We start from the raw sequence: 144,179 nt of genomic DNA, 5'->3' as shown, positions 1-144,179 counted from the left end.
AGGTGCACAACTAGATGTTACAACAGTCCTAAACTCAAAATTTTAACATCCTACGGCTAATAGTTTTTGAGTTATGCGAGATACATACGTATGTACAGACGTCACGCCGAAACTGGTCAAAAAGGATTCAGGATGGTCAAAATGGATATTTCCGTTCAAATTTGAAAACCTAAATTTTTTGTAATCAGAATACTTCCTTTACTTCACACAAGGAAATAAAAAACATTAATCAATGCTCATACATAAAAATATTTGAGCAAAATTTGAAGAAACTTGGTTTGGTTTTACTGCCTAAAAGTAGTACAACACAATACGTACGCATATACTGCTTTTTTTGGTCTAGATGCCAAGTTGGACGTAAAGATTTACAAAAAATTCGATATCCCACGAACATCTTTAATAATACTTTTCTAGCTATATTTGCCTGGTAAGTAAAACTAAGAAAATTAATGTCGCTTTGGTTTGAAAAATACCGTCACAACGTGATATAAAAGATTTGAGTGATAACATTTACAAAAATTTGGGTAGCGTACATTTAACAGTAAATTACAGCCTAACTTCTAAATTTCTCTATGGATTTCGGTGAGTGTCATGAAAGGCAAATAAAAATGAAATATAGACGGATAAGAAGGGAACCGATGATAATATCAGTGTAGTATTTGAACTACGATCAGAATTTTATACTATTTATTATAAAAGATTTAAACAAACATTTTTACTATTAGTTCAGAAAATGTATGCAGTATGTTGTATTATAACAGAGAAGAGTAGTCAGAACATCGCTTTACAATATTTACATCATACTTTCTTAGGGTTTTTACTTTTTACTCGGATTGGCTTGACAATTGAATAGTAGGTTTTTACATTATTACTCCGAAAGTAATGATGTACAATATTCAGTATGTTCTTTGCAATAAACGGATTGAAGGCGTCACACTTGTAGAACTGAGTAAACAACAGCGTTTCAGTTGTTATTCAGTGGGCTTGGAATTCTGATGTTCAACGGTATATTCAGTTCAACGGACGAAATACTTATTATTTTTTTTCAGAATGACTAAGTCATTTTCGTAGATGACTTGTGACTTGCCAAATTGCTTACTACTGTTATGGTTATGACACATAATAAGATTAAACAAATAAGGTTTAACAAATAAGGTTGTAGAAATAGATTAACTACAATAATATTTCTATGCCTTTTAAACGAAGATTTGAAGAGGCTTTACTGAATTGTACAGAATATTTGAGGTAGAAGAAATGTCTTCAGATTTTAACCAACATTATTCCAAAGAAAACTGAAGTAAATCAGTGGGAAAATTATTTATTAGTTTTATAAATTTTTTTGTAAAATTAGGCGATAAAAATTAATTTATGCCTAATTAAATATTACCTAATATACCCTGAATATTCTGTTAAATATAATATTGACTATAAATATATATATATAAGCAATATGTACAATATGTATAATGATATATAATATATTTTTAGTAAGAGAATATCAATTTGAAAATTCCTTAAAAAAAGTATTAATCATAAAGTTACGTCAGTTGTCGACGGTAAACTGTATTAAATTATATCCAATAGAATGTAAGCTGGAAGATTAAGAATATAAGTGAACCTTTGAAATATAAAAGAATGATTTGAATTAGATAAGTTAACAAACTACGAGACGGTGGATTTTAATACAAATCAAAAGAAAAACGCGTTAAAAATCTCACCTGATAGAAGAGTTAGGTTAGTGGGTTACAATGATAGGGGCTCAGATTTATTTAATTTACTGATGAAAGAAATGAAAAACATTACGAAAAAGACGAACATTACTATAGGAAAAGTGAAATATCTAACTGAATAAGTAGAATGTAGAAATGTTTGAGATTAAATACCAACGTAGAACAGAAAAGAATCAAGTTTTTCATGCCGGTCGAGTGATTAAAGATAAAAACCGATGTATAAATTAAAAAATGTAAATGAGTTATCTCAGAAATAACGATTATAATTTATGAAGGTGGTAAAATTTCCGTTGTCAGGTACCCAGTAGAAATAATAATTATAAACGGAGCCAGAAAATTCAAAGCCACTAGTCAACTAACTGCTCCGGTATTAAGAATGAATGAATTGAGGGTGGACCCTGCTTGAAGTACTGGCAGAACAAAGAACTGAGAGCTACATAAAGTGGCTGAACGAAGCCTCTCGACTAAAGAGGGCGGTTGAGCAAGTTACCATAGCTGTTGTTCGACCAACGGCCGACAGTCGATTGGCTGGGCTTTCTTCACACATAATAGCTCCTCTCGCATAATAGTCTCACAGTTAAATTCAAAACTTTTGTGTATTCATTGTGTTCAGTTGTAGAGTAACAAATTTCTGACCGTAAATATTAAACTTTTCGAAATTATTCAAGTTTGTTACAGGTTTACATTAGTATTTTTTTAAATAAATATTTTAGAATAATTTTTAGTACATACAGTACCACAATTTAAAAAAATATTTAATGTTATATTTTTAGTAAGAGAATACTAATCTAAAAATCCCTTAAAAATACTAATCATAAATCTTAAATATGTAGTTCCTACATATTTATCTACATTATCGGAGACATTATTTATATTTAAATTAATAAAGCGTTTTATGACGGTCGGGTTACTATAAATAAACATCTATATACAAACATCTATATTAAAGTACATGAAAATATTCATTTTTACTAATATATGTTAGGAAGGAAACGCTCCTATTATCGTTTGCTGCAGTCTACTGAGAAAGTCGAACGTGACATTAAATCTGTTGATTTAAAACACGAATAGACCTATATAATAAAAATATTTCATTAACATTTTTAAACGAATTATGAAATATCATTTAATCTTAAGAATTAATAAGGCGTTTAAAAAAATTAAAACTGACTTTAAAAAAATGTCTAAAAATTACAGTTTTTTTAACTTTGTCTAAATTTTAAGTTTTTGAAGAAGATGCCAGATTATAAATAAATACCAGTAATTTACTAACCCTTAATTTGAGGGTTTTAAGAATCTAGAAAAAACTAAGAAGTGTAAAAAAAGAATTAAATAAATATTTAATTTTTTCCGAAATTTTTTAGGTATATCATTTTTTAAAGTTGTTTTTTATATTAAAAAAAAAATTTCATTTTTATTGTAAGTAGACCATCAAAAAACGCTGTATGAAAACAAGCTGTTCGCAAGAAACAATGTAGATTGCTAGCTGATGATAACAGTTAAGGCTCTCTGAAATCGAAAAATTATTTTCGAATTTATGCGAGAAAATGAACGCCATTACTCTGTGGAACATTTCTGTCTAGTACCTCTTGTATCCAGGTGGTTCTGGAGCGTACGGTCACTGGTGTTGTACGCCTTGTCTTATATGTCTGCCCCAGGTACGAAGCTGAACATACCAAAGTAGTTGGAGAGCTTGCGAGGATCAATTGTGGTTTTGATCTACAAGCTAATTGGCAAACCGAAAGGGAATGGAATATAGTTGCTAACTTCATTAGATTATTAGTGTTGCGGAGGATGGCTGAGAGAACCTGATGCTGTTATAGATATTATAGGCGGATCCCGGGTGGCTAGGGATCCGCCTGGGTGTTTACTTCGCCAAGGTAAGGTTTTAGCATGGAGCCCTGGATAGCTTAGATATTCGCTGTTAAGATGAGTTGAATGTGTCAAGAACTCTGTGATGGAGTTGCGGTGTGGGAGGGTGTAGGCATTGACCTCGCTCCTGAAAGCGGACTAGAGGAGGAGATAAGGTGTGCTTTTATTAGAGGCTTATTCAATTTGTGAATCTGTTTCTTGATTTTTAAGTAAATCAAAAGGACTTTGAGTAAATTTAATTGTAGGACAAAATTGTTGTTGATGCGATCAACATTTGTTTCGTTGGTATGAGGATAGTATTTTTGCTGTTTCTACTCAGTGCTTGGTAAATGATAAGATAATGTTTGGATTTGTGTATGAGTATACAGGTTTAAACCGATTATAATCTTTTCTCTTTGTATTTATATACAACCAAACTCATTATTTCTAATTAATTTTTTAGAAGTTTTCATGTAAATTTTCTAGAAACATATGTAAATTCAAAAAATGACCAAATGCTTTAGGGGGTTGTGCTTTAGTCAGTTATCCAAGCTCGTAATTTTTTGTCTTTCATTCTAATTATGTTAGGAATTTGGTAAATATTTTTAATATGTCAGTTTGATTTTACCATTTCAATTCTGCCGGGTGTATCAATCTTTGAATTTATCTTTTTTTTAAAGACAACATGTTTTGTGGGCTAATTTATTTTAAGGTTTTATTATTTTTTTAAATTAAATTATTTAATAAAATTACAGTTTTAAATTGCTATTATTTTAAGAATAGCGTATCAAAAAACTAACTATTTCAATTTAAAAAAAGATAATAACATTTTTACGTTTTCTTATAAAAAAGAGAAATATTTAAAAAATTATATAGATATATATATAGGATTATTTTAAAAACTATCAAAAATGTTATACTTCAGACTAGTTAACAGAGGATCAGGTAGACCACTTATATAAAATTAAAGTAAAACACTATACTTAACTTCAGGTAGCAGACGCCACAAAAATTAGATCTTACAGGGAAAAAGGTAATATTGTATCGATGATTCCTTCTTTAACCAATCCCTGATGTTATTGTAATTAACTTTAGATTACGAATTTGAATTTAAGTGATCAACATATAACTTACCTTCATTTCCATAATAAGAATTAAGGAAATGAGTGTAATCCACGTGTATGTTTGAGTTCACGAATAACTAAAAATTAATTTGATTACTTCTGAAATTACGAGAATACTTGTTTAGTTGTATTATTTATTCCTTTGTTGTACTATATCTATACCAAAAGGGCTTTTCTCAATATCCTAACAAGTTAAAATTTGGCGGAATACAGCTTTTGATTAGGATGCCAATTTCCTGTAAAAGACCGATAACTGTATTCCTTACTTAATTTTTTAAAATTGTTTTTTCTTTTTGTATTATGAATGATTTTCAATTTGATTTATTTTTCGTCTTTAAACAAAAAAACTGCCCATAAATATTGGAAGCTGAAGGGGAGGATACATAAATACTGTAATATTATGTAAAATATACCATTTTTTTCTTTCATACATAACACGCTTGATGTACGTTATAGTTGACTCAATATATTCTTTCATACCGAAGAATTTTCAAAGTCTCGCCTTTTAAGTAGTACGTTAAATTCCGGCTAAATTCATTATAAATTAAAAAATCAACACAATAGTCGACAACACATCCCTGGAACGTATATAGAATGTGTGCGTTTCAGGTTAGTTTTCGAATCCAGCATTTAAAAATCTTAACGTAATATACATGATTTATTTATTTAATTTTTTAATTTACTATTTACAAATTATTTTTTTTTCTCCTCTATGAATCATGAGACCTTGCCGTTGGTGAGGGGGCTTGAGTGCTCAGGGATACAGAGTAGCTGGATCGAAGGTGCAACCATATCGGAGAGGTATCTGTTGAGAGCCAGACTAAGGAATGATTCCTGAAAGAGGGCAGCAGCACTTTCAGTAGTTGTTAGGGGCGTGAGTCACAAGGACTTAAACGGCCATATCAACATCACTCAGTCCTCTGAGTACTGCGCAGCTGAAAGCAATGGAAAACTACAGCTGCTTTTTTCCAAGAAAATGTGGCCCTCTGCATTTTCATATAACAATGATGGAGACGCCTTCCTTGGTAAAATATTCGGGAGGTAAACTAGTCCCCCGTTCGGATCTCCGGGTGGGGACTACTAAGGAAGGGGTCACCAGAAAATTAAAAAATAACATTCTACGAGTCGGAGCGTGGAATGTTAGAAGCTTAAAAAAGGTTGGTAGGCTAGAAAACTTAAAAAGGGAAATGGATAGGATAAATGTGGATATAGTAGGAATTAGTGAGGTTTGGTGGGAAGAGGAAGGCGACTTTTGGTCAGGTGATTTTAGAATAATTAACTCAGCTACAAATAGTGGGCTGGCAGGAGTAGGATTTCATAATGAACAAGAAGATAGGGAAGAGAGTAGAGTATTTCAAAACGCATAGCGATAGAATCATTGTAATAAGGATAAAATCAAAACCTAAACCGACAACGATTGTTAACGTCTATATGCCTACAAGCGCCCATGATGATGATGAGGTAGAGTGTGTATACGAAGAGATTGATGAAGAAATTAAACACGTAAAAGGAGATGAAAATTTAATAATACTTGGAGATTGGAATGCAAGCATTGGAAAAGGCAAGGAAGGAAATATAGTGGGGGAATACGGGCTGGGCAAAAGGAATGAAAGAGGGGATCGACTTAAAGAGTTTTGCTCGAAGTATAATTTAGTAATTGCCAACACCCAATTTAAAAATCATAATAGAAGAATATACACTTGGAAAAAGCCAGGCGATACTGCAAGGTATCAAATAGATTATATCATGGTTAAGCAAAGATTTAGAAATCAACTCAAAAAAATTACCCTGGAGCAGACATTGATAGCGACCATAATTTGGTGATAATGAAATGTAGATTGGGGTTTAAAAACCTGAAGAAAAGGTGTCAGATGAATCGGTAGAATTTAGAGAAGCTTGAGGAAGAGGAGGTAAAGAAGATTTTTGAGGAGGACATCGCAAGAGGTCTGAGTAAAAAAGATAAGGTAGAAAATGTAGAAGAAGAATGGGAGAATGTTAAAAAGGAAATTCTTAAATCAGCAGAAGCAAACTTAGGCGGAATAAAGAGAACTGGTAGAAAACCTTGGGTTTCAGACGATATATTGCAGCTGATGGATGAACGTAGAAAATATAAGAATGCTAGTGATGAAGAAAGTAAAAGGAACTATCGGCAATTAAGAAATGCTATAAACAGGAAGTGCAAACTGGCGAAAGAAGAGTGGATTAAAGAAAAGTGTTCAGAAGTGGAAAGAGAAATGAACATTGGTAAAATAGACGGAGCATACAGGAAAGTTAAGGAAAATTTTAGGGTACATAAATTAAAATCTAATAATGTGTTAAACAAAGATGGTACACCAATATATAATACGAAAGGTAAAGTCGATAGATGGGTGGAATATATTGAAGAGTTATACGGAGGAAATGAATTAGAAAATGGTGTTATAGAGGAAGAAGAGGAAGTTGAGGAGGATGAAATGGGAGAAACAATACTGAGATCTGAATTTAAGAGAGCATTAAAAGATATAAATGGCAGAAAGGCTCCAGGAATAGACGGAATACCTGTAGAATTACTGCGCAGTGCAGGTGAGGAAGCGATTGAGAGATTATACAAACTGGTGTGTAATATTTTTGAAAAAGGGGAATTTCCGTCAGACTTCAAAAAAAGTGTTATAGTCATGATACCAAAGAAAGCAGGGACAGATAAATGTGAAGAATACAGAACAATTCGTTTAACTAGTCATGCATCAAAAATCTTAACTAGAATTCTATACAGAAGAATTGAGAGGAGAGTGGAAGAAGTGTTAGGAGAAGACCAATTTGGTTTCAGGAAAAGTATAGGGACAAGGGAAGCAATTTTAGGCCTCAGATTAATAGTAGAAGGAAGATTAAAGAAAAACAAACCAACATACTTGGTGTTTATAGATCTAGAAAAGGCATTCGATAACGTAGACTGGAATAAAATGTTCAGCATTTAAAAAAAATTAGGGTTCAAATACAGAGATAGAAGAACAATTGCTAACATGTACAGGAACCAAACAGCAACAGTAACAATTGAAGAACATAAGAAAGAAGCCGTAATAAGAAAGGGAGTCCGACAAGGATGTTTCCTATCTCTGTTACTTTTTAATCTTTACATGGAACTAGCAGTTAATGATGTTAAAGAACAATTTAGATTCGGAGTAACAGTACAAGGTGAAAAGATAAAGATGCTACGATTTGCTGATGATATAGTAATTCTAGCCGAGAGTAAAAAGGATTTAGAAGAAACAATGAACGGCATAGATGAAGTCCTACGCAAGAACTATCGCATGAAAATAAACAAGAACAAAACAAAAGTAATGAAATGTAGTAGAAATAACAAAGATGGACCACTGAATATGAAAATAGGAGGAGAAAAGATTATGGAGGTAGAAGAATTTTGTTATTTGGGAAGTAGAATTACTAAAGATGGACGAAGCAGGAGCGATATAAAATGCCGAATAGCACAAGCTAAACGAACCTTCAGTAAGAAATATAATTTGTTTACATCAAAGATTAATTTAAATGTCAGGAAAAGATTTTTGAAAGTATATGTTTGGAGTGTCGCTTTATATGGAAGTGAAACTTGGACGATCGGAGTATCTGAGAAGAAAAGATTAGAAGCTTTTGAAATGTGGTGCTATAGGAGAATGTTAAAAATCAGATGGGTGGATAAAGTGACAAATGAAGAGGTATTGCGGCAAATAGATGAAGAAAGAATTATTTGGAAAAATATAGTTAAAAGAAGAGACAGACTTATAGACATACTAAGGCGTCCTGGAATAGTAGCTTTAATATTGGAAGGACAGGTAGAAGGAAAAAATTGTGTAGGCAGGCCACGTTTGGAATATGTAAAACAAATTGTTATGGATGTAGGATGTAGACTGTATACTGAAATGAAACGACTAGCACTAGATAGGGAATCTTGGAGAGCTGCATCAAACCAGTCAAATGACTGAAGACAAAAAAAAAATAAAATTATTTTTCATTAATTAATATATTACAATGAACTACATTTGTAATAGAAATAGAATTACTCGATTGTACGATTTCCGTACAATCGAATAATACCTTGTAATCTAATTATGAGATAATCACTTGCATGCAATGAGCCTAAATTTTGACATAATTATACAATTATCTGCCCTGAGCAAGCTCATCTCCATTCTCCTCTATTCCAAGCTAAACGAAATCCTGATAAATCAGGATTTCTTTTTAAATCGATTATAAATAAATACCAAGAATTTTTTTTGAAAATCAAGGCGATCCATAAAGATTAAAAGCCTTTAATTACAGATAAGTAAACAGTTTGTTAGCACACATAATTTATCGCAACTTCTTTTAAAGTTCATTTATGATTTCTATCTGCATATTTCACAGATTAAACGATGGTATTGACAAAACCTAATTTTGGTATGAATTACCACAGCGAAAACAAAAAAAAAAACTGCTGTATCAAAATTCTCCCTCGACTGATGTGGCATGACGACAAATATAAGATGTAAAAGATGAAAAAAAAAATAAGATGTAAGATGTGGTTTATATATCGTTTGATGTTTAACGTGGTAAAACGCATATTAATTTATACTTATGGTAAAATGTATGAATTGCTTTGACGCAGATCACAATTGTACAGATACAATTGATCAGAAAACTGCCATTGTACAAGATGACATTAAAAACCAGTATGGACGTTTGATTTCCAACTTCGGAAACATCCAATAAATATAATCTTTAAATTTGAGAACGATTTAAAACAGAAGGTTTAGGAAATACATGCAAAATTTGTAGGAAAATTAGCAACTTAAAATATCGAGATTTGAAATTAAACGCAAAGAAAGAGAAATACCCAAATTTATCTCAAACATCGGAAACATGTGAACCACAGTCACAATTATCTAGTTTTATTATTACTATTATTTTGTTTAATATAGTACATAAAACCAGTTTTAGTTAATTAGAAATGTTTAAAAAATATATTTTTAAGAGTCTAATAATTTGCATTCATAAAAAAACCTTTAAGTGAACATTAATGTAGCTTTCATTTTTCTCTATTATAGTTTCTATAACCTTATAAACATCAATTTTATTCTAAATTTTTCTTGATCACTATTTTTTTTAAGATAGCTAGATTTACTCCCTTAATTAATACAGTTAGGTGTCATTGTACAACAAACACTCAATTTATTAAATCCCTAATTCTAACTGACCAAATTAGAATAAGACCTAGTAAATAACTTGTACATGTAGCTATTTATAGCTATGATTTAATAGCTATTTACATTATTGTTTGTAGTAAATAGCTGAAATATTACAGCATGGCCGATCAAACTGCTTCCACAACCCACTTTAAAGCTGTATGTAAAAAAACTACAAATAACTTACCGAGTAAAATGACGTGTCATTCAATGAATACGTTAATGAATGACACATGAACAGTCGATGTTTCTTAATATTTTTATTAACCGACTTTGTTAACCGTTAACCGTTTTGTTAACCGACTACTCCAATATTAAATGTAAAGAACTAACTGTGCGAAAGAAGACTCTTCCTAAACTTCGGAGTTAAATTTTCACAGGACAATTCATCCACAGCTAACTTCTTTTTTTCTATTTAGTCTCCGGAACCACCGTAAGGTATTACTTCAGAAGATGAATGTAAATGAAGTGTACTCTTATACATTCTCAGGTCAACCATTACTGAGATGTGTGATTAATTGAAACCCAACCGCCAAAGAACACCGGTATCCATGATCTAATATTCAAATCCGTGTAAAAATAACTGACTTTACTGGGACTTGAACGCTGGAACTCTCGACTTCCAAATCAGCTGTTTTACTATGACGACTTTAACCACTAGACGAACTCGGTGGGTTATCCACAGTTAACCTTCTTTCTTTTTCTGTTTAGCCTCCGTAACCACCGTTAGATATTACTTCAGAGGATGAATGAGGATGATACGTATGAATGTAAATGAAGTATAGTCTTGTACAGTCTCAGGTCGACCGTTCCCGAGACGTGTGGTTAATTGAAATCCAACCAACATAGAACACAAGTATCCACAGCTAACCTAATTTATTCCAACTGTACTTTTTGTTCAATTTAACTAATAGATTGCACTACTGTAAACGGTTTTTACTTTTTATAGCATTTTTTAAAAGTTAGTTTTATTAGTTTTGTTTAAGTTTATTTTATATTACACTTTTTAAAATTATAATTATAAATAAGTTAACAAAAAATAGTAGCCTGTTTGACGGTAAGCAGTTCTCAAGAAATGCAAAAGCAAGGAAACCACGTCTTGTTAAAAATAATGCAAGGAAACGACATAAAAATTTTAATAGAATGCAAAACGAGTACGAACTAAGGCTCTATAAAATGCAGGAATATTGTTGTAGTTACTCTTAATTTTTTCTAACTAAAGTTTGTCTTTAGTTTTCGTATAAAATACTTCGAATATCAAAATATTAAGTTGCTATTAGACTATTGTATTAGGAAATCATTATTCCATACCTTAAAATCTTCTATATAGGTATAGTGTGTACAGTGAAAATAAAAGCTTGCTTGCACGAGGCAGAAAGTAGCTGCGTAGGACATTATATTAATCTTTTCTCGTAACATTAGATTCATTCAGAAACCGAGTATTCCACAATACAGTGTGTTTAACTACTTTCATAAATAACAAAAATTCTTTTCACAAATAAAATTTATTATCTTTTTGTTTAATTTCAGATAATAATTTCTTTAAAAATATCTAGCGTACTTATAAATATTTCTTACTGTATATAGTACAAAAACCAATAGTTTATGCTTGTATTAATAAATTATTATTACACTTCATCCATCAAGTGAATCATAAAATGAATGACCACTTTATAAGAATAAAGGTTATAAAAATATTCCATTTGAATTACATTTATAAGCACTTGTAATGGGTATTATTATTGTTAATGATATTTATCATTAACAATAATAATAAATCTAAATCAAACTAATCGTTAAAAAATAAGCCTATACCCTACAAATTATAATAATTTATTAATAACTTAGTCATTTTATTCATATTGATAAAATAGCCAAATTTTTTGTTTCATGTTATTAATTAATATTCAGTACTAGTGATCAATTTTTGTCTTCAATAAACTGATTTAGTTCAATTCTTGGCGTGTCTCGGTACGAATGGTATAGTTGTTTCCTTCTCTAATGTATGGCGTGTTAGTTAATGTTTTGCGTGTATTAATGAATTTGTATGTTTTTGTTTATTGTTAGTGAATTATTATTTGCGTTACCAAAATTTAAATCCATAGTTAAGAATAAAAAGCTTCGTAGTCAAGCTCGTGAAGTATTTAAAAATATGAACGATTTTATGAAGAAAGAAAATACAAATTTAGGAAATTTAGAGATGACGAATATTTATCACGCACTCAAAATGTGAAGAAAGAACCGCTGCAGCTTGTGAGATTTCAAGATCACAAGTTTAAAAACTCCGAAAATAACTTTCTTAAGTTACCTTAGTTAAAAGTTATAAATTCTGAAATAGAAGTTCTTAAATCTAAATTGCAGTCGTGCTCATTCAGCACACCAAAAAAGTATAACAGCATTCAAAACCAGTTAGTGGATTAGACAGTTTTGATCAGGGCTTTGCAAGAAGAACAGTTAACAAGTTTCACGCAAAACATAATGAACTGTTTACATTAAAAAAATTACGTGAAGAACTTCAAAAGAGTATTCAGTTTAAAGGTTTTAGAACTACACTAGCAACTACTCTGAAACAGTTAGGGTTTAAGTGGTGTAAAACTGATAATAATAGGAAATCTTCGATTGAGAAAGAAGACATCCGGTGAAAGAGGATAGAATATTTAAGAAAAATGACCCATTGTAGAAAAGAAAACTCTTCGTTTTGAACGAATCGTATTTTTTAACGTCCCATTCGACGACACAATCGTGGTCGGATGATAGTGCTGCAGAAGTAAAAGTAACCGATTAATCGGTTAATCATAACCCACGCAAAAAGAGAACTGGGATTCATTCCGAATGCGATATTAACTTAGAAAACGAGTTTAAAAAGCAGTGACTATCGCGACAGCGTCAACAACAATTTCATGAAGTGGACATCTAAAAAATTAATTTCTGGTTTTTTTCCCACCCAGTCAGTAGTTGATCGATAATACACTATACCACAATTCAGTTCTACAGAAGCCTCCAAATTCAAAAGATAGGAAAAATGATATGATTAATTAATTAGAAAAGAACAATATTCCGTTTAATAGAGCAATGTTAAAACCACAATTGTATGACATATTTAAATCATGTTGAAATTCAAAAATAAAGTCCATTTTAACGAACTATTACAAAAACATAAGCATCAGGTTTTGCAAATCCCACCTTATCATCCCGATTTAAATCCGATCGAGAAGGTATGGTCGACTCTGAAAATATATACTTAATAATAACACAACGTTTTTAACGTCAGATATTAAAAAATTAGCTGCGAAAAAATGAATAAGGATGACTGACTGTAAACCATACTGCAAACATGAAAACGAATATGAACCGCTAATCGACGAAATTACGGATAAATTTATCATACATCTAGACAGTGAATGTTTCGATGAAAACAGAGATGCACAGGAACTGGACATATAATATAAATTTCAAGTAAGTGTTAACATTTACTATAGTACAATCGACAATGAAATCAATTGTACAAAAAAAATAATTTGAAAATTCTAAATAATAAAAAATTCTAAATATTGTACAATAATCACTTACATCTAATTTAGTGTAATTACGGATACACTATAATTCAAACACTAATTAAGATATTTTCAGTTTAAAAATACACCTAAATTAAAATTCTTGTTTTTGCAATCTTTACTTAGAGAATTATTAATACGAATTACGTAATAATGAATTATAAATAATAAAACATGAAAACGTGCATAAATAACAGTGCAACGATTATTATAGTTGTCCTATTAGATGGGTGTAAATGTTTTCAGGTTCGGTAGTAATGCCGATTATGTCTTGTTCTTCTCCAACACGAGCTTTTATTTTCATTGTACACATTGTAATAATTTATTCATTAACGAACGATCTTCCTCTTAAATTTTCTAAAGCAAAATAATGTAATACAGGATGGTGAACTTCCTCTATAAAATAAAAATGTTATCATCAAAATCTGTTCTCATAATAAATGTCATGAACATATAAAAAAGAAAATTCATACCGGTAGATTCAGAATTTTTTTGTTTTTGAAATCGGCTAAAAAATTCAGATTTTGGTGAAACAGTGTAGAACAGTAGTTCTACAATGTTACAAACGTTCAAATTAAGCTTTTCCATGTATTTCTCACCAAGTAAAAGGTATTTTAAAGTAAAAATTTACGATTCTGGATTTTCTGATTTATCAGAGTTAACCAAATATAAAGCTAAGTTATTTCCTAAAACTGCAGTTCAAAAATTAGGGGTCACCTTACGCCATTTGAATATTTTGGTAAGCTGTTTAACAAATAAAATTTGTAGCATAAAAGCTCGAATTTTGGTTAAAACTTGATGAATAATTATCATTAACTAAGTATTAATTAAATATAAACTTTAGGATTTAATAGTTTAAAGCTTTTTTTTTGTTTGTGCTTGTGTTGTATTATTCTTTTTTTGTAGCACAGACTCAAACTTTGTAAAAAATCAAAAAATCAATAGGATGCTCATTTCAAACTGATAGCAGTTAGGAGTGACAAAAAATTTATTCTGAAAATTCGACACAACGGATATCGATTTTATACGAATATTGATAAGTTATGAATTTAAAAAAAAAAATCTATAAAATATTGGAAACCCTGTAAAAAAAAAATCACAAAACATAATTATTAGAAATTTTACTTTGAAGATTAATAGCATATAGGTCACTTATTAAAAGAAACTGATAAGAAAATAAATTTTTATGTTCTTTTCGTATCTTAAACAACGAGTAATACATATATAACCAAACATCAATAGTAATAAGAAATTTTTAATTTGTTGTAACTGTTTAGGTTATGAGACTAAAAATGAATACTCTTTTAATTTTATTGAATCTGCTTTAATTTTTTTGTGTATAAGGCATTAATATTAAACAACTTTTTTCCCCTTAATGTTTATTTATAAAAAATACATTTTAATCAAAGCCTATTTTGTTATGCTAAACAGTTTTTTAAGTTTTTTTTTTTTTTTAAATGAAATGAGCATTTGTTTCCACATCATGAAAGAAAGCTTTTATAAATCAATAGTGTGTGCGTGTGTATGAATGTGTTGATGTATATGAATGCATCCTTTCTTATAACATCTTCTGTATCAGGGACAACAAGTTTTTGTCCCTTTTTTTCCTTGAAATTTATCCCCACTATTACATATTCTATTCCTCTACATTATCATGTTTTTATTCTTTAAAGATTTTTTGCCAGCACAGATATTATGTATTCGTTTATAACCCGGAGGTAGATAGATAGGTCACATTTCTGAGTTCGGTAAAAAATCATAATAAAACTATCAGTGCAAATAATTCGTTTCACATGGTTTACATTCGCCTAAAAGGCAGCTGTAAATTACGGCCTATTTTTCAATATTTTTTTATGAATATTTGAAAAGTAATTGTGAATCATAAACGACAGATAAAACATTAATTATTTTAATCGAGAACACTTACAATCTTATTTAAAGATAGAGTTTTATGTGGGTGTTCCTTTCAATATTCGTATTCAATTTTTCAGATTTTAGAGAATAATCCAGTCTGAAGATTATACGAGTAGGCCACATATATTCATGCACATAATACGACGGTTATTTTATTTTCAAGGTCCGATCGGTCACAAAATTAAAACCACAGTGAAAATAAAAAATTTTTTATTTGTAACAAGTACTTACATATTTACGCTATTTCTCTACATAGTCGCCACTCCGATTTAGACATTTGTCGTAGCGTGGTATCAACTTTCCAATACCCTCGTCATAGAACGTAGCCGCCTGTGTTTTCAGCAATGTTTCTACGCTTGTCTGCAGCTCGATGTCTGTGCCAAAATGCTGTCCTCCTAGCCAGCGTTTCATGTGAGCAAAGAGGTGAAAATCGGATGGAGCCAAGTACGGACTGTGGGTGATCAAACACTTCCCGACGAAAACGTTGCAGGAGCTTCTTTGTTACAGCTGCAGTGTGCGGCCGAGCATTGCCATGGAGAAAGACAATGCCTGATGACAACATTTCTCTCCGCTTATTCTGAATTGCCCTTCGTAGACGTTGAAGAGTCACGCAGTATGAGGCTGCAGTGATGGTCGTGCCACGTTCCATGAATTCCACCAAGAGAACTCCACTCCGGTCCCAGAACACAGTAGCCATACACTTTCTGTTGGAGAAGGTTCACTTGAACTTCTTTGGTTTACAGGGAGAATGAGAATGCATCCACTGTTTGGATTTTTCTTTTGTTTCTTCAGTTTCGAAATGGACCCATGTCTCGTCTCCTGTGACAATTTTGTTCAAAAAATCTTCTCCTTCATTGTGGTAGCGCTGGAGAAACGTTAGGGAGGCGTCCATTCTCATTGTTTTGTGATGGTCGGGCAGCATCTTGGGAACCCAACTCGCACACAGTTTGCGGTACTGAAGTCTCTCACTCACAATGGTGTAGAGAGCTGACCTTGAAATTTCAGGAAACGAATCACTCAGTATAGAAATTGTGAACCGATGATTTTCTCGAATTGCCCATCAACTCGCTTCCTTCCCTGAGCGCCTGCATCATGAACGCCTGCATCTGTACGTCCTTTTTTTTTTTTTTTGACTCTGCTCCCCTGGGCCGGTCCGACTGGTTGGTATTGCGCCACCCAGGGGAGTGCCTGTTGTACTCAAATGGGCCTTCCCACCTACCGGCTGTATGTCCGGCATGGCAGGTCAGCCCAACCGGTCAGTTCTTTTGAGTCTATTGATATGCCCATCTATATATATCGCCACGCCATACCATGATTGTCTTGACGTGACGATTGGGTTTTTTCTTTGATCTTTCCTATCAAGAAAGCCCTTGGAGTCCCCAATGGCTCATCGAAACTGGCACACCTCAGCATGCCAGTCCTCACCACTGGGGCTATCCGCCCTTCCCTATACTAAGATCAGAACCCCAATCTCCTCTCGTCCTCATTTTTCTGCGTTAATATTTTGTTAATAGCTGAATCAACCCTCTTCCAGGCATCTTCACTCTGCAACATGTGATTAATTAATCTGCCGTTACCATCAGATTATAGATCGATGTCTACTAATTCTTCTCTCCATTTATATTTGTACTTCATTACATCTGTACGGCCTGCTTTAAAGTTACTGTACGATTGTCGCACTTTGCTGTCACTCATTGAAGTTTCACTGTACACATTACTTATTCGTCGATGAATTTCAGCTGTATTACACCCCTCAGCCTGAAGAAATCGAATTACCGCACGCACTTCACACTTGGCGGGAGATGCTATTGTTTTAGACATGTTTACGTGCTAGCTGCGTGTTCAGAACTAAACGAAGTGACGCGGCGTGATTGAAGGCCATACTAGAGACGCTGCGCAACACATATGCGCAAAGGTTCATCCGATTTTTGCGCGGGTTTTTATTTGGTCGGACCTTAAAAAAAATATATATATATACTCGTATATATAAGTTGTATCATTTTTTAAAGGTATCTGACTTCTTAATTTTTTTTCTGTTAATAATAAATCTTCTTAATAATAGGATATTCAGTTAATATATGAAGTGTGTACGAAGTGGCCAAAGAGACTGAATGACAAATTATTAGACGGACAAACCTGTAAACAGATTTTTATATTAAGGGAATTTTTACATAGCCAATTCATCAGGGCTATGAAACAGAGGCTAGTAAGAATATATTCTTAATCGAATAAATTGCTAAAACAGTGCGTTAGACTATCTAGTATACGTAAAAAATATTGTATTTTATACAATGAATTTACAAATATATCGGAGAGTAAATGTATTTTCCGACCAGAATTGTCTTTAATTAATAAAATGGGCAAAAACAGTCGAAGTAATTGAAAAAAAAAAATGGATTTCAAACATATCTAATTATAAATTTCCAAAAATATTATAATTGAAAAATAATTAAAACAAAAATTATAAATCATTTAGTTAAAATAATAATAAAATACAGAATGATGCACGTAGAATATAATAAACTTTCAAGAAATGTTCTACTGGTGAAAATAAAGAAGAAAGTTCGTACCAACAGATTTAAAAACGCTTCGTTAGCGATTGTCGGTTAGCGAAAGATTTCACCCTGATTTCTGCGCGTTCGGTAAAATTAAGCCGGACTGTAACTTATGGGAACCAAATTAAGGGGTAAATTTAATGGTTTTATATAAAATTTGGCTTGAAAAGTGAAAAAAAAAAAAAAATAGTTCCTAGAACTGTATTTTGGTAGTTTTCGAGAAATCTGGGTTAAACACAAAATATTGGCGTCGAACTACACACTATATTATATTTGGTTTAAAATATCCTTGTTAAATGGGTAATGTATACATAAAAGTATACAAAACTTATAGTGAATTTGATTCTAAGTGTATTAAATAAAGAGACAGAAACTAAATACAAACGTAAGTATCAAAGTTTATTAAAAATAAAGCATATAGCATATTTAATTAGGTATTAAACGAAACAAAATGTTCAATATTACTAAAAAAGAGAATTAAATATTTTGGAAAATAAACAATCAAAATTTAAATAAAAAAGAATGACAACACATCAATAAAACCATTTATCAGACATCTCTAAACTTAATTAGAAATTAATTTTTTTAAACCTGTTTGAAATACTAGCAACTATTGCTAATTAAAAAAATATTTTTTTGTTTAATACCTAGTACAATCAGCCACATTTTGTTTTTAATAAACTTCGAAATTCTTAAGTATGTATTTAGTTTTTTCTGGTTATATTTATAAAATTTTACTCAGTCAAATTCTCTACAGGTTTTGTTTATAAATTTTGCGAGTTTCGTGCCCATTTAACTAAGTTATTTTACGCCAAACATAAAATAGTGTTTTTTTCGACCCAAGCAGTCTTTTGTCTTTTATCCCAGATTTTTCGAAAATGACTTAAAATACAGTTATGGCAAATACTTTGTTTCACTTTTTCAGGTCAGATTTCATATAACACCACCACTAAATTTATCCCCTAATTTGGTTCCCAATAATTACAGTCTGGGTTAATTCTACTGACGGCACAAAAATTAGGGCGAAGCCTTTTACAAACTAATACTCGTTAACAAGCGTTTCTGAACCAATATTTACATGAATTTTCTTTTTTATTTTCACCAGTAGAACATATCCTGAAAATTATTTTTACATTATTCTTCAATTACTGTAAATAAAAAAAATGTGATGTGGACACCACATGACTTCCTTGTACGCCTATTAAATTACATATACACAGTTTTTGCTGCACTTCATATAAACTTATTTTATTTGAAAGTGAGATACAATCCTCCATTTCTTTAATAAAGTGGACAGTTGCTGAAATATTAGTTTTTAGTATCACCAAGTATTTATACAATTATTAATTTAACATTCTTACATGAAATATTAGGATGTAGTAAAAGCCCCTTTATTTCTCGTATTACTAGATCAGTATTATTCGTATCTTCTTAAGCTGCTGATTAACAAAAGTCTTAAATTTCTGGTGTGTCGTATAAATAAAAGTTAATAATAATTAAACTATTCCGTTTACTGAACTGTTTACTGATTACAAATGTTAATTCCGACCTTACGGTGTAAAATATTCAGTTTTTATTATTGGATTATTTGGTGAATAATCAAAAATGGAAAAGAAACAATCATACAGGAAAAAGAAAGATAATATGAAGAAATATATCTCAAAAAAAAGGCAAGAAGATGAATATGAAGAGGATGAAAATGATAAGAATAAGGAAGAATAAAATAAATAAAAGATGATAAATATAAAGAGGAAGAAAATGTTAAAACCAAAGAAATAATAAAAAGATTAAGAGATGATAAATATAAAGAGAAAGAAAACGTTAAGACCAAAGAAACAATAAAAAAGTGAAGAGAGGTTGATGAATATAAAAGAGAAAATTTGAAAACTAGAGAACGTGTGCACAAATTAAGATCAGAATAATTACATCAAACGAAAGAGCGATTAAATGATAGGCTACAAAAAACAAATAAACGAAATGATGATCAACTCCGAATTAGGGAGAATATTGTCCGACGACATCCGAGGAGTAATGAACTAAAAGATAAGAATTTTTTAAAGATCGGGCATGTATGCATCAATGTATATGTTGTTCTTGTGAGGGTCTATTTTTCGGCCACTCTGTAATAACGTTTAATGTAAATAAAATTAAACGGAAATTCCAGAATAATAAAATAAAATAAAACAAAAATTAAACTAGAAAATCCAAAAATAGTACGATTCTAAATTATTATTTTCAATTAATATTAAATAATCAGATGTTTCATCAAATCTATTACATACACACATATGTAATAATGCCTATTAAATTACATATACACATTTTTAAAAGTATATAAACTTTTATTTCACTAATAACTTCTGATTTTTTCATATTTTTTTTATTGTTATTATTGAATTATTATTTATTATAAGAATATTTTTACAATCACGAGTTAATAATTATTAATAAATCAATATATTTAAATAAAAAAGAAAGGAGATGAAGTCTGATCCGAACTGATGTAAGGCACGTCTTATAAGGGAAGGCCCCTCTTGTAAGCTCCAGATAGTTCATTAATTCAGATTTTATTTGAGTATAACTCTGTAACCAATGAATACATCGTTGAAAAGCTCTTGTTGAGGGCTTATTACTGTAGTTAGGAAAGAGTACAAAATCCAATTTTGTATGGATTTTAGGCTTTTTTGACCCTTTTGGTTCAGTCGATTGCAATCAAAAGGGAAGGTGCACAACTATATATTACAACAGCACTAAATCCAAAATTTCAACATTCCACGGCTAATCATTTTGTTGCGAGATACGTACGTACGTACGTACAGATGTCACCCCGAAACTAGTCAAAGTGGATTCAGGGATGGTCAAAATGGATATTTCCGTAGAAATCTGAAAACCAAATTTTTCGCGATCACAATACTTCCTTTACTCTGTACTAGGAAATAAAAAATTACATTTATTAGAAAACAAAACTGAAAGTCAATTTAGACTGGATCACAAGAAATTAACAAAAAATCAGAATTGGTGCTGAAACAAAAAGAATAAAAAAATAAGAAAAAAATACGTATTATAAAATAAAAACCATTTTAATTACAAGAAAAAGGGGTATAAACCCTTTTCTTAATCTTGTGAGTGACGCGTATTGATTTGGAGATAACTTGAAAAACTTTTGAAACATATTGTATTTAAACCCTATAGTGATTACCAGGCTAGAAAAACTCTTTCATCAGAAATCATATAATTTTCTATTTCCTTTAATTTCATAATAAGTGGATATTCGTTTGCCGGAATTCGTGGCGCGAGTGGTAGCGTCTCGGCCTTTCATCCGGAGATCCCGGGTTCGAATCCCGGTCAGGTATAGCATTTTCACACACGCTAAAATCATTCATCTCATCCTCTGAAGCAATACCTGACGGTGGTCCCGGAGGTTAAACAAAAAAAGTGGATATTCGTGATATGCCGATACTTAATTTATTATTTTATGGACGGATTATGCAGAAATGGGAAATATACCAGAAATGGTGTTCTATAAATTATAATTATAAATAAATTAGGATAAAGGGAAAAAATAAAGAATAATCTATTTTAAAATATATATATAACAACAGATAAAAGAATTCGGGGAAATCTGAGTTGAAAGCTTTTAGTGTTTTCAACTGTTTAATTGCTGACTTCTAAAAACGATGGTGTTTTCCAAAATCACATTTCATAATTTTTTTTGTAAAGAGGTATTTATGTTTTTATTTTATAAATATAGGTAGAAAAACTCTTTTTTAGTGTTTTATAAATATTGCTCATTAAGTTATTAACATTTATAATTTTTCACGCGTTCACTTGTTTTAAATACTAATTCTTCATTTATTTGTAAAAATAAATTCTTAATTTACTTACTGTTTATTATTATTTTTTCCTTTTTTCTAAATGTTTAGCACTTTCATATAGTCTTCTACTTCGTCAGAACGTATGAAAATATAAATATTAAACTAAAAATATAGTTAAAAAGTTAAAATGTAGAGATGTATATTTATTTATCATTGCAAAACTGATTTTATAAAAAATTCTGACGAAGTGGAAATATCTATGAAAGCGCTTACATAGAAAAAGAAGAAAAAAATATTAAGCGATAAGTAAATTAAGAATTAATTTTTACATATAATTACAGTTTGCTGCTAGGATGCAATATGCTGTACTCTTTATTAATATTTTTTTTAGTTTTTACTGTTGATGGATGTTTAACAATCCAAATAGTAATCTAAATATTAGATTTTAAATAAAAATCGTTAACTATTTTCGAGAGCTTTCATTACGAATTATTTATTACAATAATAAACTTTAGACGTATATTTAAATTTGGAAATAATTGGTTTTTTATAAATTTACGAGCATTACACTACATTAAAAGACAGAATATGCGCGCAACAGTAAAAATACACGTTGCATAAACTAACTTGGAAATGTTAGTTTATGGTTATAATTAATTTACACTGATTCTATTTAAAACAATGTAGTAACAGACTTCATAGTAAGCTTAAGAATAAATATTTCTGTTGCGGAATAAACACCAATTAGACATTTCAAACATCTAAATACTCAAAGACCTCTTTGAGGGTACGTTTCTCGGCACTAAGGCAGTTTTAGTAACGGTATTAAACCGAATTTTAAGCGAGGAACAATCCTTTGTTACAGTTCTGCACATGCGTAATCTTTTACGCAAACATACAGCGGAAGCATATTCTAACTACAGAGTTAAATAGACAGAGAAAGCATGCAGGAGACAGAAAGTTATTTCCGTAATTTAATGGCAACAAAGTCGTTTTTCATACGGGTGACGTATAACAAAATAACTCAAATAATATTATTACTGTGCAATGTCGAGGTTAATTGTTCATTTAAGTAAAATTTTCAGTTAATAAATCGTATCTTAACTACAAGTACTTAAAACAGAGGGCAGAAGGGACGTAATAATATTACATTTCTTATGTGTACTATACTAAATAAATATATGCAACCTCTTTCTGAAAAAAATAAATATAAAGGACAAAAAGAAATTGACGAAAACAAATTTTGAATCCTGTACTATATAAATGTTACTTCCATTTTTTCTTTTTTTTTATATATAATTTCTAACTTTAAATTGTTTTGGTCATCTAATCACATTGATTCATTTGAAGCACATACAATTCCATTATTTTCTTTTAATTGTCTTTTATTATTACGTGTGTGCTTTATCCTACAAATTTAGTTATTCGATTATATAATGTATTCTAATCTAATTACGATTTCTTTACAAATTAATTTATTACTAGTATTTTATAAACGTATATATAAGTCAACTATATTTTTGTCACACATACACACGAACACACACACAGTCTTTACTTCCTAAACTTCCTTTCATAACTAAATTAAGGAATTTTAATTTACTCTATGCCTCATAAATGTGGTTCTAAATCTAGGAAAAATTAATCACAATTCCTTATACGAATACAAGAGGAAAATATATTCTTATACTCACTAATTAAACAGTTTGGAGAAAACAAAATTAGTTAATATTTAGAACCCCTGACATAAATACTCGTATCAACGCAATTGACGACAACGTTTTGTGTCAGACGACTCTCAATATGATCACTCAAACATAAAAGTGCATCGATGCCCAGGGTGGTCATTTTGAATATCTTTTGTAAAAATAAGGTAAATAAAAGCAACATTTAAATTACGTTTTATGTTTTTCTTATTTAATTTATCCGTATCATTCATTAAATTTCATTCCAACATAACCTACCGATTCTGCAGCGGTTACTCATGGGATCGGTTTTATATTGCTCACTCTGTATATGATTAATAATAATTAATGAAACGTGTACTTAATTTACGAACATGTTTTAATATCTATAAAATATTGTGTTACATAAGAGTTTTCCAATAAAATAATTTTTAATTAGCACCCTAAGATCTCGAATAGCTGTCGATGTACTAATTCAGCTCTACTAATACCATCGATATATTGTTAATTCAGCACTTCTATTTTTTTAATCTTCCCAAAGTTCATTTTTGCTTTCTTCTGTCAATTTCGTGGAGTAGAAGCAGAGATTATTTTAAAGAGTATTCATGTTCTATTTAAAAAGATTATTCAATATCTGTTTTTCGGTAAACAATAAACCGATTTTCGTGAACCGAAAAAGTAAAATTTTACCTCTACATGCCTATTTCCTTTTTGAAGTTAAATAAGTACTTGTATTTTTTTATAGATACAAAAACGGAGCCTGTAACAAAATCGTGTTTTGTAGACCATAGAATAAGATTACACCCTATTTTGATGGCAAGGGAAAAATGCACAATTTTTTACTCAAATTTTTAATTAAAAAAAACTCGGACTGATTTACGATTGTCTTAAGTATATTTTAAAAATTATTAACCGATTTACATGAAGAAAAAAAAAATTACCTTTAATTTAAATTAATACTTGTACTTTTTCCAAACGTAGTAGTACGTCAAAAATAATCTTTTTTAAAAATGTTTTACCCATATATCTGCAGAAATATCAATAGTCTCTATACAAATTTTATCATTAAAAAAAAAAAACAAAAAAAAAACAGAAACTCCACAATTTAGAAAAAAAAGTTATGTTAATGAATTAAACGGAATATCATCAACAGAAAAATCAAAAAAAATCTTACGAAACATTTATTTTCTGAGCAACTTTAACCAAAAAGTATATTTCATCCTTCTTTTCCCAAACTACTAATACCAGTTTCTTAGGCTTCCTTCTTAGAAATGCTTTGAATTAATACAAAAAAAAATCTGTCTATTTTCGAAGGCGAATTCATCCCCTCTGTTAAAAATTATATAAAACTAGATTTCGAATTTTTTATAACACTAATAAATTCCTGCGATATCCAGAAAGTCTTCAAATATTTCATGAAAATTAATTCATTCGGGTCTAGTATATAACTAACATTCTCAATTCATGGCACCTACCTACTTTACTGTACCGCCAGAGTAGGAAGTGTTGTCTGTCAGAACCAACAATATGATATACCACTCGCAATACTCTAATCTGTAAGTGTCCATAAGTAGACTCTTATTCAGGCCCGTCAGAGTTATTCCTACATATTAACTGAAGGTAAGTGCTATTCTATTGTTTTTACTTTACCGTCTGACTTTTCCATTTTCAGATAATACTCTTTTTCTTTGTCTCTTTCTATCCTACGTGTCTTTGTACTAGTCCAAGACTGTGCGGGGGATTGGGGTTAACGATAGATGTGCTTGTTAGGGGACTGACTTCTTTAGAATTCCTATTATCTTTTGGTAAGACTACTCACGTTTATGTAAATATATTTTTAACGTGTTTAATTCACAAAATAAGTTTGTGGAATTCTTGGAAATAAGAACATTTAAAAAAAAAAATAGTCATTTTAAGTTTCGAACCCGGAATCTTCGAATAAAATGGAAGACACATATCCTACCATTCCAACACGACGGTTAACAGATTTTGTTTAGCTAGAGCTTAGGAGATTGTTAAATGTACATATTAACGCTGAGTACTGTACTGCTTAATGTTTCTATTGTATTGTAGATGCATCCGTCTCAAACGCTGAGGATTTCATCACCAAAAAGCAAATCCCTTCCCAGAACAGTACCTTCCTTAAGAATAGTACTATCCCAAAGGGAAGATCTTATTCTTAAAGAGTTATAATTAACATCTACATTGAAAATGCAACATGTTGTAGAGTAATTTTTAAATTTGTTAAAATGAATTTTTGCTTGTAATGAACAGTTAGCATAAAGATTTATGTCCAAAAAAGGTAAATTACGCGCAAAGAAAAAATTACTGTTTTATTAACCGTGTTCAACTTTTTATGAAAAATGATTAAAAGTTTACGAGAAAAACTACATTAAACTTTTTTAGATTTTAAACGATTTTGAGTAACAGGGATGCTGAATGTTAGTTGAATCTGTTTAATACGGTATATTTACTTCGCTCTAAAAATTAAGTGATTTTTTTTTTTTTTAATTAACAATTAAACAGTTTCCGTTTTCTTTTCAAAGCTATAATTTTTAATAGTGCAACTTAAACAGGTACGACTGTAAAAGTAAAAAAGCTGTCAGCCGATTAGTTTATGTTAGTCTTAGGAGAAACAAAACATTTGAAACAATTATTGAAGTTGCAACCTTATATTTTTATTTTTTTCTTCAAAATTAATAGGATATTTTAGAAATAAAGATGCAAGAACCTTTACTGGCCAGATCGACAAACCTCTACCGACAAAACTTTTCGTAAATTCAAAAGATAGCCTACAGAAATGTTTATATGAAGCTGAACAAGGGGTCCTTGAAGTAATACGATCTACGCCAAAGTGATTTATTAAATAATTAATTTCACATTTAGTTCGTAAAGTGAACGCTTTAATAACCCGATCGGCGTAAAGATCTTTTTGATCATACACGTGGGTGGAAAGTCTCGTATGAATTGAACGAAATCATCACACATCCTTTTAAGTTACAATCCGCAGGTATATAGAAAGGACTAAAGTAGGAGGAATCAAATCAGAGGATGATAGAGCGGCGGCATACAGACACAGGCAAGCAGTCAGGCGATCGAGTCGGTGTTCTGTGATGCGACCCGTCATTTGACCTTGGTCTCCTCGCCCTCGGCCACTCCCGGGTCACGGTAGCCCGGTCAGGGTGGAAAAATATAGTAGATCTAAACTCGCATTCAGACAAACAGACCACTATGCGTTTTATACCGTGTTTCCTGCGATTAAAATCATTACGTTTATCGAACAGCCTCAGTAACTATCTTAAATGTCAACGTGTAATTAACTAAGCCTTAAGAAGACAGACAAGTGTCTTATATACAATTACGAATGAATAATTTAAGTAATAGAAAGTACAAGTACTTAAATATATTCATTTTACAGTAAAAAAAGAAAAAATAATAATATAAGCGCTCTATTAGGCAATGATTAAATGGATTATACACGAAACATTACCTTAATTTTTTTTTTGCGAAGCTGCACTTGAGGCCAACTTTGAAATTTACATTTCCGTGTGGAAGGGGGAACCCAGAACCACAATTAATTTATAGTAAGAATTTTAGAGCAAGACGCCAACGTAAAAAATCTTTAAAAAATAATATAACTACTTTATGTGTAATTCTGTTAACATTTTAATACTCATGTCGATCTCCGTGGCGTAGTGGTAGTGTCTCGGCCTTCCATCCAGAGGTCCCGGGTTGGAATCCCGGCCAGGCGTGGCATTTTTCATATGCTACAAAATTTCATTTCCATATCCCATGCACAATCTTCAGGCTTATGTGGCGATATATTTAAGCCAAAAAGAAAAACTTGTCTAGACTACGGGATAATGGGAAAACAACTCAATTTTATAGGTATTGGACATGCAATTTCAAATGGCCTAATAAATTTACTTCTGGATGACACTTTTAAAGTTTCATAAAATTAATTTGGGAAATTTTTAAAATGGAAAATTACATGGTCCATGCAGACAATTTTAAATTTTTGTCTACTATTCAGTACAGCAAAATGATAACATATAGCGTAATATTGTATAAAGTATTTTCATGCAAAAATCATTTGGAAAATGTAAAGTAAAAGAATAATACATACTCTCCTATTCCAAATAGTATTATTTCATATTTAGTAGTAGTCTCTTCACTTAGTTCCTCTCCATTTCTTTTCTTACATCCATCAGACAAAGGCATCTTGCCTTTGTGTTTTTATATATATACATAAAAAAACACAAAAAAAGTTATATATATATATATAAAAAAACACAAAAAAGTTATATATATATATATATATATATGAGCAGAAACGCTGCTCATATGAAAAAAATCCATTTGTTAGAAACACAAAGGCAAGATGCCTTTGTCTGTATATATATATATATACTTAAAAGAACTTTTACAAAAATAAATCCAATCCTACTATTAAAAGAGTGTTGTTGCAACACAAGATGCCAACGAATGTGTTAAGTGCAGATAAGTTACATTATTGCAACTGTATAAATTTTTGAGAATAACTATGAGTTCCCTAATGTTTAAAGTTTTCTTTTACACATTCATAATAATTTTAACAAGCAGAAGTATATTTAATTACACATCAAAAGATTTAGTCCTTCAAACCATAGGCTTCTTTTTTCTTTTATATATAAACAAAATGTTTTTATTATTAATTTTCCTGATGTGTACATTGCAATCTGTTCAACTAGTGAACAATAAGCAATCCCCCACAGTGTAATGAGATGAGGATGATATGTTTGACATGTAAATGAAGTGTAGTTTTGTAGACTCTGGTCGACTGTTTCTGAGACTTGTGATTACAAACAAAATTTGTGTTTTTTTATATATAGAAAATTTAAATAATTTAATTATATTAAATTTTATCTTATTTTTTTGTTATTTTAATAAACAGATTTTTTTTTAAATTTTGTGTGGTTTGTCTATTTTAACTTAGAAAGTAATGTAATGTTTCTAATATATGTGAAAAAATTCTAAAAAAATTGTTTCTAACATAAAAAAGGAGAACCTATCTGATGGTTCAGCTTTCAGAAGCTGAAGTAAATGATTTTAATGTAAACTAATAAATATGTAAGTAAAGAATAACTTGTTTTATAATTATAAATGCAATTTATTTAAAAACATGTAAAATTAAGAAAGAGAAAAATAATTATTATACACACGCATGCACCACACACACACACACACACACACACACACACACACACACACACACACACACACAATGGATGGGTCAAAAGCCACTTACAATTGAAAAACATTATCTTGACAGTGATTGTTCCATCAATTTACCTCAACTTTTTGTTTCCATCTGAAAGTTTTTAACGTAAACACTGAAGTGTATTGCTATTCAATCACACGCATGTTGAATATATCTGTTATGCTCATTATATAATATTGATTCATATACTAATAATGTTTACTAAAGAAGAAAGGTTTTATGCTTTTAAAACCTGGTACAAAGTAGAAAGGAGGTTATATTCTAATATAATTGATCAGTAGAATAATCATTTCAACTGTTCCAATCACCATTGAAGGCAGTCTATAATTTGTGAAAACGTTCCGAGGAAAATGCATCTGCAGTGTACTGCTTCAGATCAGGTGGGCCATCATTAAGTGATGAAACTATGCTTAAACTTTTATAAGTGGTTATTCAGAATCCAGAAAAATATACTCTTAGGAAACCTCATGAACAGAATGTTTCAAGAACTTCTGTTTGAAGAATTTACATCAGGGTAAATTCAAACATTACTATCGATATACAAAAAAATCATACATTTTTAAATTTAAAACAGCTAAATCAACCAGGTGTTACTGTTGATTTCTCATACCAAGGAATCCTTGGGTCTTGAATTTTTGAAGATACAGTCACTGCAGAGAAATACTTGTAAATGTTAGCTGCTTTGTTATTCCAGAAGTACAGATGAAGTATGATTTTAACTTACTTTACTTCCAGTATCAGAATGCTCCACAATAATTATGCAAGAGTTGTGCTAGTCTACAATGATGAATTGTTTGATGGAAAAATTACTGGAAGGTGAGAGGGGCAACAGAAATGCCACCTAGTTTACCAGACTTCATTCCCAACCCACCAGGTTGGTCTTTGTTGAATTGTCATCACAAATCAGCTGATTTCGAAGTTGAGAGTTCTAACGTTCAAATCAAAGTAAAGGCAGTTATTTTTATATGGATTTGAACACTAGATTGTGGATACCGGTGTTCTTTGATGGTAGGGTTAGTAACCACACTTTTTGTAATGGTTGACCTGAGACTGTGCAAGACTACACTTCATTTACATTCATACATATCATCCTCTGAAGTAATATCTGAACGGTAATTCCCGGAGGCTAAACAGGAAAAAAGAGGGATATATAAGAAAGACAAAACCCTACCATTCCCAAAGAAGGCATCTCAAATAGTCATAAAAATATAACAACTAAATGAATTTAAAGAGAAAGAAAAAAGAAAAGGCATGTACAATATAAGTATAAAATTGATATATTCCAGATATCTATAAAAACTGAAATGGTAGAAGCCTTAATACTTGTTATTCATTGATTGGGAAATGATCTTACTGATGTTTTGGCTAAGGTAATGGAAAATCCTGATCTAGTAGGTAATTTACTATGCTCTTCAAAACTGCACAAGTCTGACTTATGACTAAATCTCACAGACATTTATGAAAAGTCTTAACAATATAATTTTAAAATCTTGTTCCACTAGTCCAGATGAAGGTACCTAACAACCAAATTTTAAAAGAAATATCTAAACATATGAATTAATCCATTATATTTTTAATTAATTTGTGTCAAATCTTTCTGTAATTTAACAAAAGATATATATAAACAGGCTCTCATGCAACAGAACTGAAGATGAAATAATTGATCTAACCTGTAAGCTTAATTAATAATATGGAAAAAGTGAAGAAATTATTTACTTTTATACCTTTTTTTGGAATTTGCAAAACTGTTTTGGGCAAAATACAGTTTATAATTGATAGATATGATTTTTTTGTAAACTAGATTCAGATGTCTAAGACAGTTAGATCATTTATTTGTCAACGGCACTATCCTTAATGCAACTGTATCATCTTGGGATGTAATATTTGGGTGAACTGAGGACAAATAATGAAAGACTTAACTTGATTGTAACTGTCTTAGTTTAAACTGATCAAAAATCTATAATAATCTCTTCTTTTCATGTAGCTGACAGGCTGATAAAATTCAAACCTACATTTAAGATCAAACAAACTGCATCATTTTTGAATTCATTCCAAGGGGTCAATCTATTTGAAGTGTTCCAAAAAAAACATAAGCTGGTTGCTTGACCAATTAAAAAAAAATGAAACTTACCCACTTGTTTCCTACATGTTTCAGCACGTTAAAACAATTTTTTTTTTTTTTTTTTATTGAAATAGTTTACCTGTGGTGGCCATTTTTGTTACGGTGCGCACACCTATTTTTGTAATTGTAAGAGTTTATGGAAAAAATCATAACTAATAAACTATTGGTCCTGGAAGGATGAAGCAAAAAGCAATTTAATCATATTTTCTCGGGGTAAAGATTGGTTCAGTGGTTTATTTACCTATATCTCTTCTTTCTATGAGAAAATTATCAATAGTTGAGCATGAAAAATTGTGAAATTTCACTTTTGGTAATGTTTTTCAAGAGGCAGGAATGGCATACAAGTTTGAATTATTATTATATATATAAATATATGTTAGCAGTTTTACCATAAATAATATTAATGGTGATATACTTACCCCTAAAATTTTATGAATTTTTGAAAATTCAAATAACTGTGATACGGCTGGTGATAAAAATCTCAAATTTGCACAACTTGCCAGTGTTTTTGTAGATGTTTATGGCAAATAGTAAAGTTATAACCTCTCAAAAATCAAGAAAAACCTGTTAGTGATACCATTTTGACTCGTTAAATAAGTGCTGAAATGGGATTTCTTGTCTTCTTGGCACTTTAATATTTTTATTACCATAGTTGAAGTAGACTTGTTTGCACCATTCAATTGCAATGTTCATGTTATAGCAGGTGTTTGAGGTCATTTTCAGTCATCAGGAAAATTCATGTTGCAACATGCTCGTTTATGCTTGTTGCATCATTTAGCTTTGCAGTTACAGACTCCATCAGTCTTGACATTAGTCACTGAGCTATTAACATCTTTACAAATTGTATCAAATTTCATCCTTTGTTTGGAAGTGTTTATTAAGTAAGTTTTATGTAACAATATTATATTTGCACATTTTAAAATCAGTGAAATTTTTACATTATTTTTAAGTAATTTCACATAAAACAATGAAAGAACAATGTTCCATAGCAATTTATGTGAATGAAGAGTGTCATAAAACAGTGTATGGTACAGTGCAAATTTTCATTAAAATTTGTGAATTTAGAGAGAAAACCAATAACTTATTTTTTTACGTGTTAATTCAGTGTTTGTAAATATCATGAAAAAGGTTTTTGTCAACACTGTCACCTGTACAGACAGTTCTGTTGTGACCCTTTGAAAACTCATAAAAAACAGTTAAGAAAAACTTAAGCAAATAATATTAGAGCAAGCTCTTGAAGAACACATTTTTCAAAATTTAAATATAGTTCCTGGAAAGTCTCTGTGTTAACTGTTTCAAAAGCATTTTTTTCTCAGCACAACAAAGAACTATATGAATGTGAAGACCAAGAACAATACATTGCTCCAAATCACAATATTGAACAATTGGATGCTGCTTGTAGCATTTTCTTCTATCAAAATTGAAAAAGTCAAGCACAGATAAAAGGCCATCAGCATTAAATTAAACTATCAGAAAGATACAACAGCTGTTGGTTAACCACACTAAATAATAAATTTTCATTGCTACAAAATAGGGTCTTTATTGGAAATAATTAAAATTTTGCTAAGTTATTTCTTCTTCAATAGTGTTTACAAAAATAAACCAATATAAAAATAAAATTGAATTCTTAAAAAAAGATGTAGGCTAATCATTGAAATCTCAGTTTGGATAAGTTTTACAACTTTTTTGCATTTTACAGCAACTTTGAATCAAAATTGTATTAGGTTACTGATACTGGTTAAAGTATCACTAAATTATGACCAATCATTAATAATTTTAAAAATGTAGAAAACGTCAACTTCAACAAAACAGGGGCCAAATATAAAAAATGTAAAGTGCAAAGAAGACAAGAAACACCATTTCAGCGAGTGTCAAAATGGTATCACTAACAGGTTTTTCTTGATTTTTGAGAGGTTATAACTTTACTATTTGCCATAAACATCTACAAAAACACTGGCAAGTTGTGCAAATTTGAGATTTTTATCACCAGCCCTATCACAGTTATTTGAATTTTCAAAAATTCATAAAATTTAAGGGGTAAGTATACCACCATTAATATTATTTATGGTAAAACTGCTAACATATATTTATATATATAATAATAATTCAAACTTGTATGCCATTCCTGCCTCTTGAAAAACATTACCAAAAGTGAAATTTCACAATTTTTCATGCTCAACTATTGATAATTTTCTCATAGAAAGAAGAGATATAGGTAAATAAACCACTGAACCAATCTTTACCCCGAGAAAATATGATTAAATTGCTTTTTGCTTCATCCTTCCAGGACCAATAGTTTATTAGTTATGATTTTTTCCATAAACTCTTACAATTACAAAAATAGGTGTGCGCACCGTAACAAAAATGGCCACCACAGGTAAACTATTTCAATAAAAAAAAAAAAAAAAATAGTTTTAACGTGCTGAAACATGTAGGAAACAAGTGGGTAAGTTTCATTTTTTTTTAATTGGTCAAGCAACCAGCTTATGTTTTTTTTGGAACACTTCAAATAGATTGACCCCTTGAAATGAATTCAAAAATGATGCAGTTTGTTTGATCTTAAATGTAGGTTAGAATTTTTATCAGCCTGTCAGCTACATGAAAAGAAGAGATTATTATAGATTTTTGATCAGTTTAAACTAAGACAGTTACAATCAAGTTAAGTCTTTCATTATTTGTCCTCAGTTCACCCAAATATTACATCCCAAGATGATACAGTTGCATTAAGGATAGTGCCGTTGACAAATAAATGATCTAACTGTCTTAGACATCTGAATCTAGTTTACAAAAAATCATATCTATCAATTATAAACTGTATTTTGCCCAAAACAGTTTTGCAAATTCCAAAAAAAGGTATAAAAGTAAATAATTTCTTCACTTTTTCCATATTATTAATTAAGCTTACAGGTTAGATCAATTATTTCATCTTCAGTTCTGTTGCATGAGAGCCTGTTTATATATATCTTTTGTTAAATTACAGAAAGATTTGACACAAATTAATTAAAAATATAATGGATTAATTCATATGTTTAGATATTTCTTTTAAAATTTGGTTGTTAGGTACCTTCATCTGGACTAGTGGAACAAGATTTTAAAATTATATTGTTAAGACTTTTCATAAATGTCTGTGAGATTTAGTCATAAGTCAGACTTATGCAGTTTTGAAGAGCATAGTAAATTACCTACTAGATCAGGATTTTCCATTACCTTAGCCAAAACATCAGTAAGATCATTTCCCAATCAATGAATAACAAGTATTAAGGCTTCTACCATTTCAGTTTTTATAGATAACTGGAATATATCAATCTTATACTTATATTGTACATGCCTTTTCTTTTACCAATAGTTTTTTAGTTATGATTTTTTCCATAAACTCTTACAATCACAAAAATGGCTGTCTCATGTAAACTACTTAAATAAAAAATTAAAGAAAAATAATTTTAAGGTCGTGAGACATGTAGGAAACAAGTGAGTAATTTTAATTTTTTTTGAATTGGTCAAGTAACCACCCTTGGGTCACTTCAAATGGACTGACCTCAAGATATCTTTGTAAATGGCATGGCTGGAAGACTGTCTCTTTCTGGAGGCATAAATTCTTGTTCACAATGGTACAGTTGTCGAATAAGTAAAGATAATGATTGTTTTTAGCCTGGATCTGCTCATGCATGTTTTCTTCAGATGAGAAGAATTTTATTCTTTTCCTTTTTTGTGCTGTGTTGCCTAGTTGTACATAGGTACTTGCTTTAGTTTAAAATTGCCTCCTTAACATTTGTAAAGAAAAATTTGCACTTAGTGTGTATTTATTTCTTTGCATGCTCATAATTATTCTGATTTCTTGCTTAACAGAATACTCTGTTTTGGTGTTCAATGTAAAAAATAAATAATATATTATTTAAAGTGAAAATTCATTATTAATTCACACTTATCATCAACCATGGTGATCTGGATAAATGGTTGGTTTATAGTTTATTATGTACAGCCATATGCAATTCTGGGAATGAGGAAAAGAAATATTTGTTGGACCGTTATTTTAAGGTTGACAATACAGAACTGCTGATCATAGTTTGTTGCTCCCATTAAGAAAAATACCCCACAACTCAATACATCCCTTGCAGGAGATATTGTATTTTGCACATAATATTTCACTCAAGGTAGGATGAATACTTCACTGCTAGCTACATTCTTTTAGGAGTAATTTTTTATATTATAATTACCATATATTATCCTTTCTCTCAACACTCACCTTCTTTTAAATTTAGGGTTCTCTATTATTTACATGTCCATGCTGAGGATGCCAGGAAATGTAAAGCCAGCTCATCCTTCTGGTCTGATGAGGAGATCCTTGATAGCCTGACTACACAGTAAGCCTAGAAGCACAAATTAGGTAGAACTAGTTCTCCTAAACACAGAAACACCTATTATTGATTGTAAAGATACATTCACAAGGTGGGTTCTTCAAGAGCAGCATATAAAAATATCCATACAATCAAATAAACATTTACAAACTGAATTAAACGTCACTAAACCTGCTTTTATGAGTTCTGTTCAGTTCTTTTATTCAATGGTTGTGTTTACAATCTGGGTTATGGACTCTGTTAAGTTGATAATGATTTGATGTTTTATCATACTGATACCATAAAGTATACAGTATTTTTATTATTTTATTCAGGATAACTTGACACATTGTTATGAAACAAAAATTACATATTTTTAACGGTTTGTCATGCAATAATATTATGATTATTACAGGCCAAGCCTACAATATAACAAATCATAAAACTTAAAAAACTCCCAAGTTTATAACACACTGCCATTGTATTATATAACTGGATTACAAGCCATGTTATACAACTTTATGGATTTGGCAGTATTACATAAATTATATATGTTTGCAGTACTTTTTTATAATTGTTAGAGGCATCAGTAACCACATAAAATTTATGATTAAATGAAAAACACCTGATGGTTACAACTTATGTTTACATTGTATTCTGAGCCAATATGCCTAACTATATAGTGTACATCCCATCTTTTTTAGTCATAAGCATTTTTACACCCTATTAAGCATTTTTTATACAATTACTATTTATATAAAATAAGCATAACTTACAACTTTTTTTAATAAAAAACTTGATGATTAGAATCTTTTCCAAAAAAAATTTATTAATTCATATGCTGCAAGTAAAGTAGATGAGATTAAACAGGGCAGTACAATGTTTCAATAGATATAAGTAAATAAATTTTATCTTCATCAGTAAATAAAATATAAGCTTTAAAAAATAGTCAAGGTATTTCTAGGGTTAATTAAATTATAGGCAGTTAGTTCTCAAGTTAATTTCTAAATCAGTTGGCATTCAGTATTAAATTTTGATATTCGTTATAAGCCACCAAAGACAACTGGATGCTACATCATGACAATGCACCTTGTCACACTGCACTCTCTATTAATCAGTTTTTGACAAAAAAAAACATTCATGTAGTTCCTTAACCACCTTATTCACCTGACTTGAGTCCCTGTGACTTTTTAAAACAAAAGTCCTGTTCCTGACTTTAAAAAAAACACCTCAAAGGACACCAATTTGGAACAGTAGAAAACATAAAAAAAAAAAAAAAAAAAAAAGTAACTGACCATCTGAAGAATATTCCAGTTTCTGAGTTCCAATACTGCTATGAAAAGTGGGAAAACTGCTTGAAGCATTGTGTGGCTTCCCAAGGGAACTATTTCAAAGTGAAAGAGTTCATGTATAATTGGATTGTAAATAAAAAGTTTTTCTGAACCAGTCTCATTAATTTATTTACAGAACTTGTATGTCATAATTAACTATTCTGATGTCTTTATTTATATTTAAACTTATTAATTTATTTACTAATTCATAACCATTTTTAATATTAAATGTATTAAGTAAATTCATTCTTTTCGAAGAATTTTATCTATTATTTTGCATACAATATAATAGGGAGCAGATTTAAAATTGGGGATGATTGATTTATGAATTTTTGGTAGTCTAGTTAAATTGGGGCAATCTCTTCAAAAGGTTATGATCTAGAATGGTATTTTAAATTATTATTTAATTAAAAATTGGTCTGAATGTTTTTTTATTAAACTTTTTGTTACTTTTAAAAATTTGTTAATTGGGTCATTAATTTCCTCAAATTTATTATCAACAATATATTATTTCACTAAGTTATTATATTTTCAACTGTCATTATAATCGGTGTATTTTTACTATATTATATATATATATATATATATAAAGGTTGCTGCTTTTACTTCTCTTAATCTGTCATGTGCTTCCTTAATTAATTAGAACCACCAATTTAACATTAACACAAGTTGTATGTGTAGGGGGTAAATTGTTCAATAGAATATTGTTTTTAAAATTTTACAGGTATTGATGTTTTAAAGCTGAATGGTATTATTATGTCTACTTATAGTTTGAAATTTGTTAAGATACAAAACTGTTGTTCCAGAACAATGAAGAACTTGTCTAGGAGACTATGAGACTCCTCTTAAGTTTCCTGCCAGATGAAATGTTTTTTTAAATTGTGTACAATACATTCATATATTACACAATAAAAAATATTTTTTAGTTGTATCTGGTTTTTATAATTTAAATTTAAAAAAATAAATGACAATTGTCATCTGCCATCAGAAGGAAGTCAAATCACACAGATGGTATGAATTGAAGGTGAAAATGAAGGAAAGTATTATTAAAGTTATAACTATATCTTCAGGTTTTTGTTTAATCAAAATTTAAAAGATTTTAAAGATGTAGTTATGACAAAATTTTCCAACAAACTGATAGTCATGATTAACATACTTGTGATTTTAGGATAAATCTCATGGATTAATAAATTCTATGCAAGCGCGTATTCTCTTGTACTTAAGAATACTTTGAACCACATCAGAAATCATAATGAATTTAATGGGCTATTTTAAATAACTGTTAAGTAGCAGTAGCAATACATTAGAAAACTAAAATTAAAAAAAGAACAAAAACGTCAAAACCACAAAGAACTGAATTCTTTTTACAAAATTTATTTTTAACAAAATAAAACGAGGCAATTTTCCTTCAACATTCCGTAATATAAAAAACAATATTCTCCACAGTGAACATATTAATCTACAGCTAAAAAAAAAAATATGTATAAACAACACTGAAATGGTATTTAGTTTAAAATAAACTTCTACTACAAAATTTACTAAAGTGAAATTAATGATGTTAAATATATTTATTTCACAAGAAAAAAAACAAATGTTTTAAATTACATATCACAAACACATTTTCAATGATGTTAACTAACTTCAGTGTTGTTCATATAATAAACAACTGCTCAATAATAATTACTGAGCATACTTTTAATTGACATCACACACCTCCCAATTCAGCAAACCAAATGATATTATATGAAATACATCTTCCAGTTTAGCAAACTAAACGGTATGAAATATATCTTCCCGCTGTCTCTGATGAACGAATAATCTTCACAACCTAGAAAGAATGCAATTAACTTTATTAATTAACTTAATTTAATTAACGTTATTAATTAACTTTAATGTTTATCTCAATGTTCTACTAAGTATCTTATACAAGCATCTACTTTCTGAAATAACTAAGATAAAAAATTATAATGCGTTAAATTGTAAATTGTTCATTATCATTTATATATATTTTGTTTTTGCAATTACATAAAATTGGTGACATAACACATCCATTAGTATTTCAAAAAATACCAAATTACAATTATAAATTTTCAAAAAAATGGTTAATACAAATACAGCTTCAAAATTTTTGTTGATGAAATACTAAATTTTAAATATATAAAACAAACACTTTCAATTTTTGCATAAAAAAAATCAGTTTTCTTTTCATTTCAGTGTCAAGTATTTCACATTGTCAGCTGTCATTTTAGAAATAAATGAGAAACTAAAGTAATATCATAATTTAGAACCAAAAAAAAATTAAGACAAGTGTATACATAAACTTACACAAATGGACTCAAGGTACTATAGAAGGGTTAAGGGGTCACCTTAATAACCTTTTTTAAGTTACTATTTTCAACAAAATAACATTTCTGTAATTGCAAGATAATAAGGCATTTTTCTCCTAGAGACATAGTTCTAGTCAAAAAAATCTATTTTAAAATTATATTTATGAAAATTTAACAATAAACTACAAACTTGTAATTATTTATTTTAAAAAAAACCTGTTTACTAATGATACCCTGCTTACTAATGAATTTTTTGTAATAATTTAAGTCTATGAATAGTTAGTAAGTAACTGTATAAAAAATTCTCTTGAAAAACCTTGCTACTGCAAATGATTTTCTATGTTAAAATTATTCCTTAAATATACTGCAATGATTGTAAAAATTATAAATAATTTTTAATATTCCGTTCATTATTATTATTTTTTTTTAATGAAAATTTATAAAAAATATATAAACATTTTTTAGAATCTATTTATAAAGGGAAAAGTAAATAATTTCAATATAAAAAAACAACCTCAATCACAACTTCATAAAGAGATGAATGCATTGTTGCTACAAAGGCATTTGCATACAACTGAAATTGATCAGGCAAGGGAATAAGTACCAAGAAACAATGATATATTTTATTTCTTGATAGAAAATCTAATGATGAAGTGTTATCTTTTATCATTTCTGAAAAAAACATAGTACCAGTCTATTTCCAGTTAAAAATTGTCAGGACTGGCCCACTCATCAAAATGTATGAATGGGTTAAAAACTAATAAAGTTATTTTGTACTGGTAACTTTTCAACTAACTGTAGTTAATAGTATATAAACAAGCTAGCACACATTAACATAATAAGAAAAAATTACAACAAATCAATGCAGGGATGTTAGATTAAAAGAAACAAATTAACAATCACTAACTCTCTTCACAATTATATTAAACATAACTTTAAAAAAACTTTTTTTACATGTCTCATTTAAATACCTTGATGAACAAGTTAGTATGCATCATTCTTTCAAAAACACAAAACGTTTTACTAGCTGATAAGGCTTTATTAAAAAGCCTTATAAGTAAAAATTTATTACTTAAAAAAATACAACTATGAAAATTAGAATTTTCAAGACACTAGTAATGGTTTAATTGTCTGTCGTATCTTCAATTAATGAGACATAATGTTAATGTAAAACATGATTGGAAATAGATTATTAATATTAATCTAAATTCTAATTGAAATTTTCTTGTGCTCACAAAATTTAAGCTTAAATAATTTCATATTACAAGAAACATTTTTAAAGTACTTCACTTTGAATTACTTCTGACCGATTTCTCTGGCAAGCTAAATGGAAAAACAGGAAGGTTGAGCAGAGAAGAGAAATGGAATTTTTTTATTATTGTACTACATTTGGATTAATAATTATTTTCAAAACTTTTTCAGTTTTAGAAGTAGTAAGTTAATTCAACATGACACTTGTTACAAAAAAATAATTCAGTTTTTATTTGGCAACTACTAAAAATATTTTTATTAACTTTGTGAGCTAAGTTTCTGTTTAACTTAAACTTCAACTGATATAATTTACACCAAAGTAACTAAAAACAAAAACCTTTATCTCAATTTCCAGTAATCTTTTATAATGTTCCATTAAAGCATCTGTGCTTCATAAGTGAAGATAATATATTGTATATAATGTGACAAAATGTGGAACCAAAACCCAGATCATATGCTACTCAAGTGTAGAACACAACATTGGTCACTGCTGGTATTATTTAGTTTAAAAAGTAAAATAGAAAAAACCACTAGGTCAGCGTTTCTCAACCTTTCAGTATTTGCAACCCAATATTCAATTATAATTTTCATTGTGCCCTCCTCTCATTCAATAACAATGTATATTAAGTATTTTGATAGTAAAGCTACACTATGACTTTTAATTACAAACCTTACAAATTACCAAGAATAAGTAAATTTATTGATATTTGGCAACAACGATCTGCTGCATTGACAAAACCAGAATTGATGCCTCTCTATTGCTCTCTGTCTTACATCCACCATATAGGACATTCTCACAGTTTTGCGAGAAGTTCTGATTTGTCTCAAACATTCTGAAACGTCTGTGTGACAGTATACAAATCTTGCACCTCATTCAATTCCAGTCAGTCTCAAGTCGATTTACACAGCAGCAGATTTATGTAGAATCACAGATAAATTTTTAAGTGGGCATAAGCAAGCATTAAATGATAGTGAAGCATCAACAAGTGCAGAGACGAGCATGGTTCTGAAAATATTCTGATTACTTAAATTTCGGGTTTACCAGTAAAGTAAATGAAGAAAGGTCCCTATGTATCATTTGCTTGAAAATTTTGGCAGCAGACAGCATGAAACCTAATAAATTTAATCAACATTTGTAAATGCTTCATAGCGAGTACACTAACAAACTCCAAGAATTCTTTTAATTAAAATTAAAATCCTATGAAAAGCAAACATCAATTTTGAAAAAAACTTTGTGAATGAAGAAGCTTTACTTGCCTCTTACAAATTTTCATATAAAATAGCCTCAAGATGTAAAAAGCCTCACTCCATTAGTGAAGAACATACACATATGTTGGATATGAGTAATAAAGTTAATGCTTTTTGTAGAAAATTATATCGTGGCGCAAAAATAACTAGAAATATTTGCAAATGTGTTAAAACTTACAAGGCTGAAGAACTACATGAGAAAGTTGTTTTAGTAATCATTGAAAATCTTTTAGCCATGCTGGCAAATAATTTTAAAACATATTTTCCTGCTGACAACTTGGTAGCAAGTTACAAGTGGGTTAGGGATCCATTTCAAAATACTCCTGAAGGGCTCTCACTGCCAAAGAAGAAATCTCCATAGACTTCACGGCAAGTGATGAAATCAATAGATAATTTAGTAATAAATCACTTTTTGAATTTTGGGCAGGGGAGGTTGACGAGTTTTCCGCTCTAAAAACAAGAGCATTTCATGTACCATTACCATGTGTTTACAAAACCGGATTTTCTGTGGTGGCTGCTCTGAAGACAAAATATAGATCTCAGCTAAACATAGAAAAAGAACTCAAAAGTGTCTTTTCTAATATAAAACCTTCCTTCGAAAATCTTTGCTCTGCAAGACAGGCTCAAGGGGGTCTTGGTTTTAATTTAGTATTTCTAAGTTAATTATATACATTGTGCAGTACTGATACAATCCTATTTATCAGGGTAAATGTGTATTTTATTATTATATCAAAATGTATTTCCTTATGTTTTCCTTTCAGTAAATTAAAAACCTTAATATTTTCTTTTCAATATGATCACGCCCCTCCTAGGGAGACATGCCCCACAGGTTGAGAAATACTGACCTACATGAAAATTTTCATTTTTGTTTTATGAAATACATATCTAAAAGGCAAAAGATACATACAAGAATGAATTGCGACACCTGTATTATTTTTTTAATCATTAATTAACCACATAAGCTTGAACAATAGGTACATGATATAGGAATTTTGTAGCATATGAAAAATGCCACACTTAACTGGGATTCGAATACAGGATCTCTGGATGAAAGGCCTAGCTGCTACCACTGTGCCACAGATGTCAGCAAATATTAATTGTTATATATATGAAGATTATTAGATGCTGCTAATTCTTTTCCTATAAACGAAGAAGCGGAAGAGATAATAAAATAAAGATCATTGTTCTGTCTATTAACATAGATAAAGGAGGGCTTTTTTGAAAGAAAACCCCAAAATGGATACGGACATTCATCACCTGAGAAGAGAAGTACTCTTAAAATTTAACGGAATAAAGAAGTAAAAGGATCGAACTCTAATATTGGATCGAAATGTGACTGGATTTTTTCCTGGGCATAAAACAACTATACCATGTTGAATACATCGGTTCTCGTCTGATTGAATTTAAGCAGCGTCATGTGTGGTTAGTTCTTGAATGTGACTAGGGACTGTTAAGTTGTAGGAACTTTGGTTTATTGATTTTAAAACCAGAATGTTAAAAACAATCCTAAGCCTTTGTTTTCAGTAGTTTGATAGTTGAATTTAGGGACTAGTTCACTGTATAAATTATAAAAACTGGTTTAAAAAATATTTTATTCTGTTGATAGTAATACTTTCAAAACCTAAAATTCAACATGATGTTAATTATTTATAATTCCTCAGTTATCATCATTCCTCTCTTCCTAACATTTATCCAATAGATCCAACAGGTTTCTAACCATGAGTTCTTTAATTCAGACCATGAATGAGAGAAGGATTTAGGGGGAAAGAGTTTTTAATGAATGTGTTTAGGAAAATATCCTACAGTTAAGAAAATAAAAGATTAATAGACTAAAATTTGATAAAAAGATTTAAAAAACACACGGTTAGGAAAAAAACTTGTTCATTCTTCTCTTTTCTAAAACTTACATCTTGAAGCTCGGATTGTCAAATTACAACACAAATTGTTGCGTTAACTACAAATTACAATTTTATGGCTGACATACACAGAACTGAACTCCTAGATTACATAACTGTGACAACTTCATAGAATTAAAACAATCATAGTCTTGAAAAGAAAAAGGTCTGATATCTGAACCAAGAGGTGGTCATTATTTCCAAATTAATTGCATCTGAAAATCAGTTAAATGGCATCAAAAAAAAAAAAAAAAAAAAAAAAAAAAAAAAAAATATAGGAATAAGATGCCATCCTAGGCAGAAAAAGAGTATGGTTTCTAATCAAAACTCTGCAGAGATTACAGTCTGGATAAAAATAAAAATTTTATATTAATTTATTTTTATGTCACTGTTATTCTTCATAAAATAACAACTCTTTTGGGTAACAAAAATTTCTCAAATTTTAAAGAATAGTTACAGATTTTAACTTTTTTAAGCACTTAAGTTACTGCTTTTTTCATGAAATACAATTTAAAACATTACAACAAACAACAGATAATACATTTTAAATCAAAAAAATTAGTGAGTAAAATATTAATATCTGTCTTTTTTTTTAATAAACCCAGTTTCCTGACTTTCGTAGTATTCTAAAAAAAAGAAAAAAAAAACAGTCCCAACTAATATCATATTCAACACACAGCGATCCTCTAAAAAAGCTACAATGTAACTTTGATGGTAAGTAAGGCTGTTAAATAAAAATTATTGGTATGCAACTGATAAATAACAATTCAGTATTACCACAGAACTATTTAAACACAGAGGAACTGTTGTTTATTTCTGGTGAAGAAGCAAAAAATCACTTTTTAATGCAATACATATTTTAAATGTATTTATTAGACTACATCAATCTAAAAGTACATAAAAAATAACCTTTTTTGAATAATTTTATAACCAATAATAATTACTCTTTTAATTTTACTTAGTTGAAGCTCTAAAAGGATTACCCGTTCTCACAGTTATATGCTACTATTTACTGTTAGTTACAATAAACTATTTAATTATAGAAGTATAACTACATAAGTATTAACCATGTAAATAAAAACTGATTTACAAAATTTCTATCATAAATTTAATTTTTGCTAAGGTTTTTATCTTCTTGAACATTAAATTATGATAATAAAAATGCTTTTTATAGATATGGATCTGCCAGAGTAAAAGTCTATTTATTGTTAGTAAGTAACAGTTATGGTATTCTTAAATTATTTGTCCAGTTTTTTTTAAGTGACAACCAAACACAGAGAAAACATTGTACTTGTGTTTTTCACCACAACCTATATAAGGAAGGGTAAAAATAAAAAAAAAAAAACCTGTAAATTCCCATCATATTACAGAATGAAACACACAATTTATAATCACATCTTAACAAAAATAACAGGCACAAAATAAATTTTAATTACATTTCTTTGATATCTTTGGTTTTGGAATTAATTAAAGTACAGGGTGATTCAAAGAAACGGGAAATTTTGAAAGTTGTGTTGGTAGCCGTGGGCGATTGGTACCACTTGATAAGTGGCACCAGCCTCTCTAACCTAACCTGCCATTTAGTTGTCATGGATCCTTGGAGTGGTGCGCAACGTGCATTTGCTATCAAAGCGTTTTACAAAAACAATGACAGTGTGGAGGGAGCGCGTAGAGAATTTCACCGTCATTTTAATCTGGGACGGCACGACCGTGTTCCATCAGCGCATGCAATTAAAACATGGATATCTTATTTTGAGGAAACTGGTTCGGCAATGAAAAAGAAACCTCCAGGCCGTGAGCGAACCGCCCGAACACCACAGAACATTCAAGCTTTACAAGATGCTGTCAGACGAAGTCCACATCGGTCAATCCGTCGTCTCTCAGCATCTTTACAATTGAATAGTTCAAGTGTTCAAAGAATGTTAGTGAAGGACTTGCAATACCATCCATAAAAGTTGCAGATCGTCCAGGAACTGAAACCGAACGATGCAGTTGTGCGAGCACAATTCTGTAATGTAATGCTTCAGAAGATAAATGACAACGAAGAGTTTGTTCACGAACTGTGGATGTCAGATGAAGCGCATTTCCACCTCAGTGAATTTGTTAACAAGAAAAATTTGAGATACTGGGCACAAGAAAATCCTATGCAGCTACACCAGCGTCCGTTGCACAGCCAGAAGTGACCGTGTGGTGTGCTATGTCATACAGTGTTATAAGTCCTTATTTTTTCACATACTGCACGAATATTGATGGCAGCTGTACGCCGATTGTTTGGACAACGTGTCATTAGATGGCCACCCAAATCGCCTGATCTCTCAGCTTGCGATTACTTTTTGTGCGGTCACCTTAAAAGCACCTGCAAGATGTTATTTTTAAAAAATAAACTAAAATGTATGTATCCTAAAATGGCAACATTTGTACAATTACATGAAAAAATTTATTTTCTAAAAAAAATTTTTCATTAACGTTATTTAATTTTTTTAATTTCCCGTTTCTTTGAATCACCTGTACTACTGGAACAATCAACTAATCTGATTTTTGCAAATCATAGACAGTAGTATATTGTCTATGTTATTGTAGTTGTAGTACCTAAATTTGTTTCTTTCAGTTATTTAAATTCATACTGCAATATGACTGTCACCTATATTGAGAATTATACTCATTCCATACAACATGTGTACAAGAGTTATTACCACCTGATTTTGATAAAAGGATGAAATTCTGTTAATGGTTAATTAAAAATTGTGAATATCATCCCTATTTCCTTAATATTCTAATGAATCCTGTTTTACAAGAAATGACATTGTAAATTATCAAAACACTCACACCCAGGCAAAAGAAAATCCTCACGAGACTTTTTTTCTTTTTTGTTTAGCTACCGGAACCATCGTAGGTATTACTTCAAATGATAATGAGGATGATATGTATGAATGCAAATAAAGTGTAGTCTTGAACAATCTAAGGTCGACCATTACTGAGATGTGTGATTAAATGAAACCCAACAATCCAAGAACACCAATCCATGATCTAATATTCAAATCAGAATAATAGTAACTGCCTTTACTAGGATATAAACCTTAAAACTCTTGACTTCGAATCCTAATGAGACTATAACAGGTCATTTCCAACACACCCTTCATTTAATGTGTGGTGTAGTCTTCTTGGTGATAACCCCATAAGTTCTTTTTTCTTACCGTCAAGGCTCAATGGAGAGCAATATTTGCATTTTCACAAACAAATCTGATAGAACTCTTGGAAGATATTACACTTGTAGATGAGTGAAGATGTGGCTTTCAATGGCAGTGCACCTGCTCACTGTTGTTGTGGTGTGATGAATCATTTATAACACATTTAATAAGCAATAGATTGGTTAAAATGAACCAGTGAAATGGTGACCTTGATCTCCTGATCTCATGCCAGTGGACTATTTCCTTTGGGGTTGTTTGAAGTCATTAAGTCTGTTCCGCTCATACTGGCACAGAAGCAGAATTGAAACATTGTATAAAAGAAGTTGGAGGAATAATATTGATGCTATTAGATGTGTTTGGCTAGCATGGATTCACTGAGCTTAACTATGTATTGAACAGAGTGACAGCCACACTGACCAACTCCTTTGAAGAGTTTGCACTTCAATAATTTGATATTTAATAATTTTTAGAAAAATCAAAAAGTATGTGATTTTATTTTTTTAAATCTATATTGTATTCATTTTTTTCTGTTATTGATACGTTTTCTATTTGTTTATATTTAATTATGTTGCTTATTTAAAATTGTCTGTTAATTGTACCTACGTGAGATAGAGGTCTGGGACCACTTTCATTCAATTTCTTAGATCAAAAACAATAAGGTAGCACCAAATTTACCCCTTGATTTTACTATGGTTTAATTTCACAGAGGGAGTAGAAAGTTGGGCTAAATGTTTCATGGGCCGAAACTCACTAACAAAGCGTTTTCTGACCTATGATTATATGAATACTTTTTTTTAATTTTTGGCTATAGAATCATCTTCTGAGAGATATCTGTGCAACTTGGAATCACTTGTATTTACTTAAAGGAAGGAAACCAGAAAGGAATCTTTAACATAATTATGCACTAAGGAACGCCAATGACAAAATGAAATAAGTTGTTTAGAATTGTCTATGAATAGAAGTGATACTCTTGTTAACAGTTTCATACTCATACTTTCAACATAAAAATAAGAAATGAATGAAAAGGGAGAGGCTACTTAAATCTAACAGGGAGTAAAATGTTAGTAGTAAATAAATAAAAATAACTTAGAAATAATAACACACAACTGTTAAAAAAAGAGCACCAAAAAAAAACTTGTTATGAATAAAAAAAAAAGTTATAATCAAAGTTCATTCTTCACTCAGGAAAATCAAATTCAATGTACTTAGAAAATACCTGACCACGACGTAAACCAAAGTAGCGACAAATTGGATCACCAGTCTGAATTCGTGGAAGATTATTTTCCCTCAAATTACTTTGAGGTAAGTAGTTAAGGACTAGAAAAATAATATATAAATAACAGAGTTTTATTATGACAAAAATAAAATGGTTATGACTGGACCACATATTTTATATAAAATAAAAAAACGTTTTTCTAAATTAATAAGTTTCTATATGAGTACCATCTACAGCTATACTGTGATAAGTAAAATCATAAACAATAATATCAGATATCATGGTAGACATTAAAATTATATTCTACTTCTTCTATCTAGATCATTTCAGGCATGATCATACTACCTTAGCTCTATATATAGTTTAAAAATAAAACATAAAAGTAAGATATGGACTTCGCAGTGGTCAAGAAACCCTTATCTACTGATATGGATAACATATTTCTAAATTCCAAGCAAAAGTGGGATGTTCTATCCTGTTGGTATACAACTTGACGGTTATTATTCATTATTATTTGTTGGAAGGCAAAAAATCTGAAATACAATTGAGAGCCATAATTTTTTTTATCAGTTTAAAGATGTTCTGAAAATCATTTTGATTGGCGTTTACTTTAATTCTTTATTAAAATTTGATTTTTTGGAGAAAAAGAATATAAAAATATTTTTATATTTTCTTTATTAATAAGTTCATTAAAACCATGATTATGATTCATTTTTAATCACAAACTTAAAGCCAATCGAACGAATGAGTGGTATCAGCTTCCTAATAGTTTTAAATTAGTAACTCACTAATTCCAACTAATTTATCTACAATTAGCCTGTCAGTTAAATTTTTTAACAATTGGGTTGTAGAACGGTTTTTAACTTTTGATAATTGATTCCTATGTATTTTTCATCACTGAATCTGAAAATAACCTTCATTTTTTCCATCACTTCAGAATTTTTCACAAATCGCAAATTTAAAAAATGTAAAAAATTGCAAAAATGTGATAGTATAAAACAGACATAAAACTTTTTTCTTTTTTTTAATAAATTACTTTTTTGAAGTGAATAATACATTTACTTCTTTGGCTTATATTATGTATTCTTGTAGTTAAACAGCTGAGCAGTCTGAAGAGGCGGGAGGTTTGAAGATGACAAGATGGTGGAAGAGCTTGGCTCGACATGTTGTGACAAGACATGTAACTTGTTTATTGGCAGCTATCCACACCATTACTGCACCGTGCAACTACTATCGTGCTGTTTCAACCATCAGAATGTAAATCTAGTTTTTTTCGTCCTCTGTGATCAAACGTGTTTTCCATTTAAAAAAGGGAAAGCAAACTTTCCCTTTTTTAAATGGCTTCAAGAGGCTGCAAAAATTCTGCAGATTCTTTTTGTTACATTTGCGGAAAGTAATGGTGGAAAGGCAAAAAAGAAATATAACAAGTTTCGTTCGACAAGTGTACCTTACATATTTTGGAATGAATACAGGAGATCAAGAAAAAACTTGGGCACCTACTACATTTGCTATACATACGTTGAAGGACTTAGACAGTGGTCAAAGAGTGAACAAGAAGTGTTAAATTTAGAGTTACAATGGTGTAGTGAGAGTCATGAAATCACACCATTAATTGTTACTTTTGCTCAACTGGTGTTCACGGTTTCAATTTGAAGAATAAAAAAGAATTGTCTAACTAAATATGACGTCCACTTTAGGCCCAGTTCCTCATAAACGTATCAGTGTCAATTCCACCAGAAAATTTACCTGAAATAAGATGGTTCCACAAGTGATTTAAATGAAGATAATATCGAGTATGAACCTGGAGATAGCTGTGCACCAGAAGTTTATTCAGTCTGAACTAAACGATTTGGTTCGAGACTTACATCTGACCAAAAAAAATTTAGAATTGCTTGGTTTGAGGCTTAAAAAGAAGAACCTGTAAGCAGCTGGCACCTCATTTTCCTGGTTCAGGTACAGAGAGAAGAATTTTCTTCCATATTTTTTTGAAAAGGAGAATTAGTCTTCTAGACTGATGTACATGGAAGTTTGACACGATTTAATATTCTGTACGAAAGTACCAATTGGAGACTGTTCATAGATTCGTTCAAAAGAAGCCTCGAAGTTGTCCTTCTTCACAATGGTAATATGTATCCATCAATACCCACCAGACATTCTGTCCATTTAAAAGAGGGTTACAATAATTTGGAATTCATTCTCCAAAAAATTAAATATCACAATCATAAGTGGATTGCATGCGGCAATCTCAAAATAATATCAATGCTCCTAGGACAGCAAGGAGGATACACAAAGTTTCCTTGTTTTTTGTGTCAGTAGGATAGCAGTGACAAAGAAAATCATTGGATAAGGAAAGACTGACAAAAAAAGAGCTTCATTAGAACCTGGAACCAAAAATGTGCTCCAAAAAGCTCCCATAGATCAGAATAAAGTTCTTCTTCCACCTCAGCATATCAAGTTAGGCTTGATGAAACAATCTGTCAAAGCCTTACCAAAAGAAGGTAAATGTTTTAAATACACCTGTGAAAAATTTCCAGTTTATCAACCGCCAAACTAAAAGAGGGTGTCTTTACTGGTCCTAAAGGGGAGCCTTTAAGGATGTAGTAACCTAGATTCTGGACAATAAGAAGGATCTAAACTTCAAATCAATCATTGAGAACAAACTGCAGAAGTACAAAAATTTAGGCTGATCTATGAGCTTGAAGGTTCACTTCTTAAATTCACATGTGGACTATTTTCCTGAAAATCTGGGTGCCGTTACCAAAGAGATGGTAGAGAGATTTCATCAGGACATGAAAGAAATGGAAATGAGGTATTAAGGAAAATGGACCACTACAATGATGGTAGACTATTGTTGAACGCTACACAAAGATAAACCCTACAGAGAACATAGAAGGAAAAGAATGCAGCAGAGTATAAGCCATCCAAAGAAACTGGCATTAAGAGTGGGTGAAAAGGAAGAGTAGTTTTCAAAGGCATGACATACCTAAAAAAAAAAAATAAATAAATAAAAAAAAATTAATAAATTACAAAAAAAATAATTAAAATTAATAAAAAAATGCACTACAGAAATTAGGCTTACTTTGTGGCAATTTTCATTAGAAAATGAAAATTGTTTAGCTGTAATAATGCATAGTATAAGCCAAAAAAGTGAATAAATTTTATTAATATATTATAAAAAATAGTCATCTATTTTATTATATCACATTTTCACAATTTTTCAACTTTTTACAAATTTTGAAATTTGTGATTTGCAAAAAATCAATGGTAAAATAATGGAGGTTATTTTTGGATTCAACGGTAAAAAATAAACAAAAATCAATTATCAAGAACTAAAAAAAACAACCATTGCAGGCTTGTGTATTCAAATTAAAAAATCAAAAAAATCTGAATTTGTCCCTCTACCATTTTGTATTCGGAAATCATATTTTTCTTTACAGTCTTTCTTGAGAGATTTAAAATGGAGTACATGACTAATGTTGCTATTTAATAAGTTTCAGTCACACCTATACCATCTTCCTCAAAAAGGAAAAATTTCATTATCACCAAAAGTTATGGTATTATATATTATACCTTTTACATTCATAAAACACTACCCAAAAATGTGTATTTTGTAATACTACTATTATGTACAATCATTATTTGTTTGTTATCTTTATTATTTATAAAAAAACTTATGATTTACAAAAAACATTTTCATTTGAAAACCTGACAAGACATTCAAATATGACAAGACGTTCAAATATTAACACATTATCAAAAAGTAAAGTACTTACCTTAAAGAACAGTATGATTTGGTTATAGAAATATAAACATTGCTAGATTCAGCATACTGAATAAATACAATACAAGAAATGAATAAAAATACAAATTTTTCTCTAAAAACTTATTTACTTCAGATTGAGTAATGAGTTTTACTCACTAAGAGAACTGAAATGTCAACATAAAATCACTTGTTACACAAACCTGTTTTTTTCTTGGTTTTTCTCAGTGAAAAATGCTTTCACATTATCATCACCCAGACACGATATATTTGTTGTAAATAAACAAATGTTAAAAACTGACAATTAAAAGTTTATTAAAAAATAAAATTCAGCAATATAAAAATAGATTTTAAAAGGAATAAGCCTGTAACGCATACGAAAAGTGAAATAAATACACAAAGAAATATTACATTATTTATTTCAATTAAAATAATAAAATTACCTTTTGCTTTACGGTAAATGGAATAAATAGCTGAAACACATTACAGTAATTCAAATATTTGAATATAAACAGGTGGCCCTAAGAAATTGTAAAACATAAGACATCATATCATTTCATTATCTCCAAAAATAGTTTGCATGTTAGCCCCTAGTTTAAACTTGTGACGCTATGCTACATAACAGATACAAACCACAAGGATGTGGTGTACTGTTAGTTGACAGTCGCAGTGGGCACAACAGATGCGTCTGTTTAAAGTCATTATATACCCATGGATGAGCCTAGTGTGCCCTATTTACAAATGGTAAATAATAACCTCTTGTCGACGGTTATTTCTGCATAAGGAGATCCAGGGTGACACAGTGTTCTTAATTGGGCGAAGTTTATTGTTCATGGGAGCATTTCATTTACATTGCCACTAATAATGAACCACCCTCTTAAGAAAACAGACAAGATCGCTTGAAACAACGCAAATGGTGAAAGGAGGCTGGAAACAAGCCTCTTTTGCCGCACTATCAATGTGTTCATTGCCTGAAATTCCAACATGCTGGGGATCCAGCATCCAGTTATTAATGAGTAATACAAATTTGTAATTGCTAATTAAAATTCAGATAATATAGTAAGATTCCAAATTTATGTTTCAAATCAAATTGTAACCTAAAAGTATGATATTAAGTTCACCCAATTTTAAGTTATTATTATATGAATTATTCATCTTCAATTTAAATAATTTCTAAAAACTATTGCAGTGACATTTTTTTTATCTGACAGTTTCTACATTTATGTCTTCTATTCAAATATAGTTTTAATTTTAAAATATTGTCTAATACAGCCTAATATCACGTAAAACTACAGAATACTACAACACAGGGCAGGCAGTATATTTTTATCGTAATTTTCCACACAAGAAAAGAATAGGATGAACACATCTACCAAAGGTACTTTTATTTTAACACTTTACCTTTAATTGTTAAACCTAAATCTAATTATTTAATCTTCATAATAAATTTTTAATATATTTTACTGTAATTTGATATATCACTATACCAAAAAGTATCTCTATAATTCTTTGGCATTCTTCCATTGAAATGCTAAAAATGTATTTCAACTATCCTTTTAAAAGAATGAAACCTGAAAAACTATTTAATCATCTTTCAAATCCTTTTAAGTAATCAAAATTATTTGAAATAAAAAATTAAGTGGATTAATTACTCTCTAAAAATAAAAATAATTAATTAAAAAATTACTTATAACAAACAATTCTTATCAAATGACTTATGCTAACTTTAAGAATTAATAACATGCATAACTTACTTGTCCTCTTTTAAGTCCAAAATATCTTGAAACAGGGTCTCCAGCTTGTATTCTCATTAACTGATTCTCTTTCAGTTTACTAAAGTTGGTTAAGGCAACTCACACAAAAAACTAATGTTAGTATTTTAAAACATAATCATATTTAAAAAACCAAAACCACCTACCTATTAAAAAAAAAACCTTACGCTAATATTAATACTGATATACGTAACCTATATCTCCATACAATGTTAAGACAAATAAAACTTACCATGTCTGAAAAATCAATTCTAAAGATGTATTTAATTCAATAATAACAAGAGACCCCCAAAATTATTAATTAAAAAAAAAAAAACAAAAAAACAATATGTAAAAAAAAAACTATTATGCTAGTTATAATAATAATAATAAAAAAAAAAAAAAAACAAATTAGTGGTCTTTCTGCAAAAGTATTCTGAGAGCGTAAAATTAATGAACTGACAGCACAGTTTTTGAACTAGTTACTGATTGTTTATATATCTCATTTCCTGTTTCACAATCTTCCTAAACAAAGTTAGTATAATGGTTTCTTCAGCTATTGCTTGAAGAGAACAAGAACAGTAAGTGGCAGCAGCCTTGATGTTTCTCAACAAATATAATAAAAGGGCAATGAACATTTAAATCAAATGTGTGTGCATACATTCAAGACCCTCAGTGAACTCTCTGTTTTTGCTATGACTGATGAAAAATACTTTTGGAATACTATTAAGTGAAACAAAAATGAATTGAGAGATTGTAAAACCACCCATTCTTGGATATAAACAAATGATATGCTATGCTGACAGTCTACATTGTTTTGTTTCATAACAAAATTTACTGAATGTTGGTCACAAAAACTTAGGTGCTGCTGCTTCAAAATCTGGGCTGGGAAGTATTAGAGTACCTTCTAAACAGTTCTAATCTGTTCTCCTTGTGATCTTAATCTGTTTCCTAACTTAAATAACTGTTTGCAATAGTAACAATGAAAGTAATGATAACATCAAAAACGTCACAAGCTTTAGTTGGTAAAACTAACAGTAAATTTCTACAATAAAACAGAAAATCAGTATCAACAAATTGTTATACTACTGTCACAGTGCTTTTTTCTTACAACAAAAAATGGTAAGAATGATAAATGGTAAAATGACACTAAAATTGAATATTTTTAAATTTTGAAATTGAAATAACCACAGAACTCTGTTTAAAATCAGATGCAAATTATATAATCTGTAAGTAGAGCTAACTAGTCTGAGTGTAATCCTAAGATTAATTGTTTCAGTGATAAAATTGTTAAATAACAATTTTATCCACTGCATAAATATTAAATGGTACATTCTATCTTTTCAAATTCTCAAGAATCTGGAAGATAATATCATTTGTGATTTAGACCTGAGTAGTACTTAAAGCCTCAGAAATATAAAAGATGAGATTGAGATTAACTTCTGTGTTTAAATATAAAAATTAAGTCTGAACATGTCTTGCTAAGATAGGAATAAAATGTATAGATTGACAGTGGTAGATAAGAATCTGCAAAAAGTACAACTGATTTCAAAAATGACAAAATAGAAAATATATATATATATATATATATATATATACTCAAACTCATAATGGTAATAACATTAACTATTAATATAAAATTCATACTCCTACTGTTCTGAAAAGGATACTATCTAGTGAGCAGTTCTTGCTTTTCTTCAGGAGCTAAAACTACATGTTCAGGAACTAATTCATGCTCTGTGATATTTATAAGCAATTCTGATTCCAGGAAATATTCCAGAATATATTTTGGAGCCATATCAACCAGAGACTGAAAAAAAATCACAATATAAAAATAGATATACACAATTACAGATAAAAAGGAAAAGGTTCTCAGGAGTCATGAACTAAAGATAATCAGTAAAAAAAAAGAATAAAATTTAATTTAATCGTGAAAATTAATTCTGGAATATTTTGATGGAAGAAGTGACTGATGAAAGGCAGCACACATAATTTAACCTTTTCAGATCATGTAGCCTTGGAACTGGCTATGTATGGCGTCGGCTTTAAAACGCTGTTACAAAATCATTTTATATGGCATCTAAGTCGGTTATTTTGTTTTATATTCACAAAGGAATCAGTTTTATTACACAATTTGAAAGACATTTATACGATGTAAAATGTTTTATTTAGACTAGAAAGAATATGACCATTTTTTTTCTCAGAAATATGCTTGTGTGTGTGTGTGTGTGTGTGTGTGTGACTTGTGTATTATAATTGCTATGAGGGTTACGGATTTATTTATTATTTACAAAAATAGCTTATCTTACTAGCAACATATCGATGTATTGAAACACATAATAAATTATGATATATGGCACACAAAAAAAAGGAATTTGCAGTCATAAATACATCACTTTTACTTGAGGTGTATAAATATCTTTTCTGACAAATGATTTCGGTAAAAATGTAACACATATCGATTCGTAATGAATAAGAGTAAACAGTAAAAATGGTTTTTTGTCAATCTGAATAGCCTTTTGAGTGGTGGGAATTTTTATAAAACGTAGTTTTCTGAATCTACTTTCACTTATACTAACATATGTTACTAATTTGTGATTTATGACACGGGCTTTTCATCATATTTTGCCCAATTTTCAACCGATCTGCTTGAAAGTATTATTTTTAAAATCAGCAGTTTCATAAACACAAAGCAAAAAAAAAATTTTGCTAATAAAAAGTGGTAGGAATGCACAAAAAAAATTCTGCAATTAAATTATCGTAATTTTTGTACCGTTTCAATTTTTTTGTTGTTACAGGCATAAAAAATATCCAATCGTAACAGTTTTTTTTGGTCAGAATCTGTTTAATATACTGTAATTTTTTTCACCAGAGGGTAGCATAAGACTATGAAGGGAGGCAATCAGATAACAACATATTTTCACGGAGCATTAATCAACCGCGGATCATTGTGATGGGAAATGGTTAAGTACCCTGAAGTACATCAGATGGCAAAACAGAATGAAATATTGGAGGGGATGTCAGATTAAAAAAGGAACTGAACAGGCTTTTTCAAGTAGAATGAACTTAGTTTAGGTAACCCTTAGTTTTTATTAAGTTACGTGATCAAACTATAAAATCAAACATTAAATATTTTAATTGTACTTTTAATAGAGTTAGTGAAATTATATCAAATTGTTATTAGCTTGAGTCTTGTCCTGTAAGAGGATGATTATACAGAGATAATGGTGTAAACTGAAACATAAGATTGAATTATACCAATAATATTTGCAATAAAGTACAATTAAAAGTTAGTAATATCTTCAGATGGATTTGAATAATGCTTCTGAAGCACCACTGAACAGTGATGCTCCTTATATCTCAAAACTGATTGACAATGATTCCATCACATATGCAATCCACAAGGTGGACGAACAGTTTTGTAATTTTCTAAGCAGCTATATTTGAAAATAAATAAAGTAAAATCAAGTAAATTAAATGTGACAGAAAGGAAAAAAATGGAAAATTAAATACAAAAATTTATGATAATTATTAATTATAAGCCCTAAGAGTTTTATTAATCGGGCAGAATTACAATGCATGGATAATGAAAGGAAGACATTAAAATCACTTTACTATTAACTCAAAGGAGACTCCTTGTATGCAGAAAATAAAATGGCTAAAAAATATTTTCCAGTCATTTCTCTGCTGTATATTAATTATTGAAATATCTTTCAATTTCAAAATATCTATACATACTTCTGTTATCTGCCTGTATATCTTAGTCTTTGTTCTCTGTAATAATTTTCACCCTTAATCCTTTGATCTAATAACTTTGAATGCTACAAATCTAAAGATGTAGCCCATTAAACTGGTTATTTTTATAAGGTTCCACAACAAATTTTATAGATTTCCTTTCTATTATTTCTATTTGTATTTAGTAGGCATCAAAAGTTACATACTAGATATTTTTAAGAATTCTTTTCTATTCAAAAATCTAACTTAAAATATTTCATGCTTATTTAAAATTTAATTCAAATTTATTTGAATTTGCACACGTGAGAATGGATTGTGTCCTTTATTGGCAAGTTACAGCTACAGGGAGATCATGTCTTCATAGAAAACAAAATATGTAAAATTATATAAGTGACAGACTTCAGTTCTAGCAAATCCATTCAAAACAATTTGACAAATGATTCAACATTTTAAACAATCTATTATAGATGTTACAAGTTATAATCATCCAAAATAAAGCTTTCAGAAACACAGTTCAAAAACCATGTTTATTTCCAGTTTTACCTAATAAAAAATTACAAAGTATGAAAAATTTTAAAGGTAATCAACTACTGTAAAATTGAATACAAATGAATATTTGACAATCCACTTCCGAGATATTTTACCATAAACTTCAACGTATAAAAAATAATTAATTGAATGGTAGATAAGACCAATTTGGTTTCAGAAAACGCATGGGTAATGCAAAATATAATTTTTGGACCTTGGATTAATTCTAGAGAACAGTTTGAAGAAAGACGAAGATACTGTTGTTTGTTAATTTTGAAAATTTACTATTTTAAGAAAAACTTAAAATATTCTATTTTTAGATAGCCTTCTTTAAAAAGGAAGACTTGTTTGTATAAAATTACATAGCAATACAAGTAAAATAAGGAAAGACATATAATATAGAAAGGAGTGATAAATGAATGCCTTTGGTTTTTAATTTATATTCTAATAAAAGGATTAAAAGGATGTGAGAGTAGAATAGTTCACACTAGGAGTCCAGGAACGAAAAATAAAAATATAATAAAATTTTAGTGGTTAAGAAAGTAATAAATTATACAGATTAATGTGGAAGAGGAATTAAATTTATAAGTAAACAAGCATAAAGTAAAGGTATTTGGAAAGCAATGGAAGATAAATGATGGTTTAAATATTAAAATAGAATACAATCATAAGTTGCAGAAAAATGACAAAAGGAAGACAGAATAAAGAAGATAAAAAACTAAAAGCAAGTGGAAATACAGCTTTTAGTGAAAAAAATACATTTTCTGGTATCAAACACAGATTTAGGAATAAGAAAAAAATTGTCAAACACATCTATGATAGTGAACCCTCACAATCAACAAGCGGCCAGAAAAGCCAAACTTTTGAGGCAGAGGTAGACTTTTGAATAGAGCTGTTAAGAAAGATGCTGAAAATTAAGTATGGTAAGATAATAAAATAATGAGGTTAATGTGAATTTGAAATTTCTGTGACAGAATCTTGTAAAATGAAGAAGGTTGCTGTGGTATAAATTAATACCACCAGGAAAAGAATAAATATCAGGTAATTGAGGATAGTGAGATGTGAAAGAGTTAAGATGAGAAGGTTAAGAGATTAGTAGAGAATAGAAAGGAACAAAGATATGAATCAAATGAAATGACTGGAGGTACCAAATAAAAAGGAAAATATTAATAAATTTAATATAATTAAATATATAAATTCATTAGTAATGTATAACATTTTATATTTATTATATATTATATTTAGTTTATAATATATAATTAAAAATTATTTGTATTAATGAAAAATGTTTATTTTTCAACATAACCTCTTTTTAATTCTATCCTTTTTTCCATCTTTTAACAAGCATTTAAATTCTTTTCTGGAAGAAATCTTTTGGTTTGGTGCACAGCCAGTTTTGTACCACTTCCATGAATTCATCAGAACAAAGACGATTTCCTAACAACTCATCTTTTAAAGAACCAAACAGATGAAAATTGTTTGGAGACATGTCTGGACTGTGTAATGAGCGGTCCAGCAGCTTTAAATTGAAATCTTGAAGGTAAAGGATTGTTTTGTTGGCCATTTGTGGTCGACACTTCCCCAGAAGCAAAATCACACATTTCAGGATTGATTTTTCACTTCAGTGACTGCATTAATTCAAAAGCACTTTTCACTATTCAACAATTCACCTTTAGGTATAAACTGAATAAAAACTGGACCTTCTGCATAACACAATATCATCATAATCAACTTTCTTGCAGATGGGTTTTAAGATCTTTTTGCTGTAAGAAAAAAGGATGTTTCCAGCAAAATTCAATCTCAGGTCACTCATTCTCGGGTTGAAAGTCATGGACTTATATTTTTTTAGTGGTTAGCTGCTTCAGAAATGAGTAATAACTTAACACACAAAAGCTTCTGGGAAATTTTCAAACAATCTTGTTTATGGATATCTGTGAGACCCAGTAAACACAGATTTTTTGAAGTTTTAAAGAATTGTGAGCAATTGAAAATGCACAGCCATCAAGGCTTATGTTCAATTCACTTTGACTTCATTAGCTTTAATTTGTCAATTATCATAAATCATATGTTTAACCGCTTGGAATTGTCATTATTCTCTGAAGAGAAAGGCCTAATAACTTTCCATTGTTCATCACAAAAAATCTTACTTTTTTTTTAGAGCAATCAATCAATTCAACTTGCTTCCACTTAAACAACTTCCTGTGAAAACAATTCTTCCAATGAACAGAAGATGTGAGGTATTATTTAATGTGGAAAAGTTAGTGTTACAAGGCATGTGATTGGAAGAGAAATAAAAGTTTCCCTTTACTTCTTATTTTCCTTTGTATAAGACAACTAATAAATTACATTTAATTATAATGTAATAAAAAAATTAAATTAATCTTAAAACAAACCTGCTTAGCTGAAGGAGTCATACCCTGCTGCACCACTATAATTGCTCTATGTATGTTCTCATCTTGCATACGTTGACAATAGGTTTTAATTGTCTTAATGCCAATTTTAGGCTCATCGGGAAAAAAAACAAACATCTGATCTAAAAAATAAGAGCACAGAACATCACTATAAAAACGATATTTTAAAAATAAGTAGACATTGGTTTGGTTTGCTTAGCATTTCTCCCGCCACAACCCCATTCGGTCGCCCTAAAGCATAAGACCGAATGTCTGTGCCACAATCGGCTACTGAACCACGAAACAGTTTAGTGACCAGTATCCTAACTAGCTCCTATAGCTAACCTAAAAGTGTGAGTGGAATAAGCATGGTACCGTACACCACTTGCTTGCATGTCCCACCACCCACTTCATACATCACTAACATGGATAGGTGCACCCCATCAACTACTAAAACATATATGACTATCAATAATTAAATTTATTTCATCAAAGACAACAATTTTCTGCCACGCCTAGGCCACTGAATGCCAGCAAATGTCCACCATTGAAGCACTTGGAGCCTTAATCTGGCTGGGAGCTAGCCATATCTCTCGGTTAGCTTCCTACATCAGTGTGGTAGGAATCTTTTCCCTTGGGTAAAAAACTGATGTTGGTTGAACAAAGCAACTGCATCAAAAACTCCCACATGGTCCGACAATTGACTTGACACTTGTGAGTGGCCAATTTTCCCCTTGACCTTTAAGTTCCAGGGTGGCCTGAGTCCTGGTCCCCTCCCTAAGAGCTGGGCAATCAAACATCATGTGTTCGTTAATCCCCGCAGACGCACAGCTCATCAGCTGCCAGGTGGAACTGAAACAAATATTGGTTTAAATTTACATGGTTGGAGAGCACTCGGGCTCCCGTTGCCCGAACTTTCACCACTAAATTGATTGGGAGAGCCTTTCCCAATACAGTAGTAGCCTTGTAGGAGGTTGTTTTAAAAACACCAGTGCATACAATTAAAGCTCTGCGCTAGGCACTCCTTAAATTTTGAATAAGTGCTCTATTTCTTTCCAACCTATGTGCACAAATGGATGCCATGTAAGAAGTCATACTTTCAAAGACACCTCGGTACACCATGTAGAAATGATGGCCTGACAGTCCATAATCCTTTTGAGTAATCCTCCTAAGCTTTTACATTACAGAGATGGCGTCTGCCTCTACTTGCCTAATGTAGTTGCTAAACAGCAATTTTTCATCAAACAAAACACCTAGGTACTTACGAACTTGAACTTGACTGATTACACAGCCTTTATACTTAATACAGGGGTTACAACTGTATGATAATTTGTCTGCACCCTTGAGAAGCATAAACTTCGTCTTGGGCACAGAAATCCTTAAATTTTGAATGTCCATCCAGCCCTCTGCTGTTGACAAAGCCGCCTGTGCTCGGTCTTCTAGTTGCAATTGTGAATTACCACGAACTAACAGGAGACAGTCATAAGCGAAAGCCTGGGCCGTGACCCCTTCTGAGAATGTGTCGCAAAAATTGGTCGAAAACCAGGTTCCACAGCAAGAGACCAAGAACGGAGCCCTGCGGGCTTCCCCTTTTGACAGATTTTTCCACAACTAGGTGCGCATCCTTAAACAGAGCCGTGCTATCCGACAAGTAGTCACGCACTATGGCCTGCAGGGCTACAGAAACATTACGGCGTTCCAACTCATAGAGGACAGAACTCCAACACAAGAAAGGAAATACTGCCTCTATGTCAATAAAAATTGCCAAAACATATTTACAGTCAGGGCTTTCCACCTCGGCGAGAGCATTTAAGATGCAATCCTTGGTTCCAACCCCTTTCATGAAGCCATACTGGCCTCAAATTAGAAATGAGTTCATATCGATGCTTTCCCAGAGCCGTTTCACAACCAGCCTTTCTAGCAACTTGCTGATTACCAACAAGAGACTGATGGGACAATAACTACTGACCTCACTCAGATCCTTTTCTGATTTTAAGAGCACCCTCACCAAAGCCACCTTCCAACAAGTCTGAAAGCAACCCCAGTTTAGGCACCCCGAGAACAGTCTGCCAAGCGGCTCTCTTATGACAGGCAGCAGATGATAGAAAATATCTGGGTCAAGTTGGTCAATCCCCAGTGCTTCTCAATGCCATTCGAGAAACCACTCGGTCTATATCTATGGGTTCCACAGCCCGTACGCCAGTGAATAGCATCTCACCCACCCTAATGCAGACTTCTGCTTCACCCTCTGGAGCATCTGGAAACAAAGTATACAGGAACGCCTGGTAAGTCGCCACAAAAGTTAAAGTGTGATGAAGACCACCAAACACTGTGTGATGAAGACCGCATCGGACACTGAACAGCACGTGCAATGGCTTTGGTTGATAACATGACTTCACAAGCTGCCAGAGATTATGCAACTCACACATGGAGTCTTGCCATGTGTCATTGATGGCATGAATGTACTCATTACGGGTGCGCCGGTAAATCCGCAGACCTTTGCACGCACATGATCAACAATAATTCCCGTTAGAGGGCAATGCTGGTATCTTCTCCTAGCGGACCTAGCTCTTGCACGCTAAAGCCGGAGGACCACCACTTTTTCCTGGGTTTCCGCCTGCGTTTAACAGACGGCTTCCCGGAAGCAGCAGTCATGACGGCTGATAGAGTAGACTTGAAAAAAATGTTCTGTGATACATCAAAGCAACAGAATAAACAGCATTCCTTAGAACTTAATAGAATAAAATATCTCAGGAAGTAGCAACCTGGAAGGTGAACGATGTAAAATAAGATAAAATGTGAATAGTTAAAGTAACATTTTATAGATCTATTCACAGATTACCATATTTCAAATGATAGGTATAATTTCACTGTATGGTATTAGCATTTTTGTGGTTAAAAGATCACTACAAATGTCACTTCTGGTAACCAATAATGGTATTAATGTTACAAACTTTTTCTATTTCATAAGCCTTTTCTAACTTTTTCTATTTAAGATGTAAAAAAAAAAAATATTTTTATGCCTTATACATAAATAGTAAGGAAATAAATTAAGAACCTGAATATAAAAAAATTGAATAAATAGTAACATCCAAACAAAAAAAAAAGAAGACTGTAGAAGAAGGGAGCTAAGACTGAACTGAATGAGTTGTTAAACAACTTAAGACCAAAATCAAAAACAAACTTAACCACTTAAAACAACTGCTTAAACTGAAACAAAAAAATCCAAAATTTTGTTGGCCATATGAGGTCGAGGATTATCCTGAAGCAAAATAACATCTTTGGACTCGATTTATATATATATATATATATATATATATATATATATATATATAAAATATATTTTTTTACATCTCAACCTTCATATTTTTTTATTTTTACTTTAATTGGGGGTACATGTTTATTCTTTTTGGATTTTCTTTTTTTCAAATACATAGAATAAATGAAATACTGATATGTCTTTAATTTGGGTAAATGAGTGTAGTAAGCATTAAAAAATGGTGAGATACTTTAAAGGAAATTGCCTAACTTAAATTTATCTTAATCTTACTGCCTAATCAATTTACCTGTTGGATCATCATTGTGTGCAACAAGAACTATAAGATCACTTCTTGCAGGTCTCTTTTCACTGAAAATAAATAAAGGAATATTATAAAAATAATAGGAAATTAAATTATTTAAATTATCATATTAAATTATAAGAAATACTATTTCACAAGGATTGTAGATTTTTATGTTACAGTTTTTTAAATTCATTTCTTAATCAAAATGAGGTATAGAAAAACAGTAATGAACTGATAATTTAAACTAATTTAAAAATTGTACTTTCACATATTCATTTTTTTTGTGCAAATTGCTTTATTAAATTATCTATTTAATCTAAATGACAAATTTACCATTTTGTTATTTATCTCTTGTTTTTATGACTGGAATTTTCCCTTAATCTGAAAATGACAGAGAAGTATACTCCAAACCTTAAACAAGAAGTCATTTTCAGATTGAGGAAAATTCCAATCTTCTAGGGAAAAAACCCAAAAATAAATAACAAAATCATATATGTAGTCATTTTGGTTAAGTAGATAATTTAATAAAGCAATTTGCTTACAAAAAGAAATCAATATGTGAAAGTACAATTTTTAAATTAATTTAAATTTTCAGTGTCACTGTTTTTTTCGATATTTTATTGTGATTAAGAAGTGAATATAAAAATCAGATGCTTTTCAAAAGTAACTATTAATTTCTATTAAATGCATTCTTAGCTATTCTGGTTTTTCTTTCAATTTTATTTCAGTCAACTTTCATTCTAAGTACTTGTATTACGATGTTTCTTTTTTATACAAGTTCATTGGCTTTTTGACACCCATGAAAATTACTTTTACTTTGTTAAAATATATTTTTATACCATATTTTGAAACCATTGTTTGAATAGCATGAATATATCATCTTTTAAAAATACCAATGTCTATAAACTTTCACACAATTTGTTTTTATTTCTTGAATACTGATCCATTCATCTTCATCTAAAATTTTTCAATCATATATTCAACATACATGACATGGTAAACTAAATCAGGAGTAGGCTAAACCCATTAACCCATTTATGTGCAGATTTTTTTGTTTCCAATTTCCTAAAATTTTGTTGACAGTGGACATGAATGTTTAGACATTACTTTATAATTAATTACATGTCAACAATTGTTGACAGTATAACATAAAGCAATGCAAAATTACTGAGCATAAAGTAATGCAAATTCTTTTACATTAAAATGATTTATTCAATTGCATTTTATTACATTGACAAATTTTATTTCTTACTTGTAATTTAAACTTTAAGAAACAATTATTTATGTCAAAGATATAAATATTTACATTTTTATGATTATTTACTACCACTACCTTACTACATTTTTTGTTCCAATACTGATTCAGTAATTACATATATTTTCATCCATTTCATCAACTCCATGCATAAATGTGTTACAAAGATGTAAACAGGCTGACTGAATGACATTGATCATTTCTCTCAGGGCATTTCTCCATCATGTTTTTTTTCTAAGTGGTAACACACTGCTCATTGATCAGGCAAAAGTTGTCATGGTATAACAGAGTTACTCGTGTAACTTCATCAGTAGTAACTGATGGTTACTGCCTCAATTTTCTTTTTTGCACAAATCTGGTTTTGGAAGTGATGCGTTTTCTACTCAAACATCCAGTCCATATTTCGATATGATGTACCATTCAAGATATGTCTGTTTTTTTGTTATTTAGCTGACTAATCATCTGATTTTGATTTTTACGTAATCGTAATACATTATTCTATATTCCATGAGAACAGTGTCCTTTATATTTCATATAATAAATTCTTATGATTTGTAGAAATCAGATGTCTACATTTGTCAACAATGGGTTTCAATGACTAGAGGTTATAATCTAAAATATTTTTAGTTTTCCTGTGTAGATTCAGAGTGGAGGAAAGTTTGAGCTTGTAATTTTAAGATTATATTGATGCTATGGTTTACAGAGAACCTCCTAAAAATAATTTTTTAAGAGCTGATAGCAATGATGATAATGATGACCAGCCAGTTGGAGATATGAATCACCTTCCAGGAAATTAACTTTGTGCTAGTGTAGAACTAATTTGAAAAAAATCACAGAAAATCGTCTTGTTAATATTAAGTAAAGATGTATGACAATGTAATTTCATATTAATTATTAGTACATCATCTGAATTACCACAGGCAGTGATTACAACAGAAATATTACCTCTGCAAGAAAATGAAATCTCAGACAGCTCATCATTTGATCTAATGCAAGAAATGATCTCACAGGTAGGTCACACAAACCCACCGGGTTGGTCTAGTGGTGAACGCGTCTTCCCAAATCAGCTGATTTGGAAGCCGAGAGTTCCAGCGTTCAAGTCCTAGTAAAGCCAGTTATTTTTACACAGATTTGAATACTAGGTCATGGATACCGGTGTTCTTTGGTGGCTGGGTTTCAATTAACCACACATCTCAGGAATAGTCGAACTGAGAATGTACAAGAATACACTTCATTTATACTCATACATATCATCCTCATTCATCCTCTGAAGTATTATCTAAACGGTAGTTACTGGAGGCTAAACAGGAAAAAAAAGAAAGAAAAAGGTAGATCACACAAAAACAAAATTTCAGATCCTTCAGGTCCCAGTGTATCAGGGTCATCGTAAGTAAAAATTGCAAAGAAAAAACAATCAAAAACAGAAATAAATACATGCACCAAGTAGAAATTACTAAAGCGTGATATTGAAGATAATTTCAACAAGAATTCACTTGTACAGATTTCTGAATTAAGATATTAATAAATTCTTTGATGACAAAATATTTGATTTTATAATTGAAAATTTAGATCATTATGCTACTGAGAAGTGGAACACATTATTTAAATCATTAAGAAATAATATTTGCCTTTTTATGGTAATTTTGTTTATTACCAGATATAATCCTTTACAGTGATAAAAATGATGTATTGGAAAATGGCAGATGATGTACAAAACACTGTAGTTTCCTGGATCCTGGAATCGAGTTGACAAGATCATAGGTATTTGTATTTTTGTAACAACTCAGAATTGAAAAATGACGATCACTTTGGTAAAATAAGAAAATTGCAGAATATGTTGAATGATCGATAGCATATTTTTTCCCTGTGATGCCTACCTTGCTCAAAACATACATGGTGCCTTGTTTTAGTAGACATGATGCCAAACATTATTTGCATGGTAAGCCAATTTGTTTTGGATACTAAGTGTGGGCTATTTGTACCAGACTTGGATATATTATTCAAGGAAAAATATATTGTTCAGGGCGTCCCTATGGGTTACATGATTTCAGAGCTGGATGTTGAAGGTTTGCATGCTATTATGTTACAGTAGGTACCAATACATCACAGAAAAATACTGCAACTGTTACTGCATCATTTACTCAGCTAAAATTGAAACAAAATATACATAGTTGACAGTAGGAACAAATGGGTTAGTAATTCCTCCTCCTCTTTGGACAGACCTCTCAGTTTGTGCAGCCTTTATTTTCATAGCTATTTTGTAACTTAGGGACAATTCCTTAGTCGACCTTTTATCAACTCACCCTTCTGTTCTTTGGCTTTTTAACATTTTCATTAGTTTATCCAATATCATATGACTGAATGCCTTTTTTTGTACTATTCACTTGCTCCTTTACCTTGTTATTCCTTTTAGTCTCCTCTCTCAGATCAGTTTAATTTTTTTAATTTCTGCCAAAAGTGGTTGCCAACAACTGGAAACACTTCTTTAATCAGTGGCTATACTGATTAACTCCCTACTTTAGTTGTTTGATCACAGAGCGCAGCACACGTGTTGTCAACTGAATACAACACAAGAGTTTTCAGTGGTCAGTGTGAATAACTCCAAACGAACAGTGATGTTTTAGCGTACACTGCATTGAGCGGTCGTGGTTTATTTAATAACAGTATAATATCAATTTGAGATTGTTTATATTTTTTAATGGTTAGAAAAGTTAAGTTCTTTATTTGTATAAGTTAGAATGAGTGAATCAGAAACAAGTGTATGTGATGACAGTAATAAAGATCCAAGATGTCAGTGATAGTGAAAGTGATGTCAGTTTGGACAGTAACTCTGAGCAATGGTACGATTTTGCTCAGTTTAATGCCACAAGTTTAATGCCATTTGAACCTAACGAAATACAACAAACCATTACAGGAAGAAAATGGTCCATAAATCCAGAAAACTGGAAGAGAAAAAGAGAAAGCAATAACCAAGTGAGTGGGCACCTTACAGAAGTCATTCGGGAAAACTTAAGAGAGGTAAGACTTTTAAAGATATACCATGTACTGCAAAAAAATGTAATTTAAAAATTTTGGGAGAACAGAGAAAAAGGGCATTTATTGAGTTTTACAAACTTTTCGATCTTACTAAGCAGAATATATTTTTACGAGGCTCATGTCAAACTGCTAACATTATCAGGAGACATCCACTGTCGGGCAGGAAACCTCCTAGAAATAAATCATTTCATTTTTTTATTCGTGTAACAGATGAAATTATAACAGTATGTAAGAAATACTTCAGAGAGACTTTCCAAGTCAGTGACGGCAGACTGTACAATGCTTGTTCAAAAAATAATATTACCGCTGTTTGTTGATCACCGAGGGAAGCATGAACCTGGCAACAAAATAGATATTTCTGTCTTGGTTGAACATAATCATTTCCAGCTTATCTCAGCCACTATACAAGGGCACATAATCCCAACCATAAATATTTAAATCCGGAGTTAACAATCAAAAAGATGTAACGATTCCTGTGAAGGAAAAATGTATTACCGTGTCTTCTCTACGAAATTCAATCTCCACTTTAAGGCTCCCGCTAAAGACACTTGCCAGGTATGTGGTATGTGATGGGTACCATAGGACGCTTGAGGCATCGCAAAATGAAGAGGAAAAGAAACTTGTACAAAATGAAAAAGAACTCCATCTTATTGATGCTGAGATTGCTAGAAATGAGATAAAGAAATGAGAATTGCTAAACTGGATAAAGAAAGGTGTGTTGAAAATATAATTATTATGTATTTACATTTGACATGCAAAAAGCACAGGCGTTTCCAAAACTATCCTCATCAGTGGCATATTATAAACGTAGACTGTACGTTTACAACCTTGGTTACCACTGCTTGAAAACTAACCAGGGATTTATGTATATGTGGTTGGAAACCAATGGTTCTCGTTGGTCTCGAGATAGCTGCATGCTTAAAAGAAATATATACTTTTAAATACTAAAAATCATAAGCATATTGTTGCCTTTTGTGATTTTTGCACTGGGTAAAACCGAAATATTAAGCTCATTTTTAAGTATCTAAAAATTATTGGATGGCTCTCAGATTGTAGCAGACTGTTTTGACCTAAAATTTCTTATATCAGGGCACAGTTTCCTGCCAAATGATGCTGATTTTGGTGTCATTGAAAAGTATGCAAGTAAGAAAGAAAAAATCCATTTATGCTGACAGAAATGCAAGGTCAAGATTTTCTTTCAACTAAGAATCTTGAAGACGCAATTGTGAACCGCAAGACAACTTTTGACGGACAAAATTTAAACTGGCTTAAAATGAGGTGGATTAGACTTTTAAAAAATTAACCTTTTACAATTTTCTTTAAGGAAAGCTTTTCGAAGTCCATACCATTTAAAAAAGTTAGTTTAATGAAAATTACTTCAGGACGGCCTCGAATATCGCTTGCTCTAATAGAGCAAAATAAACTGTATCCTGGAGTTCGACCAATTTCAAAGAAAAAAAAGAAAGACATATTGTCCTTACTGTGATACATACCACTTGTTCACCACAGGTACTACAAACATTTAGTTACAGACCGTACAACTGCTGAACTGGAAACTGATGATGACGCTGCAGTTTATGTAGATGAATGAAGTAAAGTATAACAAAGGAAGAACATGTTCTTAAAGTATTTTAATTACAATAATATTCTGTATTATCCTAGTTAGAAAATAATTTTTTTATAATCACTTTGACTTTTTATTGAATTGTACATTCTTCATTGGACAAAGTGATTAACTCCAAAAATTTGCAGATTTTTAAAGAGAATTACAGTAAAATTTGTTTAAATTGAATATAAAACATTTTTCACATTTCTATTTAACATATTTTTCAACAGTTACAGATTAATAAAAGTAGCCAGAATTAGCTGGAGTTCATTAACTTTAGTGCCTTTTTTCTCAGTTCAATCTGATGTGGAGTTAATCACTTTGGCTTCTGCCTCAAATAACACTTAATATACAATTGTACTAATTTTTACACTTGAAACTGTAGTTTGTAAAAATTTTACCTTCACATTATTCTGTTTTATTTTGCTTGTATCCTGTCTGTTTTTGCTTAAATTTTTAATGCAAAGGTAATTCCTCATCATTTTTAAATTGTGATGAGGAAGGATTTCTGCTCCTGAATGTTATACAATCCATAATTTGGTTTTCAAAACCATTACTACTGTATAGTATGATATCTTTCTGTATTTCTTGGCTTCATCCTTGTGTTCTTCTTTTATAATTTGTAATAAGTTTATACTGAATATAAAATTCTGAAAGCCTAATTTGGTTTTTTATCAATTTTAATTATATATAATGTTATATATCAAACTTCTGCTTTAGAAAAATTATTATTATTTAAACTCCAATCTCCATGGTGGATGACAGTGCCTCAGTCTTTCATCTGGTAGTTGTGCCCATGCACAAGCTTATGTGGCATCAAGCCACAAAAACTTCTGTCATTTTATACCCCAAACTTAAATTATCTTGTAATTCTTATATTTTCTAATGAATTCCTCTTCAGTTCCCATCCGGATATCTAATGAAGGACACTATTTTACTCTGGAATATTTTACTCACAGGATGCTATTGTACTGAATAAAAATAAAAAAGAATGAAGAATATATTTCCTTGGAAAATACAACTAGTTTTCCAATTATGAATGGAAAGGGACAGCACAGGAAACAGAATAGATGAATTTCCAAAATTAACAATACTATGTAAACTGCCTTTAATGTAATCTAAATTGTTAAAGTAAAACTAAAATCAATACTGTTTGAAGGCCTAATTTTAATTTTTTATTTTTACAATAACACAAAACTATATTTAAAATAATATAATATAATTAATAGTATTTACCTAGGTTTATCACCAAACTGTTCTTTAAAAGCATCAAGAACCTGGTCCAATTCATCCTGGGTAACTAAATAACCTCTGTCATGGCAAAGCTGAAAAGAAATAAAATCTAGAATGAATGGTAAAATAAGTAAATTATATAAATATATTAAGTATGTACATGTACATACATATTGAACATTAAATTTTTCTTATCCTTTTTTCAGAGGGTCATTTCTAGGTTGTCTGGTTTCTGGCTATTTATCCAATGCTACTTACATCTAAGATGGAATCATTCCATATGAAGTCATCCAATGAGGGTCGCTTGACAATTTTAATTTTTTTAAAATGTCATTTCCATATACACTGGCAGTTTAAAATAGGTATTTTTTATTTCCATTCAGCTTTTTTTATTTTGTGAATAGCAGCCATTTTTTTTTTGCAGCATGTGCTAATTTTTGACTTTGCAGACATTTGTCTGCACTTAATATCTTTGAACTAGATTATGTAAAAAAATTGCACATATACAATTATTCATCAAATTCTCCTCATTAATTTAGGTCTTTTACGTTAGGTCTAATAAGACTAATCAATGAAAATGATCTTCAAAGTTTGAAATTAAAATTCAACAAATTCCACTTTTTACAACTTAAATTTGCAATGAAGATGTGAATTACCAGTTTAATTTTTAATTATTGTTATATATAGTAACACACACACACACCACAGCTACAGTAATAACATTTATGACTTTTTTAATGAATTTTTGAAAATTACAATTTTTATACTTTTTGGAAGTTTGGAGCTTGATATTTCTGATGTGAATAGGGATAAAAATCAAATTTTTGCACATAATATACATCAATATAAGAGCAAAGTACAGTAAAAATTCCAACTTTGATATGTGACTAACCTAAGTCATGAATTTTTAAAATATGGACAAATAATGTGCATTTTCACTTAAATTAACCACCCTGAAATTTAAGAAATACAAGTGTATTTACTAACTTAACAGATATGATTTACGTAATCAGTCCTGGAATTCCATTGAATTAATCCACTTTAAATCAAAACTCCTGATAAAAATTTTATGATTGTAATGTTAAACTTACCAATATTTTACTGATTCAACTACAAGAGTACAAAGCTCTTCTTAAAAGAGTACAGGTGACTATCACCTGTTACTATAAAAACATTTAGTTTATTTAAAATGTGAATATTGGATTTATACAGTCAATGTGAAAGAAATTACACATTGACACAAATGACATAGTCATTTTAAAGAAATGTGTTCCTACGACTAAATTTTAATTTACTGACCACAAACATTACATCAATGATTGTGGTATTATTTCCTAATATGAGAAATGAATGATTCTGTAAGTGAGAAATGGGCAAAATCTTAGGCGAATTATGGATTTATCAAATAGATATTGCTGCAATGAAGAAGGTATTTGGATTGAAGAGAGGAAGTATCTCAGATGATCACAAGGTACATATCTCACAGTGGAAATGAAAATGAAAAGCACATTATTGTAACAGGTTTTGCTGTAATAAATACATTATTTCAGCGATACTATTTGTACTTGTACAAAGTAATTTATTCTTTATTCACTAGAAAGGTTTCAGCTATCTGACTAATTTCTGTATATGTATCAAATTTTCCTTTTCAGGAAATTACTGCAAAAAATATGACTCAAAATTATTTTCAGTGATATTTCTAAACCTGTTAAATTAAGAGTTTGCGGAAAAGTAGGAAAAGAATATGGGAAGAGAAGTTACACTAGAAGGCTGTCTACATAAGATAATAAATAAAAATTATATGATTGTTTTGCAGGCAGTATGGATACCATATCCAAGAATATGTCTCCAATATATTCTTTTAAGGAAACAGAATTCATCAAAGGGGTACATAATCAATTACATACATCATGTACAAATTGACAAACGCAACATAATAGATATTCATACCTACTGTACTTGGAACATAGAGGATGTTCAACTTAAAGGAGGCCCCCATCACTCGGTAGTTTTATTGGTGTTAGATCAATAAAATAATATGGAAGATGTTAGTATGTCTGGAGTTGGAGTAAGGAGGGCCTTTTATTGCCTGCATGTTTAAGTATTGCCAGTCTGTGTCAATCATTGGCTTTTGAACAAGGTTGTGTAGCCATGTGTCGTTTGTTAAGATGCGGTTAACTGACGAAGAATGGGTATTCATGACGGAAACTTATTTAGAAACAAAATCTCATGTTATGTGTCTGTGAAAGTTCAGGGAAAAATTTGAAAAAGAAGCACCAGTGAAAAATATTAATAAGAAGTTAATTAAAAAAATTAATTAAAGAAGTTCGTTGTTAGACCAGAAACATGCCCAATAAAGGTCAGTTTAAACAATGCAGTGGTACAGGACATCAAAGTGGCAGTTACAAGATCTCATCATAAATCTTTAGAGACTAAGCTAGGAAAAGAGCATTTCACTAGGTTCAGATCGCACTGCAATAAGAAGAATCCAGAAATGTTATCTGTATCGAATGGAGGTATTCCATGACTAACAAATGCTTATTATACTAACAGGGTTCACTATTATCAATAGTTGGAAGGACTTGATTAGAAGCAACAATGGCATTTTAGATAAAGTGTTTTTCACAGATGAAGCATGGTTTCATCTTGGTGGGTAGGTAGTCAGTACTACCAGACCTGGGGTACTGAAAACCTGCATATATTCTTTAAATCTCCCCGAAACCCATAAAATGAGTGGTTTCAAGGTGACATAATAGAAACCCTAAAAACAAAATGCTGCAATCTACAAGAAATTATTCAACAGTTCACAAAACCTTACTGCAAATGGATGATCATGACTGCTGGTTGCAACAGAACAGCTCCATTTGCCACACAACTCGGTCTAAAATAGAGATGCTTCAGGATTTTTTCAGAGGAAGAATCATTTCTAGAGAACTGTGGCTGCCAAGATTTGACTAAACCAGACTTATCTGTGGAGTTACTTAAAAAAAACTGTTTATAGGAGCAATCCACACACCCTGAAGGAATTGAAGACAAACTAACAATGACATCCAGGAAATAAGACCGGGTACAGCTAACAAGAGTAATCAGGAAGAGGCAAATGTGTTGACAAGTGCATAGAAGTAGATGGACATCATTTTCATCATCTGTAAATTATTATGTGTTTGCCAATAAACTATTATTTATAGACTAAATTAAGTGATGGGGCCTCTTTTAAGTTGAAGACCCTGCACTTTATAGTGTGGGTAAAAATAAGACAAAGATTCAAAACAAAACAGAATTTAAATTCTATATTAAATCACCTATTAAAGAGCTTTAAAATATTGTCAGGTCTCAAATTTGAATTATTTTTATTTATAAGTTGTAACTACAAAACACATTAAAATATTAATTTTTTTCAAAACCTTCAAATCATGTAAAATATATAATTTTTGATTGGAAAAACACACATAACTCTGTTATATTTCATTTTAAAAGCTTTCATTTGATAAAAAGATTATAAAAAATACAATATTTTGAACCTCTTTCAAACTCTTTGTTTTTGAAAAGCTCAACACCAGCCCTTTCAACTTTTTTCTTAAAACAATGTATGTTAATCTTAAATGTACTGTTAGATACTAATCTTTATGTTAAAGAAACATGGTGGTAATATGAAAATAATTTTTAAATGGTAATAATGTACATATAATTGTGTAATCAGCCAATATGACTTCAATTAGTTTAATTTAAAAGCTGAACAAATTCCTTAAAAATACCTTTTATTAGCTCCCTATTTTTCTCTAGAAGTCTCTTTTTAGTTAAAATAATATCATCCTATGAAAATATCCTTAGCTCTGTTAAAACTTAATGAGACAATAGAAATCAACACCATATACATTATGTATACAATAAGATTCTCACAGACAAATTAACACACACAAATTAATATTGATATCGTCATTTACAATCTTTTGGTTTTTTCTCTTCATCATTTCTTCCTGTATTAAGACAGAAAGCCATCAAGCTGAAATTCAAGGAAGTCATTAAGAATCATTGTTTTTAAGTGTGGAAAATTCAGATCCAATTTATTCCAATTCTGAAGTCAAACCACAGATTATTATAAGCTGATTTTTCAATACTCAGAAAAAGAAAAGTTTAGTATTCATTCTTTTTATCTGGCCAAATGATACTCATTCCACTATATGTCTCAGTTATGCAATATTTAAAAATAGCTACCTTGGATGTTCTCTTTTACAAAATCAAGTAAATACCACGGCATCATTATTTGTTTTTATAAGGTTATTACAGACTTGTTTCTCTTGCCATCTTTTTAAAAATCCTAAAGACCAATGCAGGCACTCTTGCCATTAGAAGTTGCAAAAAAAGCCACTCACTAAGAATCATTTTTAATCTTGAACAAATGTTCAAAAAGTTCTTTCTGTTTTATAATAAGCTGAACAACTATCCTAAAATAAAAATATTTCACAGTTAGGAATATCTTCTTTCAAATCTAAAATCAGAGCATTTTGAATGAATTGTATGCTAAAATGTTGTTTCAAACATTTAAAAGTAAATGCTTAATTTTACCTTCTTCAACACAACAGTATAAAATGATGAAGTGTGGCCTGACCATTGTCCAGTGGTAGGAATTAACTTTCTCCTGAAGAACAAAAGAATAACTTTTTGCAGTTACAATTAATCTTCTTTTACCAAAAAAGTATATTTTTGTATTAATATAAAATTCCTTTTGCATATTACAATAAAGAATGGGTTTTTAACTTTTACAACTCTTGAAGATATATATTTATTTTAAAACCATTTCAATATACATCTATCTATGTTTTATAAAGTTATGTAGATTGTCAATCATTTTATCTCCAAATTTCTGAAAAAGCAAATCATAAAAACTAAAAGTAATTGATTTTCTGGATATGATTTTATGTAGGGATATGAAATGCATTGGCTGTAGTTGCATCTAAAAGTCTTCCCTGCCATTTGGAGTAGACAGAATACCTATTGTGTAATTTTCTTACAGCTCTGTCCATATATTCATCACACCAAACTTGTTTTTGAAAACTTTTCTACTTGAAGATTGAAAAAAAATTGTATTAATTGTGTAATCATTTCATCAAACTCATCTTGCATGCTTAATGAAATTTTCTTCCTCCAAATTATGTAGTCCAATAAATGTTATTTACGCATCACTAACTTTACAAGTTTTGTTATTTACATAAGAACTTAAGTAAGTTTTTTCTTGTTAAAGGTTCTAAAAAGGTGTAACAAAATCTATATAAATACTATCATCCCACTACCTCCTGGCATTGAATAGCATGATATTTAGTTTGCTGGGTAGTTTCAGATTCTTTGTTATTTTTTCAATTGTTGTACTACATCTGTTAAATATTTCAATTCCCATTTATAGATTTTTCTAAGTCAAAGAGCACATCCAGACACTTACATTCCTCAGCTTATCAGGTTTAGAATTTTCTGTTTCCTTAGAAAGGTTTTACAAAATTTAACAGAACACACCATCCAGTAAAACCTTCCTTCACATATGTATAAAACAAATTTTGCATACTTACATATATTGTAAAATGATATTTATATTGACTGCAAATAGGGCTCCTGAGTCAGACAATGAAGTTGACTCAAAGCATGTTTTGTAAGGTGATTAATTTGGCATACACATGACTAATAGCACAGAACATATGATGCAATCTCTCTCTCCTTCTCTGTAGTGATTATATTTCTATTTAAACATAAATTTCACCAAATATCCTATGAGATGGTGTTAAGTATTGCCATACTTGAAAATTATCTCTAACCTTAACTCTAGCTTCTCACCACAGAAAGGATTAGCATCTGAACATGTATTGATAACACACAAAACTGATAGCTAATTGACTACAGTATTTATAATGTAAGAAGACTTTGATCTTGGATGGATTTCTGACATTTAGATCTTGTTTCCTGATCCTAAGCATATTTACTATAATACATTAAAGTACGAACAAAATTGACCGGAATTACCATGCTTTAAACATAAAAAAATTTAAATATCTATAAATAATTAAATTAAATGGCTATTTAACATTTTCATAAGAAAAGTGTGTATATAATTTAAAATAGTTAACAGTAAAAAATAGCAATACTTTCTCAGTTAATTTTTATCTAATATTTCTTTTAAAAAAATTGTTCATTTTTAAATGTAGCCAAAACGTACCTGTAAACATGCAGCTGACACAATATACATCAAATATAACCTGGGCTACATGGCACTCACATTCGTTGCCTACATGCCATATTATTTTAAAAGCATTACTTCTCTATGAACTAGTCATTTCTGAAGACAACACTTTTTTTAATAATCAAAAGAGAATTTCAAAAATTAAAACTTTGAAATAGTTGAAATAAACCTTATTTTTTAAATCTTGGTTGAGTTGCATATCAAATGAAAGTCCTAGAGTTTTAAAATGAAATATAGCACAACTATGTTATTTTTATAATAAACAGATGTGGGGTATTATTTCATTTTAATTCAACAAATTTTCAAAAAATTTATTGAATCAATATCGTTGATTTTTATGGTATTTGGAATATGATAACTACCCAAATTGTAGTGGCCAAAAATACTTTTAAATATTTAAAAAAAAAATGTTTTTCTTGAGTAATAGACTATTTTTTAACTTGCCAGCAGGTAGAAACAGCTGTTTTCATCGCTTTTCCATGAGCTGTAGCATTATTATTTTACATCATATAGAGGTCAAAAAGGGCCTTTTTGTAAAGAGTAAAGACGAAAATTCATTTTGTTACATAATCAAAGTGCTCATCTTTGACACTTTCAACAAGCAATCCAAATTTAAAATTAATTCCAGGCAGAGCACTGGGTACAAAATGCTTAAACAAAATATGAAAACCATAAGATGATACAGAAAGCGAACCGGAATATAAAGATATATTTGAGCCTCAATGTGTTATAGTCAGTCTGTGAATAAAGCTTGTTCAGCACTTGGCATTCCTCCAGTTAAAGTTCAAAAATGATCGAGCAATGCAAAGGAACCAATTTTAAAAAATAGTTATAAAAATAGCCAATTCAGTTACCAGTAAATTAAATGGTTCCTTTGATTTAAATATTTCTACAGAAGAAACCAGTTTAGTACCACAAAATTATGCTAAAATAGGTAGGGAATATGAAAAATTATCATTAAAATAAAGGACAAAATGAAAACAGTTACATCAACTCTGGAAAACATTAATATTTTAAGTTTATTACCAAGTAGCTGGAGCATTAAAATAATTCAAAATGAGTTTCGTGTTATCAGTATTTAGCCCATCAATCCAAACAATTCCTTAAAACAAGTGTAATTTTGCCAGAAATAAGCAAAAAGAAACCCAGTCACATAATTGATGAAAATGTTATTAATGTGTCAAAGATTTTTACCAGAATGATGAGCACAGCCGAACGATGCCAGACAAGAAGGATTGTGTCTCTGTATGACAAACTGACGGGAAGAAAATTAAAATTCAAAAAAAGGCTTATCTTATGTAACTTAAAAGAATTGTTCACAGCCTTCAAAGAAAAACATAATTTAAAAATTGTTTTTTTCAAAATTTGCTGATTTATACCTAAATTTTGTGTTCTAGCTGGTGGGTCAGGTACTCACTCTGTTGTTTATCACCCACCAAAATGTAAAACTCATGTTATCTGGTCTAAAAATGAAATTTGATTTTAAAATTCTCCTTTCAACCGTGGTATGTGATGTAGAAAATGAAACGTGCATGCTGTCACAGTGTGAAGAATGTCCAGATACTAAATAAGTGCTCAGATTACTGCAAGAGAGCTGGAATGATTTTGGAGTGGATTTCTGTTGACCATTGTGAACTAAGTACTCAAATTCTTCCATTCAAGAGTACTTAGATAAACTTACTGAAAATTTAAATCATCTAAAAAGGCATCATTTTGTTGCAAAGAAACAAGCTATCAACATTAAAAGGGAAAACTTGTTGGAGAGTGAATGCATTGTAATGGGAAACTTCTCTCAAAATTTTCCTTTTGTGATACAGGATGAAGTTCAGTCATATCACTGGTCAAAAACTTATGCCACAGTACATCCGTTTCTCATATATTTAAAAAAAGAAGAACTAATTACACTACTGTGTAATTAGTGAGTACTTGAAGCAAAATACTACACCATTCTTCTGCTTCCAAAAGCAAGTTATAAGTAAAGAAAAAACACTGTTACCACAAGTTAAACAATTTTTTAATTTTTCTGATGCCCAGCATAAAAACAAAAAAAACATTTTTCATAAATTTGTGCTACCATCAAGATTTTGAAATTGGCATTTTTTTTCCGCAAACCATGGAAAAGGACTATGTGATGGTGTTGGCGGAACTATAAAATGGACGGTGACTAAAGCATGCCTTTAAAGGACAGTCAACAATCACCTACTGAAATGTACAATTATTGCAAAGACAATATTAGAAATATAACTTCTATTTTTTGCTCTAATAAGGATATTCAAGAGACTGAAGAATACCTCAGTTCTTGTTATCAGGTAATCACAACAGCCTCAGAAACAAGAATCTTTCACAGTTATGTTCCAACAAGTCAGAAATGCATTCTGAAAGTCTGGGGGACCCTCAGAATCAGAAACATTTACATTAGTATCAGTACACAAGGACATTAATGTTCCTGATTGCTTTATATGTTTATCAAAGCCAAAAGGTAAAAATTATGTCTGCTGTGTATACGAAGGCAAGTGGTGGTTGGGTCACTTAAGTCAAAATACATGAAAATGAAGAGAAATATTGAATACACTTTTTCTATCCGCAGGGTTCTGGTACTTCATTTAAGAAATCACTGAGGGTTAATCAAACAAAGTTCAACTGGAAAATATTTTTAAGATTCTCACGCTTCAGAGCTTTTTCTATCAACTACTGGAAGAGGACAGATTACATCAAAGATGAATGAGGGCTTATCAGTTCTACTCAATCAAAAATGGCAGGAGCACTAAAGTTATGTTAGTTAAGTTTGTCATCAAAAAGTGCAAGATTTATTCATAACTTCCATTAGCAGGAGCAAAATAAGGTAAAAGTGATTTTAACAACTTGCTAATGTATTTGAATTGTTTATCATTTTGTAATTGGCTATTTATTAATTTATTTATTCTGAGTTTAATTGTAATTTTTATAATCTGAAAAAAATACATAACATCAGTATTTTTGGATACATTATTTATGGTTAGAAGGAACGGTGTTTTTAGTGGTTCTATTGGCTTTGTTACTCGTCAACCCCTTTGAGTAACAAAATAAATTTTATACAATTTTAAAGTACATAAAAAGCACTTACTGCTGTAAACATTTTGGATTTTTACCACCTGTCCCAGATGTGGTTTTTTGGGCCCAAAAATGAGACATCTTCAAAATCTTACAATTTGGCGGCCATTTTTTTTTAATGAAGGACACTCAGTAACAGCCCAATTTTTTTTATAAGTACTACTAGTACATAAGAGTTAAAATGTAAAAAAACAGGCTTCTTACCCTAAGTCTTTCATTATTTATTTTGGGCTAAAATTTTGAAAAAAAAAATAATTTGTAAATGTAACTTCAGGAAAACTTTACAAGATTTGGTCATTCAACAAAATGAATTTTGAGTACACTAAGATGAAGTTCCATCTTTATTCTTTCCATAAAGCCCTTTTTGACCTCTGGATGATGTAAAATAAGAATGCTACAGCTCAGGGAAAAAGTGATAAAAATTTTTACCTGTTGGTGAATTAGAAAATAGTCAATTACTCAAGGAAAGTTTTTTAAAAATATGGAAAAATATTTTTTGGCCACTACAAAGTGGGTAGTTATCACATACCAGATATCATCAAAATAAAAAATAGGGTACTTACGTATTAACGCCACCGCAGCTTTATTTAAAATCAAAGTAGTTAATCGGATTTCGGTGGAAAATGAACAGTTTCTTTATTAATTTTAATAAATGGTTATTTATATTTATAAATATAATTTAACCAAACTTAACCTACGCTCGCTTAGCTCGCTAACCTTGACTAATTAATACCGCCATTTTTTAATAAATTCAGTAATTATTGCAATTATTTATTATTTAAACAATCAAAACACTCCTGTTAATTAGTCAAGGTTAGCGAGCATAGGTTAAGTTTGGTTAAATTATATTTATAATATAAATAAAATATAAATAACCATTTATTAAAATTAATAAAGAGACTGTTTTGAATCTATGTTAAACTCTATATCGACCCATTTTCCACCGAAATCCGATTGTCTACTTTGTTTTTAAATAAAGCTGTAGCTGCAGTGGCGTTAATATGTAAGTATCAAAATAGTGATACACTGATCATTTGTTGAATTAAAATGGAATATTCCATGCTAAATTCTAAAAACTACCCACCAAAAAATCTAAATTAAAATTAAAAATATATATAAATCAGAAAACCCTTATTGTAAGGAAATTAGTGGCACCAAATAAAGAACAAATACTAGATAAAATAAATAGAGAAACCGATTTTGTAATCAGTTAAGTAGGAAGAAAATACATCATCTAAAGTTTGAGACAGTAGCTCAAAATATAAGAAAACCAATCACAAGAATTTAAAAAAATTACTTTTAGATTGAAAAATGGGTTTACAAAAACCTTAAGTCTAAGAAATAAATCAAGCAATAGCTGCTGACCAAATTTTGTTAAGATAGGGAGAAACATGTTCAGGAACTTCTTAATAGCAATAATTAAACAGTAAATAGGTGAGGCAGCACTATTAATATAACAAGAGCAATTTTAGATCTTAAAAAGGCAAAGCACCATGAGAGGGTAATGGGACCAACAGTTAGTAAAAAAATGAGAATCTGACAATATTATGTGAAATTAACTGTGTGTCTACAAAGAAATTTTGATATTCTAGAAAATATTATTAAACCGTTTAGTGTGTGTTTTAAGTCAATGTAAACAAAATAAGCTATCTGAGATTTGTAATGTTGTTTTAAAGTCTAATCTGGGGTCAGACAAGGGGATGAAGATCTCTCAAATTTTATCTAATATTAAAGTATGTAGACAGTAAGAAAGTGGAAAGAGCAAATATTGCAAATTGATAATTTTACTATTTGTTAACGTAGTGTTGATGGAAAAAAATCTGATGTGGGCACCACATCCTTGCATGCTTATTAACTACATACAATTTTATTTTATTAATAACTTCTAATATTTTTCATATTTATTATTATTGAATTATTATTTATTGTAAATTTTTTTTTTTACAATCTGAGGTTAATAATTATTAATAAATCAATGTATTTAAATTTAAAAAAAAAAAGAGATGAAGTCTGATTTGAACCAATGAACTCTTGATCCAAATATTTCATTAATTAAAACTTTATTTGGCTATAACTCTATAACCAATGAAAATAAGTACCACATGACATATCGTTGAAAATCTCTCAACGAGTGCTTATTACTTTAGCTTATTAGTGCAGTTAAAAATAAGTCAAAAATCAATTTTTTGGGGGTTTTGGGCTTTTTTGATCCAGCCGCTTATAATCAGAAGAGGAGGTGCACAATTAGATGTTACAACAATCCTAAATCCAAAATTTCAACATCCTAATCGTTTTTGAGTTATGCGAGATATATACGTACGATATTTCCGATGAAATTTAAAAAACAGACATTTTTCGCAATCACAACACTTCCTTTACTTCTTACAAGGAAGTAAAAATACTGAACACTTCATAATGTTAATCATTAATGAAAAAAAAAGTTGCAAGTTGCAAAAAATGAGACTTTAGTGGTTTGAAGCCGAGAAGTTTGCAAGACAGTTTGGTAAGAGTAGAAAAAAAGGAATAGGATGAAAGTTAAAAACTAAACTACTAGGAATATCAAAATTAAAATGGATTTATTAAATTTAAAAAGAGCTTAACAAAATTGTAACAGTTGAAATAATTTGTAAACACTAAAGAGGTGAAGTCTTGTTTAGCCTAAAAACCTCTTGAAGACCGAGTGGTCACAGAAATTAAGTATTCGTAATTTTTACTGTCAATTTCTTTATTTTATATTTTACTGTTTTTATTTACCTTTACTAATTTTCCTGTTCCTGTTAATGATGATGCTTATTAATCAGATTTTTTTAAATGGTTAGGAACGTTTTTATTAACAAATCTAGATAAATAAAAAAAATATTAAGTAGAATACAACAAATTTAAACAGGTTATGTTACGTATATAAGAGAACAGCAAACAACAAACAATTTGAATTTCAGCAAGTTTTTATCCGCTTTTAACTCTAAATTTCTGGGATCAGTTAAGTACTCATGTACGGACTGTAGAGCAGCACAAAAGGATACAAATTTTCTTTGAAGAAATATATCTTAAAATGTTACAACTGTTGCGTTGACACCGACCATGCAAAAATATTTAGCAATACTGCTTAGTCTTACTTGCATAACTGTCTTCCTAATTCTCCATAATTTGTATGTTTCAGCTTCATCATCCATTTTACGCTAGCACGAGTCTTAAGTACACACTTAACAAAACAAATTATTGGAAACTTAAGTAGACTTCAAGCCTGTAAACAGTACGTTCTCTAATGCCGCTAGTAGTATCCCAAAGTTGAATGGAAAAAGATAGTTGGGATATAGACATTTTAGAAAAGTGATGTAATATAAGGAATTCTATTCAATAATAAATAATTATTTTTGTTTTGTTTCATTAAATTTTTGTAATACTTATGAACACAATAGAATAAAAAATTCTGTTAGCATTGTATATGCCGTACAAAAACTAAATCATTATAAAAACTATTTTACATTTCACTCCTAATGTAATCATAACGTCTCCATTTTTAAAGATAACAAATTTTCTACCCTTTTTAAAAACTTTTTACCAAAATGAAAACTAAATAATTGTATGCTATCATTTGTAATAAATTCCTAAATGTAAAAAATTTGTATTGTTAGTCAAATAATAAGATTGGCAGTACTTCACAGACAACAAAAGGCTATAGGTTGTCAAAGGTCATACGTTGTGGGCCGTATAACTTAACCTTCAAAATATTTTTTATTTTAAGAGTTTTGTTTTGTACGATCGAGAAAATGAGTTCAGTAATATTGACGAGAATTTTGCCAAATATTCGGTTGTTGTGTCAAGTAAGGAGTGCTGGCCATTGGAACAAGGATTGGATGCCAGGGCCGTATCCAGAAACTAAAGAGCAGCGAGATGCCGCTGCAAAAAAATACAATCTGCTTCCTGAGGAATATGAGCCTTTTCCTGAAGGTACTTCAATTCACTCTTATGGTGATTATCCAAAATTACCGGATATTTCAGCAGTAAATAAGGATATTTATTATCCTTGGGATTATGTTAGAGAACGAAAAAATTACGGTGAACCTATGCATAACAGATCAATTTACTATATTGAAGACAGAGTCGACTCGCTTCTGGATAAGAAGTTACGATATTCTAAGATAGTTATGTTTTTGTGGATTGTTGGAGGTGTATCGTTTATAGCCGTGTTACCTTTTCTTCCTATACAAATCTTTCTTCCGGTTACTGCAAGGCAAATGCCAAAAGAAGGAGTGATTCACTATAGCTATGATCCTGTCGATTAGGTGCAAGGTGTGTTAGTTGTCTAGATTTGTAAAAGTTATTGTAAAAATTCTTATTCTTTGCAAATTTCATATTTGACGTATGAAATGAATGTTACATTTACTAGATATAAATAAAGTAACAATCTGTAAGTAATCTGTGTAACAAATACATCTTTGTTTCAAGTTTTGTTTATATTATATGTTTTAATTATATTTAATGCTGTTTAAAAAATCTTGCATAACTTTTTTAAATCTTTCGTTATTAAACAAAACAGTTGCTTCAATTGGTTCTCTCTCAATTTTTTAAAAAAGTAAATCCTATGAATTTTTAATAAAACAGCAAATTTGACAAAAACACATGTTCTTTATTGGACTATCTGTAGTAAGGGACAGGCTGCAGTAATACTTGAACACTATTCAGACAAACATTTTCCAGAATCTGATATCCAGGTACCATGATGACTGTAAATTTGTAGTGTTGGTCAACAGATATTTATTATGGGGTAAATACATTAGCCACTTTCTAAACAAAAATATTAATATAGCTTTAAAAGTCACATTGTGATGCACAATCGAATTCACATTCACCTATATATGTTAGAAATGCATACAGATACTACACATCAAAATCAATTTTGCAAATCAATAATTTACATTGTGAAACATGTATGAGGTAGATGCTGATAATTGGCTATAAATATAATTATAGTAAATTTATCATTAATTAATGTAAAAGTTTATCTTGAAATAAAACCTGGAAGCATATTTCAGGCTATGTTCTTTTCATAAAGCGAGTCATGATTTTTATTGTTTTATAAAAGTGTAGGCTGAACCATTCAAAAATATTGATTACAAATATTGTAATTTGTAATTAATTACAGATTGTAATTATTTATTACACATTTTTGTAATTAATTACAGATTGTAATTTGCAATTATAATTGTAAAAAGTTTAGTAAAACCAAGTGTAAAAAGTTTAGTAACTATTTTCATACTTTAGAATTATACATTGGCAGTTTAGTAAACTTAGTATACACTAAATTACATGTAGTTTAGACAAATTTCTCAATTGTTAGTGGTACACTTACACAACTAAATTTGTCATTTTTTATAATGCTGAATAATTTTTCTGAATGTACAACTTGTATCAATTAATTTGAAACAGAGTGAATTAAAAAACCCACTGTTCTAAATTTTATAGCTACTGTCCCAGTGTTAAAATCTAAACTGGATTGAAAACAATATAACTAAGAAGCGTAACATAAGTAATATATCCAGCACATTACCAATTTTTTGTAACAAACTAAATAACAGTACTTTTTTTTACATACACATAAGCTGTTATATATTATTATTACGCACTATTTCTATTGTGCCCACTGTAATGACGTTACTTTATTTCTTTGTTCATTTAGCTGTCGTGTTTTCGTTGTTGCGGTCCGGGTTTCCTTCCATTGTAACAAGATGGAATATTAGTTGTTACAGGAATATGGAGTAGTGTTTACATTCCCAAAAATGCAGACAGGATCATAACACGAAATTATATTTCAGTGATGGTGTGAAGTGCAAATGTAACAAAAGAACTTACAACAAAACTATGCGATTTGCTGGTGGGTAGTAAGCTTCTGATAGTTACTGTTATACAGTCCATTATTGTTGGTGTGAGGAACTGATTTCAGTAGACTTCTGCAATCGACAATTGAACATAAGTCAATGTACTGCTGTCGACTGGAATATGTTAAGAGAAATATGTGCTTATTGTAGATCAATTTGCAATGGGCAAAGTAGATAGTAATATGGTGCAGTCATGGAGATTGATGAAAATCTGTTTACATGATGCTAAAATACCATGTGTTCATTATGCAAAAACACTGCTGGGAATTATTAAAGAAAGATTTGAAGTGGGATTGATCATTGTATCAGATTGTTGATGCTTTGTCAATGTGATGAATTGGAGGTGGCTGGTTACACACACAAGTCAACTATTGTTACAATTTTATTGACCCTGAGATGGGAAGACATACTCAACATATTGAAAGAATGTGGAGATAAGTTAAGTGGAGAAACAAAAAACACCTGGGTACCACTTAGAATCCTACCTGGCTGAATTCAAGTTTCAGGAAAAATTTCCAAAAAATGCACTGTTTGGAGAAATACTGAAAGTAATATTTCTTTTCTGGCCGTATACACGAATGATATCGTATAAAATTATTATTTTTAACAAAATTAAAAAAAATATTTTTTAAAATTACTTAATTAAGAAAATTGTGTAATATGCCTCCTGATTAATGCACAAGTACCTAAATAATAATAAAGATATAATAGAAATTTAAGCAAGGTGATGTAATAAACATAGTTTTTTTACATTAAAGCTTTTAATAATTTTCCATACATTTTATTAACAAATGGGGACTGACTAAGGGTTAACAAAAATTGATGTAGACATTGTAATTGTATTGTTTTTAAATAATTAACATTTACTTAAAAGTACTATATACAATTGCTTATTACAGCTATTTTCTTCGCTATATTTCTTATATATATGGACTTTTTTTTACATGTAATTTACTTCAATAAGTGCTATAGTTTTACAACAATTTTCATTTTGGCATTAAACTGATGTTAAGTGTATTAAAATGAATAAAAAAAATAATAAGATGATCAGTAAGTAATCATATTTTATTAAATCATTAAATAAACTAAACAGCGACTAGAATAAACCTTCTTATTTACTGGAATGTAATAAAATGTATTAAAAATAAAAGCAGAGTTTGTAGGCAGAATATGGAAACAAGTATTTTTTGAGGATTTACCTTGCTTATAAGTCAAGTTTTTTATTAGTTGAAGTTAAAAGAATCTTTATTTTGACAGAGCAATTAAAAATCAAAGGTTATGGAGAAATAATAGGTTTTCAAGTAATAATAAAAGTCATAGTGGAAATAACCTAAAAAAAGTACAATTTAATAAAACAGTTCATAGATAAATATCACAAACTTGCAAATAATGCATAATTGATTTGAGATAATTTTCCAAATAGGTTTTTTTATTTTAGTAGCACAGCCAAAATTATTAACTATTATATATATTATATTATTATAACTATTATATATATGGTTTTTCTAGGAGACACCAGAGAGAAATTCTGTAAATATACGTTTTTGAATTTACCAGCTCAGGAGCAAACCCATTAATACTGCTTCATTTATCTTGTGTTAGATTGGTGCTGCCATTCTATTTAAAAAAAAAACTTACTCCCATACATGCATGAAAACAATGGCAGGCATGGTACAAATGATTGATTACTAAAATAATATCCACAGTGAAAAGAAAAGAAAATTATTACCATCATTTGAAAATATAGTTTCTCTAAACCTTTTAATCCATTTAAAATTTTTAGTATTTGTTTTATTAAAATTTACATTTAAAAAATGTACAATGCATTTAAAACTACATCATTTATTTTTTTTATGCCATTTGTATTACTTGATTTAACTCATGTCATGAAATGGTAAGAAGAAAAATGGAGAGAGAATGAAAAAGTTATATTGGATCAGAGTTCAAAGAGTTTTCATTTAATTAACAATTAAAAAAAAAAAACAAGAACACTAAGAAAGTTTTTTTACTTTAGTTAACCACAACTAATAAATAGATAATCTGACTCAAGAGATGGTCTTAACTAAGCCTAAAATATCCTTAAAGAATTGTTGGGTATCTGATTGGTTGTTTCCTTCCGCAACCCTCTCCCCACTCCATTTATTATGGATCAGCCACAATTCTTGCCAGTATCTGCAATGTAGCAAAGCAGACTATTCCAAGGACTTTTTCCTACATGAGGGTTTTGCAGAGAAGGATAAATGCATGTCCAGTTCTGGTTAAGCCTTTCTGTTCTGGTCTAAATCTAATCAGGAAGCCCACAACAAAGGTGTTGATTTAAATTTTAATAAAATTTAACGACTTGTAAAATTACACGAGTGTTCACGTTATTTAAAAATAAAAAATACATACGTTTCAAATTAATTGTTAATTTGATTACAAAATAATATATAAAGGATCACAATATCAAACAGACAGTAAAACAAAACGTAAACCTTAACTTCAAAAAATTTCATGTCAATTTTATAAGAAAACAAATAATCCTCAACGATATATTATTAAATTGAAAGTATTTCTGTATGTACAAATTTATATCTTCAACTGGATGATTTTAAAGATGAAAGATCACCTGATTCCCTTCTTTAAACTTGTCTAAAGATGCATTTTTCATTAAACAAGTAAAGCTATTGCAGTGATCTGCCAAACTCTTAATACAGCAGTTTTCATGTATGTGCAGAGGTAAATATTACTTACAGGAGAATCTCTTTTTAATCTTAATACTATGGATGAAGTTCTGCATCTGTTAAAGACAAGTGATACACATAATTCTAGAACTATAAATGACTGCTTCTTTTTTTATTAAAATGTCGAACCTGAAATTTTAATTTACAGTAGACCTCAATTTCTTCCAATTAACTTTAAAACATTTTTTTTCTAATGTACAATCATAATGCTGGAAAATAATTTGGTGAAAGGTTGGTAAGGTAATAGTATTTTATAATTAAAGAATGTGAAAGAAGCCTAAGACAGAAAAAAGTCATAGTTCCTGAACTACATGCATAAGTGCACAAAAACAGCTGCAGATTAGTTGTTTGCCTATTATACATTATTCTGCATTGGATGTGTTATTTCAAGATATGTTATTATTAAGAGTGACCTTTTATTTGAGGTACATAACTATACAGGATTTTAATGACACAAAATTTAATAATATAACTTTTATATTTCCATAAATATGTATACTAAAATTAAGATCAGTAATAAATACATAAACACAATATTTCAAATATTGAACTTTGAAGATAAAACACGAGTGCCTATTATAAATTTATTTACTGTTGCAAACTTATCACAAAATTATGAAATATCTATTGCACTAAGTTAATTTAAGTACTTCATTTCTTTGTTGAAATTTTTTCTAATGACTAATTAAGGTAACTTAAAAGTACACAGTATATGATTTAAGTTATCTAAGACTATATAAAAAAAAAAATATATATATATATATATATATAAAGTATAAATAAATAAAAACCAATTATTTATAGTTAAGATTTTCTAAGGTATGAAGAGATTAATTTAAAAATAGTAATATTAAATACATATATACTGTATTATCAAGTAGTGCTGCAGCAGAATAAAACAAAAATTATTTTTCAACAGCCTTATTAAACTTTTACTGTTAGCTCATTTTTAATACTCTAAATACAATAAAATGACAGTCCAGACATCATGTAACTGGCATGCATGCTAAACAACACTAAATTTAATGTACATTCTACAGAATTTTTTGTCGATCTCGGTTAAAGCTGTTCATTCAATGGCTAGTAGTTGGTTTCATGTGACAGGTTATAGCTGTTCATTCCATGAACTTTATAATCCAACTCTCAATTTATTGTAACTATTTCATTCGATTCACACTCAATTGTTCAATGAAATTTACAGAAAATTTTGGCGTACTATATATAGTTAATATTTTCTTTTTAGATTAAAAACAAAAGATAAAATTCAAATAAATAAGAGTGAATTTTGTGCTTTCTATTAACCAACAAGGTGAAAAAATACACCTTACCAGATTTGGGGATATGTGGACTACATATATAATCAAAATAAACTATAATTTATAATTAGAAGATAACTGCAGCATCTCATATTAAAAAGGGTTACCTTGTGAATAGTAAAGTTTATAACAACAAAATTTAATTAGAATGATAAAAGAAGCCACTAGAGTTTGTTGAGGGGTGACAACCTCTCAATCAAACATAATCAAGAGATTATGCTGAAAATTGGTTACCACATTGCGGGCTAGTTGTATTGTTATCAGATATTATAAATATCTGATAACACTGCCAAGCCTTATATAGCACTGCCAAGATGCACTAGTTCAGAGCTATGATCTGCAATGAACACTTCCATTCCACTTCAGAAGTATATACTGTTGGATAGGATAATCATCATTATTCAGACAAAAGTATATAGACAAAATTAACGTACCTCTCCATGAACTAATTACAAACTAAAACATCATAAAAAATTCTTTGTTTATAATGATGATTATCTACTCCACCCTTTCATTACCGATATAACTAAAATATTTTGGGCAGTTAAAACAATTCACCTTCAGTGACTGATATCTTGTAGTTGGGGGGGCGGGGGGGTAGAGAGAGCTAGCAATTTATTTCAGTTACAACACCATTGATTGATAAGTGTATGTTGGTGTTGACTGAAAATTTAAAAACTGCATATTTTAATATAAATAAATTATATTTAAGAATGTAAGGAAGCTGTACAGGCCTATGAATACAAGATAAAATTATATTTAGTTAATATTTCAGGGACTGAATTCAGGGACATTTTTATTTTTTACTCTGACAAATTTTGCCTGGTTATAATCACAACTGTTAAAGAGCAAATGTTTTGTAACTTTAGTAAAATTAATGTAACATACATCAAACTAATTGAAGTAATCAAATTTTAAAATAACATTACTTGCCCTCAATCCCTTAATTTTAGACAGTGGCATCTGTTTGATTTGAATATTTTGCAGTGAAATTCATATAATTTTCATTTATAATGTCATAAATATTTTTATTTAGTTTGGTTCTTGTTCAATATTGTCAGAGATCAGAAAATGCCTTCAGTTCTTTTGATTTTTATATGGTAGAAAAGTCAAACTTATGCTAGAACAAAAAAACAATGTCGGCTCTGCCAAGCAATTAAATTTAGGTTTCAGATGATTACTAAGTATAAATCTACAAGGTTTGGAGGGATCAGAATTAATGTGAGAGCTTCCTTATGAAATGAAAATCCTGGAACGTTGTGAACAATTTAGACCATTTTTTTTTTTTTTTAGGAAGAGAAGGTCTAGATCTCTATTTTTAATTTTCTACTTTTTAATCAATGTGAGACAACACGATCTAAAATTTTACTATGAAAGTAAACAACACAGCAAAAAAAGTTAATTTTTCTGATATTTGAAGAAAGTTGAGTTTAAAACAAAACTTTTCACAATATTACATTCATAATGTATATATAACTATTAAAATGTATTCAAAACTAATTAATTTATACTAACGGTCTAAACTAAGTGATGTTACCATATTTACAACCATAAATATTTCATGCAAAAAAAAAAATAGCTTTTTAACTGGCAAGGGTTAAAAATTTCAGGTAAACTACTTTAAATTTACACAGATTACTATAAAAAACTGAATTATATTCACCATGGATAAGTTTCCAGTGGATTAAAATTATTTTTTTTTTGTTTTATACATACATATTTACATAAACTTTGATCCCACATTTTGAATGAGATAAAAAATACTAGCGTTTCATAAATTTAGACTAGCATTAGTAATATTTAATTACTATTTAATATATATATATGACATAGCTCAGCAATTGAAAATTCAACCATTAACATCAAAAATAATAATTTGTTTGTGACAGTTTTCTAGATGTCTATGTCAATTATAATTCACTTAATAAAATATAAGAATATATATTCCTTCAGTAATACATTTCACATACTTATATAAAAATCAGTAACAATTATCTTAACAAATTCTTCTATTTAATCTAGTTTAGAATTTATAACTGATAATATATTTTAAATCAATAATAATCACAAAAAACCAAGCAACAATATGGTCATCCCTCAGGTAATGTAATTTCAAATTACATAAAAGGATCTGATTTTTCATTTATTTACATTTGCTATACCTTTTTTTATATAAGATTTATAATAAAAGGGGTTTATCTTTTCATCATTTAGTTACACAGTAATATAACTAGCCTTTTAATGTAATACTACACATAAAATTATCAATAAATCAACTGTCATAATTGTAGGCTATACCTACTTCTACAGTTTTCAGCTCCTGTTTCTTAGTACTGGTTGTGTTTTGTGCATAATAGTGTTGGTCAAAATATTTTCTACACAGACTCAATTTTACCAAAGGCAATTTTTGGAATCTGTAATTCACTGTTTACCATTCAAATTGTTAATTACTGGTTAATGTAACTATCTGTTTTTTAGCAGTGTATATTGTGGAAACATTGTGTAGTGCATACTGAATATATTGCAATTACTGCTAGCATAGAAAATGTTTCATTTCAGAATATTTCTGTGTAGTTAATGGAAAAAAGGAATGTACACATTAAACTTGGGGTTTGTCCTTACCCAGTTCACTTGCAACAAATGTAACAAACAAAGTACAAATTACCTTTTCAGGCTTCAATGAAACAAGATTCTTTCTTACACAGTTAACAGATACTTTAAAAACAAAAAGTATTAGTAAAGAACTAAAATAAAGTTTGGATTTCTTTCTTAGGTATCTATTAACAATATTTTGCTCATTTAAAACTCAAAATTTTATGAGAAAAATCATAATACCCAAAAATTCTATTTTAAAATTCCATAAAATTTAAAATGGTTGAATAAATTTATAAAATATCATTTTTGAAAACACAATATAGGCAAAAAAAAAGCAACTGCTGCTTACTGAGAAATGTTTAACAGCTACAGAAAAACAATGTAGACTGAAAAGTGAACCTGGCTTAAAAGTAATTAGTCTGAACTCTTTCTGTCATTGCCCAGTCCATTTAGCTTAATATCATACATGCTACATCCTTTTTGAACATATTAAAATATAGAAAATGTTGAGAAAGGGGTTTTGGAATATTCCTTACAATATGATGATTCAACATCTCTAGTGTCTCAGGATGAGGATTCTGCAAAAAAGAAATGATGCAAAGAAAGAGTATATTGCTTTGCTTTTCTTCTGATTGGATAACTACATTCTGTAGGCATTTAGTAGGTATAGAAAGTGGCACTTAAGCAAAAAGTGAAAATATTTTTAATTGAACCACTAATGTTTGAAATATGTAGTATGTATGATTTATATAGTACAAATTCTTACATATTAATACCAATGCATCAGCTTAATATTTGTCACAATGAACTAAATTTAATGATAAATATTTGTGGACCACGTCTACGGTGATTTTTGAATGACTAATTAGGCACATTAATCTGTGTTTAATGGAGTAACTTAATATAGAATCCTTCTTATGAGACCTTTACATAATTTGAGGAATGACTGGATTATAAATTTTCTATGCAGAACCAGTTCAGTCAACTATAAAAAAAAAGATTGTATATATACAGTTTACTTTTAACATGTATAATAAATACATTTATATAATAATAATAATAAATATAAAATTAATACATTTATATAATAATAATAAATATAAAATGAATACAAATAAATACTGTATAGTTAATACGATAATAATATAACTTCATTAGTATTTAAAATACTACTATGAGGTGAAATTATAAACTGATGTACACGTATATATTCATTTTTCCTTCTTCCTCAATATCAAAGCTCATCTCATTTTGCAGACAATTAAATAAAGCTGTCTACAATTAAGAAAATAATAACAATAATTAATTAATTTTAATGTATAATACAATAATTATGACTAACATTCATTAAAACTTTAAGCTTCATGGTCACCATCATTAATTCCTATAAGCGATTCTGTTTGTTCAACTTCACATTCTGGTATACTGAAACAAGAACATGATGGTTACTTATATACGTACATTATGAATATTATTTAATTAATATGTTCAATACTATTTTATCCATTAATCTAAATACAGTTATTACCATTGTGTAAAGCCTGATAACAGTTCAATAAAATAATATTATTAACAATATTCTGCTAAATAGCCCTTCTTTTTTCATTTAAGTTACATTTTTATTCTTTATCTGATGTTCCTGCTGCATTTTTTCTTAACTAGATTATGTTTCTTAGTTAGTTTTCTTAAGTACTTAATTAATTTCTTAATTAGGTTTTCTTAAGTAATTTTTTAAATAGTTGTATTATAACCAACCAACATTTCTTTGAGCAACACCAGTTCTGGATCACAAAAAGCTTTGGCTGTATGACCATTCATACCAATTGGGTTTTACTGGTTTCAAAATACTTTTATGTTAATGTTTATATACAATTCTAATGCTACATTTTCACAATAAAGTTGTTAGTTTTGGAATAGAGGAGAGTTATACTTCCACAATAAACGAAAGTTTGATGCATTAGAAAAGAATGATGATTTGGTTCTTTTGACTATAATTACTAAATTAAAAAAAAAATTATATATCTATACGCCAATATTTTTGTGGAACTGGTATCTCATTAAACATTACTGTTTAAATTGAATAACTACTATTCTGTTGTCATTCAACATCATCAGAAGTTATTTTAGTGAATCAATGTTAATGCTACTTCCACAGTTATAGTTATTTGTACTATAAATGAAACTCCCAGACCATACAGTAAATAACATGTCTTCACTCTGTATTAAGTATACAAGAATCAACATGACATATTACTGTATCCACTGATGTTGAAGGGACTAGCAAGAGTGTTAGCATAACAACAAAGCACTATAATTTAGAACATAAAAAATTTCTAATTCTGGAGAAAAACAAATTAGATTTTTAGAAAGTTCTTACTTTCAGGGCTTAAACTAGGAATTCTATACTTACCATGACATAAGCAAATAGAAATTTTAGTTTCTTGGATAAAAAATAAGTGCATATTTAAAATTTAATATCTTAATAACAAAAGACAAAATTTTACTTATTAACTAGATAGGCTTGTAAAAATGTTTTTATATTAAAATATATATATATATATATATACTTAACTACTGATCACCTAGAAATGACAGTAAAGATATCTAAATTTATTTATTAACTTATTTATTTATAACTTATTTATTTTTTGATGCTACTGAGATTGGTGGGTGACCTGAAGCTAAGCTGATTGCAACCTATCTTCCATTCTCCTTGATTTTAATTAAATTTACTATCATTTCTGAACTAAAAAAATAAATAATTAGAAATTTCATAATAACTTACCGGATAGGTCTTCCTCTACCACACCAGCATGAAAACAGTCTTCTTATTCCCTCAAGAACAGGATCATGATTATCATAGTGTGCTAATAGTGTAACAGTAAAGAATGACAGGAACATTGGAAATGAGCCCAAGTAAAATAAACCTGGGTAGTGAACCTTTTCAAAAAATATATCAGCTAACATTGATAGAGGAATCGTTAGACTAATTGCTACAGTTGCAATAAGTGATGATGTTAAAAAACAGCCCCTAAGTAAAAAAAAAAATGGATTAGAATCTTTTTCCTTTATTTATACATTATTCAAAAATCTCATTCATGCAAAATTTGATATGCACACATAAAATTTCATATATGGATGAATGTACATGTGTGTGTGTGTATGTATGTGTGCATTCAGTATATGTACTTTACGTAAATGTACATTTGAAATATGTACATACGTCGATCTTCATGGTGGAGTGGTAATGTCTTGGCCTTTCATCCGAGGGTCCTGGGTTGGCCCAGTCAGGCATAGCATTTTTCATACACTATAGAATAATTTCCTCAGATGCATACACACACACACACTCACTCTCACTCACATGAAATGTATCAAGCAATGATGTCCTAGCTCAAGTCAATAAAATTGTTATAATATCTTTCATTATAAACGTTTCATAAAACCAAAAAATTCTATAATCAACCTTCACTTCAATTGAAGGACATTAAATTTTAATTAAAAATTCAACAGCATTATACATTAAATATAACAATATTAAAAATTAAACATGCATAACTGAAAATTCCGACACCTTTGGAAATTGTATTTATTGATTTTGAGCTATTACAGTACCTGCATTTTGTTCAGATAGTTAAGAAAATTCTAAGTTCTCCCTTTCAGAAGAACTGATTTTTAATCAGTTTACATGATGTTCCCATAATAAGGTAAGACTCTCATTTTCTACAATATAAATATCACTTAATAAAATGTTTTAATGACGTTTTTATTAATTTCTATTGGAACTATATAATAAATTTTGCCTCTGAATAGTTTACATTCCCTGGATAATTTGTTTATTTTTAATATGCAGTCAAATAAAATGTAAGCAACATTAAAACATATCTCATTTTTTATAGAAATTCTTTATTTTATTTTCCTCATCTTTTCTACTGATTGCATATCTTCATAAAAATTTAATGTATAATATAAGATCACAAATAAGGATGCTTGTAGTAATACTAAAACAGGTCTGGCTATCGGAATAAGATAATACATTTTACTCAATACTGATTGTACACACTAATTTTTACTCAACATCAATCTTCACTTCAATGAAAATTTAAAAACTTTCCAATTCAAAAAATTCTGATCACTTCCAATGAGCTGAAGGTATTTTGTTCTGAAAAATGGATGTGAGGTAGTGAATAAATGAGGATGTGAATCACGAAGTGATATTTTGAGAAGATTTCTCTAAATTAATACAAACTAACCAAAAGCTAAAATTTATACTTTGGGTGAAAACCCAAAATATAGATATAAAATTATTAGTTAAAAAAAAAATTAAAGAAAAAATTATGGCATCTAACTCAACTCTTTGTCATTGAAAGTTAGCTTAGCCAGAAGCTGTACAGAAAATGTACAGCATGATTTAATATCAAATTAAGTCTATCCACTTGGATATGAATGTTTCTTACGACTAATTTTGTGGAAATCTGTAATATGAGAGAAATGGAAGGTTTTCTAAAAGCAGAAGGATTTAGTATAACTATACAAGACAATGTAGACCAATATTGGAAAGAAGAGTTTGGTACAGTACTAGATTTAGGGATATTAAATGATAAAAGATTTATAATTATACTGACAATGAGAAAGATTTTTAACCAGGTCATTTAAAAATGTAGAAGAAACTATGTAAAGGTTATTTGCCAATTTACATCTATATCTGTTTAAGGATCTTTGGGTAATCAGAATTTACAAAATGCCTACAGGAAAGACAAAAAAACTTCAGTTTGGTTATATTTGTTAATTTAACAATTTTTAAATTCATTAAATTAGATTTTCTATAATTTAAGTAATTGCATCTGAACGGTGCTACAATTACTTCACGGTTAAATGTTGTTAAAAATCCCAATTCTAGAAAAGGGGGGAAAAATATTTGTGTATTTGGTTGATTATTTTTCTTATTCTGATATGAATAACTGATATTCATATCAGTTGCTAACAATTTACAAGATTTCCTATCTAACCCCATAACAAACAAATTAATATTTATTGAGGAGGTTTTAAAAGCTGATCAATTTCCTCTTTAATTGGAAAGTTAAACGTGCATATTAAATTTACAATATAATCAAGATATTTTCTAAATATTTTTGGCTATGCTAGTTCACAAAATTTTTATCTATAAAAAGGCTACGAGTCAATAATTAAAGAGCAAATTGCTCTGGAATTAAAACAGTTTATTTAATCAATTTATTTATCCATGTCAGTTTATTTATCAATGCAACATTTTTTTCACTTTTCAACAAAATCTCCAGCAACATAAAGCACTTGTGTCAATTCTGTAAATCAGCTTATTTATGTCTGCTGCAAAGAAATTTCTGCCTTAATTTTGGAGTTCATTTAGCAAATTTTCTTTGACGTTCTTACCATTAAACTTCTTACCATGTAGTATCTCCATAAGAGCACCAAACAAGTAAAAATCTGATGGAGCCAAGTTATGACTGTACGGGTGAAGTAGTACTTTCTGATGCAATTTGCTGATATTTCTAGAGTTGCCCGGTCTGTGTAAGGCTGGGCATACCGTGAAGCATTTGAGATACTTGAGCTTGTTTGGGATAATTTTATGAACTATCAACATTTTCTGTAGTTTTTCAGCTGTAATCTTGAATATAATCTCAGTCCTCTCATATAAGATAGTCTGTGTGAGTTTCAAGCGCTGAAGTTGAAACTTCAATTAAAGTCTAGGTTGGATAGTGTTCATCAGTCACTGAAGTTCAACCAACCGTCTTTAAATTTTTCTTTCAACTTCTAAAAGTTTTTGTAGTTTATATAACTTTATTGTATTGTTACATAATATAAGAGCAAATTTAGGCAATTTTTAACTTTTTGAAAGGAAAAATTGGATCATTGCATGCTGTTCAACTGATTCACAAATTTCAAGAGGACTCACCAATGTAAAATGAGATTTAGAGGTTATAAACAAAATAATTTTACTGAAACAGGTATCAATCATCATAGGGTTACCAACTTGATGAACGTATCATAATCTTACCAACTGTTTTGGCTCCAGATATTTTGTTTTGTTTAATTATTAGATGACCCCCTTCTATTATAGATTTTTATTTTTCTGAATATAAAAATTTATTGTACAGTGCAGGCTTTTTTCAAATTTTATAGGGATTTAAATTAAATACTTTTTGTTATCTAAAAAACTAATATTATACTTGATAAACAGTTACAACTGTAAGACTGTTAACAGTTGTTGGCAAATGTACAAGGGTCATCTCTCTATTTTTATTGCAAACTAATATCCATGGCTGTTTTTAAAGTAAGATTAGGTTTGAAATTTGCCATCTATTTACATGATGTTAACAGATGGCACTTGCATAACTGTTACTAACAACAGCTTAGTCAGTTTGTTGTTAGATTTACATTCATCCTATTATAATGAGTGCTGTAATTTTGCTCCTGCCAACAGTGAAGTACGAGGAGCAATCACATTTTTAATGGCAAAAAACAATTCTATAGCTGAAACTCATAGGTAAATTTATGGTTCAAATATTATGAGTGATTCTAAAGTAGGACAGTGGTCCCATTCATTTCTAGAAGGGCGAATAAACATGCATGATAAGAACATAGCAACCAGCTATCAGTGAAAACAAATGATTTGATTGAAAAAGTTGACAAAAAAAATTCAAGAAAACCAGGTCTTCATTGTGTCATAATTGTATTTGATGTTTCATGACCCTTCGATTAAAGTATTGACCGAAAAATTGGGTTATAAAAAATTTATGTGCCAGTTGGGTCTGAAGATGTTAACCAACACACATAAGGAGAAATATCTTGCTGCATTTTTGCAGCGTTATGAAAATGAAGATGAATTATTTGATAACATTTTACCAGAGATGAAATCTGGATTTCATAGTTGAACATTGAGACATAGCAGCAGTCATGTAGCACTTATCTCGTAGAATGAAGAAGTTCAAACAAAAACATCAGTAAAGAAGCTTATGGCTACTGTTTTTTTTTGGGACAAAAAGGGTGTCTTGCTTGGTGGAACTACTGACAATGCCAATATGTATTGCATAATGTTGAAAAATCTTAGAAGATCTGTAAAAAAACAAACAATGTGAGATGCTATCCTACGGGATTTTGTTTTTGCATGACAATATCAAGCCACACACAGCAAATCAGACAGTGAGACAATTGGAAAATCTTCACTCATTTACCCTATTTTTAACATAGCTCCAAGCTATTTTCTTTACTCTAAAAAGTGGCTTGCATCACAGAGGTTTGACAATGCTGATGACTTCACACTGGCGTTATTGACTGTTTTAAATCGCTGGCGATGAAATTTCTTAAAGAGGGAATGAAGAAGCTAGTGAAACACTATGAAAAATGAATTAAGTTAAAGGCAGCTACGTAGAAAAGTAGTAAATAAATTTAGCTTTTATGCATAAATAATTGCTTGTTAAATTTTTTTAATTTTGTCTTTATTTCAAAATGCATCATCCTTTAAAAATATGCCTTACATTTATTGAGGATTTTTAAAAATTACTCTATTTTCTCTGCAGCAATTGGAAATTTAAACATGCTTATTTAATTTATAAATCGTAAGAAAAGTATGTGGGTTTTATTAACAGGATGTTTTATAAACTGTGTATCATTTGTAATTTGTAAGATTAGTTTTAGGTTGGAAATCAACTAGCTGAACATAACACACTTTTTAAATATAGTTATAATGAAATTCATTCCTTTTTGAATGCATTAAGATCTTGTAGAAGTTAATTTTTAAAGTAAAATTTGTAAACAACCAATCTGAACAAATGTATATAAAATATTTAAATTTGTATCCCAACAAAAACATGGGGTAGAATGTGATCAATCTGCCTTCTTTTTTTTGAAAATTCTTTTCATCAAAACACTTGCCAACAAAAATTCGAATCAAAATCAACTCATCTCTGTGATGGAATGGTAGCATCTCACTTTTTAATTTAGAGGTCCTGGGTTTAAATCTCAATCAGGCTCATTTTTCATACCCTAAGAAATGTCTATTTTATATTCCCAAGGCACAAGCTTCAAGCTAGTGCAGAGAATTAATAATAAAAAAAGAAATTTTTTTAAATAAACAATAATTAGTTAATTTTTTTTGCATATTATTATCTGCAATATAAAACCAACATAACTTGGGTGTCTATATCAAAGCTTATAAAATAAGATGCAAATCAAACTAAATGACATAGAAAAAACAATACAATATAACAATTGTAACAATGGATAAATGACAGTCTAGGGGCTAATGACACATCTTACTTGTACATTTTGTCCATTTTCTTTTGTTACTTTGGCACAATAAATTACAATATAATAAAACATGTTTTAAACAATTTTATCAAATTAAGAAACATTCACTTTCTTAAAAAAAAAACCAGACAATAATAATATAAAGTTTGTTATTATGAAAATTCTCATACTTGAAAAAAAATAATCAATGTTCATAACTAACAACTCATAACTGAAACAACTATAATATGACCAATAAAAAATGTTTATTTTTCAATAAAGATTACTTAACTAAAACATATATACATTAAAATTAATTCTGCACAAGAAGATAAAGCAAGATAAAACATAATGCAATAATACCACCAGTAAAAAATTATAATATGTCGGCTCTTTTAAAAAATAATCATATAACATATTTAAAATGCCTAAATATTGTTTGTTGCTTAGGATATTCTATCTACTAAGGGAGGATATTCTATTAAAGAATTAATATGACAGTTGTTTTATTGAATGTCAAATTATAATATAGCTTGGCCTATACTGTTGTGTCATAATTACACTTTGGGGTAGACAACAGAAGCGTTATATAAATTTTTCATTCTTTAAACATTTTTTAATTACAAACTATTTAATTCTACAATGAAAAACTTGCAAATCAGGATATAAAAATTTTTTCCCATTGAGTTTATTCTCTTATTTCTGTCTTTAAAATCAAAATTGTAGAATTTAAAAAAGTTATGACATTTTTGGTAACTTACCAAAGCCATAAAACTTCAGATAAGACAGTGCCAACAAGTCCATTTATGAGAAGGAATGTCCACTGATGTCGGTTGGGCCATTCAAATTGTTCCCAGTGACTATAATGAAGAAGGAAGAACATAGGCCACAGAAGAACTAGATTGAAGAGTCCAACAAAACCTATTTTACAAAATTAATGATATTATTTATTACTTACGCTAATGCAAATCAGTTAAGAATTATATTATGAATTACTTAATTAAATTTTTTTTTTTTAAATGCTATCTACATTATTAACATAAAATGTTCATCAATTGTTGGTGATAATTTAAATATGATCTCAACGGCCTGATAATAAATAATTCAAATTTAAATAAATGCAAACGCAAGCTCTTTAAAAATACTTTTGGTTAATGTGTGCATGAGTAAATACAATAAAGATGCTATAACAGCATAATTATTTTTATCTGTGATTTTTTTTTTATTACTGTAACTCCAGAACAGCTATTTGGCAATCTAAAAAGATTTTTTTTTGGCAATTCATCTAGAGAAGATGCAAACTTTTCAAAACTCATGAAAGTAAAAGTAAATTATAAAGTGTAATATCAAATAAAATTGGCTGAAAAGAAGATTCAAAATTTATATAAATATAACAATGTGTAAAGTTAATGTACTTTTACTATTTACAATTAAAATAAGTTTAAACATCATTTAATAAATTATTGTACTAGGAAAAAGGTGGGCTCCTATAGCCTGACATGAAAATGTTACATGGTTTATGTTTCATTACCCATGATTTTTTTAAATGTTTTTGCCAACTGTAACTAAATAATGTTCATGAATTTAGCGTACTAACAACAACAAAAACATTTACAATGAAAAACTTCAAAATTCCAAACATTTTTAGTTGTTTCTTGAGTTGTCAACATCCTTTTTTATGGAGAGTGGTGACATAGTGTAAATAAATTATAGTTAAATTATTGCAAACTATTTTAGAGAAATAATTAAAAACTGCTACATAAAATATCAAGAGAAGATGTCAAATTAAAACTATAAATAAATAAACAAATATAATTTTACAGAATAACTTATTAAAATCTAAAAAATCCCTGGTCAATCAGTAGCAAAAATACTATGTTTTATGTTAGCTTGTGGGCAGAGCAGATGTTCTTCATTAATCATTATTAGAACTAATGCAGCTATTTGTAAATTCATTAATGGCTATTGAACTGAATTGAGTTAGTAAAACACATTAACATACAACAAAAAATGCATATTCACATGCTTTCGTTAAACTGTACTTACACTTATCATATGCTTCATTAAGATCAAGACATTCAAAGCCACAGAATTTCCTATTAAATCACAAAATTAGCATCAGACAACTTTTTTTATTATTATCCGCTTAAGATTAATTATTTGTTAAATAATTACTATCCGCGGTGACTAAAACAATTTTAAAATCATTATAAGGGGCAGGGGACTTATGTGTTCTAGGATAGACTCATTTATTGCAAGGAGGAGTTTTTTACATTAGAATAAATATTTTGATTAATTTTCTGTTCATTACTAGTCACTAGCCTGACAAGCACAACACTGTTCTTCTTTGTTGTAATAAAATATTATGCAGTCTATAAGTTACTGTGATTTTACTGCAATTACTTGATTTCGACTGTTGTCAAGGAATGGCATTTCATGCAGCTCTTACTTATTCTCTATCAAAAATTTGAGACAGATGTAAAGGAAAATTAATATGTTGCAATAGAATTTTTTTGAAAAACTGATTTGTTACCCTCCAGGGATGAAAGTGATTTAAATGGGTTAAACTGACCTAAATTTTCACACATATTTTTCTGATATGCAAGTTTCTGAAACTAAAGGATTTGTGAAAGATGTAGTCCACAGTGAGTTTCCAAATACAATGTTACTGCTACTGCCAAAGTGGTCAAAGAGAAACGATACATGATGTCTTGAATAACAACATTAACTACTCATGATATAAAAAAAAATTCTGCAGATTTTATATATGATTTTAAGGAAAAAAATGTGCATGATTTAGTCCAGATTTCATGAAAGCAAACATTAATATGTAGAATGCAAGTCAGTTGAACATGACCAAACCAGAAACGTTCTGTGTAATTTTAAATGCATATAATGATAAAGATGTTTTACAACTTCCTGATTTCAAGGAATGATTCCTTGCCGTTATAGATTTGTGTTTTATCTTCCAGCATAGTTTAGTTTTTGACACAAAACATTACATAATGAAAACACCACCACCATACTCACTGGATTTGTCTCCCTTGACTACTTCCTGTTTTCCAAAGTAGAATTGTAGCTAAAAGGAATGAGATTTAATACCATCAATGACAACTAATTGACTGAGGAATTAAAGATTTCTTTCGAGAGCTATTGTAATGCTATTATGAAGTTTGGTAAAGTGTGTCAAGCTGTGTATTGTTGATGGATTATTTTTCAAGATAATAAAAAGCATAATTTTTCAAAAAAATTATTGCTTTGTCCAAAGATTTTGGAATGGAGTGTGGATGTTTCTATTTCAACAACATTAGAAGCAAGCTATTTCAATTTTCATTACCTGTTTCATATATAATATTTAAAAATTTATTTTAATTTAACTTTCACTGACAAATACAATATTGAAAATATTTCTACATAACTATCAGTCCATTTTATTTAACAAAAACCTTTATATTGTTATCACCTAACAAATTAATTTTTTTTTCAGTAGTTGTCAAATCTTCTCCTATTAATTTTTTTTTATGTCTAATATAGTCAAAAATGTCTAAACACTTACAATTAGTATCACACTTCTTCTTCATATAAAACATATGATTGATTATTAAAATCAGGTTTTTATCTTCTCATTCTCTTACCTAGCCTTCATATTCTATAACTATATTAATTTTTTGTAACATTTATCATCACAACTAATCCTTTTATATATGAGTACTTATATTAAACTCTATTTCTACCAATAGAATAATACTTCTGTTATTGTTAGCAAATCATAATATTTCCATTGCTGTAGGATTACTATAGAATAGGCTATCCTAGTTTCCTTACTTTTGCTACATATAAATAGAAAAAGTAAATAAATAAACAAAAATATAAAAAAGTATATCCTTTAAACTAAGTATTCATTTAACTCATTAATAAGAAATAAAATAATATGGAGAACATAGGGTAATTAAGGAATCAATATGAATGGAATCTACATAGAACAATAAATAATCCAATCAAGTTTCATTAACTAACCAAAAAATATTGGAATGTCCATTTTGTCCTCATGATCAACTTTTCGCCTTAAAAATACAATGTACGCTGCATAGAAGAAAGCACTGGCAATAGACAGCACAGCAGCAGTTGGAACATGAACTTTCATGTTCATGTCAGATAAACTAACTAACACCTGTAAATAAGAATAAAAATGTACATATGATACAATTATATTAAAAAAATAGTTAAATATAACATGATTGTACATTTAAGACGGTGAAGTGTACAATTCCTCATAAGAAAGATTCAGAGTTATGAGTTTTTTTTAATTTACACAATTTTCCTCATATAGACTACAGTGAAATCTTACAATTTTTTTTTACAAATCATTAAGATTTTAATGCCCGATCTTTCCATTAAATTAGGGACAGACAGTAAAGTTTCTTGCACATAAATTTAAACAACTGTCACAAATACAATGATTTCTTACTTTATCTTATAAAATAATCTTATAACAAAAACAAAATCTAATCAATTAAGCATAAAGTGAATAATAGACTCAGAAATTATTGGAAATAATTGTGCATTGAAAACCTAATGCAATTCAAAATTTATAAATCTTTATTTCTACAACCTTTTCTTAATATTTTCACTGTGGTAAATTGCTCATCCAGGTTTTCCACTTTGTTTATTAATTGTGTGCACCAGTTCATAAAGATTAATTTAAAAATATCTCTGTACGTAAATACAAAATACAATCACTCATACTGTTAATATATAAGTTTTACACAGATCAATTTTCTTGATAAATAAATGCTGAATCTATAAAATTATTATATATAATCATCAATTAATAATTGTAATTAGTATAACAGAATACTGTCTTTTTTTAAAATTCCATTAGTTTTACTAATGATAACAAACAGATTAGGAAATATTCACAAGTAACAACTATTCCTTAAGTGAATACATAAAGTTTTATTTTCCTAATACTCATTAATTTGTTTCAAACAAATTAATAGACTTTTCACTATTTTCAGAAACTGATAAGTGCTTTGTTTGAGATCTCTGTACAATACACTTTCAGTTGTTGTGAAATATATATATATATATTAAATGCCATAATTGTAACAGTTATAGCAACTTCGCATGAGTCACAACTCACTTCCAAAGAATATATAGCCTTTCTTTTTCCTCAGGTAATTACTGTTCATATAATACTTCAGAGGATGAATGAGAATGATATGTATATGAGTGTAAGTGAAGTGTAGTCTTGTACAGTTTCAGTTCCACCATTCCTGAGATGTATGGTTAATTGAAACCCGGTATCCGGTGTTCAAAGAAAACCGGTATCCACAATCTAGTATTCAAATCCGTGTAAAAATAACTGAATTTACTAGGACTTGAAAGCTGGAACTCTCGACTTCCAAATTGGCTGATTTGGGAAGACACGTTCACCACTAGACCAACCCGGTGAATCAAAAGAATATATAGTCATCCCTAAGAATAAACACCTCTTGCTAAGTTTACTAGCTATAAAGTAAATCAAACATATGGTTACATATTAGCACAAGCCCACTGAAGTACAGGAAATATTCAGCTGTACAATTGACACATTCATTCTAATCACTACTGGAACTGGTTGAATTGTGAACATTATTATTACCAGAAAAATCAATTTTGAACGATGCCTCTTGAAGTTTAAAATTTCATTTCATTTCTTTATTTCCAAAGTAATAGAGGGTTTACACCCTCTTACAGTTCCTAGATGATAAATTAATTTTGTAGTGTGTGTAAATGCCATGCATGACTGGATTAGAACCCAGGACTTCAAATTAAGACTTGTAAAACAAGTTTCTCCATTTCAACTGCAAATTTATTTATATTTCTGTGGCCTAACAATTTACTTGCCTATAGTTTAGGATAGAATAATTAAAAAATTACTAAATCTATAGAGATTTTCAAATACAAATACATTAGGATTTTTCTAGACAACATAAACCAAATAATCCGTATAAACTAGTAGTTAAGTTTTTTCTTGCGTAATTAACTTATATAAATAGAAACTTATTAAAAAACTCATGCAAAATAAGTATGTTTTGACATATTTTAGATTACCTGTTAAGACACTGTTTACTTAAATGATCTAAATTTTATAGAAAAACCATTAATGAAGTGATATATATTCTGATTTCTATTAACATTTTACTCAGTGGGAGAATAAAAAAACACTTTCATAAGAACCTTTTTTTTCCTTAACAAAGAGAAATTAAATTTACTTTTTGCTTGTTTGGCAAGGCACTGCTAATATTTTTTCATTCCTCTTTTAATTTATTCTGGATAAGTTTTGTCTGCTTATGTCTACTTACTCTCCATGAAAAAAAAAAATAGCTTTTGCCAAACATTAAAAATAAATGTCCTATGAAGTGTAGTTAGTGTTTTCTTTTTAAAATAACATCATTAAACTTTTAAAACATTTTTCTCTAGTATTTGAAGAATATTTACTAAAAATGGTGGGTTATACAGAAATCTTACACTATAAATATTCAACTAATTGAAGTTTAAAATTAAAAATTATTTTAAAATTACTTACAAGACCACAAATACTGATTGCGACAGCAACTAGTTTAGAAAGAGTAAATCTATCACCAAGGCTAGAAGGAAACAATGCAGATAAAAGCAGAGTGAACAGGCTTGATGATGATGATAACACTGTAACAACTCCTGTTTCTGTTTTTGCTAAAGCAGCCTGAAATGAATAATTTGCAGCAAACCATAGCAAGCAAAACATAAAAGCTATCTTAGCTACTCGATCAACAGAAAGTTTACAAGCTGCTCGTCTCGCAACTTCTCCTGCACGTAGACTAGCTTGGTAAGATAGACGTGCCAATAATGCTTCAGTCGCATCAGATTCTGACATATGCCTTACCTGTAAAAAAATTATTTTTTTACATATATGAGTTAAAAATGTATAGCAATTAGGTCTTAATGCCATTAGGTCTAGGAAACCATCATAGAATGTAAAATGGAAAAGAAATTATCAAGGACAGAGGAGAGGGGTACATGGGGGAGAAGGAAAATTTCCCAAAAAGAAACTTCAAAAAAAGATAACTACACCTAGATTGTGCTAGTTCTGTCAGGTGGTGTCTGTATAGACATCATTGATCCTTCACTTGCTAAACCTATAAATCTACAGTTTCAGGTACTTTTCAGTCCCTTTGTAGTAAGGGCAAATTATGAATTCTTTTTTTGTTATAATATAGTATTTAGAAAGATTCAATGTTTATTTTGAATGGTTTTTATGTACAATCTTTTCAATTTTGTAACAAAATTGATACTTATCAATCAGATGTAAGTTTTTCCTCATATCTTTCAAAATTACTTTGTGAAATTTCCTTTCTTATATACTTTAATGTGGTGTTTATTTGTCTATTTCTACTGAATTCATTCTTCTCTACATATATTCTTTTATTTACATTGCCAAAATAAATTTTACTGAATATACAATTGAAATATTGTTACATCTTTGATTTCCTGTTCCCTATTACTGTACTTATTTATTTTTAACAAAGTTATATCCAATTTAGGGTCATGATAAGCCAAGAAGACTTATTGTGTCCTTACAATAATGTAAAAGCTATTTTACTGATCAACATAATTCTATTACAATCCAAAGAAAAGTAACATATTACTAAGCAAATAATAAAGAACACTAAAACCATCTTTAGACTAACAGATAATAAAATAAAAGTAGTCAAATATAGACTTTAAAATGAACTGTAAAATAAATTAACCAGACAGTAGTCATGTAAATCTTATCAACTATTATAAAATGTCTTTTTAACAAGCAAAACACTTACAAAAATAAAATATTTTAACCTTTACCCTTTATTACTTTAAATAATTTTAATTATTTATAGCTGTAATAAATTTTATTTTTTTTTTATCTTGTTAATCAGATAGGTAATAAAAAGGGTAATAATACAATTGTACAGTTTAGTTATTTGGTATTAAGAGTGAGCTCTTTCCATAATTATTATTCATTCAAGGCAACATATGGTGTTATGTTGGTGGTCTTAAGTTTTTAGATGATTAATAATCTTTTTTGATCTGTAGAATTCCTTTGAAATATGTGTCATATTTCAACAGAATATCCAACTATTTAAAATTTTATCAACAACTACTAATTTCTGAATGTTCTTCTGAAGCTGGGTTAATCTTATCAGATAAGTACAACTCTTTTTATACAAAGTCTGGACATCATATGTTACAATTGACTCAAATAAAACTTTATATACTGCGAAATTTGTGATTGTTCTCATTTTACATAAACTTTCAAACTTCATTACTTTTATTAAAATATGTTTATTGAATTATAAATGATGATTAAAATTTATTTTCAAATAATTATACTTTTCAACTATAAAAATTGGGATGCAGGTACAACCCAGCTTAATTTCTATCTCAGCTTAATGTAAAAAATTTTATATTATAGTGAGTGATGTGACAGAGAAAATTTTCTTTCATAAGGGCAATTTTATATAACTTTATATATTAATCTTTTATATAACTTTCATTTTACAAAAATAAAACTTCTGAGGCAGGGAAAAATATTCATAGCAAGCATGTTTAGGGTAGAAAATAAACTTAAAAAAAAAAAAAAATTATGCATTGCAAGTCTACTGCACTATTATAGCCTTATTTATCCTAGATTATAACAAAATTAAGAAAAAGGAGGATATTTGTAATAAAAACGATGAAATAGAAAACATGTTACGGAATAAATGCTTAACTCAATCCAACATTCAAAATTAAGAAAGTATGAGACAATTTTTCAACTATTTTACAGAACCTAAAAAAGGTTTTGATATGTTGAAATTAACTGCAGACATTTTTCATTTAATACTGAAAACTTATTCCAGTTTTAATCTATGAACATTAACTACAATTAAAACATAGTTTAATTTTTAAAAGCTTAGAAGTATAGTTTCTAAAATTTAAGATTTATTTTTTATACAAATATAAAACTGATTATAGAATAACATAATTGTTGAACATTTCTAATCCTTATAAATAATTAATTCCATTTTGTCTATATTTGATGTCTTAGACTGTAAGTGTAATTAGATGTTATTCATTATTCTATTGTTCAGGGTGTTCAAAAAGTGATGCAACCTTATGGGAAAATGAGTAAGTTACAATAGTTGTTGAAAGTGCCCTCTATTATGCAATTCACATAGTTGAATACAACGTAACGTTTGTTACGGAATTGCAGTAACACATTGTTCAATTTCGCTCTGTAATTTGGGAATGGTGTGAGGATGAGTTCTGTAAATAGAGTCCTTAAGATATTCCCACAAAAAAAAGTCAGAAGGGGATAAATCAGAAGACTGAGGGGGCCACAACCTCTTCGAAATCACTTGTTCATGAAAACACTAATCCAAGAAAGTCATAGTGTTGGCTGCGAGCTGTGGCACTGTCCTGTTGAAACCACATGTACTCTAGCTGGTTTGTAGGTATAGTGTTTACAGATTGTTGCACCATCTTTATGTAGCGCTCACTGTTCACTGTGCCGTGAAAGAATGCAAAGCAGATTTGCCTATGTGACATTGCACATCAAACACCCACTTTTTGTCTGTGCAGAAGAGATTCATGCAGCTGATGTGGATTTTCCATACAAAAAATGTGTGCATTCATCAAGGTTCTACCTTGATGAATGCACACATTTTTTCATGCTTCAACCATGCTTCATCAGACCAAACTCATCATCAAGTTTTTCCCCCTCTGGCATTATAAATGACATGAACCACTGACAGAAAGCTACATGTTTTCCAGTGTCTGCTGGAACAATACATGAACAACATGAATTCTGTACAGATGCATCTTTAAACATTTGCACAATGCCATGTGTCCACTACCAATGGAGAAACAAGACTAGATAGGCATCACACAGATTTCTTGGGACTAACGGAATATACAGCTTGCATGTCAATCAGCTTTACTGGTGTTATCACTTTCAGTCAACCACTTTTGGCTGCATCTGCCATACTCCCTGTCTCTCGATGGAGGACTACAGGCGCTTGATGGAGGATTTGTTTAATACATCCACACCACTTTTCTGTGAAGTCATTTTGGGTATGGGCATAAGTGGAACATCTATTACACTGGGAGACAATGAATATTGTCTACTGCATTATGTAACTCATTTTTCCTCAATTAAACCATCAACAAAAGAAGGAAACATTCTTCCATAAGTCACTCTTTGAACACTCTGTATAATATTAGTCTCAATTCATTAAAATTTGTAAATATTACTATTATTATTAATTTTATCATGTAATGGTTACCTCATTACCAAACAATTTTTATCCTCAAAGATAGTTACATAACATGACTGTAGCAAAGTAATCTGAAGTGATATAACACCTCAATGTAAATAGAATAAATAGAGTGAAATACTGCTATGAAAGGTATATTTAATTTTATATCAATGCTGTTTTTATTCATATGATGACTACAAATTTTATTTTCAGAAATAAGAATTATTTATACATAATGTAAAAAAGTAAATTTAAATTATAACTGAAACTGAGAAATATAAAAAAAGTTCAAGGGTGCATTCAACTAAGTATAAATTTAATTATAAAATTACGATCCACATAGTTCAACCGATTGCTCTGAAGCACATTTAGTAGAGGAAACATTCATAGGTTATTGTTATACATCAGCTAATGTCTCAAATGAATCATCATAAAAGTAAAATGGTAAACTGCACATGTAGAACCTAACTGTCCCACTATGACAGCAGCATATAAAGAAAAAAAAAAAAGGAATAAAAATTCAATCTTAGAAACCCACAAATAAATCATTTCTCGTTGATCAATTTCACATATTAGTTAATCTTTTCCATTAATATGTTACAACAGTGCACGCTTTCATAATAGAAAGGGTTGTACAAATTTGCTGTTTTATACCATTTATTTCTTCTTTCTTATTGTCATGATACATGCGAAGCATCTTACATACAGAGCCCAGTCAGAATTTCTTTAACTGAGAGTAATGATGATCACTTATATGAGATCATACAAAATATCACTTATATTTACTTAATTTACTTATCACTTATAAAGTTATACCTCAGCCAATTTGCTGAACCTCACTGATCTATTTACAGATGAATCATCACTTTCTGTTCCTGAATTTCTTTCATTTCTTTCAGGAAATTTTATCGGCACATAAGTAGGATCACTCTAAAAAAAAAAATAGTGTCAGGATTTATAAAATCAAAAAAATTACTAGCAGAAAATGCAGTCAATACAACCATTCTATCTGTGAATTAACCTTAGCAACATTCTTTCAAGAGTACTCACATAAAATTAGTGAAATAAAAATCTTAACTCATTTCTTTTCAATCTCTTACTTTGTTGTTTATTTGTTTCAATTCAAATTGAAACAGAAACCATACTGAATTATGTTGAAAATGAAACCAGTCCATATAAATAAAACCATGAAATACTAAGATTCAATAAAATAAGTGAATAACACTTAGATTATCTATTAAACTTTGAGGGCTTTAAAACTGAAATATCACTCTAGACTGGGGTTTTTTATATGGCAGTGGAATGTGCAAATTGGAGAACAAGAGATTTCTTCACAACACCCCAAAACTCTATGCTATAAGATCCTGGCCCTCTCAGATAAACAGAAAATAATACTCAGTTCCTAGATATGGAGAACAAAAGTCAGCTACTAGTCAAATTTTTGTGGTTTTGGTAGATGACTGAAAATCCTGGAGGTGTGAAAGCCTAGGGCTCACAGCTTATCTAGGCCTACAAAAGAACTAGTTTTATATTGTGGTAAGGAGGCTAAAACAAACTTCCAATCCAAAATTTGCCACAGAAGGGGTGATGATTTTCCCAGAACACTTCCCATTCAAAAACTGCAACCTGACCCTGAATTAGGAATTAGATATATTATAGGCAAGGTCATTTTCAAATCTCAACTAATAATATTTAACTTATGTCCTAATAAAACTCAACCTATAGTGCTTCCTTTGTGTATTCTTGTACCAGATATATCTAAGGGAAAGTGAATAATGAAGGCATTTTTTTTGACTCACAGGAGCCCACTAAAAAGTTGGGTGAAAAATTTCATCCAGATAAAAGAGGGCTTTGCTTCCTATAGGTAAAATTACTGATGAGCTTTGAAACCAACATTGGTCATGAACTTTGAAAAGTCTAGAGGAATCTATAGGAAATACGAGTCACTTTTTGAATTCTTAGTCAATAAGTTTACTAATTTTAAATGTTGGGAAGGGACCTACTACATTTTCAATGTAGGAGAATAAGTAATCATGTTAGCGAGTCTAGATGCTGCCTTATTTATACATTTCTGCATTTCAGCATTCTCCTTCATAATAGAATGCTGTGATTTTCCACCATACCAGAGCTATAGATATTTAATCAACAACTTTTACCAAAAACTCACAAAAGTCTATGGTATAGAAAAGGTTAATTCCAGTTTTGACTTGTTAGTAATTTAACTGGGTTATGCTCCTGGGTTTTCAATGCTTTCATGCAAAGAGATGTTCCAACAGAGTTTCCTGCATGGAGTAGTCAAATTGTATTCAACTTCAAACAAAATCTCCAACTTTGTTCTCAATCTAAGATCTACCATTATACTCAGATTTTTCTTTTACTTAAAGGCAATCACTACTCTCTCCAGGGTAAAATTCTCCAACCCTCTATTATCTAATAAGCAATACAACAGACTGCTACAAGAACAAAAGTTCATAGGTATATAGTTAGTTATAAGTAAATCAAAGTTATAAGCATTTACTAAGTTTCATACTTTATCAGAAACTAGAGTGTTTCCTTCTCTTGACACCAATTCAGACGAAAAGGGACTGCTTAAGAATCTCCTCTTTTTTATTACTGGACAAGACTCATTCAATTGAGGCAGATTTTGAGTGAATACAATGCACAGTTTCCTGCAGCAAGGGATACAGTATTTGTTGCTTTAGTTTATCTGTTTCACACTTTCTTAACACTGTGACAATGTAAAATATCTGAGGTATTAACACTTCAGAGTTACTATTAGAATTACGTTCATTATACAGTCAGTTCCTGTATTAAATGAAATGAGAGTGTACAGAGCAATACAGACTGCAATTTGCAGTTCAGCATGTTTACATATAACAATATATATGGTTCAGTAATGACAGCAGGGGAATTATGTTACTCCACTTTCAGTGGCGGCTCATAGCTAAAATTAGTGGGGGTTCTGCTCCAGAAAATTTTTTTTGGCCTTTTTTTGGTCATGGTTAAAGTTTTCTGAAATAAAAGAACTGAAAAAAAATGAATCAAGTAGAATAGCTGGAAGCAGGATAATAATCTAATTCTACTCTTTATCATATTCAAGAATATTGTACAAGGTTTATAAACACATTATGCTTAAAAATCGTATTCGATTTATCCAAATAAATAATAAAATGTCAATACAGGTAATATTTTTTAGTATTATTAGATAATAACTTAATAAAATGTCTGCTTAAAAACACTACAGTCCAATGGTGCTTAATTTAAATTTCTATGTACACAGAAACAAATACATAATTAGTTTTTACTAATTACCTTCTCTTTCACCCTTCCAGCGTGTTTTTGGACAGATTTGGCAATCAAAGAGCCTTTGCTTTCTGCCATCCTCTGATTACTACTGAAAAAACAACTAATCACTTTCATACTCCTCCTACCCACTAAACTAAAAAAGGGAATGAACAAGGAACGTTCCATAAACATGCAGAGTAAAAAAAACTACCTTCCACCAGCATGCCAGGGTTGGCACTGTGGGAGTGACAGTGCTCTCCCTCCCTTGCAGCCTCACGTGCAGCTTCCTATGTGCACATGCGCATAATAGCCAAACACCATGCCACTGAAACTGTGAAGCGCACAGTTCCATTCAAAGATTTTTGTATCTTTTTCATAAACTGGGGGATGACTACTGACTTTAAGCTTAAGGATTATATATTGTACAAATATAAAGAAAGAATTAAAGAAAAAAGGACTCATTATATTAAATGATATCGATAATATCAAGTGGAAATAGGGAGATCTACAGTTCCACAGTGCCTACATGCGAGCTGCCACTATTCACTTTTCCTACGAAGTCTAACTTTTTGCTATTCTTGTGAATGGGTGTGCCTGTTTTCAAAGGTAGCTAACATCTCGGGTTAGACTGCCTACAACTGTTCTGGTTAAGGACCACACAATGCATATGAACCATGTTGGAAACACCTGTAGAAACATGAGTCTATTTAAGGGCAATAATTATTTATTCTGTCATCAGTATTCAGACAGGAAAATATGTCTTCCTTGATTGTGATCTTAAAAAAGAAAATGCTTCTGTATCTTTAAAGACTCTCTTTCAGAGAGAGTTTTAGTAATTATAAGTTTCATTAATTATAACTGGGCAGATTTGATTCTCTAAGTTTCTCGGGAGTTCACGAAAGATGTATTATGGTTTATGTCAGAGGGGGAATCAATAACCTTGATAAGATATCCACTGATAACATATATAAAAAATAATAAATCACTAACATAGTCATATTTAGTCTCAGACAATAAGAACTTTACTTATTATAAAAATATTTTTTTAATACATTATTTTATTTAATAATAAATACATAAAACCAAATATTAACATTTTCAAAATTTGGGTCAAAAAATTATACCATACTGGCTTTAACCTGGTTGGAAGTTCATTTAATAGTATGAAAAATGAACCCCTTAACAGACAACTTATATAAGATAAGTACAGGATGATATTCACATAGCATTACAGGCATTTTGAGCTCATTCTACTAGTGAAAATAATTAAAAAATTCATATAAATAAGGGGAAACTTGATGGTTTCTTATGGGTTTTGATCTGACAAATTGAATAAAACGGGTTTCAAACCATATCTCCAGTAGTTTTCATAAAATATGATGTAAAACAAAAAAATCTGTTGTCTTAAAACATGCTTTTTACGTTTGTAATACAAAACCTTTGATAAATGATTAATAAATGCATAAAATTTATTTTCAAACGTTATAGAGAATTTATTTCTGAGAAAACTGTTGTAAAATAGCCCAATAAAAAACAAATACAAGTTCAAGAAATTTGATTTTATTACTAACACTTACCATATGAAAATGAAGGGAATACACATACAAAGCAAGTTTGTTTTTCTAAGTACAATCATATAAAAAAAAGTGTTGTATTAAAGATAGAAATGAAATTAAAAAATTAGTAAAATAAAAAAACCAAAACTAATGATATTCAGACAATAAAGTTTATGTATCTTTCTCGAATTCACTGTCAAATTAAAAATTTGAATAATTATGATTTTGTAAGCTGGTAACACAAAAATTAGTTTGCCAACAATGCATTTTATGTCGTGTCATAAGAGCATTGATGTTCTATATTACTGCTATGAATTGTTGCCAGTACAGTGTAGTCTAATTACATGAATGTATGTATGTATGTGTGTGTGATTGTTTTAAAAATTGGTGTTATACTGCAGCAATACCTTTGTTATTTACAGCTGAGGAATACACTGACATGGTATTTATCTTAGGGGTGTGTGATGAAAATGCAACTGCTACTGCTGCTGAAGAAAATCAAGACCTTTTCCTAAACGTAGTTTCAAATCCTAAAACAATTAGTGGAACATTCCACATGCTATGACAAATGGGTACACTTGTATTAATGGGTCACATTAATACTCACTGTGACTATTAACTCCATCATCACGCTTATATTGATGAAACCATTATTGATATCATTATCCAAACCATTATAGAGGCTACTCAACACAGTCCGAATAATAATTCATGCTGCCTTTCCCGGAAGTTTGAAATTTCCCAGTCTAAGGTGTGAAGAACACTTCATAACAAGTTGTATCCTTTCCATAATCAACAAGTATGAAATTTCAATAAAGAGATCCTTCTCCTTGCTTGTAATATTGCAACTGATAGAATATGAACTGCCAATTGCACAGGCTCATTTTATTTACAAACACTGACAAGGCTGTTTGCTTGGGATGGGATCAATAAACTTCGCAATGAACACACTTAGGCAGAAGTCAATCCACATACGATAGAATATAATTTCCAACACCAATTTTGCATCAATTTGTGGTGTGCTCTAGTTTACGATTAGTTAACTGGAACATTCATTCTCCTAGGATATCTAAATTCCAACATATTTATTATATATTTATATTTTATTATATATTTATTTGAAATTTCTTAAGGACAAATTGCCGCTGATATTAGATATTCCACTAGCATCAATGTACTTTCATATGTATTTTCAGCACGATGTGCACCTCCCCACTTCTCACATGCCATGCCAGCATCCTTAAATGAGAAATTTCCAAACTGAAGGATTGGCCACGGCAGGTCACACTCGTGTGGGCTATGCGATACAGTTGAACACACGGTGTTTTAGATGGGAGGAGGCTAGGAGGAAAGTGCTGGCTATTGCTGGGGCCATAACACCAGATAATGTGATAGAGGCAATGTTGCATAGCCTCAGAAACTTTAACCTAATTGGTAATGTGGTGGGCAACATTCTGAAAAGGAAGGCGATGGAGGGAGTTGGAAAGGAAGAGGATATTACTTAGTGGGGTAGTGTAGGGTGTGGCTGGATAGCCCCGTTAATGAGGAATGCGATGCTGAGGTGTCGCACTTCCAATGAGTGAGCGGGGACTCCTGGGGTGAGTAGTGTAAAGACGTCTGATTTGAGGCAGGCAATTGAGAAGACCTAGTCCCGGCTGACTGGGTGGTACCCCGTGCTGGGGACCGCATAGCTGGCTTTGGCATGGTTGTCCGGAAGGTTAGAGGCAGTGGCACCCCTAGGACCGAGTGTGCTTCTGCAGCGGGTCCGGTCCTAGGGGGATGGGATTTAAAAAAAAGTCACACTCCTGGCCACCAAAACCACCTACCTATTTTAACATCGTTCGATTTTTTGTGTGAGGTAGGTTGAAAAGTATTGTGTATTTTAATAAAATACTGTATTTATTTAAATAAAAGTACAAGGACAGACTTTTGAAAAGTACAGATTTTAATACAATAAGTGTTAGTAATAGGATCAAATTTCTTGAACTTGTATTTGTTTTTTTATTGGGCTATTTTACATTAATTTTCTCAGAATTAAATCCTCTACAATTTTTGATAATAAATTTGATTAACTTTAATACACTAAACTTTATTAAATACATCAATTACATTTTTATTTTTCTAATACTGTATCAATTGTATGTATGTTAATTTTACTTCTACAGTTGATAAGATTTAGAAGTTTCAATACAGAAGTGGTGTAAGTAATAAAATCACATTTCTGAATTTGTATTTGTTTTTTATTTTACTATTTTAAATTAATTCTCTACAAGTTTTGATAATAAACTTCATGCATTTATTGGTTATTTAACAAAGTTTTTGTACTACAGATGTAAAAAAAAATGTGTTTTTAGACAACAAATCTTTCTGTTTTACATCTGATATTATAAAAACTACTGGAGACATGGTTCTGGAATCTGTTTTACTCAATCTGTCAGGTCAAAAACCATAACAAACCATCAAGTTTACCCCTTAATTTGGGTTCCTAGAGTTTCAGTAAGGTTTTATTTCACTCTTTGCTGAGAAAACAGGGCAAAAGTTTTTGCTAGCCACAACTTGCTAATGACAAGTCTGGCATTTCCAGACTTTGTTTATACTGAACTTTTTCCATTATTTTCGCTAGTAAAATGAGCTCAGAAAGCGCAAATAACAAATGAATCACCTGTGTATAAACTGACTATTTAGTATTATTTTTTATAATGACTGGAAATAGTGTACCACTTACTTAAATATAAGGTGCTCAAATGGTAGAGCCTTCAAAATTCTCTTTACATTGATAGGAAAACAGAATTTGTTTTCATTTCCAAAATGAATAGTTAAAAAGTTAAGGGTTTAGGGCGTGTTAACCGTTCAAGCTGAACTGGTTCATAGGGTATTTTACTAATTTACACTAGCTTTATATTACTTTCTATTTTGTTAATCTTTATTGAGGAATTATTTAATTATGAGAACATCATACAGTATTTTTTATGTAAAAATTCTTTAAGATCTTTTCCTTTAAACAAATCATCCTGGAAAAATAGTGTATCTCTACTGACACACCTCAATAGTAGAAGATAAGATAACTTTAGTAACACTTTTTACAGTAACAGCCTTGTTATGTTTTAAAAAATTAGATAAATTGTTATAACACAGATTCTTTATTTTAAACAGAAGACAATGATAAGGTTTTTTCAAGCCCTTTGATCGCTAAAATGTTATTAATCTTGATTAAAACTGTGCAACAGTGTTAAAAAATAAAAATACTTTTTTTTATCAATAAAAGAGATGTATTTCTTCTTTTATATATATATATATATATATATATATATATATCATTAATGCCTCATGAGATTACTTATTCAAATTTTCTTTCAACAATCTAAATGAATTGATACCAATGTAGCCTAAAACCACTATAAATATTGTTATAGTTAAATGAAGTAACTTTTAGCTATCTGCATGTCTATAATAATTTGTTAAATTTAAAGAATGGAAGTTTGGTATTGAAAAATCATGGATATACTTTTCTTATACTAGTTTTTTAATACTGGAATTAAGTTATATTTCTATATTGTCATTATGCTGTCTTAGCCAACTGCAAATAAGCATCCTCCTGTCTTATACTGCTTACTTTCTATATAATAGTAGCATAACTATCCCCCTATAATTAATCTTCCTTATTGATTTATTTTATATGGCAACAGTACAGACTGGTACTATTTGTTCATTTGGTAAGAACTAGAACATGTTTTTGTACTAATTCTCTAAAATAACTAAATTTTTTTGGTCATCATATCTTCCTATAGTCTATTTATTCTAGAAAGTGTGATGTCAAAATTTCTGATACTCAATGTTCTTGGTTTTCATAAAAAGAGTTAATCACACACTAGTTTGTAGTATTTGTTTGTTTTGTTTACACACACACACACGCACACACACACACACACACACACACACACACACACACACACACACACACACATGCATGCACATGCACACAAATTCATCTTTTCTACTTATTTTAAATTTGGTTTCAGTCGGATTAGAGTTCTACTCAACTGCCCACATTTATTTGGTTATTACAAACTCAATACAAATGTGCATTTCCAATATTACTGGCTTATAAAATTATTAAAATATGATATCCACTTTTAAATCATACTTACCAGACTTGTATTAGCTTCAGTATAAAAACTTTCATCTTCCATATCAGGATCAATATACTGAAAAAAGGTGAAAGATATATTAAAAAGAGTACAGCATTTTAATACATATTTATAAGAACAGGTAATTTACACAACCATACTTCATGCTTGAGATACTCATAAGGTACTAATGCCTGAAAAAAAAATACTAGTAACCCAGTTGTCATTAATTTAAAAAAAGTAATAACTTAGTAATAATGATCAATTGATCTGTTTTTATCTTTAGTCACTTGGATATATTTTATTTAACTGAAATTGTAAGCAAGTTATTAGTCTAATAGTTTTTTTACAATTTGAAGGTATTTATGTTAATTTATTATATAATATTCAAGATTATTAATTAATACCTTATGATGGTTAGATGTAACACGAAAATAATGTATCCCAAAAATTTCAATTTAGACCCAAATTCTATGCCTTCTCAAATCACACTATCATAATAAACAATAATGAATACAGTTCAGATTATAGTGAATATGAAGGAACTGGCTCCATCAAAATCTGAGTTTCCATACAGGTTAATAAGAGTAAAACATAACATTTTCCTAATAAATCAATAGAAACATCCTTGCAAGGATCAGATTTAAGAAAAAATATAATTTACTCAAAGGAACATGTTTAAAAAAAAAAAAGAGAAGCCATTAATAATACCTGTAATAACTTATTAATAAGAGATTTTTTCTACACTGTTAAGCAAGGAAATAACTTCAAAAAGATATTTCATCAAAATCTAATTCTGGCAAAGAACTAAAGAAAATGATTTTCAGAGTTTGAGAAAAGACAAATCTTACCCTAAGACAAGCTATAAATTTAGCTGTATTTTCACATACATAAAAACATATATAAAACTATTCTGGGTGAAAAAATCTGATTTTCTGGTTTTGGTTTTGAAAAATTCATGAAAATATGATTTTTTAAACACTTTGCAAGTCTCTAAATCTAACAAATGATTTAAAATTTATCTTCAGCTTTTGGCCGCTAAATACTAGATCAACTTCATTAAAATTAAATCTTTTACTTTTAAATTCTTTTTGAACATTTGACCTTCAGAAAAAAAAAATTTTAATAGGAAAATCCTAGAAATTTTATATTGACTTTAAATATTAATAGTGTATATGCTATTAATATACTAATATTAATAACATTAATAAAACAGTGATAGTTACTGCAAACAGCTTAGTAAATTTTTAACAGTAAAAATAATAAAGCCTACAGATGAATGTAACAAAAATAAATCATTTATGTTTACTCTAGGTTTTTTATTTTTTTTAAATATTTATAATTTAATTACAATCTATATTATTCCATTTGAACAGAATCATACAAATAAATAAAAGTATTTTTTTATTACATTTTTTAAGAATACCATTTTAACCACATCATCACTGTTTTACAAATGAATAATCTATTAGTAGAACAGTAAAACTTAGCAAATGAAAGAAACTTTTAATTATTATAATCATTATTAATCTAGAGATATGATTACTAATGTAAAAAAATAAATAAATAAATACAAAGGGCTATGCAAAATGGTTATTTAAATAAAATCACATAATATCAAAGCCAAATGAAAAAAACTTCCTAAGTGAATGAATACTCATAAGCTTATACAAAGCCTAAAATCCCTACTTGAGAAATCTGTTTTTTTATTTAGTTTTTCTGAGAAAAATACAAATATATTTTAAATTACTGGATGTTGTAAATATATCACATAGGGTTTTAACATAACTAACTAGCGCACATCTCATCAGAATCCATAGAACAGGAACAGAAGAGCCATAAATAAAATGATAAGAGATAAACATATAGTTTCACCAAATATGCACACATGCCGATTCATTGCAAATTGTACAAATAATACCTGTTCACTACACCAATAAAATGGTTTGTGAACAAAATAAAATTCTGTGAAAAAATATACTATTATTATTTAATTGTACAACAGGCTTTATTTTATTTTTACTTAGTAACTGCTCTTGGTTGTTGTACAATTTTTTTAGTTTAGAAAACAACTTAAAAGTAAACTTTTCTTAACTTTTTTATTTTAGAGAACTAAGTATATAAAAGAATGCAACAATTTTTACAGTTGATTATAACTTTGTAAACAGCTAATCAGTATAAAACAATACACTCTCTTCCTTGGATACTTCTGAGGTCAAAAAGTTGTATATGTTTCTGATAAAAAAATGTAAATATTTCCTAATCTAGGTTACAACATAATTCACCTTTAGAGGCAGCAATGAAATGTAAGAAGCACTTTAATGCTAGGAAATAATTACTGTTATTCGTCCAGCTACAAAATAAAATATTACATAAGTAATTTAGAACAAATGATACAGTTGTTTATATCTTTTCTTTTTACAGATCTCAAAACAACTTCAAATATATTTTTTTACATAGCATAATAAAACAAAAACCAGCTTAATAAATTAACAAACTGAAAATATTTAAGGTTATAAAGTCAGTTTTAAAGTTGTTTTATGCATATTTTCACAATCTTAATCCACATGATATTGATAGACAAAGTATTTTTCTTGTTAAAATAAAACAATATGATGAACATTATTTTAACATAAAACTGAAAGTAATAAATTATAATTCATTAGAATGACAAAAAAAGTTAATAGTATCTACGCTGCTTCACAAATTATTCATTTTATGTTTTATCTGAATAGAATATTTACATTTCACATATGAAAAAATGTGTACACAAGTACTTATCATAGTACAAAATTTAATTTTTTATAAAAAAAATGTATAAACATTTTTTTATTTTTAGATTTTAGAAAAATTCATAAATCAATATTAAAAATTATACCTCATATTATTCATAGTGTAATTTGATAGACAATATATAAAATATTACCCAACGTTTGCTTGAAAGATCTGTTCAAAAATTCTAAGCAGCTCGATTCAACAGAGATGTTAACATTGTGGATGCATGATATTTTTCCAAGTCTGTCAGCAAAGTTAGATAATAACACAGACTTTGCATTTAATTGTATTATAACTTGTATTATTGCAAGAAAATGCAAACATATTTTAATCGATTTTGATTCATATCACTTTATATTCTTTTTGTCAATATTTTTCCTATGTAACAACCATAAATGGATTAAATCTTGAGCCTGATGGAAAACCACACTTTTCATACGAAATAATTAACTGTGATAAACTGTTATCCTTTGTTTATTAGACAGGACGGAATATTGTTGTTTGGCAAATACTTTATTAAATGCAGACAGAGAGGACACAATAACCATGACTTACACTAAAGACCTTGAATATTTTATAAGAGTTTTCACTCTACAGTACTATTTGTTAATGATTCTTAATTTTATTTTTAGTTTGGAAAATATTCTGTATAAGGAAGATAATTATTTCTCACACACAACAAATTATATAATACAATATAAATTTATAAACATCCTAATAAAATTTCTTATCATATCTGAATTAATATTTTTAATATAAAAGTTCTCATAAAGCAAGTAAACAATAGTGTAGTGGATATAAATAGAATAATACATCATAAACCAACATAGGCACATACAAAAAGTTGAATACATACTCATATTTTTCTCTACATAATTATACAAACAGTTCAATCTCTCAGTAAGATATTTGACAGGGCACTGTATTTCTTCATTATTGAGAAATTGTATTAATGGAAGAGCCATAATATGTAACATTTGTAAAATTAAAATAATTTTTCTTTGTTACATACAGTTGTTTTACTGAAAAACTACTTTAATGTCCAAAAAATAAATAAAATTAGACTAAATTAAAATATACATATAAATAATGAAATGGAGTAAACTTAGTTATAATAGTTATAGAGAAGCATTTTTCAAACAGACACTGAACTTTACAACACACTACTTATTTAAAAAAAATTAATTTACATACAATTAAAAAAAAACACATTAAATTCATAACATTTTTTATTAAAGTAATATAAGTTGTTAAAAAAAATCATTAAACTCTATTTTTTTAACTGCTCTCAAGAATTTATTGTACTTTTCACTGTTTTTTAATGAACCATGTGAATTATAGTTTTTTTTTTTGCTTATGTAACTTTTAGTCCATAATAATCCCCTTCAATTGCATTTTCTAAATTCAATACTTGTTGTTGCAAACAGCAATAAAAAACTTGGCAACTAAAATACATCAAAATATGCAAGCATATAAAGTAAAAAATTATATCAATCCAAAGCTAGTTTAGAAGTTGTCTGGCTGTTTTACTGTACTGTCTTCATCAACAGGAGTGAGGATGCTTTCAACGATAGTGTCAATAAATACAGCTACTGTTGCTGCTACATCACCAGCTTTTGGATATTCATCAATTTCAGATAAATGAAGGTATTACAAAACATTGTTTAATCAATACATTTTCTGAGAGGCAGCTTGTCATTTTCATTATTTTCAGTTTTATGAGCAGAAAGACCGGCATACTAAAATGAGTGTTTTATTGGTTAAAGTGTAACCAGGTCTGAAGCTTTTCGAATAGTACAGTCAGATGGCACCACAGACTTTTCCCACCTACACACTTTCCAACTTAAACTGTACTGTTTTATCCATCATCATTTTATAAAGTAGCATTTCATTAGCATTAAAAGTGTCTTCTTCTTTATATTGTCTTCTCTTACATATTCTAGGTCTATTATTTCCAAGCCACATACAAGAATTGCCTGATAAATTTTGCACATATATGTGTAGTATGGGAATGAATAAAAATAAAATACCTTAGCTACAAAATTCAGTATTTATTTTTCAATAGAATCTCTGTTTATACTGATACACTTTTTCCAATGTGTGACAAGTTTTTGCATTCAGTCACTGAAAAATTCTGGCAGTCTTTCTCGGATCGAAGTGGCCACAGCTTCCTTCACCATCGTCGATGGTGTAATGATTACCTTTGAGGTCCTCTTGAGATGAGGGAAGAAGTGGAAGTCACACGGAGCCAAATCTGGCGAGTATGGCAGATGCGAAATAGGCTCAAACTTCAGCTTGTGGAGAGGCTCTGTTGTGGCATGCGATGTGTGAGGCACATTGTCATGTTGCTAGATTATGGGCATGGTGATCTTTCAAATGCGACATACTTGTTGTCTGAGGTGTCTTAAGTCTTAAAGTCTCAATGTAACATTCGGAGTTTACAATTGTCCCATGTTCCAGATACTCAGTCACATAAACATGTTTGGCATCCCAAAACATCGTCAAAAGGAGTTTCTTTGCAGAGACTTGAGTTTTGAATTTTTTGGGTTTTGGCAATTCATAATGTTTTTTTTCTTCTGGGTCGTAATGATGTACCCAATTCTCATCCCCGGTCACAATATTGAAAAGGAAGTTGTTTCCTTCAGCATGATAGCGCTGTTCACAACATTTGACATGACGCTGCTTGTGTTTGTCCATGAGTTTGTGTGGTACCCATCGTGCACAGATTTTATGGTAACCCAATTGCTTGATAATATGGCCTACTCGTTCTTTAAATATGCCTAACTGAATAGCGATGTGTTGCTGAGCGATTCACCAGTCACTTTAAAGCAATCGTCCACCTCCTTTCAATGTTTCGCGTCAGTCACAGAAATTGGTTGTCCATTGCAAGGTGCATCCTCAGTCGTTGCTTTACCAACTTCACATTTGTGAAATTTCAATGCCCACCTATTCAGATTACTCCTGTCAACAGTTACACTACCGTAAACTGCTTTTACACAATGAAAAATATTCATAGGATTCACATCTTCCGCTGTTAAAAATTTGATCACTGGGCACTGTTTTAACCATGTTGACATATTGACCGTACTTGACTCCATTTTAACTGTTACTGAAAACAAACTGGTAAATGGATTTCAACACATTATCGCAGGTCTGTAGAAGGGGATTTTAGCTATCATGTGCTGCCATGCCCAACTCGATAGTACCTTTTGTCTCCGTGTAGCACGCTAGTGTACAAAATTTATCTGTTAAACCTCAACCAGGAACATTTGAAGTCAATATCTTTTTGGTTAATCATTAATTTTGGCAAACATGGGGTTGTGATGTTTAAATTTGTGTAGCTAGCCATCGGAACCTTTAAAAGTTTTTACATGAAAAGTTTTTACAGCTTTTTAATGAAAAATTATACTTTAGTTTTCAAAGTTCAGCCATTAACCATTAAATGTGAATTTTGTTGCTGCTGAAACCATATAAACACTACTTCATATAGACAATAATAAACCAGTTCTCAAATTTTTTATTATTATTGTTTCCTTTATGGTATATCTTTTCTAATTTCACTATTGCTCCATATAGTTCTTACTGTACACAAAGCCTCATTAAAATTATGGCAAATATTAGCTTGCTTATTTCTCTCCTCTAATGCCTGAATTATTAAAACTTTTTCTTTGATAAAAACAATAATTACAACAATCGTAACTGAATCAGGTGTTCAAAATTAGCTTTAACATTGAAATCCAGAATTGTTCTTTGGTACTCCAAATTACTTATTATACATCATAAAATACAGAGTTTCATTGTTTTCATCATTAAAAGCCAATGATAAAAAATAAATTCATTGTTACAGTATTTTTATTCATATACAACCTATGAAAAATTCCAGGTATTTCTTAATGAGAACTGCAGTATAGTATGATATGGATCACCTAGTGAATTATTACACAACCTGATTTATGGTCTATATAACGCAAAGGGAAATGTACTGTGCTGTTGATTTTAGGCACATCCTCAATATGCAGCAGGTAAAGAAAGTTATGTACATTTATAGAATGTAGCAAACCAGCTCTTGCAATGCACTATAACTCACTTCTATACAAACAGTTCAATTACTTTGGTCATTAGTTCTTGAAATATGCTGAGCCCATTGATTCAGATACTGTAATTATGGATACATATTTTTCAGCTATCCCTACAGAATTTTTGCTTTCTTTTGCATAATAGTCCAAAATACATTTATTGTGGTAGTAATTATTAAGGGTCCAATTTCTTACATTTCAGAGAAATTTTCAGTATGAAGATCTTTTTTAACAAAGCGTTAAAAGAATTAATTTAACTAGTTATCATGGCTTATTCTAAAGTCCTAAATGTAAAGAAGGTAAGCAGAAAACCAGTGTTGTCTCAGTTTTTAATAAAAACTAGTTTTTCTTCATTGAAGAAACTATAAGATTTCTTTATAATGACTCCTAAAACATTTTCAGGAATGTTCTACACATTAAGTTGCATTAATACCTAGGCTACCTTTAAAAAAAACTTTCAATTTAGAAATTAACAAAATGAAATGGTTTTATTCTTAATATAAATAAAATCAATACCTTATTCAACTTATTCATCTTCTTAAACTACGGAAATATAATAAACCAAATGGAAGCAATCTTTTTTTTTGTCATCAGTCATTTGACTGGCTTGATGCAGCTCTCCAAGATTCTCCATGCTTCTTTCTTTACCAATTTGCCGCAACACCTCTTCATTTGTCACTTTATCCACCCATCTGATTTTTAACATCAGATGGGTGTACCTATAGTACCATATTTCAAAAGCTTCTAATCATTTCTCAAGTATTCTAATCGTCTAAGTTTTACTTCTATATAAAACTATGCTCCAAACATATATCAAAAATGTTTCCTTAACATATAAATTAATTTTTGATGTAAGCAAATTATATTTCTGACTGAAAACTTGTTTTGCTTGTGCTATTCGGCATTTCATATCTATTACATTTCATTACTTTCAATTGTTCTTGCTTATTTTCATGTGGTAGTTCTTGTGCAGGACTTTATCCATGCCATTCATTGTTTCTTCTAAATCTTTTTTACTCTCAGCTAGAATTACTGTATCATCAGCAAATCGTAGCATCTTTATCTTTTCACCTTGCACTATTACTCTGGATCTAAATTGTTCTTTAACATCAACTGCTATTTCTACGTAAAAATTAAAAAGTAATGAGGATAGGGAACATCCTTGTCAGACTCCCTTTTTTATTACGGCTTCTTTCTTATGCCCTTCGATCATTACTGTTGCAGTTTGGTTCCTGTAAATGTTAGAAATTTTTCTTCTATTTCTAACATTTCAAAAATGCTGAACATTTTATACCAGTCTATGTTATCAAATGCTTTTTCTAAGTCTATAAATGCCATGATGGTTGGTTTACTTTTCTTTAATCTTCCTTTTACTGTTAATCTAGTACTAAAATTGCTTCCCTTGTTCCTATACTTTTCTTGAAACCAAATTGGTCTCCAAACACTTTTTCCACTCTCCTCTCAATTCTTCTGTATAGAACATTTTTTATGGATGATTAGTTAAGCTAGTTGTTCTGTATTCTTCACATTTATCTGCTCCTGCTTTCTTTGGTATCATGACTATAACACTCTTTTTGTAGTCTTGACAGATTTCCCCTTTTTCGTAAATATTACACACCAGTTTGTATAATCTATCTATCACTTCCTCACCTGCACTGCACAGTAATTCTGCAGGTATCATGTCTATCCCAGGAGCCTTTCTGACATTCAAATCTTTTAATGCTCTATTAAATACAGATCTCACTATTGTATCTCCCTTTTCATCCTCTTCTTCGTCTATAACACCAGTTTCTAATTCATTTCCTCCATATAACTCTTCAATATATTCCACCCACCTACTGACGATGGAAGCAAAATAATAAATTTTATCTTTTTTACAAATAACTGCACTACATTTATAGACTAGACATGCACCACAGCATATTAAAACAGAGTCATTATTACATCTGTACAAGTTATTTATATGTAGAATACAAAAACATTAGAGTAATACATATATTAGTCAATTTAAACATAAGTTACTAACTGCATTTCATAAACATGTAAAAAGAAAATAAATCACTTTCACACATGCAATAACAGATGGAATTGTTTAAATCAGCATAGTTTAAATTCTCTTAAGTATTAATTCCAAATAATATTTCAATAAATTAGTGATTTTACCCTCGATAGTAACTAAAAACTTCATTCATTAAATTACTGAAAAATGAAACAAATAATATGGAAGATCAAATAATGTCTCATGCGGTAGTTCTTGCGCAGAACTTCATCCATGTCATTCATTGTTTTTTCTAAATCTTTTTACTCTCAGCTACAATTACTGTATCATCAGCAAATCATAGCATCTTTATCTTTTCACCTTGCACTGTTACTCTGGATATAAATTGTTCTTTAACATCATTAACTGCTAGTTCTATATAAAGATTAAAAAGTAATGGGGATAGGGAACATCCTTGCGGACTCCCTTTTTTATTACGGCTTCTTTGTTTTCTAGGAAGGAAAAATTGTCATTTAAAAAATTATTAGTATGACAGATATAAAAATTAGATAAATATAATACAAATTTGAAATTTTATATAAATATTCTACCTAAGATATTCATATGAAACAGCAATTTTAGACACACAAATAATGAAACAAGTGCAATTTAAATCGATTCATACAACCAACGGAAGAGAATATTAATTTTCAAATAAGCTGAATTAAATGAGTTTATATTTGAGAGTAAAATAAATATGCGCTTATTAATTTTTGCATAAAAAATTACACTGAAATAAAAGTTATTGTTTTAAATTAAATGAATTCTGGTTTTCCCTGCCACTTGTATTAAAATACATAATTACCATGTATCACATTTTTACGGGCAGTAAACACTCCATTTACTTTCCAATAAGTCTCTCACTGAACAATTTACAATATAAACAAATTGCATAGTTTCAGCAACAGGTGAGGGATTTTTTGAGAGCTGGGCCAGCTCTTAGGTGGCTTTGAAGGAAAAGTAATTTTATTGGAAAATAGATTTAAGCTGGCAAATGGTGAATCACAGATCAGAATTGTATTGCCCTTATCCTGGATAAAAATGCTCAGATCTCTACAGAGATATGAATGGAATGTGTAATGATTGCATAATTACCTGACTGCTTGGAGGAGGGTTTGAAACTATTCTTTGGGTGAAGTTGTTTGCCTTTTATCACAATTTCACTATTAGCAAATCATGCTTTCTCAAAGCTGTTGCTTATTCTTGATGCCTTCTTTCTCAGTATAGATTCTTTGGGTGTTTGTATGGCCATAGGTATAAATTGAGGATTAGGTGATTAATACAATTCACATTTTCTTAATAAGATCTAATAGGGGATACTTGCCAGTCTGGAGAGAATTTTCTATTCAGTGACTACCTGGTGGGATTTTCATCTGTTATGCCTGTTTTACAAAAATACTCCACTTTACATCAACAATTAATTAGATCATCAAAAATATAATTTATTACTATCAAGATTGTCACCTAAGTGACTTACATGCATTTATCAGTATTAAAATGCCCCATACATGATGTAAAAATGTGACCGATGAGATGTTAAATTTACACTGCAAAACAAAATAACAGTTAATCTAAATAAAACTTAGTATAAAGTAACTAGCCTCAACCTAAATCTGTTAATAAAAGTCAACCTGGCTCAAAGGCAGAAAAAAAAAACCATTGTATATTAAAAACACAGATCTACATAAGTAAGGTTAAACTGAGGTAAATTTAAATCCAGTCAATTTATCTAATTTATTGAATGCAAATTAAAAATCTTCAATTACCATAAAGTAAAGATTAAAGTTTTATTGTTATAGCATGGAGTCTGTAAAATAAAGCAGGGTAAGTAAACAAATTTATTTGTTTTTATGAAAGAGCAAGCATCAACAGCTATGGTCATTAGCCAAGTGGAAATTGGTAGTGAATGAAAAGATGCCATACCTGACTAGAATTTGAATCCAGGACCTCAGCACAAAATGGTGAGCACTATCTACTCTGCCACAAGATCAAAAAATTTCTTGAACAAGGTAATTGTTCCTAGTAGTGTCTAATTTTGGGGGAAAATAGATATTTTTAATAATATGAGAAGTTTAGAAAAGTGAACGATCCCATCCAGAGAATATTAGATAAAATATCCAAAAACATAGTCTTAAAAATTCTACATAGTCATTATGACTAAAAATGCTTGTTCAGTAAGGAAACTTAAATGATGTCAACTCATAAACAGTGGTTACACACTATAAAGAAGAAATGCCTAAGATCAGTTCAGGAGAACTTGTTCATAGAGATGAACTTGATTGATTGATTGATTTTGTTGATTTTCAACAATTGTAATAACTATTATTAGTAATGAATATAAAGATATCAACTATGCAAGGTTATCAGGAAATCATCATACATAATTCAACTACACCTGAATGACCCTAAAAATGTTAGGAATTAGATCCCATACAACTACAGAAATTTGTGATTAGCATTCAAAAGAAAAGGCCAATTTTAGTAGAATGGAAAATTAGCCAGCATGACTAATACTTGAATAAATCTATCATGCTTTCATTTGAAGAAAAGAACAAGTTCAAAATCTTATTTCAAGTAGGCATATTTTACAAATTTTAACTACCTTAACTTGACCTTAGATTTAAAGCAAACCTGGAGTGGATAAAAAAAATTAAGAAAAATTATAATCAGAATACAGCAAGATAAAAAGACTTCCCTATTTTAAGTGAAGGTTTGCCTTTTATGTTATCACCAAGTAGTCGACATCCATCAGAGAGTATTATTAATCAAAGTGGAAGAAGCATACTACTGATCAAATTTACACTGAGAGAGTCAAGACGTATACTGTAAAAATTTTCTTTACATCTTGAAGGTTGGGTAGGCTGGATGTAAAGAATTATCACATTGAAATTAAACCATTCGACCAGTTTCCCAACAGAAGCATAATATTTTTTTTATTTATAACAGTACCTCAAATTTTATTTAATAAGAACTGCAAAGATATAACATATAATTATTTCATAGTACTTACCATGTAATTTGCAGGTCTATTGCACTGATCTCTCCAAGGAGGCCAAAAACAAAGTCCAAATAAATACAATGTAAACATAGACGTTTTTACATATGTGTTGAAAAATGGTTTTTGGAAGTCAGCATTTTTATATATATACTGAAACAAATACAATACACATTTTTATGAGATACTAACTTAAAACAAGAAAAACTGTTCACTGGAAACTATCTATAAATTACTGCAATCACAATTTTGGGTAAAATATTATAACAAAAAATATTTTCAAATTTTTACAGAAAGTAACTGATCAAATATTATAGAATGAATTATCAAGCTAAATCAATAATTCAGATGGCTGTCTAGCCTGTGATGTGGAGGAAACTTCATACCATGTCTTCTGTTTATGAGGTTCCAGGATGTGCGAAGGTGCATGCTGGATGCCCTGGGTCGAATGGACATGTTCAGACCTGAGGATTTTCAGGAGATAATGCTTCAGGGTGTGAAGCAGTGGACTATTATTGTAAATTGTAATAGAAAAGTTTTAAAGAACTTAGAAACATAGAAAAAACTTTTAGGAGACTGCGAGTATTGGTGAAGCCTGCAAAGGAATGAGAAGTCAGAGGGTGCCAGGTTGGAAAGGTCTGCAGTTGAGTGCCTTGGGAGCCTTCTCAAGCATGAGCGGGGTTGCTTTGGTGCAGTGAGGCCATGCACACTCTGCACCCGATGCCTGAGAGGGTTGCTCACATTTTTAGTGATTGACTGATGGTCGTGTGGGTAAGTAATAGGTTGGTAAGTAGTTGAGTTGTGTGTGTGTTACATGGTGAATGTGAGTTGGTGTACTCTGGGTGAGATTGTGGAAATTTAATTAACTGTCGAGTGTGCTTTGGTGGATAAGTTATGTCTTGTGGCCATGTCTTCATAATTGTGTACATTTCTTGTTTTGGTTTGATTGTATAAATGTGTGTGGTACGTCTTAGTACCAGTTAGGTGTCTTTGTTCCTGGATGTTTACCTCCTTTAGGTATTGTGGTGTGCAGTGTGTGCGTGTAGAGGTTTGGTAAGGATGATATTTGGGGTCCAAAAGTACCCAACCGCTAAAATAAAAATGACAAAGTATAAAAATTATAGATCATCTAAAAGGAAATGGGAACTCTAATTGTGACAAGGAGTTCAAAAGTTTAGCAGGGAATCAAGGATAACAGAGAAGGACATGATGTAAGGAGTTTGATGCAAGACAGATAATCAATGTTGATAAGATTTTATTAGAGTAAAAGTTAACTGAACAGTAGTGAAACATAGCACATTAGATGTTCATTGGGTTCCTATTTTTTTTTTTTTATTAATATTCACTACACAAGTTCAAAAAACAAGGATGGGAATATGGAATGGAATGGAATATTTGTAATATATGAAAACTGTCTTGCTTGCCCAGAATTCAAATCAGAGACCTAGATATAGGGCTGAGATGCTACTACCACTTTACCAATCAATGTGGCATTGTAGTAGCAAGTGGGGAGACAGCCTGTTGGACCACCAGGCCTGTTTCAGTGATTGGTAAAGTGAATATTCAGGAAAATTTTCTGAAGTTGATAAAAAAAGGACGGGGGCACCAGCATGTATGATACATATATATTGTACATATGCTAGAGAAATTTTACAATTTTTTTTTTTTTTTTTTTTTTTGTCTTCAGTCATTTGACTGGTTTGATGCAGCTCTCCAAGATTCCCTATCTAGTGCTAGTCGTTTCATTTCAGTATACCCTCTACATCCTACATCCCCAACAATTTGTTTTACATACTCCAAACGTGGCCTGCCTACACAATTTTTCCCTTCTACCTGTCCTTCCAATATTAAAGCGACTATTCCAGGATGCCTTAGTATGTGGCCTATAAGTCTGTCTCTTCTTTTAACTATATTTTTCCAAATGCTTCTTTCTTCATCTATTTGCCGCAATACCTCTTCATTTGTCACTTTATCCACCCATCTGATTTTTAACATTCTCCTATAGCACCACATTTCAAAAGCTTCTAATCTTTTCTTCTCAGATACTCCGATTGTCCAAGTTTCACTTCCACATAAAGCGACACTCCAAACATACACTTTCAAAAATCTTTTCCTGAGATTTAAATTAATTTTTGATGTAAACAAATTATATTTCTTACTGAAGGCTCGTTTAGCTTGTGCTATTCGGCATTTTATATCGCTCCTGCTTTGTCCATCTTTAGTAATTTTACTTCCCAAATAACAAAATTCTTCTACCTCCATAATCTTTTCTCCTCCTATTTTCACATTCAATGGTCCATCTTTGTTATTTCTACTACATTTCATTACTTTTGTTTTGTTCTTGTTTATTTTCATGCGATAGTTCTTGCGTAGGACTTCATCTATGCCGTTCATTGTTTCTTCTAATTCCTTTTTACTCTCGGCTAGAATAACTATATCATCAGCAAATCGTAGCATCTTTATCTTTTCACCTTGTACTATTACTCCGAATCTAAATTGTTCTTTAACATCATTAACTGCTAGTTCCATGTAAAGATTAAAAAGTAACGGAGATAGGGAACATCCTTGTCGGACTCCCTTTCTTATTAGGGCTTCTTTCTTATGTTCTTCAATTGTTATTGTTGCTGTTTGGTTCCTGTACATGTTAGCAGTTGTTCTTCTATCTCTGTATTTCAACCCTAATTTTTTTAAAATGCTGAACATTTTATTCCAATCTACGTTATCGAAAGCCTTTTCTAGGTCTATAAACACCAAGTATGTTGGTTTGTTTTTCTTTAATCTTCCTTCTACTATTAATCTGAGGCCTAAAATTGCTTCCCTTGTCCCTATACTTTTCCTGAAACCAAATTGGTCTTCTCCTAACACTTCTTCCACTCTCCTCTCAATTCTTCTGTATAAAATTCTAGTTAAGATTTTTGATGCATGACTAGTTAAACTAATTGTTCTATATTCTTCACATTTATCTGCCCCTGCTTTCTTTGGTATCATAACTATAACACTTTTTTTGAAGTCTGACGGAAATTCCCCTTTTTCATAAATATTACACATCAGTTTGTATAATCTATCAATCGCTTCCTCACCTGCACTGCGCAGTAATTCTACAGGTATTCCGTCTATTCCAGGAGCCTTTCTGCCATTTAAATCTTTTAATGCTCTCTTAAATTCAGATCTCAGTATTGTTTCTCCCATTTCATCCTCCTCAACTTCCTCTTCTTCCTCTATAACACCATTTTCTAATTCATTTCCTCCGTATAACTCTTCAATATATTCCACCCATCTATCGACTTTACCTTTCGTATTATATATTGGTGTACCATCTTTGTTTAACACATTATTAGATTTTAATTTATGTACCCCAAAATTTTCCTTAACTTTCCTGTATGCTCCGTCTATTTTACCAATGTTCATTTCTCTTTCCACTTCTGAACACTTTTCTTTAATCCACTCTTCTTTCGCCAGTTTGCACTTCCTATTTATAGCATTTCTTAATTGCCGATAGTTCCTTTTACTTTCTTCATCATTAGCATTCTTATATTTTCTACGTTCATCCATCAGCTGCAGTATATCGTCTGAAACCCAAGGTTTTCTACCAGTTCTCTTTATTCCGCCTAAGTTTGCTTCTGCTGATTTAAGAATTTCCTTTTTAACATTCTCCCATTCTTCTTCTACATTTTCTACCTTATCTTTTTTACTCAGACCTCTTGCGATGTCCTCCTCGAAAATCTTCTTTACCTCCTCTTCCTCAAGCTTCTCTAAATTCCACCGATTCATCTGACACCTTTTTTTCAGGTTTTTAAACCCCAATCTACATTTCATTATCACCAAATTATGATCGCTATCAATGTCTGCTCCAGGGTAAGTTTTGCAGTCAACGAGTTGATTTCTAAATCTTTGCTTAACCATGATATAATCTATCTGATACCTTGCAGTATCGCCTGGCTTTTTCCAAGTGTATATTCTTCTATTATGATTTTTAAATTGGGTGTTGGCAATTACTAAATTATACTTCGTGCAAAACTCTATAAGTCGGTCCCCTCTTTCATTCCTTTTGCCCAGCCCGTATTCACCCACTATATTTCCTTCCTTGCCTTTTCCAATGCTTGCATTCCAATCTCCAACTATAATTAAATTTTCATCTCCTTTTACGTGTTTAATTGCTTCATCAATCTCTTCGTATACACACTCTACCTCATCATCATCATGGGCGCTTGTAGGCATATAAACGTTAACAATCGTTGTCGGTTTAGGTTTTGATTTTATCCTTATTACAATGATTCTATCGCTATGCGTTTTGAAATACTCCACTCTCCTCCCTATCTTCTTGTTCATCACGAAACCTACTCCTGCCTGCCCATTATTTGACGCTGAGTTAATTACTCTAAAATCACCTGACCAAAAGTCGCCTTCCTCTTCCCACCGAACCTCACTAATTCCTACTATATCCACATTCACCCTATCCATTTCCCTTTTTAAATTTTCTAGCCTACCAATCTTTTTTAAGCTTCTAACATTCCACGCTCCGACTCGTAGAATGTTATTTTTTAATTTTCTGGTGACCCCTTCCTTAGTAGTCCCCACCCGGAGATCCAAACGGGGGACTATTTTACCTCCGGAATATTTTACCAAGGAAGGCGCCTCCAATTTTACAATATGTTAGCAAAATGTTTTAGGTTGCTTCTCTAGCCATGAAGAAAGTGCATTTCTAATTCAATCAGTATGCCTGTCCATCCATATCTATCAGATATTTATTCCATCCTAACACAGGGCATATTGGAAAAATGATAGCAAAAAAATTGATTTACGATTATACTGGTTCATCAGCCAATAATAAACCTGCTATTCTATAGCAGACAAGAGTAAATAAACACGCTTAAGGTGACATGATTTTTCTGTAAGGACTTTTCCTTCCATAAAGGTAATCCTTCTGCTTACATTTCTAAATCCTCTTCAATTCTTTTCAAAATATTTTCTTTAATTTTGATGTAACAAATTTTGATCTATGACAAACATAAAATGCTCAAATCTATCAGTTTCACAGAGATGCTCATGGATTCTAATGAAAATTTTCAGGAAGACTGTCTGCAATGCGGGGTAAGGTTCGTGGTAGATGCAGACCATTTCTACATAAATCAATTTTTTTTTTTTATCGTTAACGCACCTGTCATTTCACAATTTTGTAATAATTTGAGGAACTTATCAGTTTTAAACTATATGTTTAATTACAAAAGAATGTATTCTGCTTAAAAATAAACTAAAATATAGTAACAAACAAACTAAAAAAAAGGTAAAAAAAATAATATAGTTAATGTCTCAAACAGAAACCTCCAGGACATTAGCATTTTCACTCCATGGGACTATGTTTTGCATATGGTGTAATAAAATAATTAAATAATACTGTACTTTAATCAATTTATTATTAAAAATTTCCTGAAGCTATTAAATTACAGAACTAACAATAAATTGTCAATGAACTTAAAAACAGTTTCATAATAAACTTTATTAATAAATAAACTTTTTATATTGTATCTGTAACAAGTGAATAGTTTTTCTCTTCTTTTCAACTATTGATAGTACATCAACATCTTTTTATTTTCGTAAATTTGATTATTGATGTCTGTTATTTTTGAGGCATTCAAAAGCTGGCTACTTGGTAGTAAATTAATTTTTTCCAACATTATTTACAAACTTAGTTTAGCTTTACATCAGTCCTAAACTGGACATCCCTTTTGCTTGCACACTTACAAGCCACTCCAAAACTGAGCAGTTAACTTCATTACCATCAAAATCATTTATTTAATTTATTTATGATCAACTGTTTACGGATTATTTCATCTTTAATTTTTAAGTATGTATTGCTAAAATGTTATTAATCCTCTATTATTATTCTTTCACTGGTATTTACATATTTTATACATATTTCCAATCACTTTATGGAAAAAAAAAACAAACAAAATAAAACCAAAATAAAATAATAAATAATAGAACAATAAAAACCAAAATAGTAATAAGTCTATAAAAAATTTAACTTTCAAAATTCAAATGAAAAATACGGTGATGGTTAAAATATTATGGTGATTCACTAAAAAAATCCAATTTACATGAATAGTGAAAAATAAAATATTTAAAAAAGTATTTATGAAATAAAGTACAGTTGATATAGTTACATTTAGTTTTTATTGTAATTAAATATACTTGTGTAGCAGTATTTAATTAAATACACATTAAAACAATCTATGAAAAAACAACAGAACACAAGACAGACATAACATAACATTACTGTTTTTTTTAAGACACATTTTACATAAAAATAAAGATCACAAATGTAAAGTAAAATGTAAGTCATTTAAAAAATAAATTAAACCAAAAAAAGGGCCTTAAACTTCTTTAATAAATATGAATTTTTAGAGGTTGGTGCCAATTTAGGGGTTAAGAAATGGTCAGTATTTCTTAATTCAGTGCACGACTTCTAGAAGTAGAAATTTATGGAAGCATCATTGAAAGAGTATTATTTTTTTTACTATTTTTTAGAAGTAGGTTTTTATTTTACAATTGCTTTATTTAAAATATGGGAAGGTTAAAAAAAAAATATGGTGAGAAACAATCAACAGAGTGTGAAACTACAGGTCCATGTATTTATGCTAGCTGTTAAGGTAAAAGAAGCAATGTTTATAGGTCATTTTGAATTATTTATTTAAAAAATTTCCATAATAATTTCAAGCTCTTTTCAACTTTTTCTATTAAGAGATATTTCCTGTGAGAAAAGAAATTTAATGCAAAAAAATTTCAGTCAGAATTACTTTTCCATTACTTGATTTTTTTTATTAATTTGCATTACAAAAAATAAGTTTTATCTTATTCACAATAAAAGTTTAACATTTGTACAATAACACAATTTTACTAAACTAATTTTAATTTTAAAAATAAACAGTTTTTAAGTATGAAAAACTAAAATTAAAAGATTTATTTGTTTATTAGAAAATCATCGTGTAAATTTGTATTAACAAATTTTCAAGATAACTCAATTTGTTTATTGAGATAAAAATGTCTACACCAAAAAGTGACAAGACAAAACAAAAAGTGTGAAGACGAAACATGTATTCGTGAACATATGGACTTCCTTTTTGTTACTAAGTATTAATGTGAGGAACATCCTATGGAAATAATGGTTGAATTTTTTATGCACCTTATATTTAGTGTCCAATTTGTAGTCTATCAAGAACATCATTTTTTTATGTCATTGACTTTGCAAAAAAACTTCAGCAATTTAAACTCATCATATAATTTGTCTGATTGCTTGTCCACACATATGCTAGAAAGGCCAAATCTTTTATACAATAACCTGCAATATAAAATTAATTTTAACCCTAACTGAAATCTAGCCATGTAAAATTCAAATATTAGCGGGAACTTAACATTAACAGGATGTCTAGCTCTGAATAATATACCATTCTTAACAAAACTGTTTTTGCATTTTGTTAACTAAAATTAAAGGGGAAAAATTACAATCCACAAAATTTGCTAAAGCATTTAAAATATTCATTTAAAGTGGTGGACTGGTAGAGCCTGAAAGGTCTTGTGTTAAAATTCTGGTCAGGTATGGCATTTTTCAAATGCTACAAAATTTCTATTCAATATTTCCACACACAAGCTTTGAGTTTATGTTAATTAATAATTAAAAATAAAAAAATCTAAATAGAGAGACAATATTCCAAAAATCTAAAAATAAAAAATTAAATTTGATAATAAATAGGTTTCGGTACAGATGTGCATGTGGATATGCTCTCTCTCTCTCCCCCCCATCCCCCATGTGCACATGCACACACACATATCTAAATAATATATACTAAAAAAATAGTTAATGAAAAATAATATTAGTTCAACCATATAATTTTATATGGTTATTACTAATTATAAAAAAAAGTTTAACATTCTCTTTACAAATTTTTTTGAGTATTCAAGATTATATCATTGCAATGATAACATTCTTAAATTCAGGCCTTCATACTCTGCCTGACTGCTTAGTACGTTTTAAAAAAGACATATTTTAATTATGTCTTCATGACACAATTGTGTACAAAGTTTTGTAACTTAGGAACTACTTTAATTTTATCTTAGAAAGAATCACATTTTTTCCTTTTTTTACAAGTTAAAAGTAATTGGTACAAACTATACAATCAAAACATGACCTTAAAGGAATAAATTAAATTTTAATATTAGAACTATTGATTAAAAAACCAAATAAAAACAGTACCCATTATTTTTAACTGTGTATTGGGAATATATAATAAATTTCTTTGAGTAATGTAATGACCTGAAATAAGTGAAAAGTATAATATTACCAATGCAATCAACATAGTACTCTAAAAGTTGTAATATGTTTTGGATCTTTCTATTTCAAAATGTTCCTTACAATGAAGATTGATATGCACCAGGATTTATGTTATTTATAATTGGATCTTTTGAAATAACGTTAAAAGAAATTTTAAAACTATACATATAAAAATGGGTACTTATTCAGATGATTACAACTTTCATATTTTTTTTTAAGTGTACTCATATATATTAACTTAAGCTTAATTGAAACTAAACTTTCAAATTTAACTTACCTTAAAAACGTTAATTTAAATTTTTTGTTAGGTGTAATCAACTAAATAAGTGCCCAAAAATGAATTCCCACTCATTCACTAACAACTACAAAGCCACCAATACTGAACCGTAAATCCATTTAAATCAAACTTGCAGAAGGATTTGGTTTAGGTCATAAATCAAACTAGGGGTAAATTATACTTCAGAACCATCCCATATGTTGTACGCTCATGGGTAGAAATATCTACTAATATTACTAAAAAAATTAATAATGCAATTTAATCTTCATAAAATCTAGAAAACTTCTATCTACAATGTTTCTTTATAGTTAAATTTTTGTTCAGTTATCTTCATTCTGGTTACATATAAAATCAGATGCAGTTATGATTATATTTTAACATATCTAAAGAGGTGGAGTGAAAGTAATATATTTACTTTTTCAAATTAATATCCTAGAAACAAAATATTACTTAATATCTATTAAGTGAATAACAGATGATATTAAAATTTAAAAGTTTTTTCAGAAACATGTGTCTCAATTATATTTATGTGAGAATTTTATCAATGAGCAATGCTATCTAGATACAGTCATTAATTCAAGTATTAAACAAAAAAAATATACAGGCAGATAAAACTACCAACTAATTTCCCTTTCTGTGAACATAAGCTGAATAATATTACCAAATTACTACTGAGTGATACATTGATAATACCAAGAGGTAATGACTTACAATGCTGCAGTAGCTGCTAGTTTTTGTAGCACAAATTCTAACAATGAGGTAATATTTGTCTCTAGAAAATTAAATTGGCAAAAGCAATGGTTAAAATGCAACAAAATGGATAACAGTACTATAAAACATCATGATATTCAAATATAATTACATATTTATACAATTTACAGTACTATTTGGGCAGCCAGTATTTGAAGACCAACCTGTCATACCTAAAACATGCTTATTTCATAATAATATTTCCTGTCCTCACTTTTCTACCAACAATTCTGTAAATATAAATTAATTGTTTATTATGATACTTTAAAACAAATCACTAACCATTATCATTTTATAACATCAAATAAACATAACCTAAAAAAAAATACAACTTGAAAATTACACAACGTACCTTTGTAAACTCAGATGAAGATACCCAAATAATATCCACCAACAACAATACGAACAAGCCCAGCAATAAACGCTGCGATTTATTTAACATACCGCTTATAGACGCGTCTCCAAATTTAACCTCTAGAAACGACATATTAATCTTAAAGATTTATACTTCTTTCTGTGTAACAAATACATTTGTAATTCCTATAGTTCAATAATATAGACAATAATTTAAATATTATCATTAAATAAATAAACTACAGTGACAAATTTTGACTAGATTGTGATATCTTAACACACCATCAGCCTTGGAACCGCTGTTTGGATCATACCTCACTTACTACTTTGATTACACAACCGTAACTGTTTACTATTACTAGAAGTAAACTGTGAAAATGAAATATAGCAAAACAGAAACATATACATCAAAGGCGTTAGAAATTTTAAACACTTTTGTTTACATGCACAGCGCCATGTTTTGAAGAAGTGACATCATAATCAGGTGTTTCTTTAATAAAATGTATATGTATGTTTGTACATATGCTAAGTACATTGTTGATCAGCTGATAAGAGGATTTTTTTGTAAACAACTATCATAGGAAATGGTCATTGTAAATTTGGAATTTTCTTTTGAGTCTAGTCTTAATAATTAATACCTTTCTCTTTACAATCTTTTTTAAATCTACTGTAATTACAATATGAAATAAAATCTGAGAAAAAATGATTCTGTGAAATATTTTACGTCGGAGAAAGTTGCTGATCCTGTAAATAATTTTCAGTTGTTTTGATACAGAAATACTTATTGTCAAAGTGCCTGATATACGTACGCTGTGTCTTATTTTCTAAGTGTTAATTACATTCTCTTAATGGGCTTTAAGTGCCATTAATAACGGGTTTAGGTCCGACACTACTAGTGACAACAGAAAACGACATAACTATACTCAATAACTGTTTATTAGGAAATGTGACTAGTGAAGTGATTTCACAAAGCCGAATATACTGTTCGATATCAGCATGGCAAGTCCGCCAGAATGCAGATGGCAAAGAAATAAATTAACGTACTCCAGTTGTGAAATAATGCTTTTATGTATTTTCAACTCGCGTGAAGTGGAGGGGTCTTCTTTGTATTTAGTTCTTTGCGATTACATTAATCTGGGAAATGTTTGAATACTACTAGATCGTGGATGCCGGTGTTCTTTGGTGGTTTGGTTTCGATTAACCACACATCTCAGGAGTGGTCGAACTGAGACTGTGCAAGACTACACTCATACATATCATCCTCATTCGTCCTCTGAAATAATACCTGAACGTTGATTCCCGGAGGCACAGCCTCCGGGAATTACCATTTAGGTATTATTTTAGGAAAAAAAATTCGGGCACATGGATGAGTCTCTAAAACACGTTATTTGGCAAAGTGGGACTTTGTTTCTGACTTGCCTTAAAAATATTACCAGTGGTTAGAAACTTTTAACACAATAGAAATGTGAGCGTGATCAAAATAGTTTACGTATCTCGCAATGAAAATCGGGAGGAAGGTATACTTTTGGAATAAGAAATTGAAAAAATGCAAGTTGTGAAAATATTTTTTGTTCACATGGTATTTATTTTAAAGAGAGCATGATTGTCTGATCCCAGCGATCTTAATGGACAATTAAAAAAAAAAACGTTTCAGTAGTTATTTCACTTATCTTTAGAACTTCTTTGAGTTTGAAGCTTTTTTATAAAAAATAATAAATTGAATTCGATCTTAACCTAGTGTGATGACTAATAAATAGACAATATATTGAGCATTTACATTAAATTAATGAAATAGGTACGTTTTCAAATGTAATTGTTCTACATGAACGTTTGCTGTTCAGCAGCCTCCTTTTGATTTTGATGCCCCCTCTGAATAGCAAACAGGTTGTGTGATTAAAAAAAGAAATCTCAGAAGCAACTTATGGAAACAATGCACTATTTATCATGCTAAATGTGATTTTTTACTCCATTGTTATTTGTAAATATGAATGTTCTGTAGATCACATAGTACAAAACATTTTGTGTATATACAGGTGGATTTAGATATTGAATTGTGCTTTAAACAATAGAGTTTTTTGTTTTTGTCTTCATTTGAATATTATTTCATAATAGTAATTTAAATATTTCTAACACTGAATTACAAGTATATATTTATTACTTTTTAGAAATTATAATGGTTCTTTCAGATAACAAATAACACTGGGAAACAAAAAAAAAAATTTTTTTGTCTGGAAGAAAAATATGTGATTCTGATATATCTGGTATTTTTTTTCTCTTGAATTCAAATATGATATAACACAATGTTTCTGAGAGACAGGAATTTATAATTTCAAACATTTTAATACTTTCTGCATTCTTAACTACTCAATATTTGAACATTTGACTCACCTAGAAAGTAAGAATGATGATTTTCTGCTATATTTCACCTGTGGAGCATCCCTCTTGATGGTCCTACAAAAAATGGCCAGCATATTACGATTCCATTTGCCTTGATACCTCTTTTCCACAACTGAAATCTCCTGATGAAAGTGTTCCTGTGCTCATCGCTAACTGCGCCAAGATTTTCCAGGAAGAAATCTAGGTGCGAGTGCAGGAAGTGTACTATTAAGGATGTATTACAACCCAAATTTTTATAAGATCCTTTACAGTATCACGGTAATTTTCCGCCTTTGGATTTCCCAAAAAACTCTTGAGTAACATTTATGAATGCTGCCAAGCTGCTTTTTCCAGTGGATTCAATAGTTCCTCAAACTTTTCATCATGCATTAGTGAT

The 144,179-nt window shown here is 29.8% G+C and overlaps 3 protein-coding genes across 4 annotated transcripts; 1 reads left to right on the top strand and 2 right to left on the bottom strand.

Moving 5' to 3' along the window:
- Positions 1-37,824: 37,824 nt before the first annotated feature.
- Polr2E (DNA-directed RNA polymerases I, II, and III subunit Rpb5) lies at positions 37,825-83,073 on the bottom strand. Of its 2 annotated transcripts, none has more exons than XM_075360465.1 (7): positions 82,885-83,073; positions 70,456-70,544; positions 63,326-63,387; positions 59,763-59,902; positions 54,777-54,916; positions 53,110-53,188; positions 37,825-38,298 (listed from the first exon to the last, which is right to left on the bottom strand). In XM_075360465.1, the coding sequence occupies exons 1-7, from the start codon at positions 82,939-82,941 to the stop codon at positions 38,233-38,235; spliced, it is 633 nt and encodes a 210-aa protein (XP_075216580.1). In that variant the 5' UTR covers positions 82,942-83,073; the 3' UTR covers positions 37,825-38,232. The 2 variants fall into 2 exon arrangements, with proteins under 2 accessions (XP_075216580.1, XP_075216582.1); XM_075360467.1 differs by lacking the exon at positions 53,110-53,188 and adding an exon at positions 47,596-47,674.
- Positions 83,074-83,428: 355 nt separating this feature from the next.
- Positions 83,429-84,226, top strand: ND-ASHI (NADH:ubiquinone oxidoreductase subunit ASHI). Its single transcript, XM_075360464.1, has one exon. The coding sequence runs from the start codon at positions 83,539-83,541 to the stop codon at positions 84,052-84,054; it is 516 nt and encodes a 171-aa protein (XP_075216579.1). The 5' UTR covers positions 83,429-83,538; the 3' UTR covers positions 84,055-84,226.
- Positions 84,227-93,281: 9,055 nt separating this feature from the next.
- Positions 93,282-141,879, bottom strand: LOC142321934 (solute carrier family 35 member F5). Its single transcript, XM_075360463.1, has 9 exons — positions 141,405-141,879; positions 131,712-131,849; positions 119,834-119,890; positions 111,661-111,774; positions 107,118-107,453; positions 104,564-104,717; positions 101,308-101,467; positions 95,067-95,312; positions 93,282-93,706 (listed from the first exon to the last, which is right to left on the bottom strand). The coding sequence occupies exons 1-9, from the start codon at positions 141,537-141,539 to the stop codon at positions 93,637-93,639; spliced, it is 1,410 nt and encodes a 469-aa protein (XP_075216578.1). The 5' UTR covers positions 141,540-141,879; the 3' UTR covers positions 93,282-93,636.
- Between the last annotated feature and the right edge of the window lie 2,300 nt (positions 141,880-144,179).

Source organism: Lycorma delicatula, chromosome 3, assembly GCF_047948215.1.
Source record: "Lycorma delicatula isolate Av1 chromosome 3, ASM4794821v1, whole genome shotgun sequence".
NCBI classification, from domain to species: domain Eukaryota; kingdom Metazoa; phylum Arthropoda; class Insecta; order Hemiptera; family Fulgoridae; genus Lycorma; species Lycorma delicatula.
This window is presented reverse-complemented; position numbering and strand designations above follow the sequence as displayed.

Bases quoted from the DNA above. Each gene is read 5' to 3' on its own strand.
- Polr2E (XM_075360465.1), bottom strand. From the start codon at position 82,941: ATGGATGATGAAGCTGAAACATACAAATTATGGAGAATTAGGAAGACA. The intron at 53,189-54,776 runs GTATCCTTTTCA...AACCAACTTTAG, and splicing joins CAAGAACTGCTCACTAGATA to TAAACTGAAAGAGAATCAGT. The intron at 38,299-53,109 runs GTAAGTTATGCA...CATTCTTTCTAG, and splicing joins TTGGACTTAAAAGAGGACAA to GTTGTGAAGATTATTCGTTC.
- ND-ASHI (XM_075360464.1), top strand. From the start codon at position 83,539: ATGAGTTCAGTAATATTGACGAGAATTTTGCCAAATATTCGGTTGTTG.
- LOC142321934 (XM_075360463.1), bottom strand. From the start codon at position 141,539: ATGTCGTTTCTAGAGGTTAAATTTGGAGACGCGTCTATAAGCGGTATG. The intron at 104,718-107,117 runs GTAAGTAATTTT...TCTTATTTACAG, and splicing joins CAATCAGTATTTGTGGTCTT to GTGTTAGTTAGTTTATCTGA. The intron at 93,707-95,066 runs GTAAGTTATTAT...TTCTTGTTTCAG, and splicing joins GGTAGAGGAAGACCTATCCG to TATACCAGAATGTGAAGTTG.